The sequence below is a fragment of the Oncorhynchus clarkii genome, chromosome 4, assembly GCF_045791955.1.
Source record: "Oncorhynchus clarkii lewisi isolate Uvic-CL-2024 chromosome 4, UVic_Ocla_1.0, whole genome shotgun sequence".
NCBI lineage: Eukaryota > Metazoa > Chordata > Actinopteri > Salmoniformes > Salmonidae > Oncorhynchus > Oncorhynchus clarkii.
In genome coordinates, this window is record NC_092150.1 from 67,527,909 (window position 1) to 67,671,192 (window position 143,284).

General features: G+C 44.4%; 4 protein-coding genes and 1 non-coding gene across 12 annotated transcripts in view; 3 read left to right on the forward strand and 2 right to left on the reverse strand.

Annotated features, from left to right (window-relative positions):
- Positions 1-847: 847 nt before the first annotated feature.
- Positions 848-35,172, reverse strand: LOC139407159 (dnaJ homolog subfamily C member 5-like). Of its 4 annotated transcripts, none has more exons than XM_071150658.1 (7): positions 34,777-35,074; positions 11,971-12,137; positions 11,012-11,225; positions 9,959-10,115; positions 8,445-8,560; positions 5,585-5,624; positions 848-3,630 (listed from the first exon to the last, which is right to left on the reverse strand). In XM_071150658.1, exons 2-7 carry the CDS (start codon positions 12,126-12,128, stop codon positions 3,527-3,529), a joined length of 789 nt encoding a protein of 262 aa, XP_071006759.1. In that variant the 5' UTR covers positions 12,129-12,137; positions 34,777-35,074; the 3' UTR covers positions 848-3,526. The 4 variants fall into 4 exon arrangements, with proteins under 4 accessions (XP_071006759.1, XP_071006760.1, XP_071006762.1 ...); XM_071150660.1 differs by having other exon boundaries at positions 3,539-3,630; positions 8,373-8,560; positions 34,777-35,073; XM_071150659.1 differs by lacking the exon at positions 5,585-5,624 and having other exon boundaries at positions 8,373-8,560; positions 34,777-35,073.
- Positions 35,173-42,988: 7,816 nt separating this feature from the next.
- Positions 42,989-65,429, reverse strand: LOC139407160 (multifunctional protein CAD-like). Of its 4 annotated transcripts, none has more exons than XM_071150663.1 (43): positions 64,993-65,419; positions 64,056-64,195; positions 63,792-63,921; positions 63,515-63,657; positions 63,143-63,284; positions 62,746-62,917; positions 62,004-62,189; positions 61,345-61,454; positions 61,122-61,264; positions 60,884-61,015; positions 60,444-60,677; positions 60,043-60,264; positions 59,195-59,383; positions 58,458-58,582; positions 58,219-58,352; positions 57,929-58,041; positions 57,585-57,835; positions 57,054-57,300; positions 56,853-56,951; positions 56,420-56,644; positions 54,649-54,831; positions 54,244-54,462; positions 53,903-54,070; positions 53,628-53,810; positions 53,433-53,537; positions 53,059-53,304; positions 52,858-52,939; positions 52,516-52,682; positions 52,197-52,361; positions 51,976-52,107; positions 51,438-51,639; positions 50,238-50,428; positions 49,837-50,073; positions 49,568-49,706; positions 48,768-48,827; positions 48,149-48,324; positions 47,804-47,878; positions 44,805-45,017; positions 44,504-44,629; positions 44,081-44,236; positions 43,834-43,935; positions 43,654-43,748; positions 42,989-43,536 (listed from the first exon to the last, which is right to left on the reverse strand). In XM_071150663.1, exons 1-43 carry the CDS (start codon positions 65,072-65,074, stop codon positions 43,437-43,439), a joined length of 6,741 nt encoding a protein of 2,246 aa, XP_071006764.1. In that variant the 5' UTR covers positions 65,075-65,419; the 3' UTR covers positions 42,989-43,436. The 4 variants fall into 4 exon arrangements, with proteins under 4 accessions (XP_071006764.1, XP_071006766.1, XP_071006765.1 ...); XM_071150664.1 differs by having other exon boundaries at positions 42,991-43,536; positions 48,768-48,824; XM_071150665.1 differs by lacking the exon at positions 48,768-48,827 and having other exon boundaries at positions 64,993-65,429.
- A 6,597-nt stretch (positions 65,430-72,026) lies between these two features.
- Positions 72,027-72,098, forward strand: trnaa-ugc (transfer RNA alanine (anticodon UGC)). Its single transcript has one exon. It is a non-coding gene; the product is annotated as a tRNA-Ala (tRNA).
- Positions 72,099-72,332: 234 nt separating this feature from the next.
- Positions 72,333-100,317, forward strand: LOC139407161 (intraflagellar transport 172). Its single transcript, XM_071150667.1, has 47 exons — positions 72,333-72,533; positions 73,466-73,609; positions 73,797-73,909; positions 74,017-74,056; positions 74,170-74,235; positions 74,353-74,432; positions 74,517-74,604; positions 74,763-74,977; positions 75,103-75,226; positions 75,395-75,490; positions 75,708-75,869; positions 76,329-76,382; positions 76,593-76,696; positions 77,086-77,171; positions 78,522-78,634; positions 78,981-79,148; positions 79,499-79,635; positions 80,508-80,615; positions 81,486-81,570; positions 82,070-82,162; positions 82,304-82,381; positions 82,525-82,773; positions 83,343-83,421; positions 83,630-83,750; positions 84,825-84,969; positions 85,213-85,302; positions 85,533-85,630; positions 86,296-86,431; positions 86,589-86,705; positions 87,900-88,042; positions 88,444-88,537; positions 88,790-88,854; positions 89,405-89,585; positions 91,960-92,069; positions 93,222-93,351; positions 93,553-93,651; positions 94,092-94,201; positions 94,880-94,943; positions 95,567-95,653; positions 95,764-95,991; positions 96,115-96,231; positions 96,337-96,432; positions 96,740-96,799; positions 97,218-97,316; positions 97,501-97,654; positions 98,994-99,085; positions 99,545-100,317. The coding sequence occupies exons 1-47, from the start codon at positions 72,495-72,497 to the stop codon at positions 99,632-99,634; spliced, it is 5,247 nt and encodes a 1,748-aa protein (XP_071006768.1). The 5' UTR covers positions 72,333-72,494; the 3' UTR covers positions 99,635-100,317.
- Positions 100,318-112,178: 11,861 nt separating this feature from the next.
- Positions 112,179-143,284, forward strand: part of LOC139407162 (mitochondrial peptide methionine sulfoxide reductase-like) — a 98,454-nt gene continuing 67,348 nt past the window's right edge. The window contains exon 1 of one of the 2 annotated variants that reach the window (XM_071150669.1): positions 112,179-112,454. In XM_071150669.1, the coding sequence (XP_071006770.1) occupies positions 112,265-112,454 (190 nt within the window). In that variant the 5' untranslated portion in view covers positions 112,179-112,264. The remainder of the gene's footprint in view (positions 112,455-143,284) is intronic. The other variant, XM_071150668.1, reaches the window with a different exon arrangement.

Consider the following 143,284-nt stretch of genomic DNA (forward strand, 5'->3'; position numbering starts at 1 on the left):
TGGGCCAAGAAACTTGAGCGTTCGACATTAGACCGGTGGAAATATGTCTGATGAGTCTAAATTTGAGATTTTTGGTTCCAATCACTGTGTCTTTGTGAGACGCAGAGTAGGTCTCATGTGTGGTTCCCACCGTGAAGCATGGAGGGGTGGTGTGATGGTGCTTTGCTGGTGACACTGTCAGTGATTTATTTAGAATTCAAGGCACACTTAACCAGCATGGCTACCACGGCATTCTGCAGCAATACGCCATACCATCTGGTTTGTGCTTAGTGGAACTATCGTTTGTTTTTCAACAGGACAATGACCCAACCCACCTCCAGGCTGTGTAAGGGCTATTTGACCAAGAAGGAGTGATGGAGTGCTGCATCAGAGGACCTGTCCTCCAATATCACCCAAACTCTACCCAATTGAGATGGTTTGGGATGAGTTGGACCGCAGAATGAAGGAAAAGCATTCAACAAGTGCTCAGCATGTGAGAACTCCTTCAACTTTTGGAAAATCATTCCAGGTGAAGCAGGTTGAGAGAATGCCAAGAGTGTGCAAAGCTGTCATCAAGGCAAAGGGTGGCTACTTTGAAGAATCTCAAATATATTTTGATGAACACTTTTTGGGTTACTACATGATACCATGTGTTATTTCATAGTTTGTGTCTTCACTATTATTCTACAATGTAGAAAATAGTAAAATGATATAAAACCCTTGAGTAGGTGTCCAAACTTTTGACTGGTAATATGTGTGTATATATAAATAAAAACACTCCAGGAAGAGTAGCTGCTGCTTTCGCAACAGCTAATGGGGATCCTAATAAAATACCAAGGATTAAGAGTCCACAATGACACACACAGAATACATTGTACAAATCCCCCTTCTTTTAATTTCATTATATAAATACACATTTACAGATCATTTTTGTCCATGAGACATGATGAATGAATGACAATGAAAACATCAACAAAACTACAATCAATCATTTCAGTGGCAGAGTCCTCATACATTACCCTGTGTCCTAGAAGAGAGATGAGATGGAGACATCATTGCCCCCTACACTCAAGGCAGACCGATACACACTGCCTGTCTGTCTGCTACTGTAGACCAGCACCATGGTGGCCTAGCCAGTTAGGACAGCCTGCCTACCTGTGTCAACCAGTTGCCCAGCCCCTTGGGAGGACCATGTTGGCTAGTCGAGGGTCCTCTCTTCCCAACTGTCAACTTGTTATTTTTACTTGTTTTTTTTAAAAACAGCTCTTTCGGTTTGACATAAATAAAAAATAGACAATGTACACTATGTATATGGGGTTGATTCTTAAAACATTTTCCATTCAACAAAGATTCTCAAAACAACCTTATTACAATGTTATTTGCATGTGACACACATAGTGATTATTATTTACAGCAGATAAGGATCACCAGAATAAATAAAAGGTATTTCTCCTCTCTGAACCCTGGGGATAGATACTGCACTGTTATGTTGAAATGCATCCGATTTACTATGGTTTTCAAAAAAGCATAACCAACAGACTGAAAAAAAAAGCATCAGGAGGGTTTTGGCTATTAACTTAGTGAAATGAAGGGGAGAAAAAGTGCCATAAATTCCAGTAAGAAATTGAAGCTACTGATAAATCATTTCTATGAAAACTCAGGAGAAAAAACATCCAAAGCTACAAAACGCTTGACATCATTTGATGACATGATTTTAGTTTAGTCTAACTTTAGGGTTGTTCTTCAGCCAATACACAAGGTGGTTAACACCATGTACCAGTCCCTCTTTAGGAAACACAGAATGCCCTTTTCAAATGACAAACCACAAAGAAACTGGGAGGGGATGACTGACTGACCACAGCACTAGATTAACAAACCAAAAGACTTTGTACAATGCTCTACACACACACCCCCACCCACCACTGGGACTGACTGATTCGCAATAACAATGTGGCACCCATTTGCGTCACTTTTTCACTATTCTGATTACAGTACATTTGAGAAAGCGCCGACTCTGCACCCCCAGGATCATAAAGAGAGCTGTACTGAAGTACAAATGGCTGGTTGTGTGATCTGTACAGACCCTAACCCTGCTGTGTGACATTGCATCATCTCATCACAGAGACCGTACTGTAGAAAGGAGTGAACAGGAGGACTAATGCCTAGTTGTAAATAGTAGACATGTGCATCTTTAGCCCATAAAATACTCAACATGCCCCAGTCCACCAAAACTCCATCGAAAACACCATTTCTTCAAAGTCAAATCAACATCTGAAAAGTCTCAAAATCATTGGTGATGGGATCTCTCTGTAGGCAGTACAGAGAACATAATTGTCACTTTAGAATGTGGCATAGAGTGCACTTAGTAGCTGGGTCAAACACAGATCCCTACAGTACATACCACCTGTATCTCCATGTTACAACATCAGACTATGAGAACGTAAAGCAAAACCACCCTTTGAGATGGGAGACGTTTGATAAGTAGTTGGGTTGCAGTCAGCTAGCTGTTTCCATCTGTCAGTTCCATCAAATACAGAGAGAAGTCTACTGGCTGTTTCAGTAAGCAGTGCTGGTTGGCTGGACCCATAAGATAGCTGACAGTCCATCAGAAATGACCGTTTACCCAATTCACAGGTTTCAAAAGTGCATAGTAGACCCAAATGCATACACCTCAATGGCGCAATCCTCTCAGGTTGGCTCTAGTGGCATGAGGAGAAACTGGTGGCTACTGAACGCATGGAGTTAGTGGCATGTAGTTTGGCTTTGGTCTAACTAACATAATTGTGACATCAATTAGCAATTAAATAAAGCAGTCAGCACATTTTTCTGTTAGAAATGCAGAAGTTTTCCACAGGACATTTTCACTGTTCTCGAATGTCGGCCCCACTTCTGGGTCTCATTCAGGTGGAGGTGGAGACCCTTGGTTGTGCAGCATTCTGTAAGTGCACCTGGCTGGAGCTGGGGGTATCACTGACAGGGGTAAGATGGTGGTGGTGGCTGTAGTAGAGGGGTATGTATGTGCCAGTGTTGTACAGTAGGGGCATGCAGATCAAACTTAACACATGCACATCCTCTGATCCATGCTTTAGTCTCCGGGAGGTGGAAGGTTTGAGTCAGGCTATTTAAATCCCAAAACTCAGACTGAACTTGAAGAGTCTCCAATCCCAGAGCTCTGACAGAGACGAGAGTCCAAGAGGGAGAAATAGAGCAGGGGAGGGGGGATAGACGAGGGAGGATTGAAACAGAGGGATAAAATGGAGTGATAGGAGTTTGTTCTAATCCTCAGTTTGGTAGATAGACATATATATATATATCAAGTCATAAAAAGTCCTGGTCTCTTGGCAGCGTGCCGCTCATGTCCATTTGGTTGGACCTTTGCCACAGTATGGGGGGTTGACTGGCTGGCTGGTTGACTGGCACTGGTGAGTCCTGGCTGTGGTGACGGCTGGCCTGGCTGGCTGCTGGGGGCTCCAGGGTGGGGCCCTCGGGGGGCCGTGCCCACCTAAGGGGAGGGCTCCAGCGGGTACACAGGGCTGGGAGGGGAGGGTCACTGCTGGGGCTTGGAGGTGGGCTGGCTGGCTGCAGGCTGGGAGGTCTCTGGAACCTCAACGGTGATGGAATGCGGCTGGATCACGATAGGGGCACGCGGACCTGCAGGAAGACAAGGGACTGGGTCAGATTCACTAGAAAAAAAATTACCCTCAATAGAGAAAAGGACAGTTGACACAGTGCCTTCAGAAAGTATTCATATCGCATGACTTACTCCGCATTGTTATTTTACAGCCTGATTTCAAAATGGATTAGATTGTTTTTTCCCCCCTCACCCATCTACACACAATACCCCATAATGAAAACATGTTTAGACATCTTGGCAAATTTATTGAAAATCAAATAGAGAAATCTCTCATTTACAGAAGTATTCACACCCCTGAGTCAATACTTTGTAGAAGCACCTTTGGCAGGGTTACAGATGTGAGTCTTTCTGGCTAGTCTTTAAGAGCTTTCCACTACTGGATTGTGAAACATTTGCCCATGATTATTTTGAATTGAATTCATGAATGAATTCATCTCCCAGTGTCTGGTCGAAAGCAGACAACCAGGTTTTCTAGGATTTTTCCTGTGCTTAACTCCATTCCATTCATTATTTTTTTCTAATCACAGCCATTAAACTAACTGATATAAAGTCACCATTGGCCTCATGGTGAAATCTCTAAGCGGTTTCCTTCCTCTCCAGAAACTAAGTTAGGAAGGACGCCTGTATCTTCGTAGTGTATCTTTATTTTTACCCATGTACCAATAGGTGCCCTTCTTTGCGAGGCATTGGAAAACATCCCTGGTCTTTGTCGTTGAATCTGTGTTTGAAATTCACTGCTCGACTGAGGGACCTTACAGATAATTTTATGTGTGGGGTATGTAGATGATGTAGTCATTCAAAAATCATGTTTAAAACTATTATTGCACACACAGTCCATGCAACGTATTATGTGAATTGTTAAGCAAATTTATACTCCTGAACTTATTTAGGCTTGCCATAAAGGGGTTGAATACTTAAGACATTTCCGATTTTTATTTTTAATGAATTTGTAAAAATTCCAATAAACATAATTCCACTTTGATATTGTCTATTGCCAGTGACAAAACAAATCTAAACGTAATGTATTCTAAATTCAGCCTAAAACACAAAATGTGAGTGGTGTGAATACTTTCTGAAAGCGCTGTATGTTAGCTATATGCCCCACTCTATACTAATGGAGTGAGTAAAGGACTATGCTACATATCCTGTCAAATAATTCTCTATTGTTTGTATAATACTAAAAAGGTCAAATTCTGAAGTCAAATGAATAACCAACAGGCATGTACAGACAGGTAACAATGATCACAATGACTTTCAAATGACAATGACTTTGTAAACACCAAATTACATATCAGGGTTCTGTAGATTTAGGCTAATGACATGATGCCAATGAGAAATCAAACAGGAATATGAGTACAGGTTTTGTGGTTCATGCAGACTGTACAAGCCAAAGGTCTGTGACTACAGTAAAACTTTAAACGATAAAGCAGCTAGGCTGAGGCTACAAGGGCAAGGCCTTGGCTGCCAGGTACACAGAGTGTTTACTAGCTGTCTCTACAGCTCTGTAAACCCTGTTGACTGGAAGCTTCCAATCCTCATCTAGCTTTGCAGCAATAAATCCTGTTATCAAAAAAGTGACATCTTCTGAAAATACAGAGGTCAAAATCCAGCAAGTCATGTTTTATGATTATTGTTTTGTTAATGCACCGTCTTACACAATTGTATCTTGTACTAGTTTGTCATGATTTAGGCTACTTGCTGAGTGAAAATGTTAACTAAAAAGTTCACAAGTAATAGCCTGTTTTATCTCAGATACAACTGAAAAGGGAATGTATTATTAGTAGAAGGCATGACCTCAAGTTGGGCCCTTGTTTAACCTGCCCTGAAGTGTTCAAACTCCACAAAGGTCATGTTCAGTAGGTGGAAAAAGTTTTGAAACAAGGAAGTGTTACCTGAGAGTGCTTTCCGTTGCAAAACATTTTGCTACGGTGCACCCTACTGAACATAACCAAGTGTGTATCAGGAACCTACCTGCCCTCCCCTGGCGAGGCTCATCCACACTGTCACTGTCCTTATAGAGGACACCATCCAAAATGCAGCATAGAGGGAGAGCACAGAGCACTGCTTTGAAAGTACTTCTACTATTAGTGGTAGACTACTACCCGTACTATATCAGATGACAGTATAATGCGATGATAGTACTGATTCACTACTATCCCAACATCATTATATAGCCATTGTCTCTCAAAGCTTCAAGCTATCGCTCTGGTATAGTTAAAGAGAGAACCAGACTGACACGTCAACAGGTGTCATGGTGTTGAACAAACAGACCACTAACAGAGAGGACGGTGCTGAGGAAGTAGGTGTGAGGTGAGATGACAAAAACATATGGATGGATGTGACAGGACAGCGGTGGTCCGTCTAGGTCTATGGGGCATTGGTCTCAACAGTGCACTGGACACACACCTGTACCTAGGAAGTGGTAGTTCCACAGGTGACAGTGGAACCCCATGAACAAACTTTCAAATTAATAGTACCCAGTGGGTATCATGGTATATTCCAGACTATCTAGGAACTCTAAACCCCCGTCTTTCATGGAAACACTACTAATATTCTTAACCTAAAGTGGTAGGCACCTGACTAACATACTAGAATGTTCTGTAATTCCATGGGAGTTAGCCTACAGCCTGTAGGTTAATGAAGGCATGTCTTGTGAGGTTAGAGTTTCAACCCTGCTTCAGTGACAAGTGAAAAACCACTCCACCACCAGGGTTAGTCCATCATCACCACCAGGGTTAGTCCATCATCATCACCAGGGTTAGTCCATCATCACCACCAGGGTTAGTCCATCATCACCACCAGGGTTAGTCCATCATCACCACCAGGGTTAGTCCATCATCACCACCAGGGTTAGTCCATCATCACCACCAGGGTTAGTCCATCATCACCACCAGGGTTAGTCCATCATCACCACCAGGGTTAGTCCATCATCACCACCACCACCACCAGGGTTAGTCCATCATCACCACCAGGGTTAGTCCATCATCACCACCAGGGTTAGTCCATCATCACCACCAGGGTTAGTCCATCATCACCACCAGGGTTAGTCCATCACCATCACCAGGGTTAGTCCATCACCTCCTCCACCACCAGGGTCAGTCCATTACCACGGCCAGTCCATCACCACGGCCAGTCCATCATCACCACCAGGGTTAGTCCATCATCACCACCACCACCACCAGGGTTAGTCCATCATCACCACCAGGGTTAGTCCATCATCACCACCAGGGTTAGTCCATCATCACCACCAGGGTTAGTCCATCATCACCACCAGGGTTAGTCCATCACCATCACCAGGGTTAGTCCATCACCTCCTCCACCACCAGGGTCAGTCCATTACCACGGCCAGTCCATCACCACGGCCAGTCCATCACCACGGCCAGTCCATCACCACGGTCAGTCCATCACCATCACCACGGTCAGTCCATCACCACGGTCAGTCCATCACCATCACCACGGTCAGTCCATCACCATCACCACGGTCAGTCCATCACCATCACCACGGTCAGTCCATCACCATCACCACGGTCAGTCCATCACCACGGCTAATCCATCACCACCACAGTCTGTCCATCACCACCACAGTCTGTCCATCACCACCACAGTCTGTCCATCACCACCACCACCACGGTTAGTCATTCACAACCACCACCACGGTTAGTCATTCACCACCACGGTTAGTCTATCACCACCACTATGAAGGGAGAGCATGAATCAGAGAAATAGAATGACTCATTATAGTTCTATGGTACGGTCTGAATACTGTGCCAACACTTTAGCTGCTGAACCCACAGTGGACTGGCTCAGCCAAGCGGTCAGCTACCTCTACGTCAGGCCCCAGGGGGATCCCAGGGTTGTGTTAGCTCATGACAAAAAGGGACTGTGCTTTTAAAACATGGCTCTCTGTCCTGCACATACCCACAGGCTAGGTTTTCAACTAACCAGCCTGACATTTCATTGATGTTTCATATAAATAGACTGCTACTGTTTATTGGAGGCAGCTAATGTGTTGTGGGTTGAGTGAATACTTGGCTGCTGTGGGGCCCTGTGTTGCCTAAGGGCTGGATTCAATCCGTATGGTGGAATTGAAGGTAATTTCCGATTGAGCCGACATATGCAGCATTTAACGTGAACGCAGTCTCCTCGCGGAAAATGCCATATAGCTCAGTTTAAATTTATAGGCAATGTTCCCGCAGAGACTGCATTCACGTTAAAATGTCTAAATCAATCACAAATTACCTTTACATTTTAACGCGGATCTTCCGGATTGAATCCAGCCCTAAGTGCCACTGTGTTCTTGCTGTTAAGGTAATGGGATACTGGGCAGAGATTAGGCTTTATCTAATTACCATTTATTAGGCCTAATTAATAAAGAGATGACATCCACTTTATAACCAAGGCAGCAAATAGTTACTGCAGATACATTCATGATGGACCAAACACAATCAAAATACTTAGCAATCAATTCACTGAAATGATTGTTATGAAAAGGTTGCAGAGACATTATGTACAAGGTAAGCTCATGTGGCCGTGCTGAAAATATTTTGAAGTAACAGCCATGACATCATGCAGCACTGACAGGCAAACAGAATAGATGGTTAGTGAGCCAGTCGAACTACCAAACAGCAGAACATGTGTCACTACGAACTAATACAGTACGGTGAAACGGGTTGGTCTGGGGCGTAACGGATGGACAACACCATGCAGATGGGATGAGTACAGCCAGTACATCAGGCAGACGGAGGTGGGGGGGGCTTACGAGTCATTTAGACTCCGGCAGCGTTTCGCCTGGGTTCTCAGCAGCCACTGGACTGGTCGGGTTGTCACCTACTGGACTGGCAGGGCCTAGGCTGATGGCAGGGCCTAGGCTGATGCTCTCAGCCACAGGGCTCGATACAGCTATAGGTACGGCTACAGGTATGGGCTGGACAATGATTACCGTGTCACCTGGTAGATCAAAACACAAACGTACAAAAACACCACTCTGTCAGAACGAGATTAACCTGTCTTGCTCATTGGGCCAGAGTATACTGATGTGTTATCCCCATACCGCCCTGGGGTTGTTAGCTTCTCATGTCCTGGTTAGTTTTCAGGTACTGTAAATGAAGCACAGTTCCTGTTTTTTGTTAGGTTATTCATGTCACCTAGGTATTCGCCTAAACATTCAAATATCTCTGAAACAAATAGTAAATTACAATGCATTATCATTTCATAACTTCTTATACTGAAAGTGCGACAGCAATTTGGGCTTAGGGTCATGACTATAGGGTCACCGTGGTCGCTGATCACTCTGACAAGGCATTTAGAAGTATAGTCGTTGGGACTGTCTGCTATTGAGTGATCTGAGCTCTCCTGCTGCCGTGTTAACAGGCAACATGAGTCAAGGAGCCGAGTCATGTCCTCAGACCAACCAGTCAAGGACACGACACAGGAGGCAGAGGCAGACAATACAGTCCTGTCAGATCTGAGGATGTGCTATTAATCCACTTCTGTCCCAGCCCCTGTCCCTGTTCTGACCTGGATGGTAGAGGGTAAAACAAAGCTTCTTGTTGAATTTGAAATGTTGGAAGAAAAGTAACACTTGACATTTCTAACGGTTAATGTTTACGTTATTGTACACTACATCCATAGCTTTCAAACAGAAAGCTGACCTGCAGAAATACCAAACAACATTTCATTAGCGATTTGTTCGCTTTGTGGTATAGGAGGATTGTGATACAAAGCACATATCCTCTGTGATATGAGCCAGCAGTCTCTCATTCAGTGTGTGTGAGCTATAAATACATGCACTTTTAGCTGTTCTGCTTCATTAAGGTAATCTATGGGCTAGCCTTCAGCCTCAACCTCCAGAGCAGGATCAGGTGCTGTAGACCGGGAGTTCTGCCTAGCAGAGCTAGACACCGACGCTTCTCTCCTCACCCCCCCCCCCCATCTCTGTTTGGCAGCTCTAGCCCCATCTGTGCTCTGCGGTTTCCCCGCCTCTCCTCCCTCTAATCGGCTTCTCTCCGGCTCCTATGCTCTGAAAGGAAGTGACAGCGTTAATTCAGGCTGAAAAACTGACATCTGCGAGGCTGCCTGCCGCTGAGGTACAGTGGAGGGGCCAAGGACTCAGGAGAAGGACAGGGACCGAGGGGCATACTGCATTTAATCGGCTACCTTCCCCATGACCTCTAGTCCAACTATAGCAGAGAGTCTATAATATACATGCATGTGTAGCACCACGCTCTCAGTCCCCAGCCCACCTACTGGTGCCCCAAACATTCTCCCATAGACTACCCACCATCAAACCAAAATCCCCCCTCCACTCTCATACACAACCCCACCCCCTTCCCAGCGTGCTCTCACCTCCGTCCGTCTCTGCTTTGATCTGGGCCTCCAGGTCCTCTGGGTCCACATACTGGTAGTGATCATCCTCCTCCGGCGGCTTGCACTTCCCGCAGCAGAAACAGCAACAGCAGCAGCAACAGCAGCAGGAGAAGACAGTGCAGCACACAGCCATGGTCTGCAGCACAAGGACAGAACACACAGCAGTCAGTCAGGACAGCCACCCGCCGTCATCCTGCTCCCATGAGAACCTCTACATATCTGGCCTCAGATCTACAGGGTGGCCCAGTGAGAGAAGCTAGTGGATGCTAGCAGCAGAGACCTCCTGGCTCAGACAGTGGCTTTGCCCTCAGAGCTCTCTGCTTTTCAATGCTACATATCCAATGTAATATGTGTGGTGCGCTTAATAATCCTATTGCACTGTGCTTTCTAGGGTATAAATACGTGTGGCGGTTTGGTTTCTCCCTGTAATTTCCTGTGCTTTGTATTTTTCTTTGTAGATAAAAGCAGAGTGAGGTTTGTGAGACAGTCACTGGATCGTCCCCTCTGCATCTCAACCACTCTACTTACTGTACTCTACTCAGCATCAAAGGCCTCACATCTCAGAGTGACTGAGCACAACTACACACAACACCGTTCTAAATAAAGACCGCTTTGCACCTGACGCCAGCGGTCTAACTGACAAACAGAAAAACACAGTACACTGACAGGTTCAGAGGGAGGTAACGATGACACCTTTCAAAGCAATAATACACTTCCACACAATTAATAGACTGTCAATGCACTCCCACCACCAGATAGAAGGGTGTCTAATGAATGGAGTAGACATAGTAATGTCTAATACAGTGTGTGAGTGACATGGTTGTAAAAGCAATCCAGTCAGTGCGTCATCACAGACAGAGACAGTAGGCTGGGACTCAGGATGGGTTAATCACCCCACTGTCAGAGGCTACTGCAGTCCTGACTACACCCAGGATAACCTGTCCAGAGGGTCAAGGTCACCTGAGTATTCAATCTATTACCCTGTTAGACTAAAAGGTGTTTTTACAGGGGTTATGAGGTATTCTCTCTCACCTTAAACCACCACTTGGACATGAGGAAGTAGTATTTGACGCTCTCCTCTCCAAACTGCTCGGACACGTAGAGACCCATGGAGCCGTACTCTTCGTAGATCCTCCTCTTGCCGTCATCGTTCAGGATGGAGTTGGCGTTGTTGATCTCTTTAAACTTATCTGCAGCCTCCGGGTTGTCTGGGTTCTTGTCTGGGTGGTACTTCAATGCTAATTTCCTGTAAATGGATGGATGGACAGATGGATGAATTCATTCATCTTAGTCCACGCCGTCACATATGAATTATATGAAACTCTGAATCCTATAGAGAGCTTATAACTCATTAGAAGTCCATTATTTTGTGTCTGATGGACCAATTCATTGGGAAATGGAGAAACAGGCTTACCAGTTATGTGGCTATAACAACCAGAGACAGCCTGAGTATTGTCCCCCCCCCCACGGGATGTCCTGGATCCACAACCAGGACATCCCGTGGTCATTTTTATGGTGGTGTGCAACTTGCAAGATAATTACAAGATTAAAACGACCAGAGGGGGACTGTCATGACTCTCACTCCTGGGTGAGAATCAAAGATGGCAGCAGTAGCAGCCGCCCACCCCGTCATGCTTAGTTAGTCAACTTGGGACTTTACATTGCATTATGTTAGTAATCAATATAATCTATACTGTGTGTATTTCTGTGCGATTATTAGTATTTCTGTACGGTCGATGACGTTCAGAATAAGACTGATATGAGGTAATAATAATTCATAATTGACTGTTATTGAGGTAAGATATATTTATACATTTAGAGTTTAAGTCGGGAGATAGCAACTCGTTAAATAACTTTCCCGTGGTGCCCCAAGACTGCTAATGAGTTCATTGTTATATGATTAATTTAATCACATAATAATTAAACATAGTTAATTTGATCAAACAACAGTCATCACATTAAATGGTAGTCACACCACGAGAGCATGTTACCTGTAAGCTCTCTTGATGTCATCAGCGGAAGCTCCTTTCTCTAGGCCTAGCACCTTGTACAGGCTTTCCCCTGTGGTGGACATCTTCCTCTGGGGGCCTGGCCGATTTGGCTCTGCTGTGCCTGGTCCTGCGCCTGGTCCTGCGCCTGCCGTGGCCATGGCTGAAGTCTGGCAAGATACACACACAGTCACACAGGAGGTTAGCACTGAGTCACACACACAGGAGGTGTGGCACTGAGTATGTTGTCATTGCAGCAACAGACATACACCCTGAAGTATTTAAAAGACCTGTTCTTAAATCTTCATTGTTTTTCAAAACAAGAAACTACGTGTGTATAAGGGCTGATTCCAAATAGTCAACTGGTCGATAGTCTGTTGGTCGACAGATGTGTGTGTCAAGCAGTCCCAGTATTACAGCCTTGTTCTAAAAATATATATATTTTTTAAATCACACACACAATACCCCATTGACAAAGCAAACACAGGTAAAAAAGTGTTTTATTACATAAGTATCCCTTTGCTATGAGACTTGAAATTGAGCTCAGGTGCATCCTGTTTCCATTGATCATCCTTGAGATGTTTCTACAACTTGGAGTCCCACCTGTGGAAAATTCAATTGATTGGACATGATTTGGAAAGGCACACACCTGTCTATATAAGGTCCCACAGTTGACAGTGTATGAGCAAAAACCAAGCCATGAAGTCAAGCCATGAGGAATTGTACGTAGAGCTACGAGACAGGATTGTGTCAAGGCACACATCTGGGGAAGGGTACCAAACATTTTTTGCAGCATTGAAGGTCCCCAAGAACACAGTGGCCTCCATCGTTGTTAAATGGAAGAAGTTTGGAACCACCAAGACTCTTCCTAGAACTGGCCGCCCGGCCAAACTGAGCAATCAGGGGAGATGGGCCTTGGTCAAGGAGGTGACCAAGAACCTGATGGTCCTCCTGACAGAGCTCCAGAGTTCCTCTGTGGAGATGGTTGTACTTCTGGAAGGTTCTCCCATCTCTGCAGCACTCCACCAATCAGGCCTTATGGTAGATCGGCTAGATGTAAGCCACTCCTCAGTAAAAGGCACATGACAGCCCGCTTGGAGATTGCCAAAAGGCACCTAAAGGACTCTCAGACCATGAGAAACAAGATTCTCTGGTCTGATGAAACCAATATTGAACTCTTTGGCCTGAATGCCAAGTGTCATGTCTGGCACCATCCCTATGGTGAAGCATGGTGGTGGCAGCATGCTGTGGGGATGTTTTTCAGCAGCAGGGACTGGAAGACTAGTCAGGCTCGAGGGAAAGATGAACAGAGCAAAGTAGAGAGATCCTTGATGAAAACCAGGACCTCAGACTGGGGCGAAGGTTCACCTTCCAACAGGACAATGAGCCTAAGTACACAGCCAAGACAACGCAGGAGTGGCTTCGGGACAAGTCTTTGAATGTCCTTGAGTGGCCCACCCAGAGCCCGGACTTGAACCCGATCAAACATCTCTGGAGACCTGTGCCGCGATGCTCCCCATCCAACCTGACAGAGCTTGAGAGGATCTGCAGAGAAGAATGGGAGAAACTTTGCAAACATTTGTCATTATGAGGTACTTTGTGTAGATTGTTGAGGGAAAAAAATCATTTTTAGAATAAGTCTAACGTAACAAAACATGGAAAAAGTCAAGGGGTCTGAAGCTTTAGGAAGAGTCTTGGTGGTTCCAAACGTATTCCATTTAATATTGATGTAGGCCAGTGTTCTTGGGGACCTTTAGTGCTGCAGAAATGTTTTTGTACCCTTCCCCAGATCTGTGCCTCGACACAATCCTGTCTCGGAGCTCTACGAACAATTTCTTCGACCTCATGGCTTGGTTTTTGCTCTGACATTCAGTCAACTGTGGGACATTATATAGACAGGTGTCTGCCTTTCCAAATCATGTCCGATCAATTGAAATTACCTCAGGTGGATTTTAATCAAGATGTAGAAACATCGCAAAGATTATCAATGGAAACAGGATGCCCCATAGCGTCGGAATACTTTCATAAATAAAGGGATGTTTATTTTTTTTATTTTTAATACATTTGCAAAAATGTCTTAACCTGTTTTCACTTAGTCATTATGGAGTATTGTGTGTAGATTGATGAGGGAAAAAAATGTAATGTAATCCATTTTAGAAGGCTGTAACGAATGCACTGTATGTAAAGGTTGGGCCTACACAAAACCCCTACAGATCATTTACAACCACAATACACTATTGACAAGTAGACCAGCACAGATTCATTTGGGATTAAGCTCCAAGACTGAGTAGTAAAGTGCAGAAGCATGGCAAACATGAATAATGAAATACATAAACTGTAGAGCCTCTATCTGAAATCCATTTGATTAAAACAAAGCCTAACAGAAGGCAGCAGTGAAACTCAACACCACATTCTGCTGAGCAGGACATTAGCCCTGCTGGGGCACACACACACCACATTCAGCCACACACACGGTGACTACTAATGCCATGGGAGGCTTGAGCTAAAGACGATTACATATTGCTGATCTCACACAGATCAACATGGGGAAAACTTAGACTGGCTGTGGCCTGGAGAGACTTCCCCTGAACAGCCAGCACAGCCCAGAGACAAGCAGGGAGAGGCTTAGGAGGTGGTTTGGGCTGGGGGGGAACCTTTTTCTATAGGTTGTTGTGAGGGGAAACAGTAAATGGTGGCACAAGGCTACAAGCAAAATCAGACTAGCAGTAAACTAAGCTTACCCCATTGATTCCCTTAAAGCTGGTGGTGCCCCAACACTGAAAAAGCAGTCTGTTTGTAATCACCTTTGTTCTACATTGGAACTGGTGAGTAGCCAAGTCAAGGGTTTCCAACTGCTTAACAACAACCACACTTCCAAAGCTTGGACAAGCAGAGACATTTAACCAGTAAAGCTTGTTTCCATGAATTACCTCTGCTATCTGGCCTGTCTGTAGGCCATTCACTAAAGCCCCAGCTCCAATGTTCCACTGGCTCAGGTCCAGCCTCAACTCTAATCAGTTCAAATAAAATTACTTGTGAACAGTCTATCCATTTCTGTAGAGAAAGGGGGCTTCACAATTACTTGTGAACAGTCTATCCATTTCTGTAGAGAAAGGGGGCTTCACAATTACTTGTGAACAGTCTATCCATTTCTGTAGAGAAAGGGGGCTTCACAATTACTTGTGAACAGTCTATCCATTTCTGTAGAGAAAGGGGGCTTCACAATTACTTGAGTAAAGGGGGTAAAGGGACTCTGCATATGAGGCATCCATCATGTCAAATAGGACCTACTGAAGCCCAGTGTTTCCTCCAGGATTTTTTTTCCAAGAGCAGTGGCAGACTTAGCAGGGGGCTTCCTGCTTGGTGGTGAATGGGTCTCCCTGGGGGATACATCTTTACATCTACAGTGACGTCTACGATTGAAATGCATATGGGGCAAACACTGGAGGCCTAAGCTAATGGTCTCCTGTGCATTGCAGTAGGGTTGGGCGGTACCCAGATTTTCATACCATCCTTCTCTCATCTCAGGATTTGCGGTATTACAGGTTAAATACACAAGTGGGCGAATACACAAGTGGGCGACAAAAAAAAAAGCCCAATCGGCATCTATTACCAGAATGCTGACATAATTAGCACAAGTAATAGTCAATTTCCATGGAGACTGCTAAGCTAAATATGCTAACAAGTACAAACGGTAAAACAATTATTGCAAAGACAGGCAATCCAGCTCATAAGTTACAGATAGGTAGGAGCTACCAAATGTTATTTTTGGTGAGTTTAGACTGTGAACTAGAGACATTGTGCAAATGAACAAGGCTTTGACGCATACTTGTCTGAAGGAAGAACAGTACCATCTCTGGTGCAGCAAGTGTACACGCTGTGTCTGTGTGGAATCTGGAGTCGCGACAGCAACGGGCTGCCTGCTCTGCTTGGAGAATAGGGAGAGGGGGGGGGGGGGGGGGGGGGGGGGGGGGGGGAAACGCAAGAAAATCCAGATAGCAGTGGCAGCTGTACAGATAACTCATCCAAAGGGCGTTGACTTCTCAAACACGGCAGAAAGCAAACACGGCCCTCTCTGTGGCACAGCGGTCTACTGCATCGCAGTGCTTGAGGCGTCACTAAAGCCCTGAGTTTGATCCCAGCCTGTTTCACAGCCGGCCGTGATCGGGAGATCCATGAGTCGGCACACAATTGGCCCAGCGTCGTCCAGGTTAGGGGAGGGTTTGGCAGGCCGGGATTTCCTTGTACCACTACCAATTGAAGATCACGAAATTAGGGAGAAAAAGGGGTAAAGGTACCACCAATTTTTTATATATTTTTTTAAGAAAACAAAAATGCAAACACTATACGATGCCCCGTCGCCTTATTAATTCAGCCACTCAGATAACTAGCAAATTACACTTAGGGTTCGTGTTAACACAGAATTCTGTGTTTTTCACACAGAAAATAAGAATGCGTAATAAATATGTCTGCATTTTGTAAACACAGATTTAAAATGCTTCTTACTGTAATTTCTGCTCTGCCTTTCTGCTCGGCCTTCTACACTCAGATGAGATTCACCAATTGGCATTCTATCAGCAGACAGCGCTCTGACTGATGTGGAGCTACTCTTCTCTGGTAAAAATGCACAATTAACTTTAATAAAAATGTAGCTGGCTACATTCCTTTTATGGCAAACATTAGAAATACATTGGCAACGCATCCTTTTTGCTGTCACGTGTGCTCCCTCTCCGGCCTCTGGGTCACCAGGCTGCTCGTTATGGCGCACACCTGTCACTATCGTTATGCGCACCTGGACTCCATCACTTCGCTGATTACCTTCCCTATATATGTCACTCCCTTTGGTTCCTTCCCCAGGAGTCTTTGTTCCAGTTTCATGTCTGTGTGCTGTTAGTGTTAGTATTATGTTCCGTTTATTGTATTAAAGCACTCACTCCCTGAACTTGCTTCCCGACTCTCAGCGCACAGTGTTACATTTGCAGTGTAAGCTCATTTACTTGTGGCTGCCAGCCAAATAGCGTTGCACTTCTGTTGTCATCTGATGAAAATTAAGTTATTTTCTACTGAATGTGTTGCACTAATGTATTTTCTGTGAAGGAAAACTACAGTAGCACGCCCCTCTGATCACTCCATTGAAGCAAAATAAATAATGACTTTCAATATAAAACACGACTCGTCAATACACAGCTGGACTCTCCTGCTCCCGTTTTCTCATGTTGTACCATTTACAAACAGGCAAAAAGCTAGTTTAGCTTTAAAAAAAATAAAAACATACAAAATTGTACCACACCACCTCTTTCTAAAGATTTAATTTAACTGTACTGGAAATAAGAATATGTATAGGAATAGTGTGTAAGTTTATATGGCTGCACCATGCACATGAAATAAAGTTAATTTGTCCATGAAAAAGACAAGACACGCTTAGGCTACCCTGATCACATACAATACACATTTTGTAGTAGGCTAAGAATATATACAAATGATCAAAAATAATATTTTTCCCACAACTTCCTTTATGCCAACCAAAAAAAGTGATATTTTGAAACAGAGCCCAAGGCAAGCCCATGCTTTTTTGATCCACGTCTCAACTCTTTTCCTACCGTAACTCTGCTTCGTTAAGAAGCAGGAGTAGAGTATCTTCATCATGAGACCCATAGAAAATAATAGCAACATATATTTTAAAAAGCATTCGCGTCTCGTGTTCATATTTCACAACCTCCGCGGGCTTTTGAAGTTTCCTATACGCGAGCTCAATAATAGGCCTACACTTGATTTACATTGCATGTTAAATGTTTCTAAATCAGTGATAGATGTGCAAACGAATTGATGAGCTACACCACCAACTTATTTGCCCAGCATCATAACTAATCAAATATAGCCTACAGATGGAGATTCAGTGAAACAAAATCACATAGATTGATTAAAAGACAAGTATTTTGGGCAGAAGTAGGCCTAGGCTACTAAGTGACCGTAGAGAAAAATACTCCACTTATTTCAGCATGATAAATGGTAGAGCAAATAACATTCAGTTCTCTGGCAAGAGCTCTGGTGGACACTCCTACAGTAAGCATGCCAATTGCACGCGCCCTCACAACTTGAGACATCTGTGGCATTGTGTTGTGTGACAAAACTATACATTTTAGTGTCGCCTTGTATTGTACCCAGCTGTGTAATGATCATGCTGTTTAATCAACTTCTTGATTTGCCACACCTGTCAGAAATAAGCTTTTTGTGCTTAGGGAAAACTTCTGGGATCTTTTCTTTCAGCTCATGAAACCAAACTTTACATGTTTACGTTTTTGTTCAGTGTTCAAACAGTCTGTCAGAGATGGAAAGATCAACCAAATTTTCAGCACAGACACTAACACTATGTGACAGCCAAAAATGCCTTTTGTCAGTACTGGGCTAAATTAAGTATTTTGTATTTCTTTGCAATCCTCTTGTTTCTCACAGAAAGGCTATTTTTGGCTGCCATTCGCAAATGATTTGAGACGGATGTTGCCTCAAAGTACTTTTATTCTGAAGTAGCTGTCATCTCAGGGATCTCAGGGATGACAGCTACTTCAGAAGAAAAATGTCCAGCCTACTTCATTACATTGTCAACGGAAAAGGATCGTATCTGCTTTTATTTGCCACCATAAACTTTATTGGCAGCAACCTGATTGAGGTATTAAACAAAATACAAGTAGAGGCCTAGAACATTGCTACAATTTGCATTTATTTTTTATTTTACCTTTATTTAACTAGGCAAGTCAGTTAAGAACAAATTCTTATTTTCAATGACGGCCTAGTGGGTTAACTGCCTGTTCAAGGGCAGAACGACAGATTTGTACCTTGTCAGCTCGGGGATATGAACTTGCAACCTTTCAGTTACTAGTCCAGCGCTCTAACCACTAGGCTACCCTGTGTTAGGCATGCGTGTGGCGTAAGGACAACTGAATGAGCAAGACGACAAGTAGGCCTAGCTAGCAGGACAGACAGTTATGGCATAGCAACATCTGATCTACACCCCTGCTCATAACCAACAGAGTAGAAACTAAGCCTAACCATTTTTAACCTAAACTGCCAGGTGCTACAAACAGTTAATAAAAAGATATTGACAATCAATGACTAATATGTGAAATAACACACCATGATTTTGCTATGACAGCTCACCTTTGACCTCAACCTTTGCAGCCACTACAGCTGGGCAAATAGGGATATTGATGTCATAAGGGTAAAATATCTACATTAAGCATCAACACTGACCTATACCAACATACAGTGCATTCGGAAAGTATTCAGACCCCTTGGCTTTTTCCACATTTTGTTATGTTACTGGCTTATTCTAAAATTGATTTTTAATTTTTTTATAATCCACCTACAAACAATACCCCATGATGACAAAGCAAAAACAGGTTTAGACATTTTTGCAAATAAAAAAAATGGAAATAAACATTAACATAAGTATTCAGACCCTTTACTTTGTTGAAGCGCCTTTGGCAGCGATTACAGCCTCGAGTCTTCAAAACATATTTTATTGATCACATACACATCATTAGCAGATGTTAATGCGAGTGTAGCGAAATGCTTGTGCTTCTAGTTCCGACCGTGCAGTAATATCTAACAAGTAATCTAACAATTTCACAACTACCTTATACACACACGTGTAAAGAAATGAATAAGAATATGTACATATAAATATATGGATGAGCGATGGCCAAGCAACATAGGCAAGATGCAGATTGCGAAAGTATTCGGCCCCCTTGAACTTTGCGACCTTTTGCCACATTTCAAGCTTCAAACATAAAGATATAAAACTGTATTTTTTTGTGAAGAATCAACAAGTGGGACACAATCATGAAGTGGAACGACATTTATTTGATATTTCAAACGTTTTTAACGAATCAAAAACTGAAAAATTGGGCGTGCAAAATTATTCAGCCCCTTTACTTTCAGTGCAGCAAACTCTCTCCAGAAGTTCAGTGAGGATCTCTGAATGATCCAATGTTGACCTAAATGACTAATGATGATAAATACAATCCACCTGTGTGTAATCAAGTCTCCGTATAAATGCACCTGCACTGTGATAGTCTCAGAGGTCCGTTAAAAGCGCAGAGAGCATCATGAAGAACAAGGAACACACCAGGCAGGTCCGAGATACTGTTGTGAAGAAGTTTAAAGCCGGATTTGGATACAAAAAGATTTCTCAAGCTTTAAACATCCCAAGGAGCACTGTGCAAGCGATAATATTGAAATGGAAGGAGTATCAGGCCACTGCAAATCTACCAAGACCTGGCCGTCCCTCTAATCTTTCAGCTCATACAAGGAGAAGACTGATCAGAGATGCAGCCAAGAGGCCCATGATCACTCTGGATGAACTGCAGAGATCTACAGCTGAGGTGGGAGACTCTGTCCATAGGACAACAATCGTATATTGCACAAATCTGGCCTTTTTGGAAGAGTGGCAAGAAGAAAGCCATTTCTTAAAGATATCCATAAAAAGTGTCGTTTAAAGTTTGCCACAAGCCACCTGGGAGACACACCAAACATGTGGAAGAAGGTGCTCTGGTCAGATGAAACCAAAATTGAACTTTTTGGCAACAATGCAAAACGTTATGTTTGGCGTAAAAGCAACACAGCTGAACACACCATCCCCACTGTCAAACATGGTGGTGGCAGCATCATGGTTTGGGCCTGCTTTTCTTCAGCAGGGACAGGGAAGATGGTTAAAATTGATGGGAAGATGGATGGAGCCAAATACAGGACCATTCTGGAAGAAAACCTGATGGAGTCTGCAAAATACCTGAGACTGGGACAGAGATTTGTCTTCCAACAAGACAATGATCCAAAACATAAAGCAAAATCTACAATGGAATGGTTCAAAAATAAACATATCCAGGTGTTAGAATGGCCAAGTCAAAGTCCAGACCTGAATCCAATCGAGAATCTGTGGAAAGAACTGAAAACTGCTGTTCACAAATGCTCTCCATCCAACCTCACTGAGCTTGAGCTGTTTTGCAAGAAGGAATGGGAAAAAATGTCAGTCTCTCGATGTGCAAAACTGATAGAGACATACCCCAAGCGACTTACAGCTGTAATCGCAGCAAAAGGTGGCGCTACAAAGTATTAACTTAAGGGGGCTGAATAATTTTGCACGCCCAATTTTTCAGTTTTTGATTTGTTAAAAAAGTTTGAAATATCCAATAAATGTCGTTCCACTTCATGATTGTGTCCCACTTGTTGTTGATTCTTCACAAAAAAATACAGTTTTATATCTTTATGTTTGAAGCCTGAAATGTGGCAAAAGGTCGCAAAGTTCAAGGGGGCCGAATACTTTCGCAAGGCACTGTATATATATATGAGATGAGTAATGTAGGGTATGTAAACATTATATAAAGTGGCATTGTTTAAAGTGACTAGTGATACATTTATTACATCCATTACATCCAATGTCTAATTATTAAAGTGGCTAGAGATTTGAGTCAGTATGTTGGCAGCAGCCACTCAATGTTAGTGATGGCTGTTTAACAGTGATGGCCTTGAGATAGAACCTGTTTTTCCAGTCTCTCGGTCCCAGCTTTGATGCACCTGTACTGACCTCGCCTTCTGGATGATAGCGGAGTGAACAGGCAGTGGCTCGGGTGGTTGTTGTCCTTGATCTTTTTGGCCTTCCTGTGACATTGGGTGGTGCATGTGTCCTGGAGGGCAGGTAGTTTGTCCGGTGATGCGTTGTGCAGACCTTACTAACCTCTGGAGAGCCTTACGGTTGTGGGCGGAGCAGTTGCCATACCAGGCGGTGATAGAGCCCAACAGGATGCTCTCGATTGTGCATCTGTAAAAGTTTGAGTGTTCTTGGTGACAAGCCAAATTTCTTCAGCCTCCTGCGGTTGAAGAGGCGCTCTAACTTTCCACCTTCTCCACTACTGTCCCGTCGATGTGGATAGGGGGTGCTCCCTCTGCTGTTTCCTGAAGTCCACGATCATCTCCTTTGTTTTGCTGACGTTGAGTGCGAGGTTATTTTCCTGACACCAAACTCAGAGGGCCCTCACCTCCTCCCTGTAGGCTGTCTCGTCGTTGATGGTAATCAAGCCTACCACTGTAGTGTCGTCTGCAAACTTGATCATTGAGTTGGAGGCGTGCATGGCCACGCAGTCATGGGTGAACAGGGAGTACAGGAGAGGGCAGAGAACGCACCCTTGTGGGGCTCCAGTGTTGAGAATCAGCGGGATGGAGATGTTTCCTACCCTCACCACCTGGGGGCGGCCCGTCACAAAGTCCAGGACCCAGTTGCACAGGGTGGGGTCGAGACCCAGGGTCTCTTAATGACGAGTTGAGGGTACTAGGGTGTTAAATGCTGAGCTGTAATCGATGAACAGCATTCTTACATAGGTATTCCTCTTGTCCAGATGGGTTAGGGCTAGAGGCCGACCGATTAATCGGAATGGCCGATTAATTCGGGCCGATTTCAAGTTGTTTTCATAACAATCGGAAATCGGTATTTTGGGGTGCAGATTTTTTTTTTACACCTTTATTTAACTAGGCAAGTCAGTCGTTCAATGACGGCTTAGGAACGACAGATTCTTCCCTTGTCAGCTCAGATTCTTCCCTTGTCAGCTCTTCCCTTGTCAGCCCAATCTTGCAAACTTACAGTTAACTAGTCCAATGCTCTAACCACCTGATTACATTGCACCACCACTGTTACACGAATGCAGTAAGCCAAGGTAAGTTGCTAGCTAGCATTAAACTTATCTTATAAAAAACAATCAATCAACGACTGTCGTTACTCCAATATGTACTTAACCATAAATATCAATGCCTTTCTTAACTTCTTGCTCCTACTTGAGACGCAGATGTCTCAAGTAGACACCTGGAAATGCAAATGCGCTACGCTAAATGCTAAATGTACTCGTTAAAACTCAAACCTTTATCAAAATTCACATGCAGGGTATTGAATTAAAGCTACACTCGTTGTGAACCTAGCCAACAAGTCAGATTTTTAAAATGCTTTTCGGCGAAAGCATGAGAAGCTATTATCTGATAGCATGCAACACCCCAAAATGCCTGAATGCGACGTAAACAAAGACTTTGCTTATCCGGCGCTACACAAAACGCAGAAATAAAATATAAAACATTCATTACCTTTGACGAGCTTCTTTCTTGGCACTCCTATATGCCCCATAAACATCACTATTGGGTCTTTTTTTCGTTTAAATCGGTCCATATATACCCAAAATAGCTTTCTATGGAAGCTGTGTCATTCAGAAAAAAACATTGTTTTTAAACGCTGCATCATTTTTTAAAATTAAAAAAGTCGACGATAAACTTTCACAAAACACTTCGAAATACTTTTGTAATCCAACTTTAGGTATTAGTAAACGTTTATAATCTATCAAAATGATTACAGGGCGATGTATATTCAATAGCTCTTCGTCTGCAAATCAATGGCTGCCAATGTGCAATTTCAAAACATCCTGGTGGAGACCGGAAGAAACGGAATCCTGTTAGTTGGATTTTCCTAGAAAAAACTCAATTGAAAATGACGACAATGGCGACATCGTGTGGAATCTGTATGAATTGCATGCAGGTCGATAATACATTTTGTGCCCTTTTAACAACCCATGAAAGTGACTTATGGAAATTATTTTTAGCTTTCAGAGAGCAGTTTTTCTTGCGTTTTTCAATGAAACACACGATCTGTTATAGTCACAGCCGTGATTTAACCAGTTTTAGAAACTTCAGAGTGTTTTCTATCCACACATACTAATCATATGCATATACTATATTCCTGGCATGAGTAGCAGGACGCTGAAAAGTTGCGCGATTTTTAACAGAATGTTCGAAAAAGGAAGGGGTAGACTTATTAAAATCAATACACAAGTATATATTTTTAAACCTGCATATTTAGCTAAAAGAAATCCAGGTTAGCAGGCAATATTAACCAGGTGAAATTGTGTCACCTCTTGCGTTCATTGCACGCAGAGTCAGGGTATATGCAACAGTTTGGGCCGCCTGGCTCTTTGCAAACTAATTTGCCAGAATTTTACGTAATTATGACATAACATTGAAGGTTGTGCAATGTAACAGGAATATTTACTCATGGATGCCACCCGTTAGTTAAAATATGGAACGGGAATAAACATTTTGTTTGAGGTGATAGTTTCCGGATTTGACCTAAGGCTCGTATTTCTGTGTGTTTATTATAGTTAACTTTTTATGGCTGCAGGGGCAGTTTCTGAGTAGCTTGGATGAAAAGGTGTTTGTAAACAGCCAGCTCCTCAGTCTCAGTTGCTAATATATGCCTATTATTATTAGTATTAGATAGAAAACACTCTGAAGTTTCTAAAACTGTTTGAATTATGTCTGTGAGTATAACAGAACTCATATTGCAGGCAAACACCTGAGAAATTCCACTTCCTGTTTGGATTTTTTCTGGGGGTGGCAGATTTTCAACCTAGCTCTCATTGAAATTACAGCGAGAGATGGATGAGTTTTCACTTCCTACGCCTTCCACTAGATGTCAACAGTCAATAGAACTTTGTCTGATGCCTCTAATGTGAAGGGGGGTCGAATGAGACAGGAAATAGTCACCACTGCCACAAGTTGACCATGCTTTCACTATGCGTGTTCACAAGGGAAAGACCTGCGTTCCACCACTCATTTGAAATCATTCTAATTCTCCGGTTGGAACGTTATTCAAGATGTATGTAAACAACATGACATACATTGATTCAGTACATCGTTTGACATGTTTCTACTGACTGTTACAGATCTTTTGGACATTTCGTCACGTTATAGTGGACGCGCTTTGTGACTTTGGAATTGTTTACCAAACGTGCTAACAAAAGTAGCTAATTGGACATAAATAACAGACATTATTGAACAAATCAAGCATTTATTGTGGACCTGGGATTCCTAGGACTGCATTCTGATGAAGTTCAAAGGTAAGGAAACATTTATCATGTATTTTCTGGTTTCTGTTGACTCCAACATGGAGGCTATTATTCTATTGTTCTGAGCGCCGTCTCAGATTATTGCATGTGTTTCTTTTCCCGTAAAGTTTTTTTAAAATCTGACACAGCGGTTGCATTAAGGAGAGGTATATCTGTAATTCCATGTTTATAACTTGTATTATCATCTACAGTCAGTCACAGTCGGTCATGTTTCCGGACGCTTTCAGTTTAGCGCGAATGCTGCCATCAATCCACAGTCTCTGGTTGGGGAAGGTTTTAATTGTCACTGTGGGTACAACGTCACTGACGCACTTGCTAATAAACTCGCTCACCAAATCAGCGTATACATCAATGTTGTTGTCATATGCTATCTGGAACATGTCCTAGTCCACGTGATCAAAGCAATCTTGAAGCCTGGAATCAGATTGGTCGGACCAGCATTGAACAGACATGAGCACGTGCGGTTCCTGTTTTAGTTTCTGTCTATAGGTTGGGTATTAGGACCTGCCTTGTTGATGGTGCTGTTAAGAATGCAGAGCAGCTCTTTATTATGGACAGACTTCTCGTCTGAGCTACTGTTGTATCAATATGTTTTGACCATACAGTCTCAATTTAATCAATTTACACATATTAAAATATTTAGTTGAGGTTTAGGGTTTAGTGAATGATTTGTCCCAAATACAATGCTTTTTTTGTATTTGAAATATTTAGGATTAACTTATTCCTTGCCACTGTGTTTCAGTCGCTGTAGTAGCAGACGTGTATAGTCATCCGCATACAGACACACTGGCTTCACTCAAAGCCAGTGGCATGTCGTTAGTTAAACAATGTAAAAAGTAAGGGCCCTAGACAGCTGCAATGGGGTACTCCTGATACTACCTGGATTATGTTGGAGGCTTCCATTAAGTAACTCACTATGTGTTCTGTTAGACAGGTAACACTTTATCCACAGTATAGCAGGGGATGTAAAGCCATAACACATACGTTTTTCCAGCAGCAGATCGTGATCGATAATGTAAAAAGCTGCACTGAAGTCTAACTAAACAGACCACCCCCTTTTTATCATCAATGTCTCTCAGCCAATCATCAGTAATTTGTGCAAGTGCTGTGCTTGTTGAATGTCTTTCCCTATAAACATGCTGAAAGTCTGTTGTCATTTTGTGAACTGTAAAATAGCATTGTATCTGGTCCCCCCAAAAATCCAAAACTTTACTAAGGGTTGGTAACAGGCTGATTGGTCGGCTATTTGAGCCGGTAAAGGGGGCTTTACTATTTTTATGAAAGCCCGAGGGCACACACTTTCTAGTAGCCTTGAATATATTGCAAATAGGAGTGGCAATATCGTCCGCTATTATCCTCAGTAATTTTCCATAAAGTTGTCAGACCCCGATGGCTTGTCATTGTTAGACAATTTTTTCACCTCTTCCACACTCACTTTACTGAACTCAAAATTACAATGCTGGTCTTTCATAAATTTGGTCAGATACACTTGGATGTATACTGTCAGTGTTTATTTCTGGCATATCAAGCTTTCTGATCTTGTCAATTATTTTTTTACATTTAAAGTAGTTGGCATTATCAGTGGGTTTTGTGATGAATGACCCATCATTCAATGAATGATGGAGCGGAGTTTGCATTTTTTACCAAAATGTCATTGAGGTGCTGTTTCAGTGTAGTTTCTTATTATTTAGTTTCGTCACATGATTTCTCAATGTTCAGTACATTTGCCAATCGATTGTGCAGCCAGACTTATTTTCCATACCTTTTGCCTATTCCCTCTTTTCAATTCCTTATCAACCCACAGGGATTTAACAGTTTGTCATTTTCTTGATGGGTGCATGCTTATTAGTAACTGGGATAAGCACTTTGATAAATGTGTCAAGTGCAGCATCTGCATCCGTTTGCTCCTAATTACACACCATAGACCAACAAATATTATTTACATCAACAACATAGGAATCACTACAAAACTTCTTGTATGACCTCATACAGTTGTGGCCAAAAGTTCAGAATGACACAAATATTAATTTCCACAAAGTTTGCTGTTTCAGTGTCTTTAGATATTTTTGTCAGATGTTACTATGGAATACTGAAGTATAATTACAAGCATTGAAGTTGAAACATGAAGTTGATGCAAAGAGTCAATATTTGCAGTGTTGACCCTTCTTTTTCAAGACCTCTGCAATCCGCCCTGGCATGCTGTCAATTAACTTCTGGGCCACTGATGGCAGCCCATTCTTGCATAATCAATGCTTGGAGTTTGTCAGAATTTCTGGGTTTTTGTTTGTCCGCCCGACTCTTGGGGATTGACCACAAGTTCTCAATGGGATTAAGTCTGGAGAATATCCTGGCCATGGACCCAAAATATCTATGTTTTGTTCCCCGAGCCACTTTGTTATCACTTTTGCCTTATGGCAAGGTGCTCCATTATGCTGGAAAAGACATTGTTCGTCACCAAACTGTTCATGGATGGTTGGGAGAAGTTACTCCCGGAGGATGTGTTGGTACTAGAGGTCGGCCGATTATGATTTTCCAATGCCGATTCCGATTAAAACGGCCGATTTTTAAAATGAATTTATAATGACAATTACAACAATACTGAATTAACACTTATTTTAACTAAATATAATACATCAATAAAATCAATTTAGACTCAAATAAATAATGAAACATGTGCAATTTGGTTTAAATAATGCAAAAACAAAGTGTTGGAGAAGAAAGTAAAAGTGCAATATGTGCCATGTAAGAAAGCTAACATTTAAGTTCCTTGCTCAGAACATGAGAACATATGAAAGTTGGTGGTTCCTTTTAACACGAGACTTCAATATTCCAAGGTAAGAGGTTTTAGGTTGTAGTTAATATAGTATTTATAGGACTATTTCCCTCTATACAATTTGTATTTCATATACCTTTGACGATTGGATTTCTTATAGGCACTATAGTATTGCCAGTGTAACAGTATAGCTTCCGTCCCTCTCCTCGCCCCTACCTGGGCTTGAACCAGGAACACAACAACAGCCAGAAGCATCGTTATCCATCGCTCCACAAAAGCCACGGCCCTTGCAGAGCAAGGGGAATAACTACTCCAAGTCTCAGAGCGAGTTACGTTTGAAACGCTATTAGCGCACACCCAGCTAACTAGCTAGCCATTTCACATCGGTTACACCAGCCTTTAGGCTGATAGGCTTGAAGTCATAAACAGCGCTGTGCTTGCAAAGAGCTGCTAGCAAAACGCACGAAAGTGCTGTTTGAATGAATGATTACGAGCCTGCTGCTGCAGCCAGGCTGCCCAAACTGTTGCATATACCCTGACTCTGCGTGCAATGAACGCAAGAGAAATGACAATTTCACCTGGTTAATATTGCCTGCTATCCCGGATTAGTAGTTATAACTAGTGATTATGATTGATTGTTTTTTATAAGTTAAGTTTAATGCTAGCTAGCAACTTACCTTGGCTTCTACTGCATTCGCGTAACAGGCAGGCAATGGTTAGAGCGTTGGACTAGTTAACTGTAAGGTTGCAAGATTGATTCTTCGAGCTGACAAGGTGAAAATCTGTCATTCTGCCCCTGAACAAGGCAGTTAACCCAACGTTCCTAGACCGTCATTGAAAATAAGAATGTGTTCTTAACCAGTTGCGACGAGCAAACCCGGATCCGGGATCCTATTTATAGGCCCTAAGCTCATTACCATAACGCAACGTTAACTATTCATGAAAATCGCAAATTAAATGAAATATGCTAGCTCTCAAGCTTAGCCTTTTGTTAACAACACTGTCATCTCAGATTTTCAAAATATTATTTTGAACCATAGCAAAACAAGCATTTGTGTAAGAGTATTGATACCTAGCGTAGCATTTAGCGTAGCATTTAGCATAGCATTCAGCGTGCAACATTTTCACAAAAACAAGAAAAGCCTTCAAATAAAATAATTTACCTTTGAAGAACTTCAGATGTTTTCAATGAGGACACTGTTAGATAGCAAATGTTCAGTTTTTCCCAAAAAGATTCTTTGTGTATTAGAAATCGCTCCGTTTTGTACATCACGTTTGGCTACCAAAAAATCCTGTATCCAGGAGTGTATTTATCCCCGCAAGCTCATTAGCATAACGCAACGTTAACTATTCATGAAAATCGCAAATGAAATGAAATAAATATGCTAGCTCTGAAGCTTAGCCTTTTGTTAACAACACTGTCATCTCAGATTTTCAAAATATGCTTTTCAACCATAGCAAAACAAGCATTTGTGTAACAGTATTGATAGCTAACATGCCATTTAGTAGCCTAGCATCCAGCGTGCAACATTTTCACAAAAACAAGAAAAGCCTTCAAATAAAATCATTTACCTTTGAAGAACTTCGGATGTTTTCAATGAGGAGACTCTCAGATAGCAAATGTTCAGTTTTTCCAAAAAGATTATTTGTGTATTAGAAATCGCTCCGTTTTGTACATCAAATTTGGCTACCCAAAAAAAAACGAAAATTCAGTCATCAAAACGCCTAACTTTTTTCCAAATTAACTCCATAATATCGATTGAAACATGGCAAACGTTGTTTAGAATCAATCCTCAAGGTGTTTTTCACATATCTCTTCAATGATATCGTTCGTGGAAGCCTGGTCACTTCTCTCTATCAAATAGAAAAATAGTTGCACCTGGCGTTTGCGCACCAATTTCGACGCAGGACACCAGGCGGACACCTGGCAAATGTAGTCTCTTATGGTCAATCTTCCAATGATATGCCTACAAATGTCACAATGCTGCCGACACCTTGGCGAAACGGCAGAAGGTCTAAGCTTATTCCTGTCGCATTCACAGCCATATAAGGAGACAATGGAAAACAGCGCCTCAGAAATTTTGCTCATTTCCTGTTTGAAGTTTCATCTTGGTTTCGCCTGTAGCATCAGTTCTGGGGCACTCACAGACAATATCTTTGCAGATTTTGAAACGTCAGTGTGTTTTCTTTCCAAAGCTGTCAATTATATGCATAGTCGAGCATCTTTTCGTGACAAAATATCTTCGCCTCACTGTGCGTGCAAATGCACTCACACCTGCCTGCTGCCATTCCTGAGCAAGCTCTGCACTGGAGGTGCCCCAATCCTGCAGCTGAATCAACTTTAGGAGACGGTCCTGACGCTTGCTGGACTTTCTTGGGTGCCCTGAAGCCTTCTTCACAACAATTGAACCGCTCTCCTTGAAGTTCTTGATGATCCGATAAATAGTTGATTTAGGTGCAATCTTCCTGGCAGCAATATCCTTGCCTGTGAAGCCCTTTTTGTGCAAAGCAATGATAACGGCACGTGTTTCCTTCCAGATAACCATGGTTGACAGAGGAAGAACAATGATTCCAAGCACCACCCTCCTTTTGAAGCTTCCAGTCTGTTATTCAAACTCAATCAGCATGACAGAGTGATCGCCAACCTTGTCAACACTCACACATGTGTTAACGAGAGAATCACTGACATGTCAGCTGGTTCTTTTGTGGAAGGGCTGAAATGCAGTGGATTCATCTGATCACTCTTCATAACATTCTGGAGTATATGCAAATTGCCATCATACAAACTGAGGCAGCAGACTGTGTGAAAATTAATGTGTGTCATTCTCAAAACTTTTGGCCACGACTCTACACTATATTAGGCCCAGCCTTTGGAACTTTGGTTTTCCTACATCCGATGGATTTGGATACTGCTTTCAAGCTAATTTCTTCAGCAATAGTAAAGATGTGATCAATACATGTTGATAATTTCATTCCTGAGCTGTTTGTAACTACCCTGGTAGGTTGACTGATAACCTGAACCAGGTTGCAGGCACTGGTTACAATTAGAAGCGTTTCCTTGACGAAAGCCAGTCAGTATTTAAATCAACCAGAAAAATATACCTCTCTTGGTATCCCATACAATATCAAGCATTTCACACGTTATCCAGATTCTGACTGTTAGCACATGGTGGTCTATAGCAGCTTCCCACAAGAATGGGCTTTAGGTGAGGCAGATGAACCTGTAGCCATATTACGTCAACAGTATTTAACATGAGATCCTCTAAGCTTTACAGGAATGTCTTTCTGAATATAAACAGCAATACCACCACAACTGGCACTTCTGTCTTTTCTGTAAATGTTATAACCTTGTATTGCTACCACTGTATCTATTCAAAATATGAATGTCATCTGTTACTAGCAAGTTATTAATTCCATAAACCTTGTTTCTTAAGCTACATTCTGTGGTCCTGAGCAGGTTCTCATCAAGGATCTCTCTCTACCTTGCTCCAATCATCTTTCCTTTGATCCTGGCTAGTCTCCCAGTCCCTGCCGCTGAAAAACAACCCCACAGCATGATGCTGCCACCACCACCACCACCACCACGCTTCACCATAAGGATGGTGCCAGGTTTCCTCCAGAAGTGACGCTTGGCATTCAGGTCAAAGAGTCAATCTTGGTTTCATCAGACCAGAGAATCTTGTTTCTCATGATCTGAGAGTCATTTAGGTGCCTTTTGGACAACTCCAAGCCAGCTGTCATTTGCCTTTTACTGAGGATGGCTTCCGTCTAGCGACTCTACCAAAAAGGCCTGATTGGTGGAGATCTGCAGAGATGGTTGTCCTCCTGGAAGGTTCGCCTATCTCCACAGAGGAACTCTATCAGAGTGACCATTTGGTTCTTGGTCACCTTCCTGACCATGGCCCTTCACCCCAGATTGCTCAGTTTGGCTGGGCGGTCAGCTCTCGGAAGAGTCTTGGTGGTTCCAAACTTCTTACATTTAAGAATGGAGGCCACTGTGCTCTTGGCGACCTTCAATGCTGATCAATGGAAACAGGATGCACCTGAGCTCAAAGGGTCTGAAAACTTACGTAAATAAGGCATTTCATTTCTTTACTTGTTTCGCTTTGACATTATGGAGTATTGTGTGTAGATTGACAAGGATTTTTATTTTATTTAATCCATTTTAGAATAAGGCTGCAACGTAACAAAATGTGGAAAAAGTCAAGGGGTCTGAATACTTTCCAAATGCATTGAATAATATCATTGTCATACCATATGCTACTACAGACACAAATTTGTTTCACTAATAGATAGATCTGCTGACAAAAGGGCAATAAAAGAAAACAGTTTGAGATATATTTTCTGTGACAGAAGATTGTGGAAACACAGCAGCTACACGTTGCTAGGAAACATGGCAGTGAGGGCTGCCTGTAAGGGTGTGATCATCAGCAGCATTATGCAAAAGCTAGCTCACACGACATAAACCCGTAGCTGTAACATTACTAGCTACAGATAAGAGATTGAATGGATTCCTCAATCTTAATTATGTCTTGCAGTTAGTAAAAGCATAGAGTGGAGAGGATGAGGAGCTCTGCGGACCCATGCATTCAGTTCAGCTGGTACCTAGTCAAACTCGGCTGGCAGAACGAGTGTGCTCGCACTCACTTCAAGACCTTTCCTTTTAAAACGAGAACATAGCGGGAACAGTACTGTTTGTCCATTTAATGACGCCATAGCCAGTATACACTTCCTCAAAAAAGTCAGAATTAAAAGAACAAGAAATCGGTAATTCATTTTGACGTTTTTGCCGAAGAGATCTTAGTAGCGCAATTTTACATCTAATTAAGATATTTGGTGCAGTATTTTTCAATGAAAAAACATTCATGAAAACGAGTTGTCTCTAGTTGAATGACAAATAATTTATTGAAGAATCCCTAATGTTGACCAATTACAGACAAAGAGGCATAGACTTCACCTCTGAACTTCGGCTTGCCTCCAGAAAAAAATTACGTGACCGAACAGCCGAGAAAACCCTCATCGAAGTCCAAAACAAACGACAACGTCACAAAATGTCATAATATATGCACAAACTCTACCAAACTGTATGGGCTGGGAAGCATTCAGACGTAATTTAGCTATTCATTGTAGGCATTGCGATTTGTAGAGTTGCTATTTTCTCGTGTCAATTAACTTGACATTCCTGTCTTGCAGAAAATAACACACAGAACGAGCAGTATGGCTGGTGGCATTGTCATGCTGCAAGGTCATGTCAGGATGAGCCTGCAGGAAGGGTACCACATGAGGGAGGAGGATGTCTTCCCTGTAACGCACAGCGTTGAGATTGCCGGCAATGACAAGCTCAGTCCGATGATGCTGTGACACACTGCCCCAGACCATGACGGACCCTCCACCTCGATCCCGCTCTAGAGTACAGGCCTCGGTGTTACACTCATTCCTTCGACGATAAACGCGAATCCGACCATCACTCCTGGTGAGACAAACCCGTGACTCGTCAGTGAAGAGCACTTTTTGTCAGTCCTGTCTGGTCCAGCGACCGTGGGCTTGTAGGCCTTACAACAGGCCTACAAGCCCTCAGTCAAGCACCTCTCAGCCTATTGCGGACAGACTGAGCACTGATGGAGGGATTGTGTGTTCCTGGTGTAACTCGGGCAGTTGTTGTTGCCATCCTGTACCTGTCCCGCAGGTGTGATGTTTGGATGTACCGATCCTGTGCAGGTGTTGTTACACATGGTCTGCCACTGCGAGGACGATCAGCTGTACATCCTGTCTCCCTGTAGCACTGACTTAGGCGTCTCACAGTACAGACATTATAATTTATTGCCCCAGCCACGTCTGCAGTCCTCATGACTCCTTGCAGCATGCTTAAGGCACGTTCAAGCAGATGAGCAGGGACCCTGTGCACATTCTTTTGATGTTTTTCAGAGTCAGTAGAAAAGCCTCTTTAGTGTCCTACATTTTCATAACTGTGACCTTAATTGCCTACCGTCTGAAGGGATATTTTCTTTTTTTGCTGAGATAGATATATCTAGCCATCTGTCACACACAATAGCTCTTAATTTATATGGGTGATCCTTAGATGCTACATCCATTTTTGGACGTATGCAGGTATGACATATGTACCCATTGATTCCTGAATAATATAACGAATAATTGCCTTTTTTTTAAAAAAATATATATATATATATGTCCAAAAATGGATGTAGCACCTAAGGATTGCCCATATAAATTAAGACCAACAAGCAAATGTTTGTAGCCAATTTAGATTTTGTGGCTGTGGAATTTGACTGTGAAATCTGATTTAGTGGATACAGACTCAGTGAAAACGTGTAACCACTGCTGTGTCCTTGCACAACCATAATCCCCTGCTAATCTCCACATGGAGAATTACAAACAATTTTTACATCCTGTCTTTACCCCATTCTTTGTTATTGAATGATCTAACGTTAGTACTGCAGATGTAGTAAGCCATCTAACGTTATTTAGCTAGCTAATGAACTAGTAATGACATTTCTATTTTCCTCGCACATGGATCACGTTAGTAGGCGTTCTGTCAATCAATGTTGTCAATAACGTTTGGGGAGTGATTAGCTATTAGCTAGCTAACTAATATGATCAGATTCATGCTTGACGTGGTCTACTGTGTTGGTTAGTAATGCGAAACAGGTGGATGGACATCAACCGATACTTCTAAATGTGTTTCAACTGCAAAAGCCGAAGGGCTGCTTCGCTGTAATTTAGCAGCTAACGTTAACAAGCTCGCTACGATGATAGCTACTGGATGTCAGAATTAGCTAGCGAACGTTCAAACGTTAAAATAAATTATATTTAACCAATCCAACACTGTTCAACCCCATGCCAGAATACGTTGCTTTGATTTCCACCATGCCCATGGTCTTCTAGGTGTGGAGTATGGACTGTCACCCACTAAGCACCCAGAGACTAAACCGAGACCCATAGTAACGTTAGTAGGAAACCATCTTTGAAGAGACCGCTCGCGACACACTAGCTAGCGGCTAGTTCTCCATTTAGCCAAAACCGGCTAGCGTAGCTCGAAATCCTTTCCCGTGGCTCAGGTCAGGGTGACTTTACGGCGCATCTTACCTTGTACGGAGAGGTATATTTCGCTGTAGCTGGATCATAGAGGCATCCACTTTGTATTTCAAGAATGCCAGATAATGGCTCAGAATGTCTCTGCCCCTCCTAAAAATGCTAGCAGCTATAGACTATCGTTTCAGTACTGTTAGCCATACAGACAAGCGAGGTCTGATTGGTTGATTCCCTCTTCTCAGAAGCAGGGGACAGCGTCGTCATGTCGTTACACGAATTATTTGTAATTAATGTTTAAATTCAAAGAAAATGCATCTTGGTTTTTCTAACTACTGTAAATATGTCTATGAAAACTATAAAATTGTTACAACTAACTATGATTAGTTAAGTCAGGTTTCTGGAATGGTCTTATAATTGGACCACCACTACCACACTAGTCACAGATAGAATAAGACAGATATTTCACTGGTTGCATAAATGTGAAGCATCCGGTTGGCGGTTCCACTCACTACCAAATATGGCAGTGAGAAGAAGCCCAGTTTGAACGATAGATATTGGCAGACGTTATGCTAATTTACTCATCGATAGAACATTTGATCTCAATACAGTTTTCTGTTCCCAAAACTACAATATGTTCCGAACAGAGTGGACTAAGTTTTGTAGACTTTACCCTTTGCCAAAGTTTTTAAAAAGTGCGTTGTTTAGGAGTGCAAAGGCGAATTTAGTTATTGGACACGCGCACAACAGAAATATGCAATTGAATGCTAGAACGCGCCAATAGGATATCGCTAGCTCGTGCTTGGCTCTGTACACCTCCTTGCTTGTTCTGTCCACTTTGGCTTGTTTGTTCCCATTTGAAATGACGGGCTGTTGTCCATCTTGGTTTAGTTATATATAAAAAAAATTGCTACAGTCATAGAACAATGAGCCAGATGTTTACCGGATATATAAATCTGAAGCATCCGGTTGGGGTTTCTACTCACCACCAAATATGGTGATGAGAGGAAGCCCAGTGGCTGGGAGAAGAATAAAATGGAGTGAGATAGATTTGTGTCGACATTCTGCAAATACAGTTATTTTCCCAAAACTATAATATTTTACGAACAGTGTACAATTTTGTAGACTTTACTGTTTGAGAAGTTACAAAATACTGCAAGGGAAAATTGAGTTATTGCAGAAGCCACTTAAGAATAGGCATCAATTCAATTCAAATATATTTATTGGCATAGGAAACATGTTTACACTGCCAAAGCAGCTGAAATAAATCCGAAATTAACAGTAAACATTATACTCAAATGTTTCAAAGGAATGGAGGCATTTAAAATGTCATATTATGGCTATGGACAGTGTTGTAACAATGTTCAAATAAATAAATTGTGTTCTTCACTGGTTACCCTTTTCTTGTGGTAACAGATCACAAATATTTCTGCTGTGATGGCACACTATGGTATTTAACCTAATAGATATGGGAATTAATCCAAATTGGATTCGTTTTCAAATTCTTTGTGGGTCTGTGTAATCTGAGGGAAATATGTCTCTCTAATATGGTCATACATATTTTGCAGAAGGTTAGGAAGTACAGCTCAGTTTCCACCTTAATGTGTGGGCAGTGTGCACATAGCCTGTATTCTCGAGAGCCAGGTCTGCCTACAGCGGACTCTATTGTAAGGCTATGCTCACAGTCTGTACATCGTCAAAGCTTTCCTTAGGTTTGGGTCAGTCACAGTGGTCAGGTATTCTGCCACTGTGTACTCTCTGTTTAGGGCCAAATAGCTTTCCAGTTTGGAAAGAATTAACAAAAAAACAGAGCAATGTGTCAACTATCTTTTTGTTTTCTCATGATCTGGTTGGGTCTAAATGTGTTTCTGTCCTGGGGCTGTTTGTGATTGTGAACAGAGCCCCAGGACCCGCTTGCTTAGGGGACTCTTCTCTAGGTTAACCGCTCTGTAGTTGATGGTTTGTTATGGAAGGTCTGGGAATCGCTTACTTTTAGGTGGTTGTAGAATTTAACAGCTCTTTTCTGGATTTTGAAAATTAGCGGGTATCGTCCTAAATCTGCTCTTCATGCATTATTTGGAGTTTTACGTTGTACACACAGGATGTTTTTGCAGAATTGTGCGTGCAGTCTCAATTGGGTGTTTGTCCCATTTTGTCCCTCACAACCATAAAAGGGCAATGGGTTTTATAACAGATTCAAGTATTTTTTGTGTTGCCAAATCCTAATTTGTCGAATTTGATGTTTCTTTTGATGGTGTACAAGACCCTTCTTGCCTGGTCTCTCAGATCATTCACAGCCTTGTGGAAGTTACCTCGGCCTAAACATCAGCGCCACAGGTATGCATAGTTTTTTATGTGCTCTAGGGCAACAGTGTCTAGGAGGAATTTGTATTTGTGGTCCTGGCAACTGGTCCTGGCAAAACACCATTATTTTTGTCTTACTGAGATTTACTGTCAGGGCCAAGGTATGACTGAATCTGTGCAGAAGTTCTAAATGGTGCTGTAAGCCCTCCTTGGTTGGTTGACAGGAGCGCCAGATAATCAGCAAACAGACACTTGACTTCAGATTCTAGTTGGGTGAGGGTCGGGTTCTGCAGACTGTTCTAGTGCCCTCGCCAATACGTTGATATGCTCAAGCTGCATCCGTCTCACCCCATAGCCCTGTGGATCTTGCCAATTTTAACCGCATACTTGTTGGTGTACATTTTAAAATATATTATGTTGTTTTAGATTTTGCCTTAGTTTGGTTAGTTTGTTTATCAATTAGGGTGTGAAGGATGAATACATGGTCTGTTGTACGGTAATTTGGTAAAAAGCCAATTTAATATTTGCTTAGTACATCGTTTTCCCTGTGGAAATGCACTAGTGTGCTGTTAATGGGGATGATTTTCCCAAGTTCGCTTTTGACACATATCCCACAGTAGTCATTGGGGTAAAACTAGTCTTCACTTTTGTGGATTGGGTTTATCAGTCCTTGGTTCCAAATATTGGGGAAGATGCCAAAGCTGAGTATGATGTTAAAGAGTTTAAGTATAGCCAATTGTAATTTGTGGTCTGTATATTTTATACATTTCATTTAGGATACCAACAACACCACAGGCCTTCTTGGGTCAAAAGGTTTGTATGTAACAGAAATATGCAAATATGTGCCAGAACACGCCAATAGGATCACAGCTCGTACTTGGCTCTGCCCACCTCCTTGCTTGCATTGCCACCTAGTGTTTGAAGACAACTGAGGTGTATTCATTAGTTGTATACACTTGAAAATATTTTGTCTGAAACTAGGAACCTACATTTTACATTTTAGACATTCAGCAGATGCTGTCATCCAGAGAGTGCCTTGCTCAGGTGCACATCAATAGATTTTTTATGCATACCAAACTGCAGCCATGATAAAATGTCCATTGGGGTGGGGGCAGGCTAAAAAGTTAGTTGAGGGGGAGGTAATGTCCGCAGAGAACAGGAGGGGGACAAGGTAGTTGACTAGTGGTGGCTCTTCCACAGCCTGATGGTCTGGGGGTTATTGGCCAGTCTTGCAGTTGTTGCTATGATGCTCCAACGCAGGTAGTATAGGAGTAATGGAAACTGAGATAACAAGCCCTTGCTCGGGTAGCTGGGGTCCCTGGTGACCTTCTTGGCCTTCCTGAGACACCTTGTGTTGTAGGTGTCCTGGTGGAGGTTGAGTTGGAGGTTGTTTTACCTGGCACCACGCCATCAGTGCCTACCTCCTCCCTGTAGGTGTCTTGTCGTTGTTGGTAATCAAGGCCTACTACTCTCGTGTCAAATCAAATCAAATTTTATTTGTCACATACACATGGTTAGCAGATGTTAATGCGAGTGTAGCGAAATGCTTGTGCTTCTAGTTCCGACAATGCAGTAATAACCAACAAGTAATCTAACTAACAATTCCAAAACTACTGTCTTGTACACAGTGTGAGGGGATAAAGAATATGTACATAAGGATATATGAATGAGTGATGGTACAGAGCAGCATAGGCAAGATACAGTAGATGGTATCGAGTACAGTATATACATATGAGATGAGTATGTAAACAAAGTGGCATAGTTAAAGTGGCTAGTGATACATGTATTACATAAGGATACAGTCGATGATATAGAGTACAGTATATACGTATGCGTATGAGATGAATAATGTAGGGTAAGTAACATTATATAAGGTAGCATTGTTTAAAGTGGCTAGTGATATATTTACATCATTTCCCATCAATTCCAATTATTAAAGCGGCTGGAGTTGAGTCAGTGTCAGTGTGTTGGCAGCAGCCACTCAATGTTAGTGGTGGCTGTTTAACAGTCTGATGGCCTTGAGATAGAAGCTGTTTTTCAGTCTCTCGGTCCCAGCTTTGATGCACCTGTACTGACCTCGCCTTCTGGATGATAGCGGGGTGAACAGGCAGTGGCTCGGGTGGTTGATGTCCTTGATGATCTTTATGGCCTTCCTGTGACATCGGGTGGTGTAGGTGTCCTGGAGGGCAGGTAGTTTGCCCCCGGTGATGCGTTGTGCAGACCTCACTACCCTCTGGAGAGCCTTACGGTTGAGGGCAGAGCAGTTGCCGTACCAGGCGGTGATACAGCCCGCCAGGATGCTCTCGATTGTGCATCTGTAGAAGTTTGTGAGTGCTTTTGGTGACAAGCCGAATTTCTTCAGCCTCCTGAGGTTGAAGAGGCGCTGCTACGCCTTCTTCACAATGCTGTCTGTGTGAGTGGACCAATTCAGTTTGTCTGTGATGTGTATGCCGAGGAACTTAAAACTTGCTACCCTCTCCACTACTGTGCCATCGATGTGGATAGGGGGGTGTTCCCTCTGCTGTTTCCTGAAGTCCACAATCATCTCCTTAGTTTTGTTGACGTTGAGTGTGAGGTTATTTTCCTGACACCACACTCCGAGGGCCCTCACCTCCTCCCTGTAGGCCGTCTCGTCGTTGTTGGTAATCAAGCCTACCACTGTTGTGTCGTCCGCAAACTTGATGATTGAGTTGGAGGCGTGCGTGGCCACGCAGTCGTGGGTGAACAGGGAGTACAGGAGAGGGCTCAGAACGCACCCTTGTGGGGCCCCAGTGTTGAGGATCAGCGGGGAGGAGATGTTGTTGCCTACCCTCACCACCTGGGGGCGGCCCGTCAGGAAGTCCAGTACCCAGTTGCACAGGGCGGGGTCGAGACCCAGGGTCTCGAGCTTGATGACGAGCTTGGAGGGTACTATGGCGTTGAATGCCGAGCTGTAGTCAATGACCAGCATTCTCACATAGGTATTCCTCTTGTCCAGATGGGTTAGGGCAGTGTGCAGTGTGGTTGAGATTGCATCGTCTGTGGACCTATTTGGGCGGTAAGCAAATTGGAGTGGGTCTACGGTGTCAGGTAGGGTGGAGGTGATATGGTCCTTGACTAGTCTCTCAAAGCACTTCATGATGACGGAAGTGAGTGCTACGGGGCGGTAGTCGTTTAGCTCAGTTACCTTAGCTTTCTTGGGAACAGGAACAATGGTGGCCCTCTTGAAGCATGTGGGAACAGCAGACTGGTATAGGGATTGATTGAATATGTCCGTAAACACACCGGCCAGCTGGTCTGCGCATGCTCTGAGGGCGCGGCTGGGGATGCCGTCTGGGCCTGCAGCCTTGCGAGGGTTAACACGTTTAAAATGTCTTACTCACCTCGGCTGCAGTGAAGGAGAGACCGCAAGTTTTCGTTGCAGGCCGTGTCAGTGACACTGTATTGTCCTCAAAGCGGGCAAAAAAGTTATTTAGTCTGCCTGGGAGCAGGACATCCTGGTCCGTGACTGGGCTGGATTTCTTCCTGTAGTCCGTGATTGACTGTAGACCCTGCCACATGCCTCTTGTGTCTGAGCCGTTGAATTGAGATTCTACTTTGTCTCTGTACTGACGCTTAGCTTGTTTGATAGCCTTGCGGAGGGAATAGCTGCACTGTTTGTATTCGGTCATGTCACCAGCAAACTTGATGAAGGAGTTGGAACTGTGTGAGGCCACGCAGTAGTGGGTATACAGGGAATACAGGAGGGGACTGATGACGCACCCTTGTGGGGTCCCACACGTTGAGAATCAGTGTCGAGGTGGTAATGTTGCCTACCTTCACCACCTGGGGGCGGCCCGTCAGAAAGTCCAGGTTCCAATTGCATAGACTTCAGTCCCAGGGCCGTGAGCTTAGAAGGCACTATGGTTTTGAAGGCTGAGCTGTAGTCAATGAACAGCATCCTCACATAAGCATTTATTTTGTCCAAGTGGGTGAGGGCAGTGTGCAGTGCAATAGCAATTGCGTCATCTGTGTATCTGTCAGGGCGGTAGGCAAAACGTTCTTACGTCCTTCGTGGAGACAGTAATTACAGTGCCTTGCGAAAGTATTCGGCCCCCTTGAACTTTGCGACCTTTTGCCACATTTCAGGCTTCAAACAAAGATATAAAACTGTATTTTTTTGTGAAGAATCAACAACAAGTGGGACACAATCATGAAGTGGAACGACATTTATTGGATATTTCAAACTTTTTTAACAAATCAAAAACTGAAAAATTGGGCGTGCAAAATTATTCAGCCCCCTTAAATTAATACTTTGTAGAACCACCTTTTGCTGCGATTACAACTGTAAATCGCTTGAGGTATGTCTCTATCAGTTTTGAAAATCGAGAGACTGAAATGTTACCCCATTCCTCCTTGCAAAACAGCTCGAGCTCAGTGAGGTTGGATGGAGAGCATTTGTGAACAGCAGTTTTCAGTTCTTTCCACAGATTCTCGATTGGATTCAGGTCTGGACTTTGACTTGGCCATTCTAACACCTGGATGTGTTTATTTTTGAACCATTCCATTGTAGATTTTGCTTTATGTTTTGGATCATTGTCTTGTTGGAAGACAAATCTCTGTCCCAGTCTCAGGTCTTTTGCAGACTCCATCAGGTTTTCTTCCAGAATGGTCCTGTATTTGGCTCCATCCATCTTCCCATCAATTTTAACCATCTTCCCTGTCCCTGCTGAAGAAAAGCAGGCCCAAACCATGATGCTGCCACCACCATGTTTGACAGTGGGGATGGTGTGTTCAGCTGCGTTGCTTTTACGCCAAACATAACGTTTTGCATTGTTGCCAAAAAGTTCAATTTTGGTTTCATCTGACCAGAGCACCTTCTTCCACATGTTTGGTGTGTCTCCCAGGTGGCTTGTGGCAAACTTTACACAACACTTTGTATGGATATCTTTAAGAAATGGCTTTCTTGCCACTCTTCCATAAAGGCCAGATTTGTGCAATATACGACTGATTGTTGTCCTATGGACAGAGTCTCCCACCTCAGCTGTAGATCTCTGCAGTTCATCCAGAGTGATCATGGGCCTCTTGGCTGCATCTCTGATCAGTCTTCTCCTTGTATGAGCTGAAAGTTTAGAGGGACGGCCAGGTCTTGGTAGATTTGCAGTGGTCTGATACTCCTTCCATTTCAATATTATCGCTTGCACAGTGCTCCTTGGGATGTTTAAAGCTTGGGAAATCTTTTTGTATCCAAATCCGGCTTTAAACTTCTTCACAACAGTATCTCGGACCTGCCTGGTGTGTTCCTTGTTCTTCATGATGCTCTCTGCGCTTTTAACGGACCTCTGAGACTATCACAGTGCAGGTGCATTTATACGGAGACTTGATTACACACAGGTGGATTGTATTTATCCTCATTAGTCATTTAGGTCAACATTGGATCATTCAGAGATCCTCACTGAACTTCTGGAGAGAGTTTGCTGCACTTAAAGTAAAGGGGCTGAATAATTTTGCACGCCCAATTTTTCAGTTTTTGATTTGTTAAAAAGGTTTGAAATATCCAATAAATGTCGTTCCACTTCATGATTGTGTCCCACTTGTTGTTGATTCTTCACAAAAAAATACAGTTTTATATCTTTATGTTTGAAGCCTGAAATGTGGCAAAAGGTCACAAAGTTCAAGGGGGCCGAATACTTTCGCAAGGCACTGTAAGTAGCCCTCATTATCCTCGGGGGCTCTCCTCGGCAGCTCAGTCGTTGTGCTTGAAGTATGACAAAAAGGTGTTTAGCTCATCCGGTCGGGCGGCGTTGATGTGTGCTAATGTGGCTGGCTTTCTTTTTGTAATCCGTGATTGCTCCTCTACTTTGCCCCTGTACTTGTGTTTCGCCATCTTGATCGATATGTGCAGGTTTAGCAACCGACTAATGAATACACCGCTGGGTAGAACCATTCACTAAACATTTACATGATAGCAGCTTAATTTCCTGTAGTTAATTAAATAAACCCCATCTACAAAACCATTCACATTTTATTATTTATAAAACACCTAAAAAGAGTCCAACAAATCTGCTTTAACAATTATTTCTCGCTTAAAAAAGGATGTTCTGCAATGGTTCCACCTTTGATGAGGAGCATGTATCCCCCCCCCCCCCACACACAATCAACACCACAGACGACTCCAGTCGGTGATACAAAAATAAAGTATTCTATGAACTACATAACGATATTTGTAACATGTAACAGTAATTGTTGTTAAGTGATAATACTAATTAATTCCGGGAGAAATACCAGGGTTGAAGAGGAGTACACACTAAACATGTGACTGTATATAGACTGTTGGAGTGGTTTCATCATTGTGATCACTAGTAGTGTCCCCTCACTCTTACCGAGACCTTAATACATTTGGTCCATTTCGGTCTCGCAATCCCAACAGTGGGGTGTGTCCAACTATCTACCGATCATCTGCCCAGCACAGTGGCCAAGAGGGCCATGCGGATGTACATGCCGTTCTCAGCCTGCCGGAAGTAGGCAGCACGAGGATCAGTGTCCACCTCCGCACTGCAAGAGAGAAAGTCAACATGAAACCAAATCATCCCGCATAAGACTGCGAACATTAGTGAATCAAAGGGAGTATAATGACGAGAGATCTGTTGTAATCTAGGGGAACATCCGTACCTGATCTCATTGACTCTCGGTAGAGGATGCATCACCACCATCTTCTTCTTCGCTCCAGTCATGATGTGTGGGCTGAGGATGAACTGACCGAAGCACTGGAGGAAAAAAAAAAAAAAGGGATTTTAGCACTGATCAAACACTAAGGCCTCACAGGTTAGTGAAACCCCATCCCATCCTTACCGCTTTGTACTCTTCCTCTGAGGAAAACCTCTCCTTCTGAATCCTGGTCATGTAGAGGACGTCAGTGTCAGGCAGGGCCTCCTCGATGCTCTCAAACTCTTCCTGCACCCACAAGGACATACAGTAGTCTAGCGCTTTATGTAGTGCATTCGATATGCGAAGGACACCTACATACCAGCAGCAGTGCCATTGAGATTTAGATACAGAGCCATCAGCTTTACCACTAAAAAACATGTGATCCACCCACCTGCTTGATGCCTTTGGAGGCCACAAAGTCAATGATCTCGGAGGGCATGTGGAGATTCTTTGGGGCGACGTAGCGCAGAGTGATCCTGTACTGGGTGAGCAGCCTGGCCAGGGAATGAACTGTGCGGCCATGCTTCAGGTCCCCTACCATGGTGATCTACAGACAGACATTGAGAGACAATAGTCAGGACACCTGGATGAAGCCTGGAGGGCCATTGGGCATTGGCTATGTTAACTTAAAAAGGCAGGCTGCCATCACAACATACACAGTCAGGTTCCAGATCTTACAGTTTTCAGTTTGCATTACCGTAAAAATAAAAAAAATACTGCGCTGTTTACACTTCTAAATTGGTATTATCACTAGTACTGCTGCGAAGACATGACCACCATCCCTGAAGGGGAGATTGGTGTGTTGAGGTCTCACCGTCATGCCGTTGACCGTACCCAGCTCCTCTCTGATGGTGAACACATCTAGCAGGGCCTGCGTGGGGTGCTCCCCGACCCCGTCCCCAGCGTTGATCACAGGCTTCCGGCAGTGCCTCGCTGCAGACTACAATTGGAAATAAACAAGTCGGATACAGCCGAGCAAGTACAACAAGGTTTGCGGTCGGTGTTTAGGTGGTAGCACCTCTTTTTCAAAGTGTTCTCTCAGAATATCTTGCCTTAATGAACATGACAAGTTTTCAAGTGAAGTTGTAACGTGGCGTATCGACACCGCTGCTCACCTCCACAGCCCCTGGCGTGGGGTGTCGCAGCACCAGGACGTCAGCGTAGCAGCTCATGGTCTGGACCGAGTCCGCCAGAGACTCGCCCTTCTGCGACGAGGAGGTAGCCTCACAGAAATGGACCACGGAGCCACCCAGACGCTGCATTGCCGCCGCAAACGAACTACTGGTGCGCGTGCTGACCTCGTAGAACATGGAAGCCATCACCTTACCCTGAGAGAGTAACACACAGGGGTCTAAGACAAAGAATACAGACTGGCGTACAACAGATCCATCTTTGAGCACAGCATTCAGGCATTTCAAGGCACACAGCATTACATGCAAAGTGTTGGTCTCATGTTTCATGAGCTGAAACAAAAAAAGCCCAGAAATGTTCCATACACACACACAAGGCTTATTTCTCTCAAAGGTCACACACAAAATTGTTTACATCCCTGTTAGTTAGAATTTCTCCTTTTCCAAGATAATCCATCCACCTGACAGGTATGGCATATCAAGAAGCTGAATAAACAGCATGATCATAACACGGGTGCACCTTGTAATGGGGACAATAAAAGGCCACTTTAAAATGTGCAGTTTTGTCGTGTCTCAAGTTGAGGGAGCGTGCAATTGGCATGATGAATGCAGGAACTTCCACCAGAGCTGTTGCCAGAGAAGTTAATGTAAATTTCTCTACTATAATCCATCTCCAACGTCATTTTAGAGAATTTGGCAGTACGTCCAACCGGCCTCACAACCGCTGTAATCACGCCAGCCTCAGACCTCCAAATCCGGCTTCTTCACCTGTGGGATCGTCTGAGGAGGGTGGGGGTTGCTGAGGATATTTTCTGTCTGTAATAAAGCCCTTTAGTGGGGAAAAACTAATTCTGATTGGCTGGCTCCCCAGTGGGTGGGCCTATGCCCTCCCAGGCCCACCCATGTCTGCACCCCTGTCCAGCCATGTGAAATCCATAGATTAGGGCCTAATTCATTTATTTCAAAGAACTGTAAATCATTAAAATCTGAAAATGTTGCACGTTGTGTTATATATATATATATATAAAAAAAACTCATAAAAAAAAGAAACGTCCTCTCACTGTCAACTGCATTTATTTTCAGCAAACTTTACATGTGTAAATATTTGTATGAACATAACAATATTCAACAACTGAGACATAAACTGAACAAGTTCCACAGACATGTGACTAACAGAAATAGAGTAATGTGTCCCTGAACAAAGGGGGGGGGGGGGGGGGTCAAAATCAAAAGTAACAGTCAGTATCTGGTGTGGCCACCAGCTGCATTAAGTACTGCAGTGTATCTCCTCCTCATGGACTGCAACTGATTTGCCAGTTCTTGCTGTTAGATGTTACCCCACTCCTCCACCAAGGCATCTGCAAGTTCCCGGACATATCTGGGGGGAATGGCCCAAGCCCTCACCCTCCGATCCAACAGGTCCTGACCAGCTCAATGGGATTGAGATCCGGGCTCTTCGCTGGCCATGGCAGAACACTGACATTCCTGTCTTGCAGAAAATCACGCAGAGAACAAGCAGTATTGCTGGTGGCATTGTCATGCTGGAGGGTCATGTCAAGGGGAGCCTGAAGGAAGGGTACCACATGAGGGAGGAGGATGTCTTCCCTGTAAGGCACAGCGTTGAGATTGTCTGCAATGACAACAAGCTTAGTCCGATGATGCTGTGACACACCGTACCAGACCATGACGGACCCTCCATCTCCATATCGATCCCGCTCCAGAGTACAGGCCTCGGTGTAACGCTCATTCCTTCGATGTTAAACACGAATCCGACCATCACCCCTGGTGAGACAAAACTGCGACTCGTCAGTGAAGAGCACTTTTTGTCAGTCCTGTCTGGTCCAGCGACGGTGGATTTGTGCCCATAGGCGACGTTGTTGCCAGTGATGCCTTACAAAAGGCCTACAAGCCCTCAGTCCAGCCTCTCTCAGTCTACTGCGGACAGTCTCAGCACTGATGGAGGGATTGTGCATTCCTTGTGTAACTCGGGCAGTTGTTGTTGCCATCCTGTACCTGTGATGTTCGGATGTACTGATCCTGTGCAGGTGTTGTTACACGTGGTCTGCCACTGCAAGGACAATCAGCTGTCCGTCCTGTCTCCCTGTAGCACTGTCTTAGGCGTCTCACAGTACAGACATTGCAATTTATTGCCCTGGCCACATCTGCAGTCCTCATGCCCCCTTGCAGCATGCCTAAGTCACGTTCACGCAGATGAGCAGGGACCCTGGGCATCTTTATTTTGGTGTTTCTCAGAGTCAGTAGAAAGGCCTCTTTAGTGTCCTAAGTATTCATAACTGTGACCTTAATTGCCTACCATCTGTAAGCGGTTAGTGTCTTAACGACCGTTCCACAGGTGCATGTTCATTAATTGTTTATGCTTCATTGAACAAGCATGGGAAACAGTGTTAAAACCCTTTACAATGGAGATCTGTGAAGTTATTTGGATTTTTACGAATTATCTTTGAAAGACAGGGTCCCGAAAAAGGGCCATTTTATTTATATATATATATATATATATATATATATATATTTTTTTTTTTTTCAGAATATATTTTTACAACTCAGATTTACTAACAGTGGCACACCTTGAGACATTCAGAAAACTCGTTTTATGAGGTCTTTAGGCATAGATGCACACAGGTGGCAGGTGTTGCTTGTATTCCATTCTGAATCAGGTGATGTCATCAACTCCTATGTGAGTAATCATTTCCGGTAGTTGTTTTGTTGTTATTTTATACAACACACCTGCTCCTGTACGTTTAAGCTGAAGGACTATGGCTCATGAAGAACTATGCTGCCTCCGGAAGTCCTGTAGATTACTCAAACCCTGGGTGACTCAACACTGGGCTTATTGGAACGGCCTGACCGGCTACTCTGAAATGATATTCTCTCCTGCAATTTATACTGTGACAAATCACAGAATACTCACACGGTTGTTCTTTAGATGAATCAGAGTTTTAAACAAAAAAGGAAAGAATTCTTACCTTCAGGATGTCCAGGCTTCGCTCTTTCTGAACCATCAGGCGAAGAGTATGGGCCACGTTAAACATGTGAGAGATCTGAAATAAAGAGTTAGAATTTTTTTAATATAAATATATATATAAAAGTTATTTAGTAAATAATGTCCCTGGCTATGTGAGTTGAGCAGCGTTTCCCAACCCTAGTCCTCCAGTACCCCCCAACAGTAGTTTTTGTTGTAGCCCTTAAACCCCTCCTTCAACTCATTGAGGGCTTGATGATTAGTTGACAAGTTGAATCAGGTTACAGTAAAAATGTGTTCTGTGGGGAGTACTTGAGGACCAGGGTTGGGAAACACTGGTGTAGAGTACCTGTTCCTTGCTGAACTGCCTGACAGAGAGGACGTGTTGTCCCACTAGGGGGTGTAGCACTGGGGAGGTCTGGAGGTGGACCAGGGGCTGCCCTGCAGCTGCCTCAGCCCGAGGGGACAAGATCCTGGCCAGGGGAGGGGGATGGCTGTAACCGTCCCCAGCTGCAGGGGCCATCTCTGGGGACAGAGGAACACCAAACGCTTCAAATACCACAGGAAAAATCCAACACGTGTGAATATTAATTCTTTTAGCAAAGTCTCTTAAAAGGATTGCAGTCTTTTCTATTTCCTGAGGATGAAACATGACAAACACCCGAAAAGCATGGATTATTACACCATATTTCAACGCGTTTTCTTTCAAAGCGATCCAAGCATTAGGAAAGCAGTCGGCTCAGAGCAAAGAGACATGGGTAGTGCAGCAACTAATGAGAAGGAACGGAATTGCTACCTTTTTCTAGCATCTCTACAACCAAGTATTCCATGACATACAGCTATTCAAAGCAGCTACCAGTATAACTCCATTGAAATGGTCTGCCAGAATATTACACCAAACAGCCTTAACGGTAGCAGAGCTAGGAAATGTATTATGCGTAACAGCTGAGCTACGTCAAGCTTCAAACCTTCTCTGAAACCTTCTTCAAATGCTCTCCTTAATGCTCTCGCCCTTGAATCTTCAGCTGCTTAGAATTTCATGACAAAACGTTAGAACACAAGTGTTAGAGAGATGATACAAAACTGTGGTATTTAGCCAATACCACAGCAATTAGCCAGTGTACTGACATATTCAAAGCTATCGTTAGTGGGTTATAAATACGTTTCAGATTGATACGGCACTGAGCGTCATTTCAAAGACAGTTCATCGTAATAAATGTGAGAATCAAACAACTTCTATCGTTGATTTGACATTGATAGGGGCTGTGACCATACAGTCTCAGTAATGGGTGAAGAACATAGCAAATGGCCAACCAAAACAAAAAGGCTTTTAATTCCTTCATTCCCTTCTCAACAATACACTTGTATCCATCGATAAAGCACAGTCCCAGGTCTTCTGCAGCAGAGTGAGCTATAGGTGGAGCCCCTGATTTAGACATTTCATTTAATCAGCAAATGTACTCAGCCAATCAATCTGTCATGATGACCATGCAGCCTATAGCAGAGACAGTGGAATCACTCGTTATACGATCTTCGCTTTCTCAAACGCTTCATGTACGGTGCGCTTAAAAATCACATGATCAGTGGGTTCAGAGATGTAGATTAAAAAGGTTTACCAATGACATGCAAGTGCCATTTTGTGTGCATCGTCCTAAAACCTGTAAATGGACAGTGAATATAGCATTTATTGAAACGGACATTCACACAGCACTTTGCCACCGCAAGCAAGAGCTCAGTTAGGCAAGAGAAAACATTGGGGCTGTAGTACCTGGGGGCATGCCTGGGTCGGAGGACCTGTGAACGCGTGGCGGGAGCATGTAGCGGCCGTCCCCGGCGGGACGGCGAGGACTCTGGGCGCATGTACGGATGCCCTCACATGGAGGGGTCAGCCGGGGGTGCTCTGGGGTCTGCCACACACAAAAGACACACAACAGCCTTAGTGCCACAGACAATGCTTGCTAGTATGCTACATAAGCACATATTACTGTATCCGCACACTAACGTGACTGGGCGGAGCTGAAAGGGGTAGGACTGTACCTTTGGGACTTCTTTCACTGGCTCAGGGGGCTGGAGGAGGGGGATGGGTGCAGGCCAAGTCTTCACATCCTCCCCATAGCCAGGAGGGACCAGCACTTGTCCGTCGATGTAGGCCACCTCTCCTCTGAGCACCACTCTGCGGACCTTGCCTTTCACCTTCATGCCTTCAAAGGGCGTCCACTTGGACTTGGTGAACTGCATGTGTTCGGGGATGACCCACTCCTGCTCCAGGTCCACCTGGTGGGAGAGAGCAGGTCTACAATGTTCTTGAAAAGCCAAAACATTGATCATCTTTTCAATCCCTCTTTGTATTTCACGTGGAAACCCAAAGATCTAAATCCTTGCCGTGCTGCCCATTTTACATGGTTAAAAAACGCTCTGTGGTGTGTGCCTGTAGCTACCTCTACATAGGTGTTGTCCTGTGCGGGAAGGGAGAAAATTTTGCGGGGGTTGTCGTACAGGCGCTTGATGATATCATCGATGGTGAGGCGCCCATCGCTGACGGCGGTGAGGAGAAGGGGCAGCATGGTCTCAAGGCCGGGGTAACCTGGTGGGGGCTTCTCTGAGTTCTTCTCCTCCACTGAATGGGGGGCTGTTAGCCAAAACACACAGAAATATCAGAACTTTTGTATGGCAACACTCATCTTGTAATTGTGTGATAAAAAAACAAGTAGGGGTTAACGGAGCCCTCACCGTTAGGGCTTCACGATATGGAAAAAATGTATATATATTTTACTTGCGTTATAGATCAAAAACATCAGGAATCATAGAAATGATATGGTTGTAATAAAGTAGGAACTTGGAATACAGTGCTGTTTGGCAAGACAGCACATTTTTTTTAAAGCCAAGTAGGAGTGTTGGTCAGTGTTTCCCAGGGGACCCAAATTACAGTTGAAGAGATGTTACATTGACAAACATTTTAGAATATGCTTCTTCTATTCCTCTGATTCAGAACTTGCAGCCTGTATTAGCAGTCTGTATTAGGGATAAAGTTTGCTAGACAGATTTGCCCTAGCACAGCACATTTTAGCTAGCTTATTAGCATTTAGTATTAGCAGCTAACAAAAACCTTTTTGGCACCGCAGGAGGCAGGTAGCCCCTTAATTGGAGAGGACGGGCTCATTAATAGCTGGAACGGAATAGAACACAAACACATGGTTTCCATGTGTTTGATACCGTTCCAGACATTATTATTATGAGCCGTCCTCCCCTCAGCAGCCTCCTGTGGTCGTCGGTACATGAGCAGCTTGCCCAGACTAACTAGTGTTTTGCAGAGAGATAAATAGCTACACAAACTAATAGTATAATACCCCAAAAACATGTGGATTTATATAAAGAGGCAAAGTGAAAAGCAGCATTGTTTTTTTTTATATAAAATCTTTTGACTGCATGAATTGGCTTAGCTAGAGCAGCCTGCAGACTAGAGTGAATCTAATAGTAGGCACCAACTCCACCAAGGTTCGTTGAACAAAGCCTCTGGAAAAATGCTGCCTGCTTGAGTAATAGGGGCCGAGGCTTGGTGTTTGTAGATAGAGGGCGCAGGGCGGAAGATATGACAAACGGAGTAAACTATAATGGATTTATGGTGTAGCCCTACTCACCGTGGTCAGTTGCGAAGCAGTCAATGATGTCCAGGTGTTCCCAGAGGGCCTCCATGTCCTCCCGGGTGCCCAGCATAGGGCGGACCTGTGCCCGGCCGTCCCCAATGCCCACCACATTCTCCTCACACAGGAAGAGGTGGTGGGGCGCTACCTCACACGTCACCTGGATGCCCTTCTGCTTGGCTGCGCGGATGATCAGGATCTGAGGGAAGGGAAGGGTAGAATAGATGCCAATTCATTACATACTAGTAGAACAGAAAACATGGTTCTTTCTTTATCTTATGTGTGTTCTGATGTGTTGGTCTTAAAATGAATCACTTCAAATGGCACAAAGCTCATTTGTTAGATCATTTTTTCCCTCTAGCTACAGGTGTGTGTTCTTGCAGTTCATCTTAATGAAAGCAATCAGTGAGGACTCCTTCCAAGGTTTCTGCGTGCCTCGATTGACACCTCATTCACCCTGGAGACAATGAACGGGCAACACATCAAGGCAAAGCAGTGCTATATTTGTATGTGATGTTCCAGGCGCCCATCTTACCTCCTCCTTCTTGGCCACATGGCAGATATGAACAGCTCTCTGGTACAGCTGGGCCACCATCAAGACGGCTGCCACAGTCTGCTTCTCTGCGTGTGCCACAATTGGCAGGTGCTTGGGCCACTTCTCAAAGTGCTAGTTCACGCAAAGAGAAAGCGCAACTGGTCAGCTCAAACAGATCAATGTGAACGACCTATCAACGACCTCATTCAGTTGATACCTACCTCCATCCACATTGAGACGTTGTCCATCTTCAGAGTGGAGTAGGTGTCGTTCAGATACATCTTCAGCCCAGCGGCAGAGTTAGCGATGGAGGGCAAGATGGTGGAGTTGTCTGAAGCCGCTCCGACGTAAAGGGCATAGTCACACCGACACCCTGCCTTGGCAAGCTGAGACGACAGAGACAAAACAGAGGAACAGCTCACGAGTAAACCTTCAGGTACTGATTTGACCCATTTTATAAAAAGGCATAATTTAATGTTTTGGAACAGACTAGTTTAAAATATCCAGTGGTAAATGTCTTAATGACGATCTTCTCATTACCTTCTGGACCATGGCGAAGGAGCTGGGGTCGATTATGGCAGGTGCCGTGTTGGGCATGGCACACACCATGGTGACGCCCCCTGCCAGGGCAGCCGCTGTGCCCGAGGAGAAATCCTCCTTGTGGGTGGCACCCGGCTCCCGCAGGTGGACGTGCACATCTATCAGACCTGGCACCGGGGACAAGGGGAGGGGACTCGATGAGTACTGTTCAGAAACACTGCAGTTCCACAGGTTGACTGAAGGAGCTATCATGTATTGTCCAAATACAGGAAGAAAACAAGGTGCTTATATTTGAAATGAACAGAATTGACTTTTTAGCAGAGCCCAAGCCTTACTGCTTACCAGGCAGGCGAATCAACTTCTGTGACGTCATACAGTCCACGTGAGTCTTGACGGGCGGGAAGCCGCCAACCAGAAGCAGCGCCTACAATTACAGGAGCACATGCTTCAATCAGGACAGTCAACAATCTATGTAGAATCAACACAGCTACGTCAAACATCAGCAGTGGCTAACATCCCATCACATCCCCCTAACTAATCTACCTGGACAAACAGCTTGGTGCACTTGATGTCAATGATGAGGGGCACGGAGTAGTCGATGGCCATGCGGCGGGTGCGGTAACCCTTGGTGACGAAGGAGGAGAGGCGTCGGCCTCCAGAGTTCCTCATGGAGAGGTTGATGACCATGTCAAAGTGGTGGTCCTCCAGGTATTCCAAGATGTTTCTCTGCTTGTCCTTGTTGGGGCAGTCGCTCTCCTCTTCCTCAAATGGCCAGTCCACCGCCATCACCTGAAAGAGACCGAACATAACAAGTCGGTCAAATTCAGGAAGCAAATTGAAAAATGACGTTGTGAATTGAAAATGTCTCATTCTGGGATCCTGTTGAGAAGAGCCCACTCATCCTAGATGTGATGTACCTTGACTCCATGCTCAGTGTAGAAGTCAGCGGTCCCCAGACTGGCATACAGGTCATAGCCCAGACTCTCCAGCGCCTGAACAGTAGGCAGCAGCTCACTCTTGTTCTGCAAAGATACAATGAATATTTATGCACCACTGGCCTCTTGAAATGAATTTCCATGAAAACGTTTAGCTCTTTGTATTATAGTCAGTACCTTGTAACTGCCAATGGAGAGCAGAATGTTCTTCTTGGGGATCTTGAAGCCTGTGCTGAGCATGGCCTTCAGATAGGCCTCGTATCTGTTCTCTCCAAAGCAGGCCACCTCCCCAGTACTGGTCATCTCTACCCCCAGCACCACATCAGCTCCGGCCAGACGAGAGAACGAGAACTGGGGGACCTAAGAGACAACATATCCAAGTTGGTGTATGATCGGTGAAACAATAATTCAACTGGATTATTTTACAGTTGTGGACTCCTCAGTTGGGTTACCTTGACGCCCACGATGCCCACTCCTTTCATCAGGCCCACGGGCTCCATCTTCTCTCCCATGATGACGCGAGTTGCCAGGGCGACCAGATCCACTCCCAGAGTCTTTGAGACGAACGGGAAGGAGCGGGAGACACGGACGTTGCACTCGATCACCTTCAGCTGGTCATCCTGTCCAGAAAACACATTTGTTTGCAATTAAAGGCAACCGGACAGCCATTGGAAATCCCACAGGGAACAGAAACACACTTGTATGGTTGTGGGTGACATTCTGTTTGGCATGCTATTGGTTGTCAACCGCTGATTTGAAACTCCAAAAACAAAAAATGTCCTTTAGACTTTACCTTAGCGATGAGCTGCAGGTTAAAGGGCCCGGTGACCTGCAGTTCCTGTCCGATGGCATGGACGATCATCTTGATACGCTCCATGGTCTTCTGGTTGATGTCCTGGGGGGGCGTGACCAGGGTGGCGTCCCCAGAGTGCACCCCGGCGTTCTCCACATGCTCCGACACGGCGATGGCCATCACTACGCCATCGCACGCCACCGCGTCCACGTCTATCTCCTGGAACAAAGAGAGACGCCAGTCAGGTCCAGACTATAGTTGACTAAAGGAGCTATCATAGATTTTTTTTTTTAAAGGGGATTGTTCACCTTTCTTTGCAAATTGAAAATAAAGTGAATTATCCCTTTAAATAACAAAGCAGTAAGGCATTTCAAGCTAAGTAGTAAAGAATTTCCCAAATCGTACCTTGGCCTCCTGGATGAACTTTGAGATGACCACGGGGTATTCCTTGGACACGGCCACAGCGCTGCTAAGGTACTTCTCCAGGTCGCTGTCTGTGTACGCCACGTTCATGGCCGCTCCACTCAGCACGTAGGAGGGACGCACCAGGCAGGGGTAGCCCGCAGTCTCACAGAACTTCATGGCTGACTGGGGAGGATACAATATAATATCCTTTGCCTTCAGAAAGTATTCACACCCCTGGACTTTTTCCACATTTTGTTGTGTTACAGCCCAAATTTAAAATGAATTAAATGTAGCTTGTGTGTCACTGGCCTACACACACACACACACATAATGTCAAAGTGGAATCTGAAACGTCTCGAGGCAATCAGTACTCGACCCCTTTGTCATGGCAAGCCTAAATAAGTTCAGGAGAAAAAAACTATTGCTTAACAAGTCACATAATATGTTGCATGGACTCACTCTGCATGCAATAAGTGTTTAACATGATTTTTAAATGACTACCCCATCTCTGTACCCCACACATACAATTATCTGTAAAGGTCCCCCAGTCGAGCAGTGAATTTCAAACAAAGACAGATTCAACCACAAAGACCAGGGAGGTTTTCCAATGTCTCGCAAAGGGCATCTATTGGCAGAAAAAAAACAGAGACTCTGAATATCCCTTTGAGCACAGTTAAGTTATTACACTTTGGATGGTGTATCAATACACCCAGTCACTATAAAGATAGTTGCCGGAGAGGAAGGAAACCGCTCAGGGATTTCAAATTGAGACCAATGGTGACTTTAAAACAGTTACACAGGTTAATGGCTGTGATAGTTTTCTTCTACCGATGGATCAACAACACTGTAGTTCCTCTACAATACTAACCTAAATGGCAGAGTGAAAAGAAAGCATATACAGATTTTTTTTTTATATATTCCAAAACATGTATCCTGCTTACATTAAGGCACTGAAGTAAAACTGCAAAAAGTGTGTCAAGAAAAAAAACCTCCATTCTGAAAACGAAGCATTATGTTCGGGGCTAATCCAACAACACATTACGGAGTACCACTCTTCATATTTTCAAGCATGATGGTGGCTGCATCATGTTATGGGTATGCTTGTCATCAGCAAGGACTAGGGAGTTTTGTAGGATAAAATAAAACATATGTTTTTACTAAATATACAATAAAGCCAAGCACAGGCAAAATCGTAGAAGAAAATCAGGTCCTGTCTGCTTTCCAACAGACACTGGGAGACCAATTCAACTTTCAGGAGGACAATAGCCTAAAACACAAGACCAAATATACACTGGACTTGCTTACCAAGACGACATTGAATGTTCCTGAGTGGCCTAGTTAAAAAAAAAATCTAAAAAAAAATAAAAATCTAAAAAAATAAAAATACTAAAAAAGAAAATTGGCAGTCTATGGCAGGGCTTGAAAATGGCTGTCCAGCAATGACCAACAACCAGCTTGTTAGAGCTAATAATGTGCAAATACTGTACAATCCAGGTGTGCAAAGCTTTTAAAAGACACACAGCTGTAACCGCTGCCAAATTTGATTCTAACATGTATTGACTCAGGGGTGTGAATACTTATGTAAATTAGATATTTCTGTATTTAATTTTCAATACATTTGCAAACATTTATACTTTTCTGTTATGGGATAGTGTGTGCCACAATTTCTATCCAATTTGAGATTGACTCATCTGCAACCAAGACCTATAACCTCTTCATTACTGGTTTGAAATTCAAAACGAATGGATTAGAAGCCCTGTTCTGTGCTGACCTCAATCTCAGTGAGTTCCTTCCACAGGGGCTGGCTGATGCCAATGGTGTCCAGCATGCGGGAGAACTTGAACCTGTTCTCAGCAGAGTCGATGAACTCCGGGGAGGTGCCCAATATACGACACTGCTGCCTGTGGAGGGACATGGCGATGTTGTTGGGAAGCTGGCCCCCCATGGACAGAATCACTCCCTCTGGGTTCTCCATCTCATAGATGTCCATCACAACCTGGAGGAGATAATGGAGCTTTATGGTCATGGCAACATACCATGCATGAAACAGGGTTTGATGGCGAGGTGTTGAGGCCCTTTGCTCAGGTGATAAAAGCATTAGATCAAGTAAGTTTGAATGTTGATTATTGTACAATGAAAAACGACAAACTAAAATGTTTGAAAGATAGTGAGTTGGGATCATGCCATCAGTCGAGCATTCTTACCTCAAAGGAGATCTCATCGAAGTAGAGACGGTCACACATGTCGTAGTCTGTGCTGACAGTCTCTGGGTTATAGTTCACCATGATGGTTTTATAGCCCATCTAAACAGCATCAAAACACAGCAAATCATGACAATATCAGCTTTTGTTCAACATTCTTCTAATAAATGAGAGCTGTTCTGCACAAAGCAGAAATCGACTTACCTTCCTGAGTTCCATAATGCAGCCCACAGCGCACCAGTCAAACTCCACACTGCTGCCGATGCGGTAAACCCCAGAGCCAATTACTATGACATGGGGATCTCCAAAGCCCAGGTCGTTTTCCATACCGTTATAGGTCAGGTACAGGTAGTTGGTGTAGGCGGGCCACTCTGCCGCCACAGTGTCGATCTGCTTTACCACAGGCAGGATGCTCCAATCTCTACGCATCTTCCTCACCGCCAGCTCCGTACTGGAGAGAGACATAGGTTTAATGGTCAGAGTTCAGACAAGTTCATTTTAAAAACAGACATTTCAAACCAAGTCTTTTTCCCCCCCTCTCACTGCTCTGAGGAACTGAGCCCAGACACACAAAACATAACCCAGACAGAATGTGTCCCATTCCGACTCGTCATCGTATCAATGAAGAATCTCTCATTTATTTTGTATGTTTTTCATGTACCCGCCTCAACTTTTAATGATGTTTTGAAACGTGAACAACGGGCTACCATTCTCAGGAGTATCACAGTACTGTACCTCTGCACAGCCAAGGCGATCTGTTTGTCGGAGAAGCCCAGCTGCTTGGCTTTCCTCATCACCTCCAGAGGCATGGCGCTCTCGTCCTGGTTGTACGACTCCAGCACCTTCTCATGGTCCGTGATGTTCTTCATTTTGTGGAGGAACCAGCGGTCGATCTTGGTCAGGTCGTAAAGGCGGTCCACTGTATAGCCCGCCCTGAGAGCAGCCGCCAGAACAAAGATACGTTTGTCTGTCGGGGTCTGCAGCTCCTGTAAGACCACAGGACAGAGGCATGTCAGAACTGTTCACATAAAATGCAGCCAAGAGGAATAAGACAGGTAATAAAAGGTGAGTGAGCTTACCTCGTCAGACACTGGTTTGATGGTGTGGTCAAAGCCCACACAGTTCTCATCCACCATCCGTAGAGCCTTCTGGAAGGCTTCCTCAAAGCTGCGGCCGATGGCCATCACCTCTCCTACAAAAGGTCACAGACAAAAACTGTGTTAACCAACTATCAACCAACTCCTTTGTGTGAACTTGCAATGCAACCCGAGTGGTGGTAGAATCATCTGCCCCTACAGATAGCAGGCAGATAAGGCACTCTGTTGCTCCCAAATTAGATCATCAATAAAAAAAGTGCTTGTCCTCTTACCAACGCTCTTCATGGAGCTACCTATCTTGGTGCTGACGCGCAGGAACTTGCTGAGATCCCAGCGAGGGACCTTCACCACACAGTAGTCCAGACTGGGCTCAAAGTTAGCTGTGGTCTGGTTGGTCACAGAGTTCCTGTACAATAACAAACATTACCTGTTAGAACCATGGTATTAGTAGATCAATGCCAAAATGCAATTCTGGCCACAACATCAGGCCACAAAACGTGAATAAACTCACTTGAGGACAGGTAGCGGGATGCCCAATCCCAGCTTGGCAGCCACGTAGGCCAGGGGATATCCTGTAGCTTTACTGGCCAGAGCTGAGCTCCGAGACAGACGGGCATTCACCTCAATGATGTAGTACTGCAGCACAAAAACACTGATTTAGATTGCTATTCAGTAGAAACATTTTAAAATATCAGAACACGTTCAGGTTTCCCCCACAATATTTTTTCAGCCGTGACAAAGTTAGGATGGGGGGGGCAGTGGGCGTAGGCAAAGGCGCGGTTTTAAAGGCCCTCCTCTTGGCTGCAGAGACAATATGTTGGTGTTTTAAATCTAATTTCCTGTAATTCTAAACATTGTCACGTGGAAAATATAAAATTGTACTGCTTTAAAGCAAGTTTCCTGCAATTCTACACATTTTGCCATGCTTATGCTGTGTTCGTATGCTATCGGAGTGACTCAATTATAACAAAAATCAAATGGGGGCCCACGCCATGATATTTTAGATTCTCCCTGACTGTCCATCTTTTATTTAGGTAATCAAAGATGATCTTGTTTAAAAAATATATAGCTCCATCACCTTTTCTACATACTTTATATCTGGTTTTAGTCGTTTAAGTTCACATTGAAAACATTTAACCATCCCGAAATATACATTGTCTTTGCAGTGGACACAATTTATGGGAAACACTGATGTTTCGGAGGGTTAACACTAGTATAAACGATCACAAAGTCAGTATGGACCATTACCTGCTCAGACTCAGGGTTGAGGGCGTACTGGATGTTACACTCTCCAATGATGCCTAGGTGTCTGATGACCTTGATGGCGGTGTTCCTCAACATGTTGTACTCATAGTCGTTGAGCGTCTGACTGGGCGCCACCACGATGGACTCCCCAGTGTGGATACCCAGAGGGTCAATGTTCTCCATGTTACATACCTACAGGATAGAAAAACACTTTAACATGCTTGATAAAGGAAGATTCACGTTTAAACAAATAAGGACGTATAAACTCTAAAGATTAGCCATAACAGTCAAATGCATAATAAAATTGAAAATAAAAACACATAGTAACAAATATACAGGTAACTGCCAAAATAACAGAAACACTTGAATGAGGGATACAAAGTATATTAAAAGTTGATGCAATTAAGATCCCATCATGCTAAGGTTCATGTATAAAAATGCTGGACAGGCCATTATATTGGCTACCATGGCTATGCCCCGATAGGATGACATTGCCCCCATCCACAGGGAATGGGTGGTCACTGAATGGTTTGTTGAGCATGAAAACGATGTAAACCATATGCCATGTCTGTTTCAGTCACTATATCTCAACCCAATTGAACACTTACGGGAGATTCTGGATTGGCGCCTGAGACAGCGTTTTCCACATCCATCAACAAAACACGAGATTATGGAATTTCTTGTGGGAGAATGGTGTCGCATCCCTCCAATAGAGTTCCAGAATCTATGCAAAGGCCTATTGAAGCCGTTCTGGCTATTAAACCACTTGATGTTTCCTTTATTTTGGCAGTTACCTGTACATAGTACTTACATAGTAACAAATATATGCATAGTGATGTCCCTCTACTTACGGTGATACAGTTGTCGTAGGCGTCTCTGACCACCTCATACTCAATCTCTTTCCAGCCCTTCAGGGACTTGTCCACTAGGACCTGGGAAGTGTGGGCGAAGGCAGATGTCACCAGAGAGGTCAACTCCTCCCGGTTATTGGCAAAGCCAGAGCCCAGTCCGCCCAGGGCAAAGGCCGAGCGCACCAGGACAGGGTAGCCAATACGCTCTGCAGCCGCCACCGCCTAGGACACACAGAAAAGACCAGAACACATCAAAATACACATCAAAAAGCAAAAGCCCACAACAGTCAAACAGATTAACAGGCTGATTCCAATCAACGTACAAGTGACAATCAGTAAGGGCCAATGTGTGTGTGAGAAGGAGAGTGTGCGTGACATTTGTCCCAAGCCCTTCTCCTTACCTGCTCCACAGACACAGCGGCCTCGCTGGGCGCCACGTGTTCATTGATCTCCTCCATCTTCTCCACAAAGATCTTCCTGTCCTCAGTCATCTCGATGGAAGCCACCGGCGTCCCCAGCACACGCACTGCATACTTCTTCAGCACTCCCCTCTTGGTCAGCTGCACCCCGCAGTTAAGAGCAGTCTGCCCCCCGAAGGTCAGGAGGACCCCGTCTGGACGCTCATTCTTTATCACCTGGACAGGCGAAATAGGGCAGAGGGTCAGTTCTCACTCATTGAATGAATATCAACCGTAGGTCAACCATGCTCCTTACTGATCTTCTATCAGTTCTGAGTACCTGAGAGATGTAATAAACATGCTTTGCTTGTTGAGCACTGATCAGAAATCAGTGACTGGAAGATGGCGAATGTAGCAGTGGCCATTCCATTAGCCTTCCTTACCTGAGTGACATACTCCGGGGTGAGAGGCAGGAAATAAACCTTGTCAGCCAGACCCTTGGAGGTTTGCACCGTAGCGATGTTGGGGTTGATGAGCACAGTCTGAATGTTCTCCTCCTTCAATGCTTTTATGGCCTGGGGGAGGGTTGGACATAGTGTCTGATTAGTTAAAATACTCTAAAATGATACTGCTCCTAACACCTGCTGTTGGATAGTCACTGGGATTGGTAGTGTGTTTCACCTGAGAGCCAGAATAGTCAAACTCCCCAGCCTGTCCGATGGAGAGGCCTCCAGAACCCAGGATTAGGACTTTGCGTGGCCGAACAAATTCCTCCGGATTGGTAGATCCAGGATAGGTCAGGTGCTCTGTCAGTCTCTGCTTCACTAGAGGAAGGGAGAGGTGTTACTATACCCTAAAGGTGGAATACATATGTAAGAACAGTTGAGATGAACGCATGTCTAACCTGGTTTGCCACTCTTGCCCTCCTTGTGGTCTCTGACTGTGTCCAGAAACACATCAAACAGACTGACCAGGTCAGTGGGGCCTGCCATGTGCTCTGGGTGGAACTGGACACTGGAATGACATGGGTAAAACAATATCTGGTTTTCAACTTCCTGTATCTTGGAGGGTTATTTTGTTGTCTGCCATCTTTTCCAATTAGAGGCCTAGTGCAGTCAATTCTGTTTTCCTGTGTTTTGTATAACAGCTGTGTTTTGTATAACAGCTGATGAAAACACTGTAAAAGTGTGAGAACATTTGATCAGTGTCATTTCCTGATAGTTGCTGGTTGAAAATACAATATACATAGGACCTTCTAATCAAGAGGTTTGCATTGGCAGGAGTTTCGGCTTTCCACAGTGACGTCACTATGCGGTAAAATGGTTAATGGACCAATAACAAAAGAGTTCCAAACCTCTGCAAGATAGTTTTCCCCTCTCAGACAGTCCTAGCAAAATTCTTGCTTGAGAAAGTTTGTCTCAAAAGCTATTTTTGCACATTTTAATAAAACATTTAAAGTGTTACCCAGAAATGTTTTGATGTAAAAAAAAAACAGCTGCATTGGGCCTTTAAACAAGTTGAAAGGCTGGAAGCAGCAAATGAGTTCCCATTGGTAGATGGTACCTGAATATGTGTTTGGTGTTGTGCACGATGCCCTCACTGGTCTGGTCATTGGCGTTGGTGAAGAGCACGTCCCAGCCCTGTGGCAGGGTCAGGGGATCCACAGCAAAGCCATGGTTCTGAGATGTGATGAAACAGCGATCTGTGCCCTTGTGGATACAGGGCTGATTATGGCCACGGTTCCCATACCTGAAACAGACAAGTGTTTAGTCAAATTCTATTCTTCAATGGTTGAGCTCTATTCCAGATGCAGATTCATAGTGCTCCTGCAGAATCCTTACTTGACACCTGCACAGTGCAAAGGTCTTGCTTTAAATCCTCTAAACTGTTCTGCTTTCCACTGACTGACTGCATGGCATTCCAGAGGGACAAAAGGAAGCTGTCATCTCATCTGGCCTTGAGACTAACGGAACATTAACAACATAACAATCCCAGGAGTCTTACCAAAACAAACCAGGCCTTTCCAGCAACCCAGCAATGCACTAGGCTATGTCCAAACTGCTACGCTAAGCAGGAATGCTCATTTCACACCAGAACGCTCCCAGATAAATAAAGAGGGGCCTGGGGAGAACTGACATCTGAGGGAGGGGGCCAAACAATAGCAAAAACAGTCAGCACCACTGGCTTTGTTCTCTTTGAAACCAAACAAAGACAGTAAGCAGAACTTAAGACCTGAGGTGGTCTTGAGGAGAAAGAGAAAGTGACAAGTCAGGACAACCCTGTAGTGCCCTGTTCCTGTACTAACTTCATCTTGTAGGTTTTTGCTCCGATGGCGAGGGAGAGAAGCTGGTTGCCCAGGCAGATACCAAACACAGGCTTGGGGTTGTCCACACACACCACCTTCCTCACGTTGTCTATGGTCTCCGTACAGAACTGGGGGTCCCCAGGGCCGTTGCTGAGGAACAGCCCATCAAAATCTGAAAAGGACCGCAGCTTTGTCAGCATAGCCAAAATAAATGTTATAATACAAACTATTTCACATACAATATAACTTCATGGCATCATGGCTGGAACTAACTTTGCAGGTCAGATGCTCCAGGGTAAAGATTAAGGCAGGGGAGAGATAAGAGGCAAAACAAGGGAACAGGGAGAAATCTCTGAATTGTATATGAAACCCAGTGCAGTAACCAGCTGTGACTAACCTGTGCTGTCCAGTGGGTGATCCCAGGGCACCACAGTGACACAGGCCCCTCTCTGACACAGGCAACGGATCTGGTTGTACTTAATGCCACAGTCTACAGCTGTGATCCTGACAGCACCACTGGGGTTGAACACCCGGGGCTCCTGCTCAACACAGACAGAAAAGGTACTTACATCCTGAGAAGGATTAGGCATCTGCCTAACCACTGTGGTGAGAGAAAACATTTGGCGTTTCACCGACTTGCAATGTGTTAAGCTACAGATTCAGTGTTATGCAATCCACACAAAACAACTGGCATTTGATTGAGGAAGTTTCAGGATCGTAACACTAAAAAAGCATGACAGGGTCAAGCTTAAACATAGCAACACCGTACCTTCATGGACACCTCCTTGACAAGGTTCCTCTGGTCAGGGTTGTCAAATGGAACGTTGGCCTCGGGTGTTCCGTCCACAACCAGCTTCCCCAGCATTGTACCCTTCTCACGGATCTTCTTGGTGAGACAACGGGTGTCAACTCCTACAGTGTCACAGCAAGAGCATTAACTGCAACCTCTAGTGTAGAGGCTCTACTGTAGACAGCACATATCAAAACACAGATTCAGACAACATCTGATACAGTACCAGGATGTTTAGAATGATAACTCTACTGACCCTCTAGGCCGGGGATGCCCTGCTCTTTGAGCCACTGGTCCAGAGACATGGCTGAGCTCCAGTGGCTGGGGTTCTGGGAGACCTCTCCAACGATGAGGGCTGCAGCATGGATCTTAGAAGACTCAAACCACTGAGGGGAAAAAATAATATAACATTACATTCAAACAGGTGCTTGGGGTCAACGAGGGCAATATACTTTTCTCCACCCATTATTTATGTTGGGACGCTTCTGTGAAACGCTGACTCCATGCCAACTCCACCCACCTTGCTGAGTCCAAAGTCGCTCTCCTCATCCTGGGGTATACCATAGTTGCCCTGCAGAGGGTAGGTGAGGGTGAGGATCTGACACATGTAGGACGGGTCAGTCAGGGCCTCTGGGTAGCCAACCATGCCTGTCTGGAACACTGGAAAAAATGATCAGGTCAATTTTTCAGTTTTCATAGCAAAGTGCAAATTAGTGAGAAGTGATTCAATTCAGATTTGGCACATTTTGAAAAAGGTGATGCAACTTGAACTTTGGAAATGTGCACTGTGCTCCATTTATTAGTACACGTGGATTGAAAGAACTAGACCTTACAATCTAAATTAATGCTAGCTACATCTCCATTACAATGTATGGGACACGGTACAGCGGTGAGCTCCCGAGTGGCGCAGCAATCTAAGGCACTGCATCTCAGTGCAAGAGACTACAGTCCCTGGCTCGAATCCGGGCTGTATCACATCCGGCCGTGATTGGGAGTCCCATAGGGCCCGGGGTATGCCATTATTGTATTTGTTAACTGACTTGCCTAGTTAAATATGGGTTAAAAAATACAAAATAAATAAACAGCAAGGACAATACAGGAGAAACATGTTCATAAGTTGTTCAAACTGACTGAAATTGAGTTCTGATTAGTTGGAATACAGCGATGACCAGAAGTGACTTTTGGTAGCAGGTTAGGAGAATTAGGTTATAGTTAGGAACAGGGTTAGCTAAAATGCTTAGCCGAAATAAGGATAAATGAAGGGGTCAGAGGTTATGGGTCATACTACTACAGGGCACGCACAACTTTGGGGGTTACATGCAGACCACTTTGTGGGTAACATATAGGTAGTTAACGTTACCCATTAGAATACCTGTATAACTTAGAACATAACTACATTAGACAGATGTTGCAATGCGATGTGCTAACTAGCTTTCTCCTCATAAAATACGACTTACCAACTTCACCAGACACTGACGCATTTGCCCCGAAAAGGCGGCCCTTGAACGTGGTCCCATCTTCTAAAATCAGGGTTGCCATTTTTTTAAATAAAATTGTCAATACTGTAATTGTACAGAATCAACACAGTCTTCGATTCGATTATGGGAAGCAATATCAGCTTTTTGTCGGATCGATGCTTCAGTTCCGCAATGCTTGCCCACGTGAAACACACGCTGGCCAGATGCTAATGAGGATGCACGAGCAAAAATCTTGCTTGAAAATGGCTAAGTTAAAAGAAAGACAAATTATTGTGTTGGTTTATTTGCAAACAAAATAACGCGTCAAAAACGACATGAAGGAATGTTGTATGCCGAAAACTGAGCGCTAGGTCCGCATGCCGCACTAACAGTGTGGAACTTTTCAGCGACCTCACCGTGTTTACATAGAACCCCACAGTGAAAACGTCATAATACCCATAAACCCTAGCGGTCAAACACGGAAATGGTTCCAGTCGTTATTTCATCATTCATTTTTCATTTATATATTAATTTATTTGTATTTTATTGTTACAGCAATAACAATATTACACATCAATGCATTTTTTTCATTGTATTCACATCATTCATTTTTTCCCATAGGGGATTTTAGAACCATGGAGAGAAAGAGAAGACACCTGTATAAGTTCCAGAAAAAGGTGGAGGTAGCAATCTCCTCAAGTGCACTGACAAGGGAAGAGACAAAAGTGTAGTGACATGGCTGAGACATGGACGGCACAATAATACATTGAAATTGATGGAGAAACTTTCAACTGGGTGGTGTGATAATTGTCAAATGGAGACAGTGGAACATGTTATTTTTATTTATTTAACTAGGTAAGTCAGTTCAGAACAAATTCTTATTTACAATGAAGGCCTACCAGGCCAAACCTCCCCTAACCGGGCGATGCTGGCCCGATGCTGGGCCAATTGTGCGCCTCACTATGGGACGCCCGATCACGCCAGTTGTGATAGAGCCCGAGATCAAACCAGGGTCTGTATCAATGCCTCTAGCACTGAGATGCAGTACCTTAGACTGCTACGGCACTCGAGAGCTCCTCTATTTCAGTGCCAGAAATATGTGAGGGAAAGGGACTGATTGTTATTAGATTTGAGGAGTAATGGGGTTTAAGAGCCAGGATTAAGTGAACTGCTGGGGAAATCTTCAGGGGATGTAGTATTTAATTAAGTATTTCTTAGGGAAACAAGATTATTGGGTAGGATTAGACCTTCACTGTCTTTTGTCCACACTTCAGTCCAGTTGGTAGTGGTAATGCAGCTTAAAGTTGGTCGCCAACCCCATATAAAATTCACAGAAGAAGAAGAAGATTTTAAGACCAATTCAAACAAGGGGATTGTTCAAACGTTGCTGCCTACAGTGCAGCAGTGGAGGCTGCTGGGGGGAGGACGGCTCATAATAATGGCTGGATCGGAGCAAATGGAATGGCATCAAACACATGGAAAGCATGTGTTTTATGTATTTGATACCATTCCACCCATTCCGCTCCAGCCATTACCACAAGATCGTTCTCCCCAATTAAGGTGCCACCAAACTCTTGTTTGGTGCCACCTTAATTGGGGAGAAAAGGTTATTTCTCTACTGACCTGGTGGGCATTGGAATGGGCTACAGCTGTCTGGGCGAAAGGAGAGGAGGAGCTAGATTCTTATTAGGGGTTCATGGCTCTGTTTAAATGCATTTTCGATCATCCCGTGGAGGGCAGAGCGGGGGGTCAGCGTCTGCTTCAGCTACAGCAGGGGAATCAGACGGCTGTTGAGTATGCGCTCACCTTCCGGACAGTAGCAGCTTCCAGTGAATGAAATGATCCGCTTTGCACACTAATCCGAAGAGGTCTGCGTGAGAATGCCCAGAGGGAACTGGCCTGTCGGGACAACAACCTGACCCGGGACGCACTCATTGCGATGGCCATCCGCCGGCTTCTCTCCCTCCTTCTGCGAGTACTCGGGATCAGCCCTCCTTGCCCACACAAGTATGTCAGAATACGGGATCCACTAGAGCAGAGGGACAGTCACGTGATGTTTCATCCCCTGGATCAGGAGTGAGTATTCCAGATTCAGCTCTTCATGCTAGACTATTTTTGGTGTCCTTCACTCTGGCTGACTGTCCCTCATGCACTGTGTATACAACTTTAGTGGATTCCGGCGCTGCAGAGAACTTTATGGATCAGACCCTTGCCTCCTCCCTCAACATTACCATCTACCTGCTCTCCTCTCCTTTTACGGTTCAAGGTCTCGATTGTCGGACATTAAGATCTGGGACCATCACACACATCACTCAACCACTCACCTTCACCATGGAGTACAATCACCAGGAGAGCATCTCCTTCTTCAAGTGCACCAGTTCACAAAATCATCCTCGGCCTCCCTTGGATCCAACACCATAACCCTACAATCTCATGGTCGAGGATGAAAATCACAGACTGGTCATCTGAATGCCCGGAAGACCTGCTTCCCTGTCCCCTGTGGAGCCACGTCGGTTGAGAGTCCTATAGAACTGCTATTCCGTATGTGCTCAAACTAAGTCCCCCCGGAATGCTTCAGCAGGGAAGCTCCTGCCGCTTGGTCACATCATTGACCTTGGTCACATCTATCACTGACTTTGTAACCGATCTTCCCACCTCTTGATGGTTTCACCACCATTCTGGTGGTAGTGGATAGATTTTCAAAGTCATGTCGATTAATCCCTCTTCCTGGTCTCCCCACTGCTCTCCAGGTTGCTGAGGCACTCTTCCAGCAGGTCTTCTGGAATTATGGCTTTCCCGAGGACATCATCTCCGACCGTGGCCCCCAATTCACTTCACAAGTTTGGAGGGCCTTTTTGGAGAAGCTTGGGGTTACGGTCAGCCTCACTTCCAGGTATTAGCCTCTGTCCAACAGGCAAATGGAGAGGATGAACCAGGAGCTGGGGAGGTTCCTGAGGAGTCACTGTCAGGACCGACAGGGTGAGTGGGCACGATTCCTTCCCTGGGCAGAGTACGCCCAGAACTCCCTACGTCTCTCCTCCACTGGGTTGACCCCTTCCAGTGTGTTTTGGGTTACCAGCTGGCCCTGGCCCCGTGGAAACCGGGCCAGACCTCAGCCCCTGCGGTAGATGAGTGGTTCCTTCCATCGTCAGAAGGAACAGGCATACTGCCACTGCAGTGAAGACCCCTGTGTTCCATCCTGGGGACCGCTTCTGGCTCTCTACCAGGAACATCCCACCCCGCCTGCCCTGCAAGAAGCTGAGCCCCCGGTTTGTGGGGCCGTTCAATGTTCTCCTGAGGGTCAATGGGGTGACGTACAGGTTACAACTACCCAATCACTATCGTATCTCACCCTCTTTTCATGTCTCCCTTCTCAGGCCAGTGGTTCCTGGTGCCCTCACTGATACTGTCCCCCAACGACACACCTCCACCCCCCTGGACATTGAGGGAGGTCCGGCGTACTCTGTCAGATCATTATTGAACTCCCAACGTCGTGGGGGTCGGCTCCAGTATCTGGTGAAACTGGGAGGGGTATGGCCCAGAGGAGCGGTGTTGGGTTCCGGTGGAGGACATTCTGGAACCCAACCTCATCCGTGATTTCCACCTTCGCCGCCGGGACTGACCCACTCCTCGTCCTCGGGGTTGTCCCTTTGGTCGGCGTCGTCCTGTGGCTGGAGCCGCACGTCAGAGGGGGGGTACTGTCATATCCTTTCCTGCTCCTCCCCTCCGGCGTACGACGTCACCAGAATACTCACCACCGGTCCTGGGATTCATCATTACGCACACATGGCACTCATCATTACGTGCATGAATCCCAGGACCGGTGGTGTGAAGCTTGAGTTTCAAGTTTTAATGTCACGTGCACAAGTACTGTGAAATAACTTTCTTGGAAGCTCCAAACCCAACAATGCAGTAATCAAAATGAATGTAGCATTAAAACTAACATAAAGTAGCGACAAACTTGTTGGATGCATTTGCTGTTTGTTTTGGTTGTGTTTCAGATTATTTTGTGTCCAATAGAAATTAATGGTAAATAATGTATTGTCATTTTGGAGTCACTTTTATTGTAAATAAGAATTGAATATGTTTCTGAACACTTCTACATTAATGTGGATGCCACCATGATTGCAGATAGTCCTGAATGCACAAGACATATTAACCTCTCACCATTACAATAAAGGGGAGGTTAGCATTTTGGGGGTGTATGATATTTGTGCACCTGTTTTTAAATCATATTTTTTAAGTAAGACAAACCCTCCATATACAAACAACTTATATGTACATACACACACAAACAATGACTACACTTGCCCAGAACCACATGCTCACATTATTGCTTGCTACTTGGACTTGAATTGTACCAAGTACAAAGACATACTTAGTTTCATGTATTTTGTGTGTTTTTGTTAACCTTTTACTGCATTGGGCTAAATCAGGGTCACACAGTGTTTCTTGGTAGTCTTAAAAATATATATTTTGAAACAAAAGTATACACCTTACACACATGTTATGGGCTTAGCAAAAAGAAGACACCTGTTTCAATGTCAAATATAGAGATACAATGTATTCAATTTTGAGTTTGCATCCCAATGTTACATTTTATATACAGAAATCAAATCAAATCAAATGTATTTATATAGCCCTTCGTACATCAGCTGATATCTCAAAGTGCTGTACAGAAACCCAGCCTAAAACCCCAAACAGCAAGCAATGCAGGTGTAGAAGCACGGTGGCTAGGAAAAACTCATAAATGACCAGCATGGTCAAATAATAATAAGGCAGAACAGTTGAAACTGGAGCAGCAGCACGGCCAGGTGGACTGGGGACAGCAAGGAGTCATCATGTCAGATAGTCCTTGGGCATGGTCCTAGGGCTCAGGTCCTCCGAGAGAGAGAAAGAAAGAGAGAAAAAGAGAATTAGAGAAAGCACACTTAAATTCACACAGGACACCGAATAGGACAGGAGAAGTACTCCAGATATAACAAACTGACCCTAGCCCCCCGACACATAAACTACTGCAGCATAAATACTGGAGGCTGAGACAGGAGGGGTCAGGAGACACTGTGGCCCCATCCGAGGACACCCCCAGACAGGGCCAAACAGGAAGGATATAACCCCACCCACTTTGCCAAAGCACAGCCCCCACACCACTAGAGGGATATCTTCAACCACCAACTTACCATCCTGAGACAAGGCTGAGTATAGCCCACAAAGATCTCCGCCATGGCACAACCCAAGGGGGGGCGCCAACCCAGACAGGATGACCACATCAGTGAATCAACCCACTCAGGTGACGCCACCCCTTCCAGGCACGGCATGAGAGAGCCCCAGTAAAGCCAGTGACTCAGCCCCTGTAATAGGGTTAGAGGCAGAGAATCCCAGTGGAAAAAGGGGAACTGGCCAGGCAGAGACAGCAAGGGCGGTTAGTTGCTCCAGAGCCTTTCCGTTCACCTTCCCACTCCTGGGCCAGACTACACTCAATCATATGACCCACTGAAGAGATAAGTCTTCAGTAAAGACTTAAAGGTTGAGACCGAGTTTGCGTCTCTGACATGGGTAGGCAGACCGTTCCATAAAAATGGAGCTCTATAGGAGAAAGCCCTGCCTCCAGCTGTTTGCTTAGAAATTCTAGGGACAATTAGGAGGCCTGCGTCTTGTGACTGTAGCGTACATGTAGGTATGTACGGCAGGACCAAATCAGAGAGATAGGTAGGAGCAAGCCCATGTAATGCTTTGTGGGTTAGCAGTAAAACCTTGAAATCAGCCCTTGCTTTGACAGGAAGCCAGTGTAGGGAGGCTAGCACTGGAGTAATATGATCAATTTTTTTATACAGTGTGACAAAACATTTATTTTTACTGTTCTAATTATGTTGGTGACCAGTTTATAATTGCAATAAGGCACCTCGGGTTTGTGGTAAATGGACAATATACCACGGCTAAGGGCTGTGACCAGGCACTACGCAAAAGAACATTCCTTAGCCATGGTATATGGCCAATATACCACGGCTAAGGGCTGTATCCAGGCACTACGCTAAAGAACATTCCTTAGCCATGGTATATGGCCAATATACCACGGCTAAGGGCTGTATCCAGGCACTACGCAAAAGAACATTCCTTAGCCATAGTATATGGCCAATATACCACACTCCCTTGCCTTATTGCTTAAACAAACCACCACAAAATACCAGAAGACCAACCTTACAAAGCAAGGTATTTAACCCCACAACTTATTTCACAACCATAAATATTTAAAAACATGCAAGAAGACACATTTTCTTCATGAAATGTAATTTTCTAGTAATTCAATTTCATATCTTAACCTTTGTGATTTGCTGGAAAAAAAATGTCATATCCATTATGGTATGGGTCAGATTGACCCGCAGTTTAAACATACTCAAGACAGTCAAAGAACCAAGTAAAAACAGCCAAAACTTGATTTTATCTTGTCAGACCTTTCAGAAAGAAGACATAAACGACATATTTAAGAACTATTTGTTAAACATTTTTCCTTTCTCACAAACAAAGCATTTTCTGTTTGGAGCTCGTTTTTGAGTGTCTATGTCAGAGATCTGCTGCTCCCGCACGAAGAAAGAGACGTTTCAAACATAATTATAAAACTACAACCAGAACCAGTCAAAACCAAATACATCAAAGACACTTGTTTATTTTGGACCTGTACAAATACATGAAACACACATGAAATACACATGAAAGCCTCCGGGTCAAAATTACCCATAACATTGTGTTTGTGTACACAATCTACACAGACATTCCACAAGACATCAGCGTGTCCACATTTTGAAGTTAGGTTCATGACCCTAAATGAGGAAAAGTCATTTAATTTCATGGAGAAAAAGAGGGTAGCTAGTATTTTAGACAACTAAAACGTGGAAATGGGTTAAATTGACCCGCAACATAATAGGAGGGTTAAAAAATGATGCAGTGTTTTAATCGTGTAAGATCTCACTTTTTCACCCATCTTGAACAGCTAATAGCGATATCATATCAGCTTTTCAGAGGTTAAGCGTTAGAATGGGGATGTAGCTCAGTGGTAGAGCGCATGCTTTGCATGTATGAGGCCCCGGGTTCAATCCCCGGCATCTCCAATGTAGTTTCTTTTGCATTTTAACAGCACTGTTCTATTTGATGCGTTTCGATGTAAAGCTAGCTTTGCTAGCTGTTATTATATTTACAAATATTTTATAGTTAAAATGTAAAATATATATATATATATATATATATATATATATATATATATATATATATATATATCCAAGCTCTGCATACTTTCGTGCGTGCTGTCGTCAGACGTTTTTGGGTAACACGCCCACATACGTGCCAGACAACTGTAACCAGGGTGAACGGATGTTTTGAAAAATGTCTGCCTCCATTATCAACATAACCAATTCTAACGTTAGCTAACGTAAACAGCAGTAACTTCGGGATTATATTATAAAGACTACACATTACATCAGTTACATAGATTAGTATAGATTTCAACCATGCAACTAAAGCATCTGAAGACGCTTTTAACGCCCCAAGTAAGCTCGGCCATTTTATTACTACAGTAGCTAGTAACGTTAACCACCTCAGCTAACGTTAGCTAACAAACTTGAATGCTTTGATGACTGACGTTAGCTTGCTGCTAGCTAGCCCTAGTATACCTCGATGTGTTATGTACTGAATTTTCTACCTCCAGCTTCACCGTAAATGTATATATTGCTGCCACCAGCCCCACATTGAAAGTCAGTATTACAGGATAGCAGTCTCCTATTTTCCTGCATCACACTAAACAGAAATCTCCACACTTAGTGCCCTTTAGGTCTCCAACCTAGGCTATTGCTGTTATCTGTCCCTTCATCTCACAGCACTTTTCTCAACCTGGTCATGTCTTTCGGATGGTCTGATGGCACACGTGGTGCAGAGTATACTATCACTTAGGCACAGTTACTTATTCAATTCCCACCTTAAAAGGGAACAGCATAGGTTTCTTCACCAGCGTCAATAATCCAGAGTAATACAGATGTGAAATGTATACAACTGCATCCCGATGAGATTCGGTTTCATGTGGCGATATCCAGATGAACAATGTCTTTGTGCGTCTGCATTGCTTGCTGTTTGGGGTTTTAGGCTGAGTTTCTGTATAGCACTTTGTGACATCTGCTGATGTAAAAAGGCCTTGATAAATACATTTGATTGATTGATTGATTGATAGATATCTAGCAAGCCTCAGCAAGTGTCCTTAACTAGCTAGATAACTTTTTACTAACGTTAGCTAATTTATGTCAATTTTTTTCTTCAACTGAAGGTCCTAGAGGTCAGGGTGTGTAGACTTTTTGGTGTGTGTGTAGACTTTTTGGTGTGTGTCCAGAGGCAGGATTGAAGAAAAACACTGCCAGGTTCACTGAGGCTACAGCTAGTTACCCGTGTGAAGTAACTATACTGACATGGTATCCAATTTGTTGTCCCACAGGAGGGAGCTGCAAAAGTGACTTGTATGACATGGGCACCGAATAATAGCAAATTTGCTGTATGCACTGTGGACAGAGTGGTCTTACTGTACGATGAGCAAGGAGAGAAAAGGGATAAGTTCTCTACTAAGCCTGCAGACTCTAAGGTTAGTAGGCATCTCAGTAGTCAAGTTTGACTATCATGTAATCCTCTCATCAATAGTGTACACACAACTTTTTGTCTGACCAGTTTGATACCGGAAGCTTTTCCCAGAAACACTCACACACAGCTTGCAACTGAATCTGGATTTTCGATAGAGTGATAATGTTCTTGTGATATGTATCTTCTTGCAGTATGGAAAGAAGAGCTATGTTGTCAAGGCCATGGCATTTTCTCCTGACTCCACAAAAATTGCCATTGCCCAAACTGATAACATAATCTATGTCTACAAAATCGGAGAGGAATGGTAAGAATGCTTCTGGTATTTGTATTTAGGCTAGGTTTGGATTCACAGATGGCCCTCTCTACCATCTCTTTGTCTCAAGTGTGATGTTTCTTCTTTATTTCTCACAGGGGTGAGAAAAAGGTCATCTGCAACAAATTTGTACAGACAGTAAGTAATCACACATTTCTGGGATGAGATAGAACTATGTTCAAGCTCTCTTTTGAGTTATTTACCAAAATACAAATAACAGTCAATTTAAAACCAATCTCATTGTGTTTCAGAGTGCTTTGACTTGTTTGCTATGGCCAGCAGAACACGCTATCGTTTTTGGATTAGCGGAGGGAAAGGTAAGTCATTTACACAATCAATGTTTTTTTACTGCCAGTATTTTCAATTACAGGAAGTACTATGAGTTTTCAGAACATTGTGTTGGATCTTGATAAGTTTTGTTTGCTTCCTCCCAGGTTCGCCTTGCCAACACAAAAACAAACAAGTCATCTACGGTCTACGGAACAGATTCCTATGTTGTCTCATTGACATCAAAGTATGTGCCTTTCTTTAAACCCTCTCATTCAAAGTTATAGTCTGATGTTGTAGCTCTAATGCTGTACTCCTCTCTGTCTGCTAGTGTTTCTGGGAAGGGCATGCTCTCAGGCCATGCAGACGGGACTGTTGTAAGATATTTCTTTGATGACGAAGGCTCAGGAGAATCTCAGGTACTGTACCCAATACTGACATTAAATCATTTCAATGTGTCCCTGGGAATTTTCTCATAGTACTCCTTCAAACCTTTTGCTCTCACATTTCACTGTTAAAAAAAAAAACATCTTATCAGGTAGATGCGTTGATGCATGTCTCTCCAATCTTTTTACAGGGCAAATTGTTGACCCACCCTTGCCCACCATATGCCTTGGCATGGGGCACCAATAGCATCATAGTGGCTGGATGTGACAAGAAGATAGTGGCCTATGGCAGGGAGGGTCACATCCAGCAGACTTTTGACTACAGCCGAGACCGCTCGGAGAAAGAGTTCACTGTGGCTGCCACCAGTCCCAGTGGACAGTCTGTGGTCATCGGCAGCTATGACCGGTCAGTCTTCATTTTGATACATCAGTATACAAGTAATAAGCATGATATTACAAACTTATCTTACATTGCTTGGAAGCAGGAAGTTCTGAGTGATAAACTGTTTTGTTCAAATTATATAATTTCAGATTGAGAGTCTTCAACTGGGGTCCTCGGAAAGGTGCATGGGACGAAGCATCCCCTAAAGAGATTCCAAACCTGTACACCATCACTGCCTTGGCCTGGAAGAAGGATGGCTCACGCCTCTGTGCAGTGAGTAACCATACATGAACGAACACACTTGTTCGCAACAGTAATTAAATACTTGATTTAGCTCCCAGTACTGTAGAAAGTAGACTACACGTTGCCTTTCACAGCTTTTCGCAATTCTAACTTTTGTGACAGCTTCATAAACATGTTTTTGTCAATCCCTGTGTTCAGGGTACACTGTGTGGGGGAGTGGAACAGTTTGACTGCTGCCTACGGAGGAGCATCTACAAGAACAAATTTGAGATTACTTATGTGGGACTGAGTCAGGTACGTTGTGGTATTCACCTCCTTCAGTTCAGAACGATAGCGGGGCACTGCAGTTCATCTGACGGGGAATGTTCAACTTGAGTCCTTGAGTTGTGGCTCAGAGACATGGTTGTATTGAGCTTCACTTATCATCACACCACCCTCCCAACAGTTCTTTGTGACTTATTTCCTTGCGGGTTTGAGGCTCTGACTTACTAACTGAACAATGTGTCTCCAGGTGATTGTAAAGAACCTGTCTACAGGGATGCGGGTGGTGCTGAAGTCCCATTACGGCTATGAGATAGACGAGGTGAAGATCATGGGGAAGGACCGCTATCTGGTGGGCCACACTTCTGATACCCTGCTACTGGGAGACCTGGCCTCCAACAAGCTCAGTGAGGTATGATGGTCTGGCCATTCACGAATCCTTTACTCTGCTAGTTCAGGTAATTCTTACTCTACCTGCTCATGTGTGTGGTATACAGACTCGAATTTGAAGTGAGCCGTTGGAAGAATCAAGACACTGAGTGCAAGATATGTTTTTTTATGGGCCACCGTCCCCTCCTCTGTGTGAATATTCTTCCACATTGTCTGTGGCACAGTGAGAAACAAATTGCTCTATTAGAAGTTCCAAGGACTTGTTTTAAAAGTTCAAGGGCTGTCACGGTTCGGTGTGCTAATCCCTGTTTAACGTAGCATTTTCAAAGAGCCTTCACTGGAGCTGGAGTGCTGCTGTCGGAAATGACAGACATACGCGATAACAGTATGTATGTGTGTGTGATGTAGTGTAAAGCAGGAAGTGACGCCCACCGCACTTCGCCCCGGGTAAACAAAGACCCCTCTGCCGTTCTTTTTTCAGGTTGCATGGCAAGGCTCCGGGGGGAATGAAAGATTCTTCTTTGAAAATGAAACGGTACGATTCCATTCTTTTGTCCCTGTTTAGCTTTGTCTGCAGTTAATGTGCTGTAGTGAGGAGTTTTCAGGTTCTGCAATCCCAATTTATGAATAATAAAATACACGTCATGTCCCTGTTAACTGCCTGTCATTGCTTCTTGAACATAGGAATTCCGAATTCTCACCTAATGTTAGGGAGCCAGCTGCTGACTGTGATGTGTTGTGTCAGGTGTGTATGATTTTCAACGCTGGGGAGCTGACGCTGGTGGAGTACGGCAGCAACGACATCCTGGGATCAGTGAGAACTGAGTTCATGAACCCACATCTAATCAGGTTGGCTTTCACTCATTCTCCTCGTAATGCATATATTTATAGCATATTATATTATAGAAAGCAGTTGCATTTTCTAACGTCACTGAGACATTTTTTGCTTGTCTTCTACTCTTATGTGAAGAATGGTCACTAGGTGGTAGTGTTGAGCTTTTGTTTGTACATGACAGTCGGGCATACTTTGAATGCATGAGAAGGGTAAGCGTTTTGCATGCAGCTGTCAAATCCGTTTTCAGTGCACAAAGTTAGTCATTACAAATCCATCCTAATGTATTCAGGCTGTCAAGATTGTCAGATTGGAGATATTTCTGTGCTAATGTTTGGATGTTCAGTTTTAACATTCCCCCTCTGCTTACGTATATGTCTACCCCACACCGTGTCTGCATCTCTAGTGTTCGTCTCAATGAGAGGAAACAGAGGGGGGTTGAAGGCAACAAAAAGTTAGCTTACCTGATTGACATCAAGACCATTGCCATTGGTAAGTGTGTGTGTCATGTCATGAATATGTGTGATGCAGAGTGTTTGCTCCTTGAGATGGTGAACCGAGGACACGAAGACATGACTTCTGTGCTGCAGAAGGGTTGTCTTCTGGTCAAGGTCAAGCCAAGGTCATGACTCTGGTGCTTGTTGACTACAGCTTTTATTCTCAGGCCTTTAGTTTTTCCAGAAATGTAAAATTGTGTCATGTGTTTTTATCTAGGCTATTACTATCTAGTGAAGGAATTTGCATCCAGAGTGACCGTGTGAAGTAATTGCTAAATATTTTAACTAAAAGTGTCAGTCACCTTCACTCCAAGGCCAAGTTCCAGCCCAGCCCTCCCATCCATTCTTATTTGCAGATAAAGAGAGTCTAACACACAAAGACGCTGACCTGCCCTTTTTGTGATGGATGATGCTCATTCATGTAAAGGCAGGCAGGCGCTGCTCCGAGCGACTTGGTCCCCACGTTGCTAGGTATTGATTAGGTAAACGACTGTTTGATTTTAGCGGGCCCACCCCATCCCTCTCAGACCCCACTCCTCCCCTCTCTCCCCTGGGGCAACTTAAGACGCTAGCGCCTGTGAGGGCCGGTAGAGAATGATGCTGAGACAAACAGGCATATGCCGCTTCCAGATAACGGGCCTTTCAATTAGGCGCTGACCCCATGGTGGGCGGGGTGGTGGGCGGCGGTGTAGAGTCTAAAGCACGGCCCAAGCCCAGACCCCGCCGCAGTGCAGGGCTGAGCTGAGCGCCATCTGCCCAAGCCCTGTCCACTTCCTGTGCTAATTAAGTCCAGGCATGTCCTTCTGTCGCTGCCGAACAGTTTTTCTGTTCAGGTGGTGAAAATGAGAAACAACCTCCATCCAATTTATTTCTCCCCTTTGAATGACAGGAGCAGTTTCTCTTTTTTTTTGTCGCTTCTCCCCTCCCTCCCTCTTTCCTTCCCTCCCTCGCTCTGAAAGTGTAAATTGGAAAATGCTTTTTTAGCTTCTCAGAAGCTTGATTACAGAATAAAAGGAGAAGCGATGCCAGACCTCTCTGTCACATGATCCATTAGAGAATCATAGATGTTTGTCAGAGTGGATGTATACTACTGTGAACACTGACATATTCATATTGCATCATGGCTTTGTTCTGTAGGCCCCTCACTTACAACATACCGTTTTATCTCTTGTCTCTAGCAGATATATAGATATATAATGTGGCTTTAAACACGATACACCACCTAGTAGTACAAACTCTGGAGTTGAGAATGTTTTCCTTCTCGGTCTCTCGATGCCACCAGTCATTGATTGCTGCTACGACCTCGAGGCACAGCTCAGGTAATCTCTCTCCCTCCCACTCACAGTGGATCTGGCCGGCGGATACAACCTGGGAACCATCAACCACGACTCCAAGATTGACTGGCTGGAGCTCAATGAGACGGGGCGCAAGCTACTCTTCAGGGACAAGAAGCTGCGGGTGAGGCAGCAGCAGCAGCTCAAAGTAGCGGGCTGCCTAGAGCTATGCCTGTTTGATGTGCTCGCCCTGGGCAAAGGATGCCAAGCATTTTAATTGGGAATCCCTTTGGGAGCTTTTGACTGAAAAGTGACTCATTGTACTCAGATGTTTCGCTATGGTTTAGAATTTGTTGTCGAGGACCCAGTAGAGCTGAAATTCTGGTTTTGAAAGGTGCATTACTGCTCGGATTTGAGTTTATTTGAGTAACAGACTTGCTTCATGTGATTCCTTGCATCACTGCCTAATCCTCTAACTCTTTTCTCTCTCTCTCTCTCTCTCTCTCTCTCTCTCTCTCTCTCTCCCTCAGCTCCACCTGTATGACATAGAGAGCAGTGTTAAGACCACAGTGTTGAGCTTCTGCTCCTACGTGCAGTGGGTTCCTGGCAGTGACGTGGTGGTGAGCCAGAACAGAGGCAACCTGTGTGTGTGGTACAACATCGACAGCCCAGAGAGAGCCACCATGTTCCCCCTCAGGGTGAGGGCAGGCGCAGGGGGGGGGGGGGGGGTCCGGCCAGCTCATATGCTACTGGCAGGGCTAACGTTAGTCACTGTGTGGCTGAACTACTGAGCTGACTACTTTCTGTTTATAGACCTTGAAGTTTAATACCCAATGTGACCGACTGTGTGTCGCTCTTCTTTTTCACCCCCCATCCGCTCAGAAACATTCATTTAGTAATGCCTGTGTTCTTATTGTCCTCCTCTGTCTTGACGAACCTTTGATTAAGTCTCTGAGTGCAGTGAAAGGCACACAGTGTAATTATCTCCTAGCAGGTAGAACTATAAGGGCTGAGAATAGGGCTGATTTGGCCTCTCTGTTTTCCACAGGGGGATGTGGTGGATCTGGAGAGGTCCAATGGTAAGACAGAGGTGATTGTGACTGAGGGGGTCAACACTGTGTCCTACACCTTGGACGAGGGCCTTATCGAGTTTGGAACAGCTATTGACGATGGCGACTATTATAGGTTAGTATCTACCTTGTAAGAATGCAGTGGGTCTTTCGGAATGCACAAAAGTGGCAGCTTACAATGTATTACAATTCTAGTTGCTGAATTGGTTTTTGATAAGATCCCTAATTGTGCAACATCCAGGGTGGAATTAATGTGGGTTTAGAATGCAACTATTTTGGTCTGCATTCCACACTCAATGCCGCCTATTTGAAGCCTATTTGTAGTCTATTTTTGACAACTGCCACTTTTCTTCTTCAAAGAGGGGCTTAGGTGGTGGGGTCGTGGCAATGGGTGCTGTCGACCCCTTTCTGAGCGGCTGAATCTTGTAGAAATTCAGCCACCTTGACACTGTAGAGAAATGTGTGCATTTCAGAACATTTCATACAATGAATTCTATTAATTTGGCCATGGCTAATACTGTGTTATTTTGCTCAGACATACTCACAAAATGAATACTGCTATATTCATTGTTTTGGGAATCTTAAATTCTCCCTGACTATGTAGCTTTTATTTTGGTGATTGTTAGTTCTCAAAGATTATATTATGCAAATATATATATATATATATATATATGTCCATTATCTTTTCTACATACTTTGTATATGTACATATTTAGTTGTTTAAGTTTACACTGAAACATTTTTAAATCCCGAAAATTCAATTGTACGCTGTTTGGACTTAGGAGGACCGAAAAAATGCTTAGGCGGAAAAATTTTCAAACTGTCACCCTATAGCTGCAAAAAAGAGGGTTGTTTTTCTGTTGAATCTGTTTTTTCTAGTTACACTTTGTTGCTCTCTCCTGCTGTGAGCTGTCCCTGTGGATGGTCCTGCTGTGTGACTCACGTGTGTGTGTGTGTGTGTGTGTGTGTGTGTGTGTGTTCCCTCAGAGCTACAGCGTTCCTGGAGACTCTGGAGATGTCCTCGGAGACGGAGGCCATGTGGAAAACTCTGAGCAAACTGTCTCTGGAGGCCCGCCAGCTCCACATCGCAGAGAGGTCAGCACAACGGGGGACCACACGCATACTGCGTCACTCATGCCTCAACATACACTCATGTCGTTGTGCGTGTCCCCAAGGGGGCTCGGTAAAACCTAAACAACAGCACCGTTAGGCTTATCTTCTAATACAATCCTTTCTCTCGCTCTCTCTTCGTTTTAACTTGTGAAAAGTGACTCGCCTCCCGTGAAGACGTTTAGCCCGGAGAAGCCTCCTCCCTCCTCAGTGTTTTTATCTGAGCTATGCGTACGTGACTGGGGGGGAGGGGGGGGGGGGGGGGGAGAAATAGTACAGCGCTAAGCAGTTCACCCAGAACTGAGAGTACTCTGTGTCACGTTGAAAGATGTGTCCCTGGCTAGAAAAAGCTATCTCTCTCTCAATAGGACTCACTTAACTTACTCTGGTGGTGCTTACTTAAGCTTTTGTGATTTTTTTTTTCTTCTTTGTCTCTCGCTTTTTCTGCAGGCTGAAAGTTAGATTTGACTGTAGCATGGCATCAGTAACGCAGCGGCCGTTCCCGATGTATGGGGGTTGATTTACATAAATCATGCAGAGGGGGGAAAAAAAAGGTTTTGTCTGCAGAGGAGAATGTAAATGAAGGAGGGTAGGTAGCTAAAAAGAGATGCTCCTCTTTTGATTGCGAACGCAGCTTATTAGTGTGATGCAACTTCCCCGAAAGCTGGTGATACAGGCGGCCTAAGTTGGAAATCCGTTGAAATGTTCACCCCTGGCGCTGTAGCATGGCTGAAGGCTGTCGATAGAACGCCCTTGGTGTTTGTTTTAGAGGTTATGTCAAGAGTTTTTTTGTCTGTACACATTTGTTTTTGCTGCGCCCTCAGTGTGCCTTAAGTTGTCTTGTGTGTTTTTTAGGTGCTTCGCTGCCTTGGGGGATGTCTCCAAAGCTCGCTTTCTGAACCAAACTAACAACATCGCTGACCAAGTCTCAAAGGAATACGTACGTACTGTAGTGTGTTGGTCTGTCATGCATCGCCGGTCCACACCTCCCTTCATAACTGCCAGTAGATATACTGAGTAGTGTTGGAGGCTCTAGTTTGGGTCCATCGTCATCCAGGCCCTGGGTTGGAGGCAATCCAATCCAGGTGTCCCATCTGGGGCCACGGGGCTCAGCCCTGGGTGTCTGTTGGGGCCCCTGTGTGGGTCTCTCTGCCCCCTGGAGCATGGACACATTGGCACCCCTGCCAGCACAGCTGCTCCCTGACTGGTCAGGCCAGTCAATCCATCCATTACATCACTCTGCTCCACTGGGCTATTAAACTCCATTAATGCTAATCACACACATGCATGCCCACACACGCACCCCCAGCACCTGTTTACCATTGTTGAATGCAGGGCGGCCTGCCCCAGTCTGATAGAAAGGACATGCCATTCCCTGTAGCCTTTCAGATCCATGTTGAAGTTGGTCTTATGTGACACTTGCCTTGTCTAATCTCCAGGGTGGTGATGGTACCGAGTTCTACCAAGTCAAAGCACGCCTCGCCATGCTGGACAAGAACTACAAACTGGCTGAGATGTACTATATGGAGCAGGTAGGAGGGTGTAACTTGAATGTTGGAATGTCTGTCTAACACTATACAACTCAGTGAAGCGTTTGGTCTGTAGGGAAAGCATGAAGAGCCTCCCCAGTCTCACCGGGATGTGTGTCGATGTGTTGTGTGACCGCTCTGTAGAATGCCATTGATGAGGTGATGGAGATGTATCAGGAGCTTCACATGTGGGACGACTGCATCGCTGTGGCTGAGTCCAAGGTAAACGAACACTGAGAGACTGTACTACCCGCACACGGCATTGTTATTTTATCAGCTATCTGCAAAAAAATGAATAATAATAACAGAGATTTTCCCCCATGAAACTGTGCAACATAGCCCTTATTGAAGGAGTGTCTTCCCAGGGCCACCCAGAGCTGGACAACCTGCGTCACAGCTACTACCAGTGGCTGATGGAGACCAACCAGGATGAGAAGGCCGGCGAGGTCAAGGAGGGGGAGGAGGACTTCACGGGCGCCATCAACCTCTACCTCAAGGCGGGCCTACCGGCCAAGGCCGCCCGATTGGCTATGAGCCGCGAGGAGCTGGTCACCAACTCTGACGTCATCAACAGGATCGCGGCTGCCCTCATCAAGGGAGAGTTCTATGAGAGGGTGGGTGTCATGACTGCTGCAAAATCACACCGCGAACTCGGCGGCTGTCGTTACACGAGGCTTCTTCAAGACGAGTATCGTGTCCAGCGACAGAGTAAAAGTCTTAATGGAATGAGGTGAAAGGTTGTTTAGATCCCGACATGCGCTCCTGATGGAGAGGCCCAGAGCGACTCGGAGTGATTGTCTCGCAATGAGATTTGTGTGTAGTTGGTTTGTCTCTGGTAAGGCAGGTGAAGTTGGTGCAGAGAGAGACAGATGTGTTCTAGCTCAGTGTCTCTGTGTACAGCGTGAACCTTTGTTTCCTGCCTGTGTCTCTGTGGTGGATGACTCCTCTCCTCAGAACCGATGTCAGGGAAAGTGTATGTCTGTTTTAATAAAGGATGTGTCTGGGAGGATGTTAGTCGGCCTTCTGTTTTTCTCTCGGTCTGCTCTTTTTCTCTTGCTCTCTCTCTGTTTCTTTCTCTTTCTGCTCTTGAACCATCTGGTTATGGACCAGAGGCGCTGTAAGTGACTTAATGAGAGGGAGGAAGTTGAGTTGAACTAAGTAACTTCCTCTCTCCCATGATCAGGCAGGGGATCTGTTTGAGAAGATCAGGAACAACCAGAGGGCTCTGGACTGCTACCGCAAGGGTAACGCCTTCAGGAAAGGTAGGCCTGACACAGCACTGAGGGTGAATATAAGAATGAATATCGCCAGTGTGTAGTGGTTAGGACGAGACCATTCATACAGTATGTATTAGTTATTTCATTAATAGCCCAGTCATTATGTTGTTGACTGAGTTGGATATGAGTTTGGAGAATAAATTGTGAACTGTATTGACGTTAATGTAACTGAGACGTCTTTCCCTGAGCGGAGCTGTGGAACTGGCTCGTGTTGCCTTCCCGGCTGACGTGGTGAAACTGGAGGAGGCCTGGGGAGATTACCTGGTCCAGCAGAAACAACTGGACGCCGCCATCAACCACTATATAGAGGCTGGGTGAGTCAGCGCTGCTGTCTGACCATCACATACTACAAGGAGGGAGGGAGGAAGAGAGGTGTAGAGGGAGTGATGGAGTGACGGATAGAGATGAAAGGAGTTGGGAGGCAGGAGGAGGTGGTGTGAGGGGTTTGTTTATAGTGAAGTGAATGATTCATTTCCTGTGTAATCAAATGGAGGTGTTGTTCATTAGGCAGCGCAGGGCTCCAGTCCCGAGGGCAGGCTGCTTTAGATAGCACACTGGATGCTCATTGGATGGCTGGCCCTCTGGTAATACTGTGGTGGTCTGACTGACTGGCATAATGGGCCTCGCTAAAGCTCCATCCCCTACTAATCACTTACTGCTGGGAATCAACACAGGAATCAACTGAAGAAATAACCAATAAAAGTGGTTTGACAGGATTGTAACATTGAGTCTTAATTGCCATTCTAGTCTTAATTGCTCCCTGGTTGGGCTGGACATAGCCTATTAGTTGTTCCAAATGGATGAATAAAGTTGCTTTGTATTGTATTCTTTGATTAGTTCTTTGTCCTTTGATGGTGCAAACGCCTCCTCTCGCCCTCTCCTCTACTCCCCTATTCTCCTTTCCTCTACCCCCCTCTTCTCCTCTCCTCTACCCCCCTCTTCTCCACTCCTCTACCCCTTCTTCTCCTCTCCTCTATCCCCCTCTTCTCCACTCCTCTACCCCCTCTTCTCCTCTCCTCTATCCCCCTCTTCTCCTCTCCTCTACCCCCCTCTTCTCCTCTCCTCTATCCTCCTCTTCTCCTCTCCTCTATCCCCCTCTTCTCCTCTCCTCTACCCCCTCTTCTCTTCTCCTCTATCCCCCTCTTCTCCTCTCCTCTATCCCCCTCTTCTCCTCTCCTCTATCCCCCTCTTCTCCACTCCTCTACCCCTTCTTCTCCTCTCCTCTATCCCCCTCTTCTCCTCTCCTCTACCCCCTCTTCTCCTCTCCTCTACCCCCTCTTCTCCTCTCCTCTACCCCCCTCTTCTCCTCTCCTCTATCCCCCTCTTCTCCTCTCCTCTACCCCCCTCTTCTCCTCTCCTCTACCCCCCTCTTCTCCTCACTATCATAGCTGTTCCTCGAAGGCCATCGAGGCTGCCATAGGGGCTCGCCAGTGGAAGAAGGCGGTCCATATCCTGGAGTTACAGGAAGACCGGTCAGGAGGGAAGTACTACCTGAAGATAGCCCAGTACTACGCCTCCATCCAGGAGTACGAGGTAAGAGGAGGGAGGGAAGGAGATAAACGCAGCCTTATTCCGTCTGTTCTGATGAGTCAGGGGCCTTGCAACGTGGCAGCTGGCGATGCCTGCTTATTCCAGACCTGACTCCCTGCTGCCTCTGTGCTGCATGTTTGCATAAATTAATTAAAGTATTGATGCATTACTTACTTTGAGAGCTGGAATCCACAGAAAGGAATGTACAGTATGTCTCTCTCTCTCTCTCTCTCTGTGCGAACCCAGGTTGCAGAGCCCCTGTTTGTGAAGGGAGACCACATCAAAGATGCCATCGATATGTACACGGTGGCTGGGAGGTGGGAGCAGGCTCATAAGGTATGCATCCTCCTCAATGTCCCGTCTTATCATCTGGCTCGCCCAGCTTAAAATGGCAGGCAGTTGATTGTAACAGGATACACTTCTGTGCTTTCTGTGTTTAGTTGTGACAGGCCTGTGTGTTCTTTTAAAGTGGGATGTTATGCACAGTGAATTGGAATGACAATCACAGTGAGTTAAAGTGACGCTTGGTACGGTCTCCATGCACACTCACACACATTGTGTCCTAGCTGGCAGCGAAATGTATGACCCCAGAGGACGTGTCGACTCTGTACATCAGCCGAGCCCAGGACCTGGAGGGAGAGGGGAAATACAAGGAGGCAGAAAGGTAACCTCTCTCTTTCTTTCTACCTCATCTCTTCCTCCCCACTCCCTCTCTCTTCCTCCCCACCCCTCCTCTGTTTTCAACCCGTATCGACCAAAACCCTGCTGCCAAATTAATGATGGATTTTATCACGGGCAAAGTTTGCTGACATTGGGCTACAGGGGCCTGATTTAACAGTCACTTTATCCAGAACATTGTCTGTTGCAGTTCAGGTCAAGGTTCTACTGCAACAAATTGACAAACAAAAGTGTTCAATTGCTGTGCATTGATAGCAAATTGGACTTTAATAAGGTGCCCTGGCTGCGTTGTGTCTGAAACATAATCATTACACCTAACTGAACAACCCCTCTCGCCCTCTAAAGGAGCCTGTGCCTTTCCATATTAGACAGAGTCATCTCCCTCACCCGCTGCCAGCCTGCCACAAAGACAGTGTGTCACCACGTGCCCCTAACTCTGTGTCATCCCAATACCTGTCTATTTTATTGATCTCTACTGTGACAAATGTGGAGCAGAATTCATCATCAGCAAAGGGCAACTTCATTTTGTGATGAGAAGTTATATTTTCTGCTCGTGCTTAATTTGCGGTTAATGTAATCAGAGATTAAGAATGACTCCATTTTAGTGCAGAGCAATGCAATCAACTGTGTGTGTGACTGGAATATTCGCAGGCTGTTTGCGACAGTGGAGGAGCCGGACCTGGCCATCACCATGTATAAGAAGAACAAGATGTTTGACGACGTGATTCGACTGGTGGCCAAACATCACCCAGACCTGCTGTCTGAGACTCACCTGCACCTGGCCAAGGTCGGAGATAGGGGGCGCTGTCGAAAGAAAAAACATAAATATCATATTGGTATCAATTTGAAAAATATCTTATGAGAGGGACTCGATGTGGTTTAGATTAGCCAGGATAAATAGTTTGTCAGGTTACTGAGTCTGCGTTGTCTAATATTTGTTCCAGGAGTTGGAGACAGAGTCCAGGTTTTCAGAAGCGGAGTACCACTATATGGAGGGCCAGGAGTGGAAGGGTGCAGTCAACATGTACCGTGTCAACGACATGTGGGAGGAGGCGTACAGGGTACGTGTCCACGTTAGAGCCTGACCGATATGTTTTTTTTTGTGTGTGTGTGTGTAACGATATATCGGTCGGGCTCTAGCCCACATCACGAGTTGACTTTCGTCTCTCGCTGAGAGTCCCTGAGATAGTGAGTGTCTGTGAACAGCAGGACAGTGTGACAGTGTGATTATGACGCCCCTGGCTTGGCCTGTAATGCCGTATCGAGGACAGTGGTCTGTGCGAACACAGCAGCACAGGATGGACGTGTTACACTGCAATACCTCTCACTGCTTACAGGCCTCCTAACACTCTCTGTAAAAACATCACCACCTGGCTGCAACTCTGCTACTTCGGCTTCCTCCTTTCTGGCCCTCCACTATACAATAGAGGCACATACACTGAGTGTACAAAAACGTAGGAACACCTTCCTAAAATTGAGTTGCACCCCTTTTTCTCCTCAGAACAGCCTCAATTCGTCGAGGCATGGACTCTACAAGGTGTTGAAAGTGTTCCACAGGGATGCTGGCCCATGTTGACTCCAATGCTTCCCACAGTTGTGTTAAGTTGGCTGGATGTCCTTTGGGTGGTGGACCGCTCTTTAAACACATGGGACACTGTTGAACTTGAAAAACCCAGCAGCATTGCAGTTCTTGAAACGCTCAAACTGGTGCGCCTGGCACCTACTACCATACCTGTGTTCAATGGCACTTAAATATTTGGCCTTGCCTATTCACGCTGATTGGCACACATACACAATCCATGTCTCAATTGTCTCAAGGCTTAAAAATCATTCTTTAACCCGTCTCCTCCCCTTCATCTACACTGATGGAAGTGGATATAACAGGTGACATCAATAAGGCATCATAGCTTTCACCTGGTCAGTCTATGTCATCGAAAGAGCTCCTAAAAGTTCCTAATGTTTTGTACACTCAGTATAAACACACACCCTCTTTAATTAACACTCAGTTGCACATCCATTTATTAAGAGCTTCACTACAAAAATGCCATTCATCTTGCTCTCTCTACAGCGATCTCCTCTCTCACAGTTTCTCTCTCCTTCACTCTGTCTCTCCCCTATTTGGCTCGCTCCCTGCTCTCAGCATGTGCAGTGAGCGACACGTGAGGCGGTTGATGGTGGGAGGTGGTTGATGGTGGGAGCTTCGGGCGTATGAATCTGTTGTTCCTAATCCTCTTCCCCTCCTACGTGTGTGGCAGGTGGCGAAGAGCCACGGGGGAGCCAGTGCCCACAAGCAGGTGGCCTACCTGTGGGCCAAGAGTCTGGGAGGGGAGGCTGCCGTCAAACTGCTCAACAAGTTCGGTCTGTTGGAGACCGCCATCGACTTTGCAGCAGACAACTGGTGAGCAGATCAATGCACTGGACTGCACTTTACTGTACTGCCTGGAACCCCATGCTCTTCAATATTGCTTTCATGTTTACGAGGTGATTAGGAATGTCCCTGTAGTCAAGTGTCCATCACTGGGAGGTACTTGGAAGTATCTGATGTATTTGTTCTCTGATTGACTCAGTATGAAGCCTATGCAATAGCCTGAAATGTTCAGCAACACAGAATTTGAAAATGTCTTTATTTTCGCTTTTATTGTGGTGTTTTACTCATAGTCTGAAGCATTGAATACTATAGGCATAAGCTGTTTAAGACCTTCCCCATTCGTTCCTAGGACTCAGTATTGATGAAGCTGCTGTACCTCTGTGACCTTGACTAGGTAACTGGTTTTGACCCTTCTCTTGTCCTCCTCCCAGCGCCTTTGACTTTGCCTTTGAGCTGGCTCGTCTCTCCACCAAGAACAAGATCCCTGAGATCCACCTGAAAAACGCCATGATGCTGGAGGATGAGGTAACATATATACACACACACACACACACACCACTTCCAACTCCTCCTCCCAATCCCAGTCACACACTCATTGTCATTCAAGGTTACTCTGCAGCTTGCATCGTCTCAAAGATTCAAAAATATTTACTCCGTTGCCTGCCCAAATTTGGGTCTGAGCGCAGTGTTTCTCCCTTCTCCAGCCATTAAATGTCACGCATGCATTATTAATCCCTCCACCACTGAGCACTGAGCCGTGATGTTTCATTTTTCAAGGGCAAGTTCGCCGAAGCCGAGTCGGAGTTCATCAAAGCGGGGAAGCCAAAAGAGGCAGTGTTGATGTAAGTGTATCAGGAGCTTTTCTCTTGTGGCGTTGGCATGTGTCCCCTACAGAAGTCAAAGCTTCAAGCCTTCCTGAGTCGACTTCAAAAGGAGCGCTGGTGCCAGCACAGCTCTTGCCTCTTCCCCTTCAGAACTTCCCCTCACTTCTCTGTACATTGGTTATAGACCACCTATTAAGTGAGTGTGAGATGATGTGGTGGTGCAGGCAGACAGGTTTGGTTGGAGGGGAGCTCAACTCTCACACAGGTAGCAGAGGAACTGGAGCCCTGTCACCGAGACTGTTTGATGTCTGCTTCCTGGAGAGGGGTGGGGGTGTATAGGGTGGGAGAGAACTGTACTCTATACTGTAGACAGACCTACAGTATGACAGGGCTACTGGAAGATCACAACATTAGTGTTTTTAGTGGCATATCGTCTGGCTAATATAAACTGGGGTTGGAGCCCTTTAATTAGAGTGTTTGCTGCCTGCAATCTGATAAACAAAACGTTGAACTTGAACCTGTAACAACACGAGGGAGGTTAAATCACAGCCCGGTGTGTCTCTTACAGGTACGTCCATAACCAGGACTGGGTTGGAGCCCAGAGGGTGGCGGAGGCCAACGACCCTGACAGTGTATCAGATGTGCTGGTGGGCCAGGCCAAGTTCTGCTTCGAACAGAAGGACTTCCAGAAGGCTGAGGCCTTCCTCCTCAGGGCTCAGAGGCCAGAGCTGGCCATCAAGTACTACAAAGTAAGAGACTGGGTGTTTCTCAATATGCGTTACCGTGCTCCGATCACGCATATTAGAACACGGAACGGCAAGTTTCAACTGAAAATTTTCCCAGGATTCTTGAATTGTTGTAACCACTTAAAAACCGCCACAAAATGTATTGCAAACAATGGTGGCTGGTTTTGAGCTGAAGCGAGCGAAAATCTCTGACTTCAGAAGGAGAAGTTGCCTACTCACATCTCATATGTTGCCTGACTACGATATTTGATCTTGACACATGCATTTTTATGCATTCTACTAAACAGTCTCCATATAGACTTCCATAAAAAAAAATGTTTTACTGGTACCGGGGGACCTTCAGACACCTGTGGGCGTCCTAGAGCAAAACAACCTACATGTACAGTGCCTTCGGGAAGTATTCAGAACCCTTGACTTTTTCCACATTTTGTTACATTACAGCTTTATTCTAAAATGGATTAAATAAAAAAAAGTTCCTCAGCAATTTACATACAGTACCCATGGAGTCCACCTGTGATAAATTCAATTGATTGGACATGATTTGGAAAGGCACACACCTGTCTATAAGATCCAACAGTTGACAGTGCATGTTAGAGCAAAAAACAAGTAATGAGGTTGAAGGAATTATCCGTAAAGCTCCAAGACAGGATTGTGTCGAGGCACAGATCTGGGGAAGGGTACCAAAACATTTCTGCAGCATTGAAGGTCCCCAAGAACACAGTGGCCTCCAACATGCTTAAATGGAAGAAGTTGAGAACCACCAAGACTCTTCCTAGAGTTGGCCGCCTGGCCAAACTTAGCAATCGAGAGAGAAGGGCCTTGGTCAGGGAGGTGACCAAGAACCTGATGGTCACTCTGACAGAGCTCCAGAGATCCTCTGTGGAGATGGGAGAACCTTCCAGAAGGACAACCATCTCTGCAGCACTCCACCAACAAGGCCTTTATGGTAGAGTGGCCAGACGGAAGCCACTCCTCAGTAAAAGGCACATGACAGCCTTCTTGGAGTTTGCCAAATGGCACCTTAAGACTCTCAAACCATGATAAATAAGATTCTCTGGTCTGATGAAACCAAGATTGAGCATCACGTCTGGAGGAAGGCTGGCACCATCCAGTTTTTCAGCAGCAGGAACTGGGAGACAATTCAGGATTGAGACAAAGATGAACGGAGCAAAGTACAGAGAGATCCTTGATGAAAGCCTGCTCCAGAGTGATCAAGACCTCAGACTGGGGCAAAGGTTCACCTTCCAACAGGACAACGACCCTAAGCACACAGCCAACTCAACGCACTAGTGGCTTCGGGACAAGTCTCTGAATGTCTTTGAGTGGCCCAGCCAGAACCTGGACTTGAACACAATCAAACATCTCTGGAGAGACCTGAAAATAGCTGTGCAGCAACGCACGCCTTCTAACTGAACTTGAGAGGATCTGCAGAGAAGAATGGGAGAAACTCCCCAAATACTGGTGTGCCAAGCTGTAGCGTCATAGCCAAGAAGACTGCTGTAATCGCTGCCAAAGGTGCTTCAACAAAGTACTGAGTAAAGGGTCTGAATACTTATGTAAATGTAATATTTCCGTTTTTTTTCTTCTAAAAACCCTGTTTTTCGCTTTATCATTATGGGGTATTGTGTGTAGATTGATTATTTAATTTAATAACGTTTAGAATAAGGCTGTAACGTAACAAAATGTGGAACAAGTCCAGGGCTCTTGAGTACTTTTTGAAGGCACTGTACGTGTTTGGGAGAGTCTCACCTTTCCACAGAGGGTCATATTAGCGTGTAGCCCAAAGTGTTGGGACGCTACAGGCAGAAGTTGGTAGATCGGCTGTACCGACTTCAGACACGTCCCAAGACGCTCGTAGAGCAAAACAGAGAAATCCATGGTGTTTCTTTTTTCTATAGAGGGGTCATAATAGTTTGTAGGCCAACCTGACGACTTTGTGCGAAGACCGATTTTCGTGATGTCTGATGGTCTGACAAACACCGCTCTAGCTTTGTCACCTTTCACTACAGCTGCGGAAGTGCAACATCGGCAGATACGGTGGATTGAGAAGCGTCCAATGGAACTAAACAAATATCTCTAGTTTACACTGACAGATTTTTATGGGAATTAATGTGTTATGTTAATAAAATTTCCGCGGAGGCGCGGACATCGACTCTAGAGGTTTTTTTTTCAATCAGAGGGTTTATAATCAAGTCAATTCACCATTCCTGTGTTCTGCTATCTGGTGGTAGCTTTACAGAGAACACTACAGGTTAAACAGAATACTGCGCTCCGCAATGTTTTCATTCCATAATTCACACTGGTTGTTTTGCTGGATGTGCTTCGCAGAGTTTGGTGCCCCCCGGGTACTTGAGTGTTGTTGTTTTTGTTGTCTCAGGACGCGGAGATGTGGAGTGATGCCATGCGGATCTGTAAAGAGTACCTCCCCAACAAACTGAGCGTCCTCCAAGAGGAGTACGAGAAGGAGGCTGCCAAGAAGGGCTCCCGGTGAGCAAAACACACAATAACACCTGTGTTTTTTTACATCACATGTTCCTGGTTATTTTAACGTTTTAATAACTCGGTTTGTGGTCTTGGAGAGGCAGAGAAAATGTGTCTCAATGTTACATGTTAAACGAGAAGGAGAAGAAAGAAAGGGCTATGTACACACTGTTGTGATGTGGTCTGTTATTAATCTAGATGCACATTGGGTCGGTGCGTTATTGAAACATGGCAGCTTTTTATCCTAAATTAAATCCATAATGAGCAGCTAATTAAAGTGCAGACACGCAGCGCCTCTATCCGTCTCCGACCATCATTTCCCTGCTTTTAATGACTTGTGGGAAAACATCAAAGGCATGTCAAAAGGACAGGGGGAAAAAGGAAGGTAGGACATTTATTTTGCACAGTCTTCAGTTCAGGCCCCAATTGAGAGTAATTTGGCCCTCTTGTACTGTCAGTCATGCTCAGTTGAGAGCCAGAACTCTCTAACACATGTTGCCTTTCACTTTGACTCTTGTCTCTGTCTTTAACATCACAAGGGTTGGGTTTGTAGCGCAGTGGAAGAGAGATCTAAGATTTTAATGGGGGAAGTCTGTGTGCAGGGCACTGTGTAGAGCAGGGGTGTCAAAGAGACGGCCAACAAGGGGGTCCAATAGGGGGGTGAAAACAAACTCAATATACTTTAAAATGACTAAAACCAAACCGAAACGGTGTATAAATGATAATGGACCTACGTTCATACAGTTTCCTGAAAAATGTCCAGCTCGCTAAAAATCACTGAAGTGAAAACTAGACAGTCAGGGAGCATTAAAAAAAGATGGATAGAGGACCATTTTTTGCACGTTTTGACAGCGAGAAAACTTAACACATTTTCAGTGCGGCCATCCGGACCTCGATGAAGACCGAATGTGGCTCCCGGGGGCAAAATGTCTTGTATTTGCCTTCACAGTAGTGTCTTAGAATACTTCCTTAACTTTAACATCAACAGACATGTACAGTTTTATTTCTGTTCTTAGAATGGGCTTCCAAGTCTTTCATTCCAGCTCTGTTATTCCCTACACATCCATCTGGTCCCTCGGTTGCTTAACAATGCAGCTCAGTTATAGTTAATTCATAGTGCCAAGGTTCTGTGTCTGTGTGTGTTCTGTATGTGTGCAGAGGGGTTGAAGGCATGGTGGAGCAGGCCAAGGAATGGGAGCTGTCTGGGGAGTACGCCCGGGCTGTGGAGTGTTACCTCAAGGTCAAGGACTCCACCAACGGGCCCCTTATGGAGAAGTGCTGGATGAAGGTGCACAAAAGAACTCCACGACTGGCAATGAATGTCACTATAACCTAACCCACACGTGCTGTCCTTACAAACCGACTGGTGTATGACACAAGCCTCTATCTGTGGCCTTGGATGACTGTCGTGCCATGTGATGTTCCCTGTGTGTTTCTGTGACCCAGAGTGGAGTGCCTCATTGTTTCCTGTGTATGTGACCTCCCATAGGCTGCTGAGTTGGCCATCAAGTTCTTGACCCAGGAGAGAGCTGTGGATGTCATCCACTCTGTGGGCCCTCGCCTCACCCAGCTCAGGAAGTACAGCGCTGTAAGTCCCCACACACTTTCTGCTGTTGATCCCTCAATACTAACAGGCTTTTGATATTGATTATTTAGTGTTATTTTGTAAATGCATGGTTTTAGGCTGCTGTATGTCAACAGGTATGTGAAATTTTATTGGAAAAAATGCTTTTTAGAAAGTATATTATTATTGAGTGTAGCAGACAGGTATCCAACCAATGATTTTGTCGACAGGACCCCTGTGTCGCTGATACAAATATTTATTGGACAAAACTACATTCAGAAACAGCTTTTTATTAATCTAAAGGTGTGTGTGGAGGCCGTTCTGCCAACGGAAAGCGATGGTTTTGGTGCGAGTGTGTTGATTGAAAAAAAGACTTCCCCAAACCAAGGCGTCCATGTTTTATGCCTCGTCTCTGGCGTCCTTCAAGAAATCTTTTGAGATTCCAAATGTTTTATTTTCCTCAGGCGGCTGAGCTGTACCTCAACCTGGACCTCATTAAGGAAGCCATAGATGCATTCATTGAGGGAGAAGAATGGAACAAAGCCAAGAGAGTGGCCAAGGAGCTGGATCCAAGGTGAGCCTGTCGGCCAGGCCCACCACTACGGCTCTGCCTGGTCGCCCCTAACAACAAGCCTAGCCGGCTAGAATACCTCATCTGTCATTAGGCTACAGAAAGAGAAAACACACAGAGGCCTCACAGGCACCCGTCAGCTGTTGCTGCCTCTTGAAAACAACACAAGGCCTCGGACAGAGGTAGCTCCAGACCTCCAGTTAATGAATGGGATGAGATTCCTGTTTCATCTATTCTGTATGTTACATTATAGTCATTTAGGATCTTATCCAGGCTGAATGACAATAGCTAACTTTACAATGGTTTAGTTATTTATTGTACATTTTGTTGAAGCCTATTCGATTAGACAATGTGATTGCGAAATTCACACGGCTGTTGTCATGCTTGACTTAGCCGTGTCTCAACAGCCCTGCTTGCTCCCACTTATTACTGTGATGCCAGTCTCATTATGCTGCTTTAGTACAGTGCATTTGTGTAGTGATTTGTCTATCTGGGGGACTATTACATGGTTGCATTGCTTCCGTGTACTCCAGCTCCTGAACAGTCATCCTTCATAACGGAGGATCATTTACTTTCCTTCTACATTGTGTGTCTGTCCTAACGGCTCTGTCTGTTGGAGGCTTGAAACACTCAAAACATTCAAAGTTAAATACCTTTTTTAATCGTAATATATTCGTGTAGGTTTGAAGATTATGTGGACCAGCGATACAAAGAACACTTGAAAAACCAAGGCCAAGCAGATTCGGTAAGTAGCTACAATTGAACGATAATACGTATCGCAAATAATAAGCCGATTTCTCAGTTGTGCCTAGCAAGTACAGTATAACTTACAATATCCATTTTTTAGGAATAAGCTTGTGATTTTTGCGGTGGTGTACTGTTAAGACGTCCTATCATGCCACAGCGTATGCCCACCTCTAATTCCTCAACTCTCCCTGCCTCGTCCTGCTCTGCCCCCCTACTGTTGGTAGGAGATCATTGAGATGGTGGCCTATATTCCATCCACTCAGAAATCAGAGCTGAATAACTAAATGGATCCACAGTTCTTGTTCTCTTTGTTTTGCCACATCAATGTGGCTCAGTAGCACTGATGTCTCTAGTTGAATAAGGAAGTCTGCCTGCTGAAAAGAGAATGGCATATTTCGAGGGACTGTGCGTATTGTCTACATAATGCACCAAGACTTCATAATGTGGGTGTTTGTAACCATCAGGCTGGTTTTGAGACGTGTTTCAAAGTTTCAGAAAGCAGACTATTACAAGGCTTCATACATTCATTACCTTATAAAACTACCAAATGTCCTTCTGTAGTAGTTTTTCTCGATAAGTATATACTCTTAACCACTAAATGGTGATCTTCTCTGGTTTTAGCTGGTAGGAGTGGATGTCATGGCAGCTCTGGACATGTATGCTGAGAGAGGCCAATGGGAGAAGTGCATAGAGACGGCTTCCAAACAAGTACTGTGTCTACCTTCAACACTCCTCCTTTTAGTTTAATTGTCTTTCATCCTTTTCACTGTATCTTCAGTTTCATTCCCTTACTGTTTTTATTTCTGTAATATTTGTAGAGTTACAAAATCCTCCACAAGTATGTGGCCCTGTACGCCACCCACCTGATCAAAGAGGGCCGTGCAGAAAAGGCCCTGAATCTGTACGCCCAGCACGGAGCCCCAGCCAACCCACAGAATTTCAACATCTACAAGAGGATGTTCCTGGACCTGCTGAACCTGCTGGGTAGAGACAGCGCTGAGTCCTTCCGCATGTGGGCTGACCTGAGAGACGTCATGCTTCTGCTGGTGAGTACAGGACCAGAGAGAGACAGGGGACTATAGTGACAGTATCTGGTCACAGTGTATAATGACCATATTTGATGTGCATGGGTCGATTTTTCATGGTCTCGTTGTCTAATCTGTTTGCAGTGTGAGAACCTGACCAAGTCTTCGGATGCCAACTCTCCTGCCCACGAAGAATTTGAGCAGATGCTGCTGATCTCTCACTACTACGCCATACGATCCGCTGCCAACGGGGTTGACCTGGTATACATACTGTACTCATCTTTTATTTTACTCAGCCTGTTTTTGTATAGTATTAGCTGTGGTACACACTCACATCCCCCATCACTCTCCTCTCCATCCCTCCAGGTCAGCGTGGCTGCCAAGCTGTCCATTTCCCTGCTGCGCCACACGGAGCTCATCCCAGCTGACAAGGCCTTCTACGAGGCAGGCATGGCTGCCAGGGTAAGATAACTGCTCATATGAGCCTCAGCCAATCACGGGAAGCAGAGAGGGGCTTGGGGGGGTTGGTGTTGCTAGCCCCATGGGAAATATTCGGCTCAATGTCCCCTGAGTCTGTCTGTGCTCCAGGTAGACCCATTGGAGGGGTTATGAATAATTTTGTGCATAAACTGCATTGTGAAGTAGCCTATCGTCCCACGTTCAAAATGAAATTATTTGTGGAAATGTAAAATCTGTTTTTTTCATCTTCATTATTGGCATTTAGTTGTGAATGTCAGGTTGATGATGATAAATGTGATTCTCTCTACAGGCTTTGGGCTGGGAGAACATGGCCTTTATTTTCCTCAACCGCTTCCTGGATCTGTCTGATGTGAGTCTCCACCCAGCTTTACCTGAGGGGGTTTCACCTCAGCTTTACCTGAAGGGGTTTCACCTCAGCTTTACCTGAGGGGGTTTCACCTCAGCGTTAACTGGGGGGGTTTCACCTCAGCTTTACCTGAGGGGGTTTCACCTCAGCGTTAACTGAGGGGGTTTCACCTCAGCGTTAACTGAGGGGGTTTCACCTCATCTTTACCTAGAGCTGCAGACTATTTAATTGAGCATAAAATCTTCACAAGTAGCTTATATGATCTATAGCAATATAGATTTCATCATAACAACAGTGGTATGAGTAACTATCCCACATCACATTTTTGCTTTATCCATTGTGTTTTAATTAGATTGTTTGAAGAAGAGATTGTGAGTGAATGTTGTCTTGGTGCCTGTTGTCTGTGTTGTGGTGTTTCCAGGGGATAGAGGAAGGAAACTTAGATACTCTGGACCACTCTGATTTCCAAGACACTGACATCCCCTTCGAGGTTCCTTTCCCTGCTAAGCTACACGTCACTGTAAGGCACAAATTGATTAGTTGTGTTAGTTTGATAGCTCTATATCATTGTGTAGTTATTGTTGGCTTTGCTATGTAACTATATAATGACTGTGTGTAATGATGCTGTACTGGGACTATCCTGTGACAATAGGCTGCGATTGTATTATTATGAGGCTGTTGTTGATCTTGTTGTCGTGTCCCAGGATGCCCAGCGTGAGGAGATCCGTGACTGGGTGTTGACGGTGTCCATGGACCAGCGGGTGGAGCAGGTGCTGCCCAAAGACGAAAGGGACACCTACGAAGCCTCTTTACTGGCAGCAAACACGGGCATCCGCTCCCTGCCCTGCGTCATCACAGGTAGGTGGGAGAACCCCCCCTACAGAGCACCTTACCCTCTCCCGTCTCTATTGCATTACCCTGGTGTCTGGGACTGTACCATATCTACTCCAGGGGCGTGAAAAGTCTTGGTGGGTTTGTATGAGGGGGCAATTACTGGAGAGTCTTTTACCTTGGATAATTATTTCATAATTGCCATGTTATTACTGTTATTTGCTTGCATTCACATGGTTTCATATGAACCCCAACATATGTGGTTCTTCAACCTAACTAGTTGATGGGAGGTGAGAGTGTATATTGTACTGGTAGGCAGAGCAGAGGTGCTGTCCAGGGTGCTGACTCCTGCTTGCTCAGAGGAGGCCTGCGCCAAACCTAAATGACAGAGTGAAAAGAAGGAAGCCTGTACAGAATACAAATATTCCAAAACATGCATCCTGTTTGCAGTAATGCACTAAAGTAAAACTGCAAAAAATGTAGGTAAGAAATTAACTTTTTGTCCTGAATACAACATGTTATGTTTGGGGCAAATCCAACACAACACATCACTGAGTACCACTATTCATATTTTCAAGCATTGTGGTGGCGGCATCATGTTATGGGTGTGCTTGTCATCGGCATGGGTGTTTTTTTAGGATAAAAATAATCGTAATAGAGCTAAACACAGGCAAAATCCTAGAGGGAAACCTGGTTCAGTCTGCATTCCAACAAACACTGAGAGACAAATTCACCTTTCAGCAGGACAATAACCTAAAACACAAGGCCAAATCTACACTGGAGTTGGTTACCAAGACGACATGGAATGTTCCTCCGTGGTCTGGTTACAGTTTTGACTTAAATGGGCTTAAATCTGTGGCAAGACTTGAAAATGGCCGTCTAGAAATTATCAACAACCAACTTGACAGAGCTTGAAGAATTTTTTTCAATAATAATGTGCAAATATTGTGCAATCCAGGTGTCCAAAGCTCTTAGAGACTTACCCAGAAAGACTCACAACTGTAATCGCTGCCAAAAGTGATTCTAACATGTATTGAAATAGCAGAACATGTATTGAAAAAAATATTTCATCCATTTTGAATTCAGGCTGTAACATAACAAAATGTGGAATAAGAGAAGGGGTATGAATACTTTCTGAAGGCAGTGTCACTGACAAGACACAGTGGCGTATAACCGCTAGTTTACAGTACAGAGATGCAGTGCTATCCAGAGATACAGGGACAGACTGGTCTCCCACAACACCCAGAGGAGTGTGTTGTGTTCATGGAGGCAGTTAACAGACCCACATACGATGGCAGATCTGTTAATTGGTTGACTATTAATATGAATGCAATCATAATGAAAGCTCTCTCTCTATGCAACCCAGGCTATCCGGTCCTGCGGAATAAGATTGAGTTCAAAGGACCTGGCAAGGCAGCAAACAAGGATGACTGGAATAAATTCATAATGGCCACAAAAGTAAGGAGTTTTTTTATGTTAGCTCTGGAGTCTACATAACTGTGCTTGTTACCTCCTCTGCTGATTTAGCTGCTAGTCCATCAGCCCTTAACCGCATGAAACACTTGGTTTGATTTATTATGAATCCACATTTTTGATCACGGGCACTCACACAGGTTTAGAATGTTACACTGTGTAGAGTTGAGTCTTAGGGGCCAGACACCATTTCAGTGTGTTTCATCATTCTTCCTGTGTGTGATTTGGATTGCGGAGGTGTGATTAGTCCATTTAACTAATGTCCACAAACAGAGATTTAAAGACCCACTTTTTGCATGTATGCCTGCTCGCATGCACACAGAGGCACAAATACACACTTGTGTGCGCGCACACACACACTCACACACATAGTCTTCCTTGTGGTTCCCTGTATGTGTGTGATCTGATATGTGATTAGCTGGTCTGTGTGTGTCCTCCTCCCAGACCACTCACAGCCCGGAGTGCCAGGATGTGCTGAAGTTTGTGAGTCAGTGGTGTGGAGGGCTCCCCGCTTCCGGCTTCTCCTTCCACTGACAGGACCAGGCTGCTGAAGACTTCATCTCCTCCCAGTGTACCACACACCAGCGTACCCAACACTACAGTAACTTACCATCTGCTCAGGGCCACCGCCTTCTCTGAATTATTGAATCCATCCTCACTCCTCTCCATCTCCATCTCTGGTTTGGTTTTAGTGTTAAACAGTTCACATTATTCCATAACGATAGACTGATATGAGATTACCTGCTGTGCTACTGCTTCATTCATTTCTACAGTGCTGACATCAGCGCAGTCCGTACCGGCCTCCAATTGGTTACTTAGCCCCTGGTGCCAGGTTCCTGTGTCTATATCATTCAGCAGAAAAGTCCTCCTCTCTTCTTTGTGACCTTTGATGTGTGTATCTATGTTTTTCATTCCCATTTTCTCTTATGCTCCTGGTAGTGTAGGAGGAATGGGGTAGGCTACAATCAACGTGTGTGTTTCTATTTAGTTGAGAGACTTTAAAGATGCCTTTACGCTTAAGGTGATGTATCTTCATAATCAGAAGTGCTGTTATCTGTAATTAGTGTTCTTTGTTCTGTGTTTCTGAATGATAGGAGAATTTATCATAATGCACTTTAGAATTCTGTATTGGCTTTATGTATTGTTGGTTTATATGCAGTTTTGAATGTATTTCATATGTTGGAAATATAGTTAAATAAAAAAATATTCTGAACCAATTTCTTCTTTATTAGACTTATAATATAAGTAAATGTATGTCCACCTGGGAAATGACTATACCATTAGGCCCCATTGATTTTGCTAATTTAGTTTGTGCACCCATCCAAATACGGATCATTGACTTCTTCCAAACATAATATAAATATATTTTTATGAACATTTTTATTTTAAGAGATTTCAAGTGATTGTGTGAAAATGATAAATTCACAGAACCGAGGTCAGCACAGCCGCTGTGTGATGGGCAGGTCTTGCATTGAGTGTATGTATCTCCTCAGAAAGGTAGCACCGAGATATCGTCTTTGTCCAAATCTTTCAGGGAACCCACCCTATGTTTGTCTTCATACGTGACAATGTTTTTTTCCTCAGCATCTTTCTATGTTGGTTATTTGTTTAGGCAGCCTACCATTTTATCATCCATACAAATTCTTCCAGAAAACCTATGGTATGATATAACTGTTCCGTCCCAAATTATCTGATTTTATAATTAGATTAGCCTATACAAAAAAACTATAACCCGCGCCTATAAAGGTTGAATTAAATACAGGCTTATCCTACCTCAATGCAGTGCGTAAGACCATACACAGTTTACTTTTACGCACCGTCAAATGTGTTTCTCACAGTGCCTCCTCAGTTAAGCTACTTCCAAAAATAAAAAAGAACGCCTAGTTCACCAAATTTTGCCATCAGTGTCCGCTCTAAATTGGGCTATTAGGTGTTTGAGGCCTAAAAATTCAGAAAAGCGTTGAAGAAACTGAGGGACATTCAACTATTCCGTATAGGCCCAATTTCATATTGGCTGCATGAATACGGACTGAACTGTCTCAGATATTGCCTGCGTATTTAGAATTATACATAACGTTCCTTTTGTCACAATATGTTTTAATTGAAAGTCAATACAGCGTGTCATATACCAAACACATATCCACATGTTTTTAAGTTGCCTAGGCCTAATAGAAATCAGTGCATTGAAATAACTTTTTTTGCCCAAAATGAAATGGGCCTAATGTGATACATACAGGCATGTCAGGCCTGTGTAAAATGTTACTATAAAATTGGCATAGGGACATTTTACATAATTTGATGCAATATTTTCTTCATCTGTTTTAAATATGATAGAATGGCAGCCTAGGCCTAGTCTTTGTTTTTTCTTACGATAAGCATCTGAAATCTGAAATCCTGTTTTTATTTTTATTGCAAATAAACCGAATAAACTAGCCTAAAAACAACTTAAAATGTAAGCGTCAGAATGGACACAAGTTAACAGTCTTCATGCTATATTATAGATATGTTAAATTTGAATAGCCTGCATGAATAATATTTTTTTCAACCAAGCGCGCTCATTGCTTTGAAATTGGTATTAGTACTAGGAGTTATTATCTCAAACTACAATAATCAGAACTTTTTACCCTTCGGTATTGTTGTACTTGTAATCACTCTTTGTGGGTTTATTAAAGAAAAACAAAGGCCTAGAGGTAAAACATAAACGAAACAAAGTATAAAAAACATACATTTTTTCCTGTTTTCCTGGAGTCCTTTTCAGAGGAACCCTTAATTGGGCTGACGTTCACACCATATTGCATGGAAAAATTGCAAATTTACAAATGTAGGTTATGCTCCTTCGTTTGATTTGCCTGCAAAAAGATACCTGGCGTCAACATTGAATTTCTCTTAATTCAGAATCTGTCGAAAGGAAGAATACTATAAATGACAGATGTATTAAACATAATTCAAGCTATGCCACTATTTACGTTTGTGATAATGCACTTTACCACCAGAAACATTTCAGGAATGTTGTCAGAAATATAGAAAATGAGTTGCATTATGCAAATGTTAACTGTCAGCATTCTGCATTGCAGTTTGACAAACCATTTTATAGTTTCACATTTGTGGATTGTCTGAACATAGCGCACCCCCAAAAAGCTAAACTGATGCGTAATTTATGTGGTTTAACAAAATATATTCTTAACATTATTTTGTGCATTGTGAGATTTTATTGCCAACAGATTGGTATACAACAATAATCATAATAGCAGAACATTGCAAAATGTGCATGCATGCAAAACGTAATCCACATAATCCACAATCCTTTTATGAATCTCTGCTGATATGAGAGAATTTAATCACTGCGTTTTGCATGGCTGAAAAGGTCGTTCGTATCACATAACTGCACAATTCCTCTTACTCTGACCTGAAACATGTAAGACAAATGCCTACTCTATTCTATTTGACATGCACTGCTAGGCCGCACTACTATTTCCTCCACACGAATTGTCGATGATGTCCTGAATTCTACTGTGAATTTGCTTTTACGCATCTCAGGTTGAACATACATCACGAAAAACGTTGTGCACATTCATGCTTCTTTCTTTCCATTATAGGAAGTTTTGCAATCCATTTCACAGGCCTCCACTAAATAGTGTCATGTTAATTTGCGTTTTATTACCATCCAGAGTCACTTCTTTCTATAGCTTCTACGTGTCCCAGTGAGGAAACCATAAAGATCTACATTTTCCTACTCCACCCTTATCCGCAAGACGCAGCGTGCTCCCTTCTATGGATGAGATTTCACCTCGACTTTACAGCAGGCTATAGCGGAGAATTGAATGTCGCGCTCCAGTCGCTTCCTGCAAAATGGCTAACACAACGCACATGAAAGAACCTTCAATAAATAACTTTCAACTTTGGAAGTATGAGGCTTGTCTGACGATCCATTATAACGACAAAACATTTAACGCACACTCAACGCACATCTCGATGATATGTACCCTCTCTCTTGGCATTCACCGCGTGCCTTAATTGTATGGTCATTTAAATCAAGGTCCGCTGTGAACACGAGGAGAGACCGGGCCCTTTTAGTCTTTCTCTGTGTCAGTGTAACAGTGTAGCTACTGTATAGTGACATCTGCCTGATGAGTTTCAGTGCGCGTGAGGAGGGAAACCTTGAAAGCAGCGATCTTGCACCAATATGTTCGACTAAGTATTTCACCAGCTGGCGAAGGGTCTTATCCAATAAAGTAATGGGCGTGCATTGTCATTCACTGTGGCATTACTGTTACCCCTTGTCATTCATTCACTGTGGCATTACTGTTACCCCTTGCGGGGGTAAAGATGCGGGTGGACATGACAAATAATAAGACTAAACTCTACTGATAAGATAAAAAGACACACAAATAACTGTTATGTCATATTACATTAGCCTGAATATCCTGGCAGTGGTAACCTCCCGAGTGCATGAGATGTAGGCCTAGCCTATTTTATTATTTATCTTGGATATAGATGGCGAGATCCATGGTGCAACGAACGTCAGGCCCAAGTGACAGCAGCGAAAAGACAGGGTTTGCTGGTTTGCTGCAGTCGGTCCTGTTGCTAAACTCCCACAAAAAAAATAGAAGAGGGCCCATCTGGCTTCTCATCAGCTTTGTCAAGTCTTGCATACGTTAAAATACTAATGACCTAGATAGCTCATGCACAATGCAGCAGAGGTAGGGGGGGGGGGGGGGGGGGGGGCTGTTGGGCTCAACGAGAGTCATCCCCTCCTTTTGTGGGGGTCGGGCGGGCTGGGTTAGGATGTGGAGGGACTGAACGCTCCTGCATCATAAGGGGGTACGCTCAATATTGAATAAATACAGTGGGAGATACAATTTGGCAAAGCTGACATACACACACATTGGTTTTGGGGATAAACAGAAGCCATATTGACATAATCAAGAATACATTGTCACGTAACGGAGAAGGTGCTAAATGTAAAGAATATAGGCTAGTCTATATAACAACAATCCCATTTTTAGTAGGCCTAATAGCACTTTATTTAGGCTACAAAAAGAACGAAAAGCATGCATATTTAGCCTACATAGGCCTAAGGTCTATGCGGATTTAAATGAGTTGTTCGCCCTTTACAAAAACAGAATAGTGTATCAAAACGCAGAGGAAAACATATATTTTTACATTGCAACAATTCAGCGGAACAACTTACAGAAATGCCTTGCCGAGATGCCTTTACAATCAACTCTCATTTCCCCCAAACCAACATCAAAACAGTCCGTACATCCGGTTGGGTACCAAGGATGATCTCCTCCGCTGATGATGCTGAACAAAAATGTCCTGTGACATCGATTCTGCTGTATTGTCTGCGCGCTGCAAAAGGTGGAAATTGGTGCCATGACGAAAACACCCATATATTCCACTGATTGTGCTCTAAAAGACCCTCCGGACCTGTTCAAAAGATGGGCAAAATGCTAAAAGGATAGGCTACATCTAAGCGACACACTGAGAGGAGAGAGCTTTGGTGCAGTCTGGAGGCAGAGCCAGCCGAGACTGTCATGCAAAAGCGTCTGATGCAAAGAGCCATCTGACAGAGAGGAGGAGAGCAACCCAGTTTATCATCGCCGTGCACAGCTTAAAGCGCGGTCCCCCTGCTCCTCTCCCTTGTGCTGTTCATCCACTTCTCATATGAGAATTATTCAGAGAGGAAGAGGTAGCATCTGCCGGTTTACTAAACAAATCGGAGGGGTTTCGAAATGGGACGCTCCAACTCCCCTTTTCCCTCACTCTTGTAATTTACATTACCGAGATTACCAGTTTAGCTATACACCTTGCAATATGCATAAGGACAATAGACATGTTGTTGGGCAGAAAAATACACCCAATTGCCACAATTATTACATTTGACATTGACATCATTTTTTCTGCTGACAATAAATTTACCATCGACGTGTGAAAACAAATGTGATATTCGAATTCGTTTTTATAGGTAACATTTTCAATTAGCACGAAAGTCTACCGTACGAAATATATGTAAGCCATACCATAATATATAGGGGTCTAATGGTATAACCACGAATAAGTGTAGGCATAGCCTGATATGGCCAAAGTCTGTCCTTTTTAACAAAATCTGGAAGAATGAAGTCACCATCTCTCTCGACTATATCTCGGCTCTTGCGGAATGTACAATTATCAAATTGCACGTTTGCCTGGTCGAATAATGAATTATTTATGTTTCTCAAGACCTGTGTCCATGTAGGCCTATACCGTTGTATTTTCATACTCGTCCAATCATATGTTAAATAAATATTTTGCTAACATGGCGAGAAACCTTCATTAAGTTTTGGGAATCAAAATATGCCCACCCCAAATGGTCCGTCTCCATATGGCCTGTCATCTGTTCGTTCTCTCCCCCAACCCCCCACCCGCCCTGTCCTGTCCGGTCCCATACGAAGCGCATTGATTTATTGTGATTCTTTCGTTATTCATTCGAACGTTGAATTAAATGACAAAATATTTGTTTCGTTCAAAAAATAACAATGTATGCCTAGTCCGAATGATAAGATACATTGAACTACATTGAAAAGGATCAGGCTTAATTGCGTTACGAATAATGCACATTCAAATATCAATGTTCTACTATTTTCAATAATGTCTGTAATATAATGCATCAGCGGCTCAGCCTAAGGCGGTAGCGCACTGCAGAACAAAGGCGACGTTGTAGTCTAGCTGCACCATACACCCAGACCTATTCAGTTCTAAAGTGAACACCCGTGCATCTGCCTGCATTTGGTTGAGGTCACCAGAGGTCTCCTTATCCCCCTCTCACGCTGCAATATTATTACCCAAAGGGTCGTCTGCCGGACGCGTGCCTCCCGTGAGCAGATTCGACGCGCAGTGAACTCCAGATGGCCTGTAGGGTAAACAAAGCTCTGCAATCCACCCCTTTATGCTGACCTATATTACCGAGTAATGGATAAAGCCTATCTGATTTAGAGACCTTCCATGCGGGCAAAAAGGCCAAACAACCCAGCGAGTCCCGCAGTGAAACGGAGCAGCGGCGTTTAGGCCTGCAGGCGAAAATAGGGTACCCAGAATGTGTACATTATATTGGTGTTGAATTGAAGACTACAGTGACTTCGGTCACACAAGACAGGTGCATTTACCATATCCTTTATGCATCATCATCACGTTTTCAACGATGTGGAAATATGCCAATGTGATCGCGACGTGACGCAATGCTGTTCAGTTTTATAAAGCCTATATACAGCCGTAAAGGTTTTCTGATTTCACAAATGAAAGACTAGAGCGTCAACATCGATCTCTACAGACAATCCTTTTCTCAAACCCAAGCATCTGTGCACGCCATGGCCAACTGTAATTTCCATAAACAACATTTTTCACGTAATTATGTGTTGGTTTGTGACAAAACTCATGTACATGTATGTTTTAATGCAATTGTTTATTATTTGTGATTTTTCTGAGATAATGAGATAATTCTCATGTAAAACAGATGCTAAGTAGAACCATACAGAGTTCTTCGGTTTGTCCCCATCGGGAACCTTTTTGTTGCTGGGTAGAACCCTTTACAGATGGTTTTTCAAATAACCCCCTGTATCTGGTTCTACCTCGAACCCTCTATAAAGGGTTCTGCCTAGAACCATTTCATAATCTAAAGGTTCTTCCTAGAACCGTCAATAAAAGGGTCTACCTAGAACAATCTATGAACTGTTCTACCAGCCTTATTAGCCTTTAAAATTACATGATTTATGACAATACATTACATATATCGTAAGGCCTTCATTTTAGGGTCTAGTCATACCCTAACACAGTGTTGTTAGGAATCTCCTAGTTTACTGGCCACATCTGACCTGCAAGTCACATTTTGCTGGTTTGCAAAGTGATGTGTAATTCCTATTATAATCTGGCCAGAGTTAGGATATACAACCAGTGGAATTGTTAATCACCTGCAAACCACATTTAAAATAACTGCCAGGGTAGGGAAGATAGAACACTGAGACTACCTCAATCATATAAACTCAAACAACCATTTCAGTAATGGGAGTAATAAATCCAATTACTAACCGATTGGATTAGTTTAGAAAATTGTATGTTATTTATTTTTGTGTAGCATAAAATAAATCAACCACTCAATGTACATGCAAAAACACAGATAATACAGTAAAACAAACAATTCTGAAAATCTCAATGCAATAGAGCATGCTGGGAAATATTATATATTGTTCTTTACAGAATCCTTCTTGTCTTCCAAATAATCATCAAATAACCCTTTCTTCCAAAAACAGTTCTTAGGACGTTAAAGGTTTTAGGTAGAATCCTTTGGCTTACAAAGAACCCTTGTTTTACAAAAAGGGTTCTTCAGATTAAAACAGTTCTTGGTAGAACCCCACCCCTCCGCAAAGAACCCTTTTGGAACCCTTTTTTCTAAGAGTATATCCATTTAGGCCTATGATTTAACAACACACCAGTCTCCCATTATTTAGGCAGCATGTAGCCCTATAGACCTAGCTAGGCCAGGGATGGGGAACTTTGATGGGGTGGCTGCCACAAAAAATCTCAACTCATCATACCCACACATGCGATCACAGTCGGCCCTAGCCTTTTGGGGGCCCTAAGTTCAATTTTGATGGGGGGCTCCCCCACCTTGAAGTTTTAGAGTTAATTTCATGCAATTCTACACATTTTGCTATTGGTGTAGAGAATAATTGTGCAGTTTTAAAGAAAGTTTGCTGCAATTCTACTCATTTTGCCATGGGCTGGAGATAAATGTTTGCAGTTGTTAATATGATTACTACAAGTTTAAATAGCTAGCTAGACTAACTTACCAATCTAAAACATTTTTAGATGACACAGGCTAATTAAGTGACTGTCTCTGACTGAAATAACAAGAGAAGAACTGCTGATGCACAACCAGATGATTCGTAGACAACAGGTGTAGACTAACAGTGAAATGCTTACTTAAGGGTCCATTTCCAACAATGCAGAATTAAAGATAAGAAATTAAATAAAAAATATAAATAATGACATGAGGAATAAATACAGAGTGAATAACAAATACAAATAACATGGCTATATAAAGGGAGTAGAAAATAACAAGGCTATATATAGGGAGAAGAAAATAACATGACAATATATATAGGGAGTACCAGTACCGAGTCGATGTGCAGGGTTACGAGGTAATTGAGGTAGCTATGTACTGTACATATAGGTAGGGGGTAAAGTGATTAGGCAACAGGATAGATAATAGACAGTTGCAGCAACATGTGTGGTGAGTGTGAAAGTGTGTGTCTGTGAGTGTGTGCGAGAGAGTTAATACAAAAAAGGATCAATGCAGGTAGTCCGGATGCCATTTGATTAGCTATTTAGCAGTCTTGTTTAGAAGTGGCTTGGGCGTGGAAGCTGTTCAGGGTCCACTTGGTTCCAGACTTGATGCATTGGTACCGCTTGCCGTGCGGTAGCAGAGAGAACAGTCTGTGGCTTGGCTGGCTGGAGTCCTTCCTATGACGCTGCCTGGTATAGAGGTCATTGATTTCAGGGAGCTCGGACCTAGTGATGTACGGGGCCATACACACTACCCTCTGTAGCGGCTTGCGGTCAGATTCCAAGCAGTTGCCATACCAAGCAGTGAAGCAGTCAGCCAAGATGCAATTGATGGTGCAGCTGTAGAATTTTCTGAGGATCTGAGGGCCCATGCCAAATATTTTCAGCCTCCTGAGGGGGAAGAGGCTTTGTCGTGCCCTCTTCACGACTGTGTTGATGTGTGTGGACCATGATAGATCCTTAGTGATGTGGACATCGAGGAACTTGAAGCTCTCGACCTGGTACACTACAACCCTGTCAATGTGAATGGGGGCACGCTCGGCCCTCTGTTTCCTGTAGTCCACGATCAGCTCCTTTGTCTTACTGACATTGAGTGAGAGGTTGTTGTCCTGGCAGTCTCTGACCTCCTCCCTATAGGCTGTCTCATCATTGTCGGTGATCAGGCCTACCACCGTCATGTCATCTGCAAACTTAATGATGGTGTTGGGAGTCATGTGTGGCCACACAGTCGTGGGTGAACATGGAGTACAAGAGGGGACTAAGCACGCACACCTGAGGGGTGCCAGTGTTGAGAGTCAGCGTGGCGGATGTGTTGTTGCTTACCCTTACCACCTGGTGGCAGCTCGTCAGGAAGTCCAGGATCCAGTTGCAGAGGAAGGTGTTCAGTCCCAGGGACCTTAGCTTGGTGATAAGCTTCGAGGGCACTATGGTGTTGAACACTGAGCTGTAGTCAACTACAGCATTCTCACATAGGTGCTCCTTTTGTTCAAGTGGGAAAGGACAGTGTGGAGTGCAATAAAGACTGCGTCACCTGTGGATCTGTTGGGGTAGTATGCACATTGGAGTGGGTCAAGGGTGTCTGAGATGATGGTGTTGATGTGAGCCATGACCAGACTTTCAAAGCACTTCATGGATACAGATGTGAGTGCTACGCAGAGAAATGTAGGCAAAATAATATCATTTTTTGAAAAAGGCCAACAATAAAGTAAAAATGCAATTGAAGTTTATACATGATCTAAACTCGTTCACAATTGTCTACTTTAACTCTAGATTATTGCATATTTGTCTGCTGAAAACGAGTTTACACAAATCTCTAAGTGGCAATGTTAGTTGCCTGCTCAGGCATGGTACCCAAAGCCCCTCGAACAGCGCTGTGTTCAAGGGCCTTGAACTGAAAGCTACATTCGAGTTTCTCCACACATGAAGAGGCAAATCCTTTTTAATTCAAACCTGCTCAATTGTAACCCTCTTTCATATTAATTTTAGTAACTTTGTTAATAACTTTGACAGACTTCCCACTGGGCACATACTGGTTGACATTACATTGAACCAATGTAGAATAGACGTTGGATTGACTTCTGTGCCCAGTAGGTTATTTTTTATCAGCAAATATAGCCTGATAAATAAACAGATAGGCAAGCTTTCCCAATGTATTATATTCTTTATTTATTTATTTATTATTTATTTATGTTTTTACATCATTAAATGCATGCTATTTCTAAACTATTTACTAATGCAAAATGCAATAATAAAACCCCTGAACGCAAGGGCGAAATTGTGGTGTAGCTATCGGGGTGGACGAACAGTAAACGTGGGGCCCTGGAGAATTTGTAAAAAAATCTAAAAAGTGTTTCTTGCAATTTTACACAGTTTGACGTGACTTATTATGCCTCTTCAGAGGGGTATTTTGAGTGTTATGTGTGGGGAATTTTGAAAACACAGTATAAGTGGAAGGATAAATGGATGGCCCACCAACCACCCCACCCCCAAATTAAAACATATTTTTGGGGGGAGAAAAAAAATACAGCTAACCTCCTGCATTTTAACCCATTTTGCCATGGGGCAGAGAGAAAAATGAGCAGTTTTATAATACTATTCTATACATTTAGTCATGAGTCTGAGAGAAAACTGCAGTTTTAAAGGTAATTTCCTGCAATTCTACACATTTTGCCATGTCGCAGAGAGAGAAAAAAAGTGTTTTATAGCTCATCTCGTGCTATTCTTCATATTTTGCCATGAGGATGAGAGAAGATTTTGCACTTTTAAAGTAACTGTCCAGTGAAAATCTCACTTTAAAAAGTGAATGTTAACTCATACCCAAATAATGTTGTTGACTCATCCTCTACTTGTATTTGTGGCCAAAGTGCTTGTTATTTCCTCATAGAGGATGATGTGAGCTGGCCAATCAGCGGTCTACTCGCATTAATATTTTTAATGACTGCTATATGGCCACACCGTTCTGTTGTTGGTGTACGCCAACACAATTCCAACACAGAAAATCTATTCCAACACAGAAAAACATACTTAATGAAACATTTTGATAAGGAAAAATATTTCACTCGTATTGTAATTAAATATAGATCGTATTTCATAGAAATCTGGAAACACTGGACCGTTACTTTAAAGATGTACTTGGTGCAAAAACGCAAAAAATAATGCCTTTAAACTGTATAACTGATCAATGCACAATCATACCAGGTCATTTATTAATTCTTTTTTTTATGAATAAGATATTTGGCTACAGAAATGCCATTTCTTACCGATCTCTACCGCTTCCGTCCGAAAACAAATCCTGTGAAACGATGTCAACACATACTGGAGGAGTTACTGGCTAGCTACACGTGGCTAGCTTAGCTAACAAACTAGCTATGTTGGTCGCAGCGCACATGACCAGAATGACACTTAGACACACCAAAGGCACACCCATTTCTGTTGAAAAAATGGAAAAAAAAGGAGTTGACAATTTTTTGTCCACCGTTAAAGCAAATTTCCTGCAATTCTACACATTTTATCATTGCTTATGATGTGTTCATATGCTATCGGGCCCCCAACCCAATTTTTTAAAATTTTATTTGAAAGAAATGATTGTGGGGGAAGAATCGACCTGTTCTGAATATTTGGGGGGACATGCCCCCGCATCCCGCATGGCAATTTCACCAATGCCTGATAGAACACACTATTGTGGACTGCAGTGGTTCAACTCTGGCAACATGCTTATTTCATAATAATGTCACATGGACAATTTACTCATAGCCTAATTCAAAACATAGAACGTTTCAAATAAAAGGACTGGAAATCTTTTTTAGATGGCTACATTTTTTGTCAGGTCATGGATTTCGTTATTTTAAGTAGCTTACTGAGACGACCAGAACCTGATTTGTGTCTGAACAGATGGTTACAATGTGTTGTGTTAGTAATGTTAAAATGTATGCTATTGTAATTGCTACAATGTAGCCTAATGATCATGAAGAATTCAGTGGCTCAGTAGGCTCTAGACTGAAACATGATTGCTACACACGATGCTGAGCCACAGATGAGCAGAGACACATTTTAAGGCTGCTCTTGACCAAGTAGTTACGTTCTATTCTGATAATGACATTTCATTAGGTATTTTTTGTGGGCCATTTGTAGGCCTTATAATAATAGCCTATTCATAAAATAAAGTATTTGTGTAAACTCAACTTGTCAATTATTACACTTGCTGAAACGAGTTAGACAGGCCTACATAGGCCTATAGCTAAATAAAATAAATAATGATGTACGGGTTTGGTAATCGGAAACGCTCTGCCAGTTGTATAACACGTTTATAAAACTGTCGCATTACACAAGTTGTTATGTAGCCATATGGGCTACTTTGAATCTGCACCAGGAAGTGTTGGACTGCTAACCCTGAGCTCAATGGTCGCAACGACTAGACTCCGTTTGATTTGGCGTCATTTTACCCACAGTAGAACGAGAGATATGTCTTCCAAAACACAGATGCCGACTCCAGAGACCGCTCTCCCCGGGAGAAGTGAAAGTTTAAAAGTATCAGGTAGGGCGACTTCCCCCGTGTCTGTGCGGCATGGTTTCCTCGGTAGCTATATAACATAACCATAGCCTTTAGCAGCTAGGCTACAGAGTAGCTTCCCAAAACGTAGGCCTATATAATGCATAAAGAAACGAAAACACAAAGCGCGAATAGCTTCTATTTCTGTCAACAAAGAAGCCCTATTCCCTTTGTTGTTAAGACTGCACTTATGTGTTGCGCGAGTTCGACAACACTTATGCGGTGCTATGACTGTAAAGAGCAACAGGAGCTACACCTGTTGTATTCGGTGCATGTGAAAAATACAATTTCATTTAATTTGACTTGAATATTTTCACATGCGCCAGGTGTATACTTTCCATTGAAATGCGTGTAGCTCCGATGGTAATGCATGGCGCTTGTAACGGTATGGTTGTGGGTGCTATTCCCATGGGGGACCAGTATGAAAGTGTTTGTACCCACTATTGTGAGTCGCTCTGGATAAGAGCTTCTGTTAAATGTCTTAAATGTTGTGTAAAAGTGTCTAGACAATCAGGGTAGATAATCAACATATTGCTATAGTCTGATAAATCTTTGCCACAACGAAGGGATGCAAGAAGAGCTGATTTAACCACAGACATTGTTCATCACAAAGTTTACAGTTGGACTATTTCCTGCAATTATCATCAACTGTATCACTATGTAGTCATGTCTCTCTCTCAATACAATTTAAGAGTTTTATTGGCATGGAAAACAAGTGAAATAGTAGAGTGGATGTCTCTTCCTCCCTGCACACACACACACACACACACACACACACACACACACACACACACACACACACACACACACACACACACACACACACACACACCTGACTGAGGCAACCTGTTCACAAGCTTGTTAAAAGAGGTGAAACCATTGTGGGAAATGATAATGCATACACTGTAACAAAAAAATAAGAAGTTGATTCAACGTGCAATTGTAAGGCAGCCAGATGCAATAGGCTGGTGAGTTTGCGCAACAAAAAATGTCTTGAGCAAACTCACAACAAAAAGCTTGTGTGTGAAAATGTTGTTGAGCAAACTCACAGTCCTATTACAGCTGGTTGCCTTAATTGTACCTTGAATCAACCCCCCCTTCCCCCCCCAGTATATCACTATTAATCTTGCAAATATGTAGGCCTTATACCTAGGAGATTTTCATTGCATATCACTGCCCTCAAAGTGACTGAATATTTACTGAATCCCAATGACAAGAACTTGTTTTCAGGCATTTATAAAGAAAAATGCCAACTCCAACACTCCTTTTGGATTTCTGATGAATTGTATTTCCTGTCTGACTCAGAAGATGGAAAAAGGGAAAAAACTTCCAGTTTGATGGTTAACGGCTGACACAAGTTGAGTTCCATAAAAATGGAAATGTACCAGGCAGGGTAGCGGGGTGCTATCTGCAGTGTTGAGAATGAGAACATATAGCCTAGGCCACTGTAGCTGATGCACTGCAGGCAGAGAGAGGAGAGAGAGAGAGAACTAGGAGCTCGTCGCATGAGCTTCAGCCAGACGACATCAAACATTGATCGCAAGAAAAAAGCAGGAGAGAGAAAAAAGATGGCAGTACCTTGTGTTGCTTGGTTCCTGTCAACATAGGAAGGGAAAATGATAACTGTAATTTGTCTCGAGTCCTGCAGATTTCTTAGAAACGGGCCCCACCTGAGTGGATGTCTAACACAATACCTAGTTAACCCGTCATATTGTAAACGGCATTTCACCTTTCTTCAGAATTGCCCCAAATTAGACGTTCATATCGCAGTCACATGGCTGTCCGGGCTATCCAGCAGAGAGCCCTTGTAAAACGTTTGTGTGTCTGTGTGTGTGTGCAGAGAGAAAGAGAGAGAGGGTGAAAGGCCTGGCTGGCGGGAGCAGCTGCAGGCTGCTTGAGATGCGGCTCACATGGGCACTGTGTGCAATGGCACGAAGGGATCCACCCCGCAGGACTGCAGTGGTCTGATTACCAGCCCCAGCCCCATACAGCTCTGGTCTCCTTCCCCAGTCCCAGGCTTTCCCTATGGCAACAGCACTGCACTATAGAGCTGGCAGGTTGCCAGGAGACGTACGCACTGCAACACAGACAGGCACCACACCAACGCACGTGGCTCTGCTCTCTCTGTCAAGACATCCTGATGTTGCTGTTAGCCTGCTGAAGGTCACACATGATGGGGCGGTGGAGCTGTGAGGAAAGAGGAATGAAGGGTCAGAACTAAGTGGCTTATGATGTCCTGGATAACAGAGTAGTCATGTTATCTGTTACGCATTTTATGGACATGGTGAAATTCATCCAAATCCCAGTGGTTGCTGTGAAATATGACCGGCTGTTTGGTTTTGTGCCGATCCCAGATGACTCTAATTCTGTGTAGTGTTCCACTAAACTGTTCCACTGAACGAGAATAGTGGTAAATCCTGATTTATGTGGTCATTTGAAATAGTGTGATTGTGTAAGGTGTATACTGCACCATACCATACCATCCACCATCTTGTGTAAGGTGTATACTGCACCACACCATACCATCCACCATCTTCTGGAATAGTCAGGGATACTGATGGAGTCTGCCTGTTCTATAGTGTGTTGTCAGTTTTATTTCATCATCAGGAATAAGGAGCTGCATAGTTGCAAATTGCAAGGCAATACATATTTTCCTTCCACCTCACAAAAAAAACATGCTGCATCACCTCTAGTCACTGAATGGACATAAGGAGATCTTACAAAGGATTTTACCTTTTGTAAACATTTGCATGTTTTGTAGTCTAGTAGCTACACAGCTTAAAATCCATTTGAATCTAATGTCCCAAACATTCGGGGAAATCCACGAATGAATAAAGTAGCAAAATGCCTTTAAGAGAAATTGACAGCCAATCAACAGCCTCTGTTCTGCTCTGTCCTATGTATTCCCTATAGGACCGCTCCTGCATCTGCCAGCCCTACTTCCAGCAGGCTAGGCTGTGGTGCGGGATGGTGAGGGGGTGTGGGTTTGTGGTACTGGATGGTGGGAACATGGAGACAGACAGTGGTGAGTTGGCACCAGCGATGTGGGCACCGAGGTGCCCCCCTCAGAATGACATGAGGTGCTGTGCCTTGGCACACAATGAATAGACTACCCCGGCATTGAAAAAGCGAAGCGGCTTCAGGACTTTTAAAGACGTCCCAGAGACTTTTTCGGGAAGTGTCTTCGAGAGAGACATGGAGGAACTCCCTGGGTGCCTTGCTTGGGTGAGGGTGGGATGGAGAAATGAGAGGAGGATGGGCTGTTGTGTGGGTGTGGGGAGGTTAAGGGAGTGTGTGGGTAGGCATTGGGAAGTATTGTTTGGCAAGGATACCAAGTACCACACTGTGTGATTGTGTGCATCTGGAAGGGGGGGATGCAGGAAATGGTCTAGTGCCAGGGAGTGGCGTTGCTGAAAAATTAATCTAAGATTCGTTTTGATCATATTTGCCCAAATCGACAGTTTTATTTCGGAGGGGGGTGTGTGGGTGTTTGGGGGGTAGACAGGCAGACAGGCTGGAGCTCTGCCAAGGCTTCTCGGGAAGGTTGCCATGCCGAGAGAGAGAGAGAGAGAGAGAGAGAGAGAGAGAGAGAGAGAGAGAGAGAGCAGAGAGGGAGAAGAGAGGAAGAGAAAAAGCCAGACGAGACTTGGCAGGGTTCTATCGCAGCTCCCTTTGTCTGTTTGCTCAGCTTTGCGTTAAGGAAATCCAAAATACCCAGGGTGTAGGAGCTCTGCTTCAACGCAACCCCCCCCCCCCCCAAAACCAAACAAGAAAACAAGGCGAGAAAACTACTTAGAAAAATTAGAGGACGCCGAGGGCGAATGGGGCGCAAGCATAGTCACCAAAAAGCGATTTTCAACATCCAGCAACACTTCACAATGCTTCTTTTCGTGACTGGAGCAACTTGAGCCAAGAGATGGCCATGATCATTTGAACTCAATCTTTCTTTGTAATTTCAAGTTGAACGAAGCTGCCGCGTTTCTTTTCGGTCTATGTTTTTGAACACAAAAGGAATCTCAAAAGTGGACCTGGATTTTCTCCATCAAGGACTGCCAGAACTGTTGTGGCCCAAAAAGTTTTTTGCCTTTTCTTTGATCGAACTTGAAGTCTCCATCAGAACATCACCCGGAGTAGATTTCGCCTTCAAAAGTTTTGTGATTGTAAAAATTTGCTGACCGCAATACGCCGCCAGTGTCCGAAGTTTGATGACATCAACTTAACTGCCTCTGTTGTCACTAAGTTGACCTCTTTGTGAGAGGGCTTTACAGCAACGCAACAGCGACTGGTTACTCAGGCCAAGTGCTCGTTGACCAAGCTTTTGTTTTCCATCGTGTCTCACAGTTGGACTATCTGAAGAAAATGTGAAGATATCTCGCCTTCAAAGGACTGAGATTTTCCAGCGTTTGGATTTGAGATCTGAGGCCAATGGATCTATAGTAGTTTATGTGAGGGTGGCACTGAACTAGTGCAGTTGCCTCAAGCTGCCTACTCTCAGTTGAAAATGGCTGAAGTTATGCAGGCCTGAGTGTTGTTTTGCTACTACATAATGTTTTTTCAAAATAATGAATTCTCAGCTTCACATTGGGAGTGTGGTACTGTGTAAGGTAAGTTATATGTTATATCTGTTTTCTACAGATAGATTTCTACTTAAACTCCCATTAGACCAGAAATAAACCATAGGTGTTTCCATTGTGGTAAGTTATTCCTTGCCAGCTGTGTTGTTGTCCCCGGGGCACTTCACAAGTGAGTCTAGCAGTGTTTCCCTGCTATATGAAAAAGGAAGGCACTTAACGTACAGAGGCTGGGGATTGTCAGGGACGATTTAAAACGTTTCCTTAAGGATCGTCCATCTCTCCCCAGAGGACCCGGTGTGTCTACCATTCTACCGCTTTCCCACCATCAACGTCCTCGCCGCTGAATTTCACACTGACTACAGCCCCTTCAGAGAGAGTGGTCTCCCTGTCTCCGAATCCCCCCAGACCTGCGGCTTTTCTCATCTCCACCGTGTGGCTGATATTCCCTTCCTGTTATCTGTCATGGGCACAGCAGTGCCCTGTCCCCCCTGTCGTCCTTGGTAAGCGCTGTGCATGATGGTTTCTGATTCGTGTCTGGCGCTTGATTAATAACCGTAGGGAAACGCTAATAGAAAAGTAAGAAATGTTCGCCTCGAGGTTTATATTGAACCGCTGCCAAGGCAAATTAGAATCTGCCAGATGTGTTTTCGGCAGATAGCAGGTGGAGTTAGCAGGTGTACTGTGCTGGCTCTCATAATTATGAAAGTTTGTTGTGGGAACATCATATTTTGCTTGTCTCTGTCGTGTTGGAATATTTCCAGTGATTTAATCATTACTTGTCCTTATATTTAGCTTATATTCAAATTATGGACAATAGAAAGCAGGCAGCAGTGATATGAAAAGTAATGCCCAGCTCACTGCTGTGGTTAGGCTGTGGTTAGACTGTGATTAGGCTGTGGTTAGGCTATAACTGTACTGATGAAGCATTAATACATCACAATTCTCCAAATTCTCGAATCACAGAATCAAGACAATGGTGATTAAGAAGTTCCTCATTGTCCTTTAGATTTAGGTTCCGTACATGTACATAAAGGTTGGAGGAGATGCCGTTTAGAGTTGGAGTGCTGCTGTTCTGTCCTCCTGATCAGAAGTGCAGGTTCCTGTAGGGCTGAGGGCCTCAGTCTCCAGCTCTGACAGGATGGGGAGGGAGAAGAGGGGAGACACAGGCCTAGTGCTGATGCATTAGCACACAAGCTCTCTGCTCCCGATGGGCTTTCTGATGGACCCAAGTAACCTGACACACAAAGTCAGCCTTTTAAAGGAGGTTCACTACTAGCACATACTGGGCCTTGTCTTTTAGCTTGGCTAGCTATCCAGCTAGTTGCTACTCCCCCTGCTTAGCAGACTTATGACTACTTTGTTATTTAACGCTAAAAAAATACCTACATGATTCTGGCCCTATCGAAAGTCTCGACTGCTATGAAAGTGTTGCCACAAGTAACCTAAGAAGTCCAGTGAACTTGAGAATGGTTGACTTTTTCAAAGAATCTGAAGTCTCCAGATAGCAGGGCTGGTTGCTGGGTTTGTGAGTGACTGTGTCTGATGGTCATGGTTGGACTTTAGCTCTGTTATAGCCTCCAGTGCTTACTGATGTGGAGGGAGATGACGCAGTGGAGGAGGGAACTCAGCTTTCTCCAAGGTTGGCTTCACCCAGATCCACCCATGCATGCATGGCTACCTCTGCCTGCCTATGAATTATTCACAAACCTCTCATCTCCGCCGGTCACTGTACTCCAGCAGTCTCTGTGAGTCTCTCTCTCTCTCTCTTGCTCTCTCTCTCTCTCTCTGCCTTTTGACTTTAACTTTCCCGGCAAACACAGCGCAAATCTCCAACCCAGGGCCTCCAGTGACAGAGAATGAGTACTTGGGTTGCCCGTGAGAAATATTACAGAGTTTATCATGTTTGAGCATGCATGTTAAGTGAATTTAAAGGCTTATCGGCCTCTGTTGTACCGAGAGCTGTCTTAATTTGTCACAGGCTGAGTAATGATCCTGGCTAATGCTGGCGTAGACTCTGGTGACATGCAGGGGATTTTGCCACAAATGTCCCTTGTTTACACTGACACGGATGACCTCGGGAGACAAAATAGTTGCCGCTCACGCCTCAGAGAATGTAGATTACCTGTCATTCACCTGAGGTTCATCCCTCTCCACCACAGTTGGCCATCTACTGAGTATAAACTCAGTTTAAGATGTCTGTTAGTCATGGTTGTCTTGTCTTTCAGGCTAGATCCAGTTGTTTAGATGCTCAGGAACCAGGAATTGCTTTATTCAGTTGAACCTTTATTTATCCAATGAAAAGCATATTAAGACACGGTCTGTTTGGCAAGGGAAACCTGGCGAAGCAGGCAATTGCAATCGATACAACATTACAAAATTTGAAGAGTACAACGCAATCATCAAAACAATACGATCCAGCTTACAGGAATCATTTACGGACAGAATGGTCCCATGTAGAATCTAACCCAACTGGGACCAGTTTCTTTACATTTTGTGTCTGACTGGATTGGAAGAAGGGCCTTTCGGTTTCTACTCATACAAACACCAAGCAAAAAAGGTGTATCTATTAATAATTTAGTGAGCCTGGTTGCCCTAGTCCATGTCTCTGAAACCGAGGTGGAAGTACTGTAGGAGGGCAATACATTAACGACGACTCCCCCGCTTTGAAAACAGTTGAGTGTAATCAAGATTCATTATGTTAGCCCTGGGCACACAACTTTAATTAAATGAAAAGATTATATGTAACAAATTATAGATTCATTCATTAACCTCAAACCCACCAGGTGGGGGTTATTAATAAGATTCATTATGTTATGATAATGCTAATGGTATTCTACAAAGTCTTTAAAAAGTCTCTTAAAAACAAATTGGAGGAAAGATATTCAGAAAGCCACAGCTCTGTATTCATTAGCGTGCGGTGGTCGTGAGAGATATTTATGTGACCTGGCTCATCTCATTACTGAGAGGGATTACACAGACGGGGATATCACTGCTCATATTAGCCCTATATTAACTAGCTGACCCTCTGCCATTACACCACGGCCCTCTGCCATTACACCTCGGCCCTCTGCCATTACACCACGGCCCTCTGCCATTACACCACGGCCCTCTGCCATTACACCTCGGCCCTCTGACATTACACCACGGCCCTCTGCCATTACACCACGGCCCTCTGCTATTACACCACGGCCCTCTGCCATTACACCACGGCCCTCTGCCATTACACCACGGCCCTCTGCCATTACACCACGGCCCTCTGCCATTACACCACGCCCCTCTGCTATTACACCACGGCCCTCTGCCATTACACCACGCCCCTCTGCTATTACACCACGCCCCTCTGCTATTACACCACGGCCCTCTGCCATTACACCTCGACCCTCTGCTATTACACCACGGCCCTCTGCTATTACACCACGGCCCTCTGCCATTACACCACGGCCCTCTGCCATTACACCACGGCCCTCTGCCATTACACCACGGCCCTCTGCTATTACACCACGGCCCTCTGCCATTACACCACGGCCCTCTGCCATTACACCACGGCCCTCTGCCATTACACCACGGCCCTCTGCCATTACACCACGGCCCTCTGCCATTACACCACGGCCCTCTGCCATTACACCACGGCCCTCTGCCATTACACCACGGCCCTCTGCTATTACACCACGGCCCTCTGCTATTACACCACGGCCCTCTGCCATTACACCACGGCCCTCTGCCATTACACCACGGCCCTCTGCTATTACACCACAGCCCTCTGCCATTACACCTCGGCCCTCTGCCATTACACCACGGCCCTCTGCCATTACACCACGGCCCTCTGCCATTACACCACGGCCCTCTGCCATTACACCACGGCCCTCTGCTATTACACCACGGCCCTCTGCCATTACACCACGGCCCACTGCTATTACACCACGGCCCTTTGCTATTACACCACGGCCCTCTGCCATTACACCTCGGCCCTCTGCCATTACACCACGGCCCTCTGCCATTACACCACGGCCCTCTGCCATTACACCACGGCCCTCTGCCATTACACCACGGCCCTCTGCCATTACACCACGGCCCTTTGCCATTACACCACGGCCCTCTGCTATTACACCACGGCCCTCTGCCATTACACCTCGGCCCTCTGCCATTACACCACGGCCCTCTGCTATTACACCACGGCCCTCTGCCATTACACCACGGCCCTTTGCTATTACACCACGGCCCTCTGCCATTACACCACGGCCCTCTGCTATTACACCACGGCCCTCTGCCATTACACCACGGCCCTCTGCTATTACACCACGGCCCTCTGCTATTACACCACGGCCCTCTGCCATTACACCCCGGCCCTCTGCCATTACACCCCGGCCCTCTGCCATTACACCACGGCCCTCTGCCATTACACCACGGCCCTCTGCTATTACACCACGGCCCTCTGCCATTACACCTCGGCCCTCTGCCATTACACCACGGCCCTCTGCCATTACACCACGGCCCTCTGCCATTACACCACGGCCCTCTGCCATTACACCACGGCCCTCTGCCATTACACCACGGCCCTCTGCCATTACACCACGGCCCTCTGCCATTACACCACGGCCCTCTGCCATTACACCACGGCCCTCTGCCATTACACCACGGTTCCAGCTAAGGAAACCGATCTGGAGGTCTCCATTGTTTTTGTCGCAGCATATTTTCTCAAGAGACCATCTGGTTGGATAAAGAACATATGAAGCAAATCAGCACCATTTCCTGGTTCTTATAATTTGTTTAATGATTATCATTAAGAGGATCATCTGCCTAATGATCTTGGTTCATTTGTCAAAGAACTGGGCTCTCACCTCAACACATTGTGACATTGTTTAGCTCTCTCATTATAGCTCAGTGGACTCTCTCTCTCTGTTTCTCTCTCTCTCTCTCTGTTTCTCTCTCTCTGTTTCTCTCTCTCTCTCTCTCTCTCTCTCTCTCTCTCTCTCTCCCTCATTCTCGTTCTCTCTCTCTATCTCTCTCTTTATCATCTCTCGTCTCTCATGATGGTTCTGAGCAGGGCTGTCTGTTGCATAACTTACTTGAACTCTACTCTAGTTGTCAGTGGGCGGGAGTGCTGCAGGTTTCAGTGTGAGCTTAGCACACTGTTCCCGAGATGCCATTAGGCAGGCCTATGTGAAAAGCCTTCCTCATCCTCATCCTCACACACACACACACACACACACACACACACACACACACACACACACACACACACACACACACACACACACACACACACACACACACACACCTTTCTCCCCTTCTCAGCCCATGCACTCATTCCAGAGCTCCAATAGCAACTGATGCTGTGCTGTTGCCATGTGTAGAGGTATTGCTATGGCGTTGCTTGGTGGAGTGGCATGATGGCTGATTAACCCTTCGTAACCCTCGTTGCGTAACCTCTCTTGATCGCATAATGGATTGCCATTACACATAAGGTTGATGGCTACCTGTGTATCCTCGCTACTCTGTTTTGTGTCCTCTTAGAACAGAGTGATGCTTTGATGCATCGACACAAAGCGTTGGTTGAATGTGTGGCTGTTGGCTTGTGACCCAGACCTCCTCCTCTACTGCTGTAGTTAGTTCTGCTGCTGCTGACTGTGAAGGGTTGGATTATTGCTGCTCTGTGGTGTGCTGCTGGAAGCCAGGCTCTTAAATCACATGTTCTGGCGTATATTGTTGTGTTGTGCAGTATCCAGAGCTATGGGGTCAGATTAAGTGGTTGCAACAGTTTTGTGGGTATATTATTTGATGGTATATACTGTAACCTAAATGTCCCCATTGAAACGATATCTTGGTTACTCTTAACTGCATTATTGCGTTACACGAGGGGGTAGAGTTGCTGTTGGTAAAAACGTTGTGTTCTTTGTCACAAAATATGCATATTTGTTCATGCTTAACAGGTTATATCCACTTTCTTTGTGTGTTGGCACATCTCGGAAAGCACACGTATCTCTTTAGCATTATCAACATGTTCTCTGGTGTGGATAATCTAGCATAATGGTGCACTGCCCTTGATTGAATTTGGATTTACACCCCTGAGGAGGAGGTTCACCGGGTTTAGAATAATACAAAGTAAAGTATTGGATTTGGCCTTCACAGACAAATAGAATGTTAGTCTCCTCTCCTCTCACCATCCTTTTGAAGAAATACAAAGAACTGACAGAATTAAAGATAGCTTGTGTCCTGAGTCCTGAAATGTTTTTCTTTCCAGTGTTTCTACCTCTGGGGGAAGCAAAACTTCATTTTCAAGATGTCGGCTCTTTATTTGAGCCAGTTTTCTACAGCAGGAAAATAATCCTGCAGCAACAGGAAATGTGAATTATTATGTGGATTATAATTTATAGGGGTAGATACATTTGTCAAAAAATGGGTTCCAAAAGGGTAAGAGTATCGTTTTTGGTTCCAGGTAGAACCCTTTTTGATTCCACATAGGAACATTTTGGGTTCCATCTAGAACCCTCTGTGGAAAGGGTCTTTCATGGAACCCAGAAGGGTTCCCTCTTGAACCAAAAAGGTTTCTTCAAAGGGTTCTCCTATGGAATAGCCGAAGAATCCTTTTAGGTTCTAGATAGCACCTTTTTTTCTAATAGTGAAGGGTAAAGCTAGTGTGTGTTTGTGCTTGGAAGGAAGTCAATCACATATTCCTTGGGCAGAAGCAAAGAGAGCTTCCTCTTAGACAAATCACCTGACTTGCTAGCAGTGAAGACATTACAAAAGAACTGGTGAAATACCAGCCATTTTAGAAATTAAAGCTGTAATGTAGCTCCTGGTGTGGAATCACCACTTCCTCATTAACCTGCTATGACTGCACTGTTAACATTCTGAATACAGAGGTCAGGGAGTTTTACCCATGATCGTTACCCTTTTCAATTATAGGATGGTGCTTTTGGAGTGTGCTGTGTGAAGAGAAACTAGAACAAGTGTAACTTTGAAGTGATTCCTATAAACAGGGGTTCTCTCTCTCTCTCTCTCTCTCTCTCTCTATATATATATATATATATATATATATATATATATATATATATGTATTTCTCTCTCTCTCTCTCTATATATATATATATATATATGTATTTCTCTCTCTCTCTATATATATATATATATATATGTATTTCTCTCTCTCTATATATATATATATATATATATATATATGTATTTCTCTCTCTATATATATATAAATATATATATATAAATACAGTGGGGCAAAAACGTATTTAGTCAGCCACCAATTGTGTAAGTTCTCCCACTTAAAAAGATGAGAGAGGCCTGTAATTTTCATCATAGGTACACTTCAACTATGACAGACAAAATGAGAAAAAAATCCAGAAAATCACATTGTAGGATTTTGAATGAATTTATTTGCAAATTATGGTGGAAAATAAGTATTTGGTCACCTACAAACAAGCAAGATTTCTGGCTCTCACAAACCTGTAACTTCTTCTTTAAGAGGCTCCTCGGTCCTCTACTCGTTACCTGTATTAATGTCACCTGTTTGAACTTGTTATCAGTATAAAAGACACCTGTCCACAACCTCAAACAGTCACACGCCAAACTCCACTATGGCCAAGACCAAAGAGCTGTCTAAGGACACCAGAAACAAAATTGTAGACCTGCACCAGGCTGGGAAGACTGAATCTGCAATAGGTAAGCAGCTTGGTTTGAAGAAATCAACTGTGGGAGCAATTATTAGGAAATGGAAGACATACAAGACCACTGATAATCTCCCTCGATCTGGGGCTCCACGCAAGATCTCACCCCGTGGAGTCAAAATGATCACAAGAACGGTGAGCAAAAATCCCAGTGAATGACCTGCAGAGAGCTGGGACCAAAGAAACAAAGCCTACCATCAGTAACACACTACGCCGCCAGGGACTCAAATCCTGCAGTGCCAGATGTGTCCTCCTGCTTAAGCCAGTACATGTCCAGGCCCGTCTGAAGTTTGCTAGAGAGCATTTGGATGATCCAGAAGAAGATTGGGAGAATGTCATATGGTCAGATGAAACCAAAATTGAACTTTTTGGTAAAAACTCAACTCGTCGTGTTTGGAGGACAAAGAATGCTGAGTTGCATCCAAAGAACACCATACTTACTGTGAAGCATGGGGGTGGAAACATCATGCTTTGGGGCTGTTTTTCTGCAAAGGGACCAGGACGACTGATCCGCTTAAAGGAAAGAATGAATGGGGCCATGTATTGTGAGATTTTGAGTGAAAACCTCCTTCCATCAGCAAGGGCATTGAAGATGAAACGTGGCTGGGTCTTTCAGCATGACAATGATCCCAAACACACCGCCCGGGCAACGAAGGAGTGGCTTCGTAAGAAGCATTTCAAGGTCCTGGAGATGCCTAGCCAGTCTCCAGATCTCAACCCCATAGAAAATCTTTGGAGGGAGTTGAAAGTCTGTGTTGCCCAGCAACAGCCCCAAAACATCACTGCTCTAGAGGAGATCTGCATGGAGGAATGGGCCAAAATACCAGCAACAGTGTGTGAAAACCTTGTGAAGACTTACAGAAAACGTTTGACCTCTGTCATTGCCAACAAAGGGTATATAACAAAGTATTGAGATAAACTTTTGTTATTGACCAAATACTTATTTTCCACCATAATTTGCAAATAAATTCATAAAAAATCCTACAATGTAATTTTCTGGATTTTTTTCTCATTTTGTCTGTCATAGTTGAAGTGTACCTATGATGAAAATTACAGGCCTCTCTCATCTTTTTAAGTGGGAGAACTTGCACAATTGGTGACTGACTAAATACTTTTTTGCCCCACTGTATATATGTATCTCTCTCTCTCTCTCTCTCTCTCTCTCATATATATATATATATATATATATATATATATATATATATATATATATAATGTATTCCTCTATATGTATATATATGTATTTATCTCTCTCTCTCTCTCTCTCTATATATATATATATAATATATATATATATATATATATAGATATGTATTTCTCTCTCTCTCTATATATATATATATATATATGTATTTCTCTCTCTCTCTCTCTCTCTCTCTCTATATATATATATATATATATATATATATATAGATATGTATTTCTCTCTCACTATATATATATATATATGTATTTCTGTCTCTCTCTCTATATATATATATTTATATGTATTTCTCTCTATATATATATATATATCTCTCTATACATATATATATGTATATATATATATATATATATATACATATCTATATGTATTTCTCTCTCTCTCTATATATATATATATATCGAGAAATGTATTTCTCTCTCTCTCTCTCTCTCTCTCTATATATATATATATAGATATGTATTTCGCTCTCTCTCTCTCTCTCTCTCTCTATATATATATATATATATATATATATATGTATTTCTCTCTCTCTCTCTATATATATATATATATATATATAGATATGTATTTCTATCTCTCTCCCCTACTCCCCATCTCTCTCTCCCCATCCCCCACATGCACTCTGATTGGTTGAATTAACTCTGCAGCCTCCTGTTGTGAATAATTACTTTTGATCTGATGCAGGTCTCTGTCTCCCTCTCTTTCTTTCTCTCTCCCTCTCTTTTTCTATCTTTCTCTCTCCTTCTCATTTTCTTTCTCTCTCCCCACTTTTTCTTTCTTTCTCTCTCCCTCTCTTTTTCTTTCTCTCTCTCTCCCTCTCTTTTTCTTTCTCTCTCCCTCTCTTTTTCTTTCTCTCTCCCTCTCTTTTTCTTTCTCTCTCCCTCTCTTTTTCTTTCTCTCTCCCTCTCTTTTTCTTTCTCTCTCCCTCTCTTTCTCTCTCCCTCTCTTTCTCCCTCCCTCTCTTTTTCTTTCTCTCTCCCTCTCTTTTTCTTTCTCTCTCCCTCTCTTTTTCTTTCTTTCTCTCTCCTCTTGTTTTCTTTCTCTCTCCCTCTTTTTCTTTCTCTCTCCCTCTCTTTTTCTTTCTTTCTCTCTCCTCTTGTTTTCTTTCTCTCTCCCTCTTTTTCTTTCTCTCTCCCTCTCTTTTTCTTTCTTTCTCTCTCCTCTTGTTTTCTTTTTCTCTCCCTCTTTTTCTTTCTCTCTCCCTCTCTTTTTCTTTCTCTCTCCCTCTCTTTTTCTTTCTCTCTCTCCCTCTCTTTCTCTCTCCCTCTCTTTTTCTTTCTCTCTCCCTCTCTTTTTCTTTCTCTCTCTCCCTCTCTTTCTCTCTCCCTCTCTTTCTCTCTCCCTCTCTTTTTCTTTCTCTCTCCCTCTCTTTTTCTCTCTCCCTCTCTTTTTCTTTCTCTCTCCCTCTCTTTCTCTCTCCCTCTCTTTTTCTTTCTCTCTCCCTCTCTTTTTCTTTCTTTCTCTCTCCCTCTCTTTCTCTCTCCCTCTCTTTCTCTCTCCCTCTCTTTTTCTTTCTCTCTCCCTCTCTTTTTCTTTCTCTCTCTCCCTCTCTTTCTCTCTCCCTCTCTTTTTCTTTCTCTCTCCCTCTCTTTTTCTTTCTCTCTCTCCCTCTCTTTCTCTCTCCCTCTCTTTTTCTTTCTCTCTCCCTCTCTTTTTCTTTCTTTCTCTCTCCCTCTCTTTTTCTTTCTTTCTCTCTCCCTCTCTTTTTCTTTCTCTCTCCCTCTCTTTTTCTTTCTTTCTCTCTCCCTCTCTTTTTCTTTCTCTCTCTCACTCTCTTTCTCTCTCCCTCTCTTTTTCTTTCTCTCCCTCTCTTTTTCTTTCTCTCTCCCTCTCTTTTTCTTTCTTTCTCTCTCCCTCTCTTTTTCTTTCTCTCTCTCCCTCTCTTTCTCTCTCCCTCTCTTTCTCTCTCTCCCTCTCTTTCTCTCTCCCTCTCTTTTTCTTTCTCTCTCCCTCTCTTTCTCTCTCCCTCTCTTTTTCTTTCTCTCTCCCTCTCTTTTTCTTTCTCTCTCCCTCTCTTTCTCTCTCCCTCTCTTTTTCTTTCTCTCTCCCTCTCTTTTTCTTTCTTTCTCTCTCCCTCTCTTTCTCTCTCCCTCTCTTTCTCTCTCCCTCTCTTTTTCTTTCTCTCTCCCTCTCTTTTTCTTTCTCTCTCTCCCTCTCTTTCTCTCTCCCTCTCTTTTTCTTTCTCTCTCCCTCTCTTTTTCTTTCTCTCTCTCCCTCTCTTTCTCTCTCCCTCTCTTTTTCTTTCTCTCTCCCTCTCTTTTTCTTTCTTTCTCTCTCCCTCTCTTTTTCTTTCTTTCTCTCTCCCTCTCTTTTTCTTTCTCTCTCCCTCTCTTTTTCTTTCTTTCTCTCTCCCTCTCTTTTTCTTTCTCTCTCTCGCTCTCTTTCTCTCTCCCTCTCTATCTCTCTCTCCCTCTCTTTCTCTCTCCCTCTCTTTTTCTTTCTCTCTCCCTCTCTTTCTCTCTCCCTCTCTTTTTCTTTCTCTCTCCCTCTCTTTTTCTTTCTCTCTCTCCCTCTCTTTCTCTCTCTCTCTCTTTCTCTCTCCCTCTCTTTTTCTGTCTCTCTCCCTCTCTTTTTCTTTCTTTCTCTCTCCCTCTCTTTCTCTCTCCCTCTCTTTCTCTCTCCCTCTCTTTTTCTTTCTCTCTCTCCCTCTCTTTCTCTCTCCCTCTCTTTTTCTTTCTCTCTCCCTCTCTTTCTCTCTCCCTCTCTTTCTCTCTCCCTCTCTTTTTCTTTCTCTCTCCCTCTCTTTTTCTTTCTTTCTCTCTCCTTCTCTTTCTCTCTCCCTCTCTTTCTCTCTCCCTCTCTTTCTCTCTCCCTCTCTTTTTCTTTCTCTCTCCCTCTCTTTTTCTGTCTCTCTCTATCTCTTTCTCTCTCCCTCTCTTTTTCTTTCTCTCTCCCTCTCTTTCTCTCTCCCTCTCTTTTTCTTTCTCTCTCCCTCTCTTTTTCTTTCTCTCTCTCCCTCTCTTTTTCTCTCTCCCTCTCTTTTTCTTTCTCTCTCCCTCTCTTTTTCGTTCTCTCTCCCTCTCTTTTTCTTTCTCTCTCTCCCTCTCTTTTTCTCTCTCCCTCTCTTTCTCTCTCCCTCTCTTTTTCTCTCTCCCTCTCTTTTTCTTTCTCTCTCCCTCTCTTTCTCTCTCCCTCTCTTTTTCTTTCTCTCTCCCTCTCTTTTTCTTTCTCTCTCTCCCTCTCTTTCTCTCTCCCTCTCTTTCTCTCTCCCTCTCTTTTTCTTTCTCTCTCCCTCTCTTTTTCTTTCTCTCTCTCCCTCTCTTTCTCTCTCCCTCTCTTTTTCTTTCTCTCTCTCCCTCTCTTTCTCTCTCCCTCTCTTTTTCTTTCTCTCTCCCTCTCTTTTTCTTTCTCTCTCCCTCTCTTTCTCTCTCCCTCTCTTTTTCTTTCTCTCTCCCTCTCTTTTTCTTTCTCTCTCCCTCTCTTTTTCTTTCTCTCTCTCTCTCTTTTTCTTTCTCTCTCCCTCTCTTTTTCTTTCTCTCTCTCCCTCTCTTTCTCTCTCCCTCTCTTTTTCTTTCTCTCTCCCTCTCTTTTTCTTTCTCTCTCTCCCTCTCTTTCTCTCTCCCTCTCTTTTTCTTTCTCTCTCCCTCTCTTTTTCTTTCTTTCTCTCTCCCTCTCTTTCTCTCTCACTCTCTTTTTCTCTCCCTCTCTTTTTCTTTCTCTCTCCCTCTCTTTTTCTTTCTCTCTCCCTCTCTTTCTCTCTCCCTCTCTTTTTCTTTCTCTCTCCCTCTCTTTTTCTTTCTCTCTCCCTCTCTTTTTCTTTCTCTCTCCCTCTCTTTTTCTTTCTCTCTCTCCCTCTCTTTTTCTCTCTCCCTCTCTTTTTCTTTCTCTCTCCCTCTCTTTTTCTTTCTCTCTCTCCCTCTCTTTTTCTCTCTCCCTCTCTTTTTCTTTCTCTCTCCCTCTCTTTTTCTTTCTTTCTCTCTCCCTCTCTTTTTCTTTCTCTCTCTCCCTCTCTTTCTCTCTCCCTCTCTTTTTCTTTCTCTCCCTCTCTTTTTCTTTCTCTCTCCCTCTCTTTTTCTTTCTTTCTCTCTCCCTCTCTTTTTCTTTCTCTCTCTCCCTCTCTTTCTCTCTCCCTCTCTTTCTCTCTCTCCCTCTCTTTCTCTCTCCCTCTCTTTTTCTTTCTCTCTCCCTCTCTTTCTCTCTCCCTCTCTTTTTCTTTCTCTCTCCCTCTCTTTTTCTTTCTCTCTCCCTCTCTTTCTCTCTCCCTCTCTTTTTCTTTCTCTCTCCCTCTCTTTTTCTTTCTTTCTCTCTCCCTCTCTTTCTCTCTCCCTCTCTTTCTCTCTCCCTCTCTTTTTCTTTCTCTCTCCCTCTCTTTTTCTTTCTCTCTCTCCCTCTCTTTCTCTCTCCCTCTCTGTTTCTTTCTCTCTCCCTCTCTTTTTCTTTCTCTCTCTCCCTCTCTTTCTCTCTCCCTCTCTTTTTCTTTCTCTCTCCCTCTCTTTTTCTTTCTTTCTCTCTCCCTCTCTTTTTCTTTCTTTCTCTCTCCCTCTCTTTTTCTTTCTCTCTCCCTCTCTTTTTCTTTCTTTCTCTCTCCCTCTCTTTTTCTTTCTCTCTCTCCCTCTCTTTCTCTCTCCCTCTCTTTTTCTTTCTCTCCCTCTCTTTTTCTTTCTCTCTCCCTCTCTTTTTCTTTCTTTCTCTCTCCCTCTCTTTTTCTTTCTCTCTCTCCCTCTCTTTCTCTCTCCCTCTCTTTCTCTCTCTCCCTCTCTTTCTCTCTCCCTCTCTTTCTCTGTCTCTCTCCCTCTCTTTCTCTCTCCCTCTCTTTTTCTTTCTCTCTCCCTCTCTTTTTCTTTCTCTCTCTCCCTCTCTTTCTCTCTCCCTCTCTTTCTCTCTCCCTCTCTTTTTCTTTCTCTCTCCCTCTCTTTTTCTTTCTTTCTCTCTCCCTCTCTTTCTCTCTCCCTCTCTTTCTCTCTCCCTCTCTTTTTCTTTCTCTCTCTCCCTCTCTTTCTCTCTCCCTCTCTTTTTCTTTCTCTCTCCCTCTCTTTCTCTCTCCCTCTCTTTCTCTCTCCCTCTCTTTTTCTTTCTCTCTCCCTCTCTTTTTCTTTCTTTCTCTCTCCTTCTCTTTCTCTCTCCCTCTCTTTCTCTCTCCCTCTCTTTCTCTCTCCCTCTCTTTTTCTTTCTCTCTCCCTCTCTTTTTCTCTCCCTCTCTTTTTCTTTCTCTCTCCCTCTCTTTTTCTTTCTCTCTCCCTCTCTTTCTCTCTCCCTCTCTTTTTCTTTCTCTCTCCCTCTCTTTTTCTTTCTCTCTCTCCCTCTCTTTTTCTCTCTCCCTCTCTTTTTCTTTCTCTCTCCCTCTCTTTTTCTTTCTCTCTCCCTCTCTTTTTCTTTCTCTCTCTCCCTCTCTTTTTCTCTCTCCCTCTCTTTTTCTCTCTCCCTCTCTTTTTCTCTCTCCCTCTCTTTTTCTTTCTCTCTCCCTCTCTTTCTCTCTCCCTCTCTTTTTCTTTCTCTCTCCCTCTCTTTTTCTTTCTCTCTCTCCCTCTCTTTCTCTCTCCCTCTCTTTCTCTCTCCCTCTCTTTTTCTTTCTCTCTCCCTCTCTTTTTCTTTCTCTCTCTCCCTCTCTTTCTCTCTCCCTCTCTTTTTCTTTCTCTCTCTCCCTCTCTTTCTCTCTCCCTCTCTTTTTCTTTCTCTCTCCCTCTCTTTTTCTTTCTCTCTCCCTCTCTTTCTCTCTCCCTCTCTTTTTCTTTCTCTCTCCCTCTCTTTTTCTTTCTCTCTCCCTCTCTTTTTCTTTCTCTCTCTCTCTCTTTTTCTTTCTCTCTCCCTCTCTTTTTCTTTCTCTCTCTCCCTCTCTTTTTCTCTCTCCCTCTCTTTTTCTTTCTCTCTCCCTCTCTTTTTCTTTCTCTCTCTCCCTCTCTTTCTCTCTCCCTCTCTTTTTCTTTCTCTCTCCCTCTCTTTTTCTTTCTTTCTCTCTCCCTCTCTTTCTCTCTCCCTCTCTTTTTCTCTCCCTCTCTTTTTCTTTCTCTCTCCCTCTCTTTTTCTTTCTCTCTCCCTCTCTTTCTCTCTCCCTCTCTTTTTCTTTCTCTCTCCCTCTCTTTTTCTTTCTCTCTCCCTCTCTTTTTCTTTCTCTCTCGCTCTCTTTTTCTTTCTCTCTCTCCCTCTATTTTTCTCTCTCCCTCTCTTTTTCTTTCTCTCTCCCTCTCTTTTTCTTTCTCTCTCTCCCTCTCTTTCTCTCTCCCTCTCTTTCTCTCTCCCTCTCTTTTTCTCTCCCTCTCTTTTTCTCTCTCCCTCTCTTTTTCTTTCTCTCTCTTTCTCTCTCCCTCTCTTTCTTTCTCTCTCTCCCTCTCTTTTTCTTTCTCTCTCCCTCTCTTTTTCTTTCTCTCTCCCTCTCTTTTTCTTTTTCTCTCCCTCTCTTTTTCTTTCTCTCTCCCTCTCTTTTTCTTTCTCTCTCCCTCTCTTTTTCTTTCTCTCTCTTTCTCTCTCCCTCTCTTTTTCTTTCTCTCTCCCTCTCTTTTTCTTTCTCTCTATCTCTTTTTCTCTCCCTCTCTTTTTCTTTCTTTCTCTCTCCCTCTCTTTTTCTTTCTTTCTCTCTCCCTCTCTTTCTCTCTCCCTCTCTTTTTCTTTCTCTCTCTCCCTCTCTTTTTCTCTCCCTCTCTTTCTCTCTCCCTCTCTTTTTCTCTCCCTCTCTTTCTCTCTCCCTCTTTTTCTTTCTCTCTCTCCCTCTCTTTTTCTTTCTTTCTCTCTCCCTCTCTTTCTCTCTCCCTCTCTTTCTCTCTCCCTCTCTTTCTCTCTCCTCTTGTTTTCTTTCTCTCTCCCTCTCTTTCTCTCTCCCTCTCTTTTTCTTTCTTTCTCTCTCCCTCTCTTTTTCTCTCCCTCTCTTTTTCTTTCTCTCTCTCCCTCTCTTTTTCTCTCCCTCTCTTTCTCTCTCCCTCTCTTTCTCTCTCCTCTTGTTTTCTTTCTCTCTCCCTCTCTTTCTCTCTCCTCTTGTTTTCTTTCTCTCTCCCTCTTTTTCTTTCTCTCTCTCCCTCTCTTTTTCTTTCTTTCTCTCTCCTCTTGTTTTCTTTCTCTCTCCCTCTCTTTCTCTCTCCTCTTGTTTTCTTTCTCTCTCCCTCTCTTTCTCTCTCCTCTTGTTTTCTTTCTCTCTCCCTCTCTTTCTCTCTCCTCTTGTTTTCTTTCTCTCTCCCTCTCTTTCTCTCTCCTCTTGTTTTCTTTCTCTCTCCCTCTTTTTCTTTCTCTCTCCCTCTTTTTCTTTCTCTCTCCCTCTCTTTTTCTTTCTTTCTCTCTCCCTCTCTTTTTCTTTCTCTCTCCCTCTCTTTTTCTTTCTTTCTCTCTCCCTCTCTTTTTCTTTCTCTCTCTCCCTCTCTTTCTCTCTCCCTCTCTTTTTCTTTCTCTCTCCCTCTCTTTTTCTTTCTCTCTCCCTCTCTTTTTCTTTCTTTCTCTCTCCCTCTCTTTTTCTTTCTCTCTCTCCCTCTCTTTCTCTCTCCCTCTCTTTCTCTCTCTCCCTCTCTTTCTCTCTCCCTCTCTTTTTCTTTCTCTCTCCCTCTCTTTCTCTCTCCCTCTCTTTTTCTTTCTCTCTCCCTCTCTTTTTCTTTCTCTCTCTCCCTCTCTTTCTCTCTCCCTCTCTTTTTCTTTCTCTCTCCCTCTCTTTTTCTTTCTTTCTCTCTCCCTCTCTTTCTCTCTCCCTCTCTTTCTCTCTCCCTCTCTTTCTCTCTCCCTCTCTTTTTCTTTCTCTCTCTCCCTCTCTTTCTCTCTCCCTCTCTTTTTCTTTCTCTCTCCCTCTCTTTCTCTCTCCCTCTCTTTCTCTCTCCCTCTCTTTTTCTTTCTCTCTCCCTCTCTTTTTCTTTCTTTCTCTCTCCCTCTCTTTCTCTCTCCCTCTCTTTCTCTCTCCCTCTCTTTCTCTCTCCCTCTCTTTTTCTTTCTCTCTCCCTCTCTTTTTCTCTCCCTCTCTTTTTCTTTCTCTCTCCCTCTCTTTTTCTTTCTCTCTCCCTCTCTTTCTCTCTCCCTCTCTTTTTCTTTCTCTCTCCCTCTCTTTTTCTTTCTCTCTCTCCCTCTCTTTTTCTCTCTCCCTCTCTTTTTCTTTCTCTCTCCCTCTCTTTTTCTTTCTCTCTCCCTCTCTTTTTCTTTCTCTCTCTCCCTCTCTTTTTCTCTCTCCCTCTCTTTTTCTCTCTCCCTCTCTTTTTCTCTCTCCCTCTCTTTTTCTTTCTCTCTCCCTCTCTTTCTCTCTCCCTCTCTTTTTCTTTCTCTCTCCCTCTCTTTTTCTTTCTCTCTCTCCCTCTCTTTCTCTCTCCCTCTCTTTCTCTCTCCCTCTCTTTTTCTTTCTCTCTCCCTCTCTTTTTCTTTCTCTCTCTCCCTCTCTTTCTCTCTCCCTCTCTTTTTCTTTCTCTCTCCCTCTCTTTTTCTTTCTCTCTCCCTCTCTTTCTCTCTCCCTCTCTTTTTCTTTCTCTCTCCCTCTCTTTTTCTTTCTCTCTCCCTCTCTTTTTCTTTCTCTCTCCCTCTCTTTTTCTTTCTCTCTCCCTCTCTTTTTCTTTCTCTCTCTCCCTCTCTTTTTCTCTCTCCCTCTCTTTTTCTTTCTCTCTCCCTCTCTTTTTCTTTCTCTCTCTCCCTCTCTTTCTCTCTCCCTCTCTTTTTCTTTCTTTCTCTCTCCCTCTCTTTCTCTCTCCCTCTCTTTTTCTCTCCCTCTCTTTTTCTTTCTCTCTCCCTCTCTTTTTCTTTCTCTCTCCCTCTCTTTCTCTCTCCCTCTCTTTTTCTTTCTCTCTCCCTCTCTTTTTCTTTCTCTCTCCCTCTCTTTTTCTTTCTCTCTCCCTCTCTTTTTCTTTCTCTCTCTCCCTCTCTTTTTCTCTCTCCCTCTCTTTTTCTTTCTCTCTCCCTCTCTTTTTCTTTCTCTCTCTCCCTCTCTTTTTCTCTCTCCCTCTCTTTTTCTCTCTCCCTCTCTTTTTCTCTCTCCCTCTCTTTTTCTCTCTCCCTCTCTTTTTCTTTCTCTCTCTTTCTCTCTCCCTCTCTTTTTCTTTCTCTCTCTCCCTCTCTTTTTCTTTCTCTCTCCCTCTCTTTTTCTTTCTCTCTCCCTCTCTTTTTCTTTTTCTCTCCCTCTCTTTTTCTTTCTCTCTCCCTCTCTTTTTCTTTCTCTCTCCCTCTCTTTTTCTTTCTCTCTCTTTCTCTCTCCCTCTCTTTTTCTTTCTCTCTCCCTCTCTTTTTCTTTCTCTCTCCCTCTCTTTTTCTCTCCCTCTCTTTTTCTTTCTTTCTCTCTCCCTCTCTTTTTCTTTCTTTCTCTCTCCCTCTCTTTCTCTCTCCCTCTCTTTTTCTTTCTCTCTCTCCCTCTCTTTTTCTCTCCCTCTCTTTCTCTCTCTCTCCCTCTCTTTTTCTCTCCCTCTCTTTCTCTCTCCCTCTTTTTCTTTCTCTCTCTCCCTCTCTTTTTCTTTCTTTCTCTCTCCCTCTCTTTCTCTCTCCTCTTGTTTTCTTTCTCTCTCCCTCTCTTTCTCTCTCCCTCTCTTTTTCTTTCTTTCTCTCTCCCTCTCTTTTTCTCTCCCTCTCTTTTTCTTTCTCTCTCTCCCTCTCTTTTTCTCTCCCTCTCTTTCTCTCTCCCTCTCTTTCTCTCTCCCTCTCTTTCTCTCTCCTCTTGTTTTCTTTCTCTCTCCCTCTCTTTCTCTCTCCTCTTGTTTTCTTTCTCTCTCCCTCTTTTTCTTTCTCTCTCTCCCTCTCTTTTTCTTTCTTTCTCTCTCCTCTTGTTTTCTTTCTCTCTCCCTCTCTTTCTCTCTCCTCTTGTTTTCTTTCTCTCTCCCTCTCTTTCTCTCTCCTCTTGTTTTCTTTCTCTCTCCCTCTCTTTCTCTCTCCTCTTGTTTTCTTTCTCTCTCCCTCTTTTTCTTTCTCTCTCCCTCTCTTTCTCCCTCCCTCTCTTTTTCTTTCTCTCTCCCTCTCGTTTTCTTTCTCTCTCCCTCTCTTTCTCTTTCTCTCTCACTCTGTCACCAATTTTTATACATTCCCTTTCCCATATCCTGTACACACACACACACACACACACACACACACACACACACACACACACACACACACACACACACACACACACACACACACACACACACACATTATTATAATTGTCAACTGGTCGATGAGTGGAGAGAGAGGGAGAAAAAAAGAGGGAGAGAGAGGGGCTGCTGCGTTGGGACAGGGCCCAGCTGAATGCTGTGTCTAGCCCCCTCCCCTGTTAGCTGCAGCACTGTGATGCCACTGGACGGGACATATGTAAACCCATCCAAACAACCCCAGAACACCCCCCAGAGCAGCTCAGTGCTAGCCTAAACTGGGTCAGGGAGAGCTCAGTATCCCAGGGAGAGGGGAACTCAGTGTCCCAGGGAGAGGGGAGCTCAGTGTCCCAGGGAGAGGGGAGCTCAGTGTCCAAGGAGAGGGGAGCTCAGTGTGCCAGGGAGAGGGGAGCTCAGTGTCCCAGGGAGAGGGGAGCTCAGTGTCCCAGGGAGAGGGGAGCTGAGTGTCCCAGGGAGAGGGGAGCTCAGTGTCCCAGGGAGAGGGGAGCTCAGTGTCCCAGGGAGAGGGGAGCTCAGCGTCCTAGGGAGAGTTTTGTTCCTGTTCCTCTTCATATTCCATCCTATGCAGTCCAGGCTTGTTCCTGTTCTTCTTCCTGTTCTATCCTACCCTGACCTGTTCCTCTTCCTGTTCCATCCTACCCAGGCCTGGCCTGTTCCTGTTCTTTTTCCTGTTCCATCCTATTCTAGCCTGTTCCTGTTCCATCCTACCTAGGCCTGGCCTGTTCCTGTTCTTATTCCTGTTCCATCCTCTCCAGCCCTGGTCTGTTCCTGTTCTTCTTCCTGTTCCATCCTATTCTAGCCTGTTCCTGTTCCTCTTCCTGTTTCATCCTACCCAGGCCTGGCCTGTTCCTGTTCCTCTTCCTGTTCCATCCTACCCAGGCCTGGCCTGTTCCTGTTCCTCTTCCTGTTCCATCCTACCCAGGCCTGGCCTGTTCCTGTTCTTCTTCCTGTTCCATCCTATTCTAGCCTGTTCCTTTTCCTGTTCCTGTTTTTTCTTCCTGTTCCATCCTATTCTAGCCTGTTCCTCTTCCTGTTCCATCCTATTCTAGCCTGTTCCTGTTCCTGTTCCTCTTCCTGTTCCATCCTCTCCAGCCCTGGCCTGTTCCTGTTCCATCCTATTCTAGCCTGTTCCTGTTCCTCTTCCTCTTCCTGTTCCATCCTATTCTAGCCTGTTCCTCTTCCTCTTCCTGTTCCATCCTACCCAGGCCTGGCCTGTTCCTGTTCCTGTTCCATCCTACCCAGGCCTGGCCTCTTCCTCTTCCTGTTCCATCCTACCTAGGCCTGGCCTGTTCCTGTTCTTATTCCTGTTCCATCCTCTCCAGCCCTGGTCTGTTCCTGTTCTTCTTCCTGTTCCATCCTATTCTAGCCTGTTCCTGTTCCTCTTCCTGTTTCATCCTACCCAGGCCTGGCCTGTTCCTGTTCCTCTTCGTGTTCCATCCTACCCAGGCCTGGCCTGTTCCTGTTCCTCTTCCTGTTCCATCCTACCCAGGCCTGGCCTGTTCCTGTTCCACTTCCTGTTCCATCCTACCCAGGCCTGGCCTGTTCCTGTTCCTCTTCCTGTTCCATCCTACCCAGGCCTGGCCTTTTCCTGTTCCTCTTCCTGTTCCATCCTACCCAGGCATGGCCTGTTCCTGTTCCCGTTCCTGTTCACCCTGCCTCGCTGGCTCATTACAACCGGTCACTTCCAGATCTGCCTCAGTCACTCTCACTCTGCAGCGCTAGCACCACTCTGCCATTTCCTGTGTGTGTGTGTGTGTGTGTGTGTGTGTGTGTGTGTGTGTGTGCGTGTGTATGTGTGTGAGAGAGAGAGTTACAGCCTGCCTGGCACCTTCACATTAATTATCATCGCCCTCCTCGCTGCAGATTCAGCTTTCATCATGTCGAATATAATGGTGAGAGCACAGGTTAAACTCACCAGTTGTCCTACATCGCCCCAGGGCAGGTTAAACTCACCAGTTGTCCTACATCGCCCCAGGGCAGGTTAAACTCACCAGTTGTCCTACATCGCCCCAGGGCAGGTTAAACTCACCAGTCGTCCTACATCGCCCCAGGGCAGGTTAAACTCACCAGTCGTCCTACATCGGCCCAGGGCAGGTTAAACTCACCAGTCGTCCTACATCGCCCCAGGGCAGGTTAAACTCACCGGTCGTCCTACATCGCCCCAGGGCAGGTTAAACTCACCAGTTGTCCTACATCGGCCCAGGGCTGGTTAAACTCACCAGTCGTCCAACATCGCCCCAGGGCAGGTTAAAGTCACCAGTCGTCCTACATCGGCCCAGAGCAGGTTAAACTCACCAGTCGTCCAACATCGCCTCAGGGCAGGTTAAAGTCACCAGTCGTCCTACATCGCCCCAGGGCAGGTTAAACTCACCAGTTGTCCTACATCGGCCCAGGGCAGGTTAAACTCACCAGTCGTCCAACATCGCCCCAGGGCAGGTTAAAGTCACCAGTCGTCCTACATCGGCCCAGAGCAGGTTAAACTCACCAGTCGTCCAACATCGCCTCAGGGCAGGTTAAAGTCACCAGTCGTCCTACATCGGCCCAGGGCAGGTTAAACTCACCAGTCGTCCTACATCGGCCCAGGGCAGGTTAAACTCACCAGTCGTCCAACATCGCCCCAGGGCAGGTTAAACTCACCAGTCGTCCTACATCGGCCCAGGGCAGGTTAAACTCACCAGTCGTCCTACATCGGCCCAGGGCAGGTTAAACTCACCAGTCGTCCTACATCGGCCCAGGGCAGGTTAAACTCACCAGTCGTCCTACATCGGCCCAGGGCAGGTTAAACTCACCAGTCGTCCTACATCGGCCCAGGGCAGGTTAAACTCACCAGTCGTCCTACATCGCCCCAGGGCAGGTTAAACTCACCAGTCGTCCAACATCGCCCCAGGGCAGGTTAAACTCACCAGTCGTCCTACATCGGCCCAGGGCAGGTTAAAGTCACCAGTCGTCCTACATCGCCCCAGGGCAGGTTAAACTCACCAGTCGTCCAACATCGCCCCAGGGCAGGTTAAACTCACCAGTCGTCCTACATCGGCCCAGGGCAGGTTAAACTCACCAGTCGTCCAACATCGCCCCAGGGCAGGTTAAACTCACCAGTCGTCCTACATCGGCCCAGGGCAGGTTAAACTCACCAGTCGTCCAACATCGGCCCAGGGCAGGTTAAACTCACCAGTCGTCCAACATCGCCCCAGGGCAGGTTAAACTCACCAGTCGTCCTACATCGGCCCAGGGCAAGGTTATGAAATACCAAACATAGCATATTTGAGATATGTTTCTCTAGCTCTTTGACAGAGGGTTATTCTACCAGTCAGTCTTACATGTGAATATGAGAACGTGAATCTGGAGCATTGGCAGCGCATGACAACACTCTCTCTCTCCCCATGAGACGGATCTCTGCTTCTCTGCTTTGCTTATAATGCATGTGTTGCTGAATGACGGGTAGAAGAACATGCGTTAAGAGGAGACTCTGAGATGTGTCTGAAGCACAGAAGGGAAGCGATTCCTCTCCTGTTTTCTGATCTGACGCTTCTTTGGAGATGCAAAGAGTGTGTCAGGCGCCGGGCAGCGGAGAGGCTGCCTGTGAACCACATTACAGAGGAGGAGAATGCAATCCCCCATCTCTACCTGCTCACTGTAATGACATTAGGATATGAAAGCACAGCTGGACCATTTTGCATGATATCGCTGTCTGAGGAAGTGTTGGGTCGGCCCTGGAGAGAACCCGTCCTGGGAAATACCCTCTCTCCTCCGTCTCTCTCTCTTCATTCTCTCTCTTTCTTTCTCTTCTTTTCCTCTCTCTCTCTCTGTCTCCCCCCCCCCCCCCCCCCCCCCCCATTACAGGAACGCTAGCACCATTATTACATTTTGAATTGGAGTCCTGAGATGGTGGCGTGCAGTAGGAGTGCAGTGCTTTGAGATCTGAAAGGTAAAGAAGTGTTGTGCCTTCGCAGAGAAACCAAAGAACAATAGTTCAACCAGCGATGTTTTTAAGATGAATTATCCCACCCCCGCCCTGTCATAGCTCCCTGTTTGCTCAATAAAGTGTGACAGCCCAGAGAGGTACAGTATATATATATCACTGACAGTGGAATGTGTTGTCTTGTCTTCCACGCACCACGACAAAGGGACAATATCCCAAGATGCAGCTGACAGACTGGATGCTTTTAACACAATTATCTTTTTATTTTAATTGCAGGTAAAGCACTGGCTGCTAAACTGTCTATTATTCCCCAGCAGAACAAAGTCTGTGTGATTGCTGCCCGCCTCAGCATCCTCCTCTCTTCTCCACCTCTTCTTCTCCATGCACTGTTGTTTATTCACAGTCCCCGTCAGCCGAAAGCCTTACACAATGGCAGGAGGGGAGAAAAGAAAACCTGCGTGTGATGCTGCTTTCATTTCAGGCTGACAGGTAGGCAGGCAGGTAGGCAGGCAGGAAGGCAGGCAGGCAGGTAGGCAGGCAGGCAGGCAGGTAGGCAGGCAGGTAGGCAGGCAGGTAGGTAGGCAAGCTGACAGGCAGGCAGGCTGACAGGCAGGCAGGCAGGTAGGCAGGCAGGCAGGCTGACAGGTAGGCAGGCAGGTAGGCAGGCAGGTAGGCAGGCTGACAGGTAGGCAGGCAGGTAGGTAGGCAGGCAGGCTGACAGGTAGGCAGGCAGGTAGGCAGGCTGACAGGTAGGCAGGTAGGCAGGCAGGCTGACAGGTAGGCAGGTAGGCAGGCAGGTAGGCAGGCTGACAGGTAGGTAGGCAGGCAGGCAGGCTGACAGGTAGGCAGGCAGGTAGGTAGGCAGGCAGGCTGACAGGTAGGCAGGCGGGCAGGCAGGCTGACAGGTAGGCAGGTAGGCAGGCAGGTAGGCAGGCTGACAGGTAGGCAGGCAGGTAGGCAGGCAGGCAGGCTGACAGGTAGGCAGGCAGGCAGGCAGGTAGGCAGGCAGGCAGGCAGCCACGTGTCAGAGCCTGTGGCTGTTGCCTCCACCTTCCTCTGTGCCATGCTCCGCTCCCCTCCCAGGCTCCTGCCTCACAGGGACCAGTGACATGGACCTTTTCTTTCTTTTGTCTCCAAAAATGAAGCCCCCTCCCGATAAGTCCTTGTTTATCTTTGAAGAATCTTTCACTGTCACACAGAGACTCAGAAACCTGAAGGATTTTGCGAGGATTCACACAAGGTAAATGTAGCCCTACATTCTCCTTAGCTGATGCAATCGGCTCACTCACTCACTGCAATCGGCTCACTCACACTCATTAATCATCAGTGTTGTGAATAGAAGGACTATCAACAAAGTCATATTAAGCCTATTGCCAGAAGGCATCAGACGTTCACTGCTCTTCTGTCTCACTCCTCCATTCAAAGAGAAGCTGAGAGCCCCAGTCCACCCTGATGGCAGCCCAGTCCTACATCCTTCCCTCTGTTCTGCTCTCTGTCCCCCAGGCTGGCTCAGTAGTAGTCTGTCTGTTCTGAACAAGGATCCCGAGGATCCTGCCCCCCACCCAGTCGGCAGTGGCCCTGTAGCCCTCTAGAAGGGCGGGCGGCAGGTACCCTAGCGATTAAGCGTGTTGGGCCAGTAATCTAATCCCTGTGGTGAAAAATCTGTCAATGTGCTCTTGAGCAAGGCACTTAACCCCAATTGCTCCAGGGTCGCCGTCGATAATGGCTGATCCCTGGCCGTGACGCTACTCTCTGAGGGTGTCTCAGGGGAATTTGGGATATGCACAAAACTCACTTCCATTTCACACCTCACACTCGTACAGGTTAGCACTTGTACATGCAGTGAAACAGGACAAATATAAGCACCCCCTATTTGACCGTTTGACCCAGCCACTAACCCAGGCAGTCCTGCTGGAGCCCTGGAACACCCACCCAGCTGGCCCTGTTCAGACAATGGCCTGAACATAGAAAAGACGCTAGGCCGTGAATTTAGGGGAGAGGAGAGGAGCTGGAGTGAGATGGCCTGTCACCTGAGTGGTTGGCACATGCCAAGTGTTCTGCCGGGGTCCAGGCTACCCTCCCTCTCGCACAAAACGCTCACGCCCTCAGGATCCGCCCGGGCCGCATGGCCAAACCTCCTCCCTCTCTCCCTTCCTCCCCCTCTCTCCCTCTCCCCCTGCTCCTCCCCATTTGTTGTGGAATTTTTGTTTCCATAAAATGGTTGCCAGATAATGGATTTTTCCTTTATTAATTGGATGCACTGAGTGATGACTCTCCAGGCAGTTCTTGAACTTGATTTACAATTAAACGGAGTCAGGCTATTTTCTAATGATTCTTAGCTGAGCAGGTTTTATTGCACTACTAAGCTCTGTTATTAACAAACCTGGGCTTTTCTCGGTCCCTGTGGGATGTCTAAAATGCTTTGTCCGTTTTTTCAAAGAATGAATAAGCCCATTTTTCCTCCATTGAGGCAGTTTGGCATTTTTACAATGCCTCAAATGGGCACACGCTCTCCTGTGGGTACAATCATGCACACACCCACATATACATTCTCTCTCTCTCTCTCTCTCTCTCTCTCTCTCTCTCTCTCTCTCTCTCTCTCTCTCTCTCTCTCTCTCTCTCTTTCTCTCTCTCTCTCTCTCTCTCTCTCTCTCTCTTTCTCTCTCTCTCTCTCTCTCTCACACTCACAAACACACACACACACACACATGTTCACACTGGCATGTTAATTTAAATTCTCATCTACTCTCCTCTCCTCGAGGCCATCTGACCGACAGGCTGACCCCCTCTGTAGATTTAGGTCAGAGTGAAATGTGAAGCCACAGTGTTTATCATCTGTGCCTGGGCCCATTTCCCCTGTCTGTGTGCCATGTTGATGGGTTGGCTGTCTGGCCAACAGCTAAGCAGGCGTCTGTAAGTGGAGAGAGACCAGGATGTAACATGATAATGGGGAGTGCTATGAGTGTGTTTGTATTGATGTTGTCTGTTTTTGTATGACAGTGGGCTGACTGCGGGGGGATTCTGGAGGTCACTGTTTATGTGCATGGAGAGATAATGGCAATGGGTGCTCTCTCTCTTTTTCCCTCTCTCCCTTTCTCTCTCAATTCAATTCAAGGGGCTTTATTGGCATGGGAACATAATGTTAACATTGCCATAGCAAGTGATATAGATAATAAACACAAAGTGGAATACACTATAAAAATGAACAGTAAACATTACACTCATGAAAGTTCCAGAAGAATAAAGACATTTCAAATGTCATATTATGTCTATATACAGTGTTGTAACGATGTGCAAATAGTTAAAGTACAAAAGGGAAAATAAAAAAACAGAAATATGGGTTGTATTTACAATGGTGTTTGTTCTTCATTGGTTAGGTCACAAATGTTGCTGCTGTGATGGCACACTGTGGTATTTCACCCAGTAGATATGAGAGTTTATCGAAATTGGGTTTGTTTTCGAGTTCTTTGTGAATCT

Bases quoted from the DNA above. Each gene is read 5' to 3' on its own strand.
- LOC139407159 (XM_071150658.1), bottom strand. From the start codon at position 12,128: ATGGCCACGGCAGGCGCAGGACCAGGCGCAGGACCAGGCACAGCAGAG. The intron at 10,116-11,011 runs GTGAGAGAGAAT...CTTGTGCTGCAG, and splicing joins TGTCCAAGTGGTGGTTTAAG to ACCATGGCTGTGTGCTGCAC. The intron at 3,631-5,584 runs GTAGGTTCCTGA...GTCTTCCTGCAG, and splicing joins GCCTCGCCAGGGGAGGGCAG to GTCCGCGTGCCCCTATCGTG.
- LOC139407160 (XM_071150663.1), bottom strand. From the start codon at position 65,074: ATGGCAACCCTGATTTTAGAAGATGGGACCACGTTCAAGGGCCGCCTT. The intron at 63,658-63,791 runs GTCAGTAGAGTT...GTGACACTGTAG, and splicing joins GGGCATCCCCGGCCTAGAGG to GAGTTGACACCCGTTGTCTC. The intron at 43,749-43,833 runs GTAAGGATGGGA...TTTTTCCTCCAG, and splicing joins CAGAGGAAGAGTACAAAGCG to TGCTTCGGTCAGTTCATCCT.
- LOC139407161 (XM_071150667.1), top strand. From the start codon at position 72,495: ATGCAACTAAAGCATCTGAAGACGCTTTTAACGCCCCAA. The intron at 83,751-84,824 runs GTGAGTCAGCGC...TCACTATCATAG, and splicing joins AACCACTATATAGAGGCTGG to CTGTTCCTCGAAGGCCATCG. The intron at 93,352-93,552 runs GTGCACAAAAGA...GACCTCCCATAG, and splicing joins TGGAGAAGTGCTGGATGAAG to GCTGCTGAGTTGGCCATCAA.